The 144,179-nt window shown below is 41.5% G+C and overlaps 1 pseudogene; it reads left to right on the top strand.

The window, feature by feature from the left end:
• The first annotated feature begins 42,067 nt into the window (after positions 1-42,067).
• On the top strand, positions 42,068-93,250 carry LOC117346288 (annotated as a pseudogene).
• The last annotated feature ends 50,929 nt before the right edge of the window (positions 93,251-144,179 follow it).

The following is a 144,179-nucleotide window of genomic DNA, read 5'->3' as shown; positions in this document are numbered from 1 at the left end:
GCTAACTTTTATGAATGTATTTGCAAAAGTTTACTAAGCTCAAAAATGCTGATGGTTCTGTAGTTGTAAATTTTTGGATGCAAATCCTTCTGTGAGAAAACTGAATATGGAGTAATGTGAGTAGAGGAAGGGGTGATATTCAGGGGGACTAATGCAAGTGAGTTTAGGGCTGCCAGCCTATCCCTTTCTGCTTTCTTTCTCTCTTATTCCCTTTCCTCTTCTCCCACTTCTGATACTTCCTCACCTCTCTTCTCTAACCTCATCTTCTAACTATTCCTCTTTACCTTCTCTCTTCTCCTAGTCTTTAATTTTTTTCTTTTCTCCTACCACCCCCCCCCCCCCTCTTTGATTCCTTTGTTCTCACTTCTCTTTTTTACCCCTTTTTTTCTCTTCTCTGCCTTCTACTCCTATTCTTTCTGCTCCTTTTTTGCCTTTTCTGTCTTCTTATTGTCTGAGATGCATTTTCATCTATGATAAATGTGAACTTCCTCTAACATTTCCAGCTGTTCCACCTTGGTTCTCGTCTCATTTTATTAATAGTAGTGACAAACTTCCACCAGCACTTTCAGACTTTACTGACTACTGACTAGTGTTCAGCAGTTAGTTTCTGTGTTGGGTTAAATGTATATAGATTGGTAGAGAACAGAGGTGCTAGAGTCCAATGAGCAAGGCTATATCCATATGGGTAGGATTTGCATTTACTGCTATGGCCTGAGAATATGGCAGGTATGAGCTGAAGATTTGGAAAAAATCCGTGGTGGAATAGGAGGTTAAAGAAATCTGACACACACTTTTCTATCATATTATCAAACAAATATAAAGGTTGTGACTAGTACTATTTCTAACCTTTATCCTAATCCTAATCCTTTTACACTTTTCTCTATCTTATTCTATCTTTTCTGTATCTTTTTCATTGATTCTAATTTCATATTATCTGTCATTCATTGTCCTTATAGTCCTGTATCCTTGAACTATTACAACTTCCTGGCTTATGTGTCTGCGGTGGAAGAGATTAACGAAAACTCAGAGCTCTTACCCAACCTCACACTGGGATTCCACATTTATGAACCTTACAACAATTTATTATTAATGTATAGAGCTGCTATACATATATCTTCAGGAATGGAAAACGGGATCCCAAACTACAGCTGCAAGACATCTGGCCCATTGGCTGCTGTCATTGAAGGTCTTCCAGCTGAGCATTCAAGCGAGTTTTCCAGTCTTTCCAGGATATACCAAAACCCACAGGTGAGGGAAGATCTTAATTTTAATCCATGTCCTCTTATACATCCCCTTCTCAGAGAAATTAGTGATCAGCAACACCAAACCAAATTATTAATCACTACACTTAATAATGAGAAACTGCAAAATTGAAATTCTGATTTAGAAACAAAAGTTGTAAAAAAGACTACATGAAATAATGCAGCATAGAAAAGACTATTCCAAAGGTAACTCAGAACAAGTAAAGATAAAGTCATTCCCAAAATAAAGTATCAAGTCCAAATATAGAGAGACGTGAAAACAGTCATTATTAATTTAAGAAAAATATACAATAAATTTTAAGAGGTAAACCTACCCTTTAACTTCTGAGCCTTGATCTCATTCCATTAAGGAGAATAAGGCCATAGTGGAAAGACTGAATGAATTATTTGCTTCGGTCTTTACGGAAGAAGATGTAAGAGATCTACCTGAACTGGAAATGATTTTCAAGGTTGATGATGTGGAGAAACTGAAAGAAATCTCGTTGAATCTGGAAGATGTACTGAGCCAAATCAACAAGTTAAAAAAGTGATAAATCGCCAGGTCCTGATGGTTTACATCCCAGGTTACTAAAAGAACTCAAACATGAAATTGCAGACCTGCTGTTAGTGTTCTGTTACCTGTCGCTAAAATTGTCTGTTATACCTGAAGATTATAGGGTGGCTAATGTTACGCCAATTTTTAAAAAGGGCTCCAGGGGATATCCGTGAAATTACAGACCGGTAAGCCTCACTTCGGTGCCGGGTAAAATGTTAGAAATGATTATGACAAATAAAATTGTGGGACACATAGACAAACATGATTTAATGAGACGGAGACAGCATGGATTCAGCTGAGGGAGATCTTGCCTCACAAATTTGCTTGACTTCTTCGAAGGTGTGAATAAACATGTTGATAAAGGTGAGCCGGTTGATAGAGTGTATCTAGATTTTTAGAAAGCTTTTGATAAAGTTCCTCATGAGTGCTCCTGAGAAAATTAAAGAGTCAGTTGTGGATTAGGAATTGCTTATTGGATAGAAAACAGAGGGTTTAATGGAAATTTTTCTCAATGAAGGAGAGTAAACAGTGGAGTGCCGCAGAGGTCTGTACCAGGACCAGTGCTATTTAACTTATTTATAAATGATCAGGAAATTGGAATGACGAATGATGTGATTAAATTTGCAGATGACACTAAACTGTTCAAAGTTGTTAAAATGCATGTGATTGTGAAAAATTGCATGCGGACCTTAGGAAAATGGAAGACTGGGCGTCCAAGTGGCAGACGAAATTTAATGTGGACAAATGCAGATTGGAAAGAATAACCTGAATCATAGTTACCAGAAGCTTGGGTCCAATTTGGGGGTTAGAGCCCAAGAAAAGGTTCTGGGTATCATTATAGACAATATGATGAAACCTTCTGTCTAATGTGCGGTGGCGGCCAAAAAACAAATAGGATGCTAGGAATTATTAAAAAAGAATGGTTAAAAAGACTAAGAATGTCATAATGCCCCTGTATCACTCCATGGTGCAACCTCATTTGGAGTATTGTGTTCACTTCTGGTCTCCTTATCTCAAGAAAGATATAGTGGCACTAGAAAAGGTTCAAAGAAGAGCGACCAAGATGGTAAAGGGGATGGAACTCTTCTCGTAGGATGAAAGACTAAAACGATTAGGGCTCCTCAGCTTGGAAAAGAGATGGCTGAGGGGAGATATGATTAAAGTCTACAAAATCCTGAATGTAGTAGAACTGGTGCAAGTGGTACAAAAATTACAAAGACTAGAGGACACTCAATGAAGTTACAGGGAAATACTCTTAAAACCAATAGGAGAAAATTGCCAGAAGATGTGGTATGACTGGATAGCGTAGCTGATTTTAAGAAAGGTTTGGACAAGTTCCTGGAGGAGAAATCCATAGTCTGTTATTGAGAAAGACATGGAGAAGCCACTGCTTGCCCAATATTGGAATATTGCTACACCTTGGGTTTTGGCCAGGTACTAGTGACCTCTATTGGCCACCATGAGAATGGGCTACTGGGCTTGATGGACCATTGGTCTGACCCAGTAAGGCTATTTTATGTTCTTATGTTCTCACCAAACCTTCCAAATTGTTGTTTGTTTGCAATGCTTCTAAATCTCAAGGAGGGTGTTAGAGACAAAGACTGTGTCTGAATTCAAGAAAGCCTGGGATAGGCATTTGGGATCTCTTAGAGAGAGGAAGAGATAATGTTTGCTGTGAATGTGCAGACTGGATGGGCCATTTGGCCTTTATCTGCCATCATGTTTCTATGTTTCAATTTTTCACATGGGATGGGGAAGTTTCCTCTTACTCTGGTCTATCTCCTTGAAATCACAGTACAGTTCTGCTTTTTCTGTTTTGCTCTTTACAGTAGAATTATGCACGTGGAGGGGCATAATCACAAAAAAACGTCTACGTCCCATTTTGGCCTAAGGCCTTAAACGTTGAAAGTAGAAGCTGGGAAAATATCCATTATAAAAAAAAAACGTCCAAAAGGAGGTTTTTTTATAATGGCCTGCCTCTACGTTCAGCTGTTTAAATGCCAAGACCACCACTACATCTAAATTAACACCATATAATCAACCTAAAAAAGCTTAACTCCCAAACACCCAAAACAAGAGCTTTTAGGTGAAGTCCTTTGCCTAAAATATGGATTCTGTAACCTGTGTCTGTCAAAAACACCACCTGTTACAGAATCCACTTCCCTACAATGATCCGGGCAGGAGGGAGCCCAAGCCCTCTTGCTCCGTGGCATCCCTGAATCCCCCCAACACTATCAGCACAGGAGGGAGCCCAAGCCCAACTGCCCAGGCAAACACTGAACCCCCCAACACGATCGGGGATGATGGAGCCCAAGCCCAGCTGACTTCAACGCAAGGGCCCCCACCGAACCCCCGATCGCTTGGGCTCCTTCCTGTCCCGATAGTGTTGAGGGGTTCAGGGGTGCCGCGGGGCAGGAGGGCTTGGGCTCCCTCCTGCCCGATCGTTGTAGGGGGAGGGCTGATCTCTGCAGGACAGATGGCTCACCCCAAATTGCCGCGGTTTGGAAGGGGGTGGGCGATCACCATCACAGCAGGAGAGATGAGCCATCTCTCCTGCAGCGATAAGCAGATTTCTGGGGCCGCTGAGCTGCAGCGATCAGCTCAGCGGCTCCTTTTTCAGCACTTATACCTATTTTAACTTGGTTTAAGTCAAAACGTATAAGTGCTGACTAGGCAACCTGCCTAAAGTTTTGGTTATACCTGCTGTACACCTAGGGGTAGGTCGGCCCACCTCCTGTACACCGCCTGCCCTTTTCCCTCCTCTAAAAATGCCTCTTTTGGCTCTATGCATTTAGAGGCAGGGGAAAGGCCTACGCTGGTTTTAGATACGTCTAAAACCAACTTTGATTAAGGGTACTTGGACGATCAGGTTTTTTGATCATCCAAGTACCCATTTAGACCACTTTTTAGACTTTTTTTTATTATGAGCCCCTTAATATTTGATATGTGATAGAATTGTGATCTTTTCATAACTAAGGTGATGATGAATTCAACCTGTTATTTTCAACAGATCAGTTACACCTCAGGAAATCTTGACATGAGTGACAGAGTTAAATTTCCTTATTTCTACCGTACTGTCCCCAGTGAGCTGCATCTCTGTGCTGGGATAATCAAATTATTGAAGCATTTTGGCTGGACCTGGGCCGGTATCATTGCATGTATTGATGAAAATAGTCTGAGGGCTGTGCAGATCCTGAAAGAAGGGATTGAGAAGAATGGAGGTTGTATTGAATTCATACAAACATTCAAACATTCTTTTGTGCATCAAAATATGAGTGAAATTTACCATACTATCCTTACATCTTCAACTAAAGTGATTATTTTGTATTGTAATAGACACTACACAGAGTTTCTAAAACAAACAATTATTTGGGAAGTATCTGGAAAGGTCTGGATCTTCGCAGCTGAACCATTCTTTTACTTTCCCTCATACCATAATGATAGGAGAAATGCCTTTGCTTTCTCTGTGGCAAAAAAAAATATTCCAAGTTTTCACAAATTTGTCCGTGAGGTGAATCCTTCTGTGTTTCCAAATGATTCTTTCTTAGAGATGTGGTGGAAGGACCTGTGTAATGACCAGTGCCCCGAGAGCATTCAAAGAACCTGCAGTAATAATGAAACATCTGACTACCTCTTACACTGTGATGTCATAAACTCTGGGGACAGTTATAATGTATACAATGCTGTGTATGCCCTGGCACACGCACTTCATGACATGGTCACTTCTACATCAGATAACACCAAGTGGGGTGGAGAAAGTGAGAGATTTTTAGATTTTTTCCCATGGAAGGTAATATCTTATGTTAGAAGAATGTTATTTTCAGAAAGGAGAAATGGTATATTATTATGCATTGACATTTAAAGCAGATTTTTTTTAGTTCAAAAATGTTTTATTAGGTTTTATAAAACAACAACAATCAATACAAAACATATGGTGCAGACCAATGAATACTAATGCATAATAACCGGTACAGAAGAGAGCACCACAATACAATCAGTACAATAATAAAATAATAATAATAATAATAATGAAAGGAAGTGAAATAAAATGACAAAATCACTGTTTGGCATAGGCAATAAAAAGAAAAATATAGAGCATTGTCTGGATATCACTCATTGAAAAAGGACTCAGTGAAGTATTAAAGTTCAATACAGGGAAAGCATAGCAGTGTGAAAGTATAGTATTGACATTGAAAGTAATTTCCAATCAACCCATTTGATAGTCCAAGGAATCGACCTTAGGGATGGGGAAGAAAAATAGAAAATTCCAGAAGAGGAGCACAGAGTTTTTCAAACTTTTTCATTGACCGCAGTCGCTCTGCAACAATGTGTTCATATTTGGCCACCAAGCAAACCATGTTCCACTAAGCATTGTATTCAGTGGCCGCTAAATTCTTCCAGTTGGAAAGGATGATTTTGATTGCAATGAGGATCAATATATGTAATAGGTTATTATTCTCCTCAGTGAGTGGTAACTTGGCTTCAACCCCCCCAGCAATAAGAACTGCATAGGTATTAGAGCCCACTAGGGATTGGGCGATACTAGACCTAATATTCACCAACGGAGAAAGTGTCACAGAGGTCTCGATAGGTGATACATTGGCCTCCAGTGACCACAACATGATATGGTTCAACCTCAGGAAAGGTTTCACTAAGTCAAGCACATCAACCAAGGTCCTCAACTTTAAGGGCACAAACTTCGAAAGCATGGGAGATTTTGTCCATCAGCCACTGCAAAACCATGCCGAAACAGATAATGTAGAGGTAATGTGGTCAACTCTGAAATCAACCTTACACAAAGCAACCAACCGCTATGTCAAATCAGTAAGTTAACCGCGAAGAAACAATAGACCACAGTGGTTGTCTGCGGAGATCTCAGACCTCATAAAAAAGAAGAAAAGAGTGCTCATCATCTACAAACAATCAGGGAAGCAAGAATCCAAGGAAGACTATCTGGCCAAGTCAATAGAGGTCAAAATGGCAGTCAGGGAGGCCAAACTCCGAATAGAGGAGAACCTTGCGAAGAACATAAAGAAGGGCGATAAATCCTTCTTCAAGTATATTAATGACAGAAAAAGAAACACGGATGGGATAGTACGCCTTAGGAAACCCAACAGGAACTATGTAGAATCGGACTCCGACAAAGCCAAACTTTTAAATGAATATTTCTGCTCAGTCTTCACTTGCGAGGCGCTGGGATCCGGCCCTCAGCTGCTGACGAGGGAAAACTCGGAAGACCCGTTTCAAAATTTTGAGTTTATGCCCAGCACTGTCTACGAGGAGCTCAAGGTGAACAAAGCTATGGGACCAGACAAACTATACCCCAGGGTGCTCAGGAAGTTGAGTGACGTCCTGGCGGAACCGTTATCTGCACTCTTCAATCTTTCCCTAAGTACAGGAAGAGTCCCGTTGGATTGTAAAATGGCTAAGGTCATTCCACTCCACAAAAAGGGATGCAGGACGGAGGCTGAGAATTATAGACCGGTGAGTCTCACATCGATAGTGAGTAAACTTATGGAAACACTAATCAAACGCCTGAACGAGGAGAATCTACAAGATCCCCATCAAACATGGTTTTATGAAGGGAAGGTCCTGCCAATCAAATCTGATCAGCTTCTTTGACTGGGTAACAAGAAAGCTGGATTTAGGGGAGTCCCTGGACGTCGTGTACTTGGACTTCAGCAAAGTTTTTGATAGCATCCCACACCGCAGGTTATTGAGCAAGATGGGTTCGATGGGACTGGGTGAAACATTAACCGCATGGGTTAGGGACTGGCTTAGAGGTAGACTTCAGAGGGTAGTGGTAAACGGTACCCTCTCCGATACGATGGAGGTGATCAGCGGAGTGCCGCAGGGCTCGGTCTTGGGCCTGATCCTATTTAACATCTTCGTAAGAGACTTGGCTGAGGGGCTTCGAGGTAAAATTACGTTATTCACCGATGACGCCAAACTATGCAACATGGTAGGCAACCGCACAACAGATGAAAGCACAGTGCCCGACAAAAGCTCAATGCCCAACAGTATGACGCAGGACCTACTCCTGCTGGAGCATTAGTCAAAGACTTGGCAACTAAGTTTCAATGCCAAAAAATGCAAGGTCATGCACCTTGGCGGCAAAAATCCATGCAGGACTTACACCCTAAATGGTGAGATCCTAGCAAGGACTGTAGCAGAACGTGACTTGGGGGAGATCATTAGCGAAGACATGAAGACTGCCAATCAAGTGGAGAAAGCTTCATCCAGGGCTAGACAAATCATGGGCTGTATCCGTAGAAGTTTCATCAGCCGAGTTCATAATGCCGTTGTACAGATCCATGGTGAGACCCCATCTGGAATACTGTGTACAATTATGGAGGCTGCATTATCAAAAAGATGTGCGGAGAGTTGAGTCGGTTCAGCGAATGGCCACCAGGATGGTTTCAGGACTCAAGGATTTCCCGTATGAGGAACGACTGGGTAGGTTGCAGCTGTACTCACTTGAGGAACGCAGAGAGAGGGGAGACATGATCAAGACATTCAAATATGTCACAGGCTGTACCGAGGTGGAAGAGGATCTCTTTTTGCTTAAAGGACCCACGGCAACAAGAGGGCATCCGTTTAAAATCAGGGGTGGGAAATTTAATGGCGACACCAGAAAATATTTCTTCACCGAAAGGGTGGTTGATCCATAAGAACATAAGAACATAAGAACTGCCATCTCCGGATCAGACCTTCGGTCCATCAAGTCCGGTGATCCGCACACGCGGAGGCCCTGCCAGGTGTACACATGGCGTAATTTATAGTCCACCATATCTTTATATGCCTCTCTTAAGGAGATATGCATCTAGTTTGCTCTTGAAGCCTAGGACGGTCGATTCCGCAATAATCTCCTCTGGGAGGGCATTCCAGGTGTCAACCACTCTCTGAGTGAAGCAGAACTTCCTGACATTTGTCCTGAACCTGTCCCCCCTTAGCTTCATTACATGTCCTCTAGTCCGTGTCAAATTGGACAATGTAAATAATCTTCTCTGCTCTATTTTGTCGATTCCTTTCAGTATTTTGAAGGTCTCGATCATATCCCCACGCAGTCTCCTTTTCTCAAGGGAGAACAATCCTAGTGTTATAAGTCTATCCTCGTATTCCAGTTTCTCCATACCCTTCACCAGTTTTGTTGCTCGTCTCTGCACCCTCTCCAGCAGTTTTATATCCTTCTTTAGGTAGGGAGACCAATGTTGGACGCAGTATTCCAAGTGTGGTCTGACCATTGCCCTATAAAGCGGCATTATAACTTTCTCCGATCTACTCGAGATTCCTTTCTTTATCATGCCCAACATTCTATTTGCCTTCTTTGCCGCTGCCGCGCATTGTGCCGATGGCTTCAAGGTCCTATCTATCAGTACACCCAGGTCCTTTTCTTGTTCACTCTTCCCCAGAGTTGCACCTGACATTGTATACTCATATTCCTTATTCTTATTGCCTAAATGCATTACCTTGCATTTCTCCACATTGAACTTCATCTGCCATTTCTCCGCCCATATTTCTAACCGACAGAAGTCGCTCTGGAGTTCCTCTCTATCCTCCTGCGATCTGATTTCCCGGCATAGTTTTGTATCGTCTGCAAACTTGATGATCTCACTGGATGTTCCTTCCTCCAGGTCATTGATATAAATATTAAAAAGGATCGGCCCAAGTACCGAGCCCTGGGGTACACCACTAGTCACTTTCTCCCAGTCGGAGAACTTCCCATTTATGCCCACTTTCTGCTTTCGGTTTTCCAGCCATTTGCCTATCCATCTATGCCATGGCTTTGTAGTTTCCTGAGAAGTCTTTCGTGTGGAACTTTGTCGAACGCTTTCTGGAAGTCCCTGGAATAATCTTCCACAACAGGTAATTGAGGCAAGCAGCGTGCCAGATTTTAAGAAAATATGGGATTGGCATGTGGGATCTCTTCATGGAGGTAGTTAGGGGTGGGCCATTAGTGTTGGCAGACTAGATGGGCTGTGGCCCTTTTCTGCCATCATGTTCTATGTTTATGTTTATGTCTATTTATCCAAAAAAGGGCCCAAATGTCCATCCATACTCGTGTCCAGTATTACTGAAGAAGCGGACATTCAAAAATCATAAGACGCAATGTACCAGTTGAACATTTACAGGACCAGCAACTAGCAACCTCCTTCGTGTTTAGCATCGCCAAACAGCTAGGCGTCCAATAGGCCCTATGCAGTAAGAAAAATGAAGTCTGAAGAAATGAAGCCGATTTACATATTTTAGATGTACGAGACCACAGTTCTTTCCAGGCATCTTCAGAAATGTCAATCTGCAACTCTTCATTCCATCGGGACTCAACAGTGTGTGGTCTTTGGCCCCTTTGCATTCGAGAACAAAATCAAATCAAGTTGTAATTGAATTACCAGATCTCAAATTACCCAAGGCACTACTCAGTTGAACTTTCTTGCCCTTACTGGGGTGGTACATTCATCATCGGTCTTTGATAAAGTGACTTGTGCTGTGCAAAATTCTTTAAATATCAATTATCAATAAATATTAATATGAAAGTGCTTTAAGTGCATAAGGTGCTTGGAAAAGGAGAGCACTTAAATTTTGTGCCCGATGGCTGACCAACCATTTCACATTTGTTTCGTGAGGGGCTATGCTTCCTTGTATTATTGCATCTAAACTATTTTGGAGAATATTGTCAGCAACGTTGTAATCTGCACCCACACACAAATTTGTGTTTTCTTTATTTATAGTTGTTTTACCCTTTGCATTCGAACCGTCTTGTACCACTGAGAAGCCTCCTTTTTCTTGAAAGATATCATAGTACAGAGGGCGAAGAGGTCAGGAGTTTTGTCCAATATATTTTTGGTTCGTAAAAACGTTTGCACTTCGTGTCTAAGTTGCAACCATTGGTAATGGCAGTGTGATGGCAGACCAAAACGGTCATTGATTGAGTCAAATGAAGCCCTACTATCTTTGTCAAGCAAATGATTTATTCGCCAGATGCCAGCTTTTTGCCATAATTTCCAATCAATCACATTATTCTGAATCCTAATGGAATCATTTCTCCATATCGACGGTGGTGTGTGGATAGCCATGGAGTATCCAACAAATTCTCAATCTCTTTAATTACCTTTCTCATTGATGTTAGCAGTAGGTCATTACATTCAGTGTTTTTTAAGGGTGCTATAAAGGGCAAGCTCTGCATAGAGGTCAAGCAGTTACGTTCCATTTCAAATTTGAGCCAGATGCAATCGGAGCTCTGGGACCCATCACATAATAACCATCGAGCACCTTGGTGGATGATAAACGCACAGTGATAATCATAGAAGTCAGGAAAGTTAACACCCCCTTTCTCTTTGGTACATTTCAATTTCTTAAGTGCAATCCTATTCCATAAGAAATGCATTAAAGCAGTGTCAATTTTCTTGTATAATAAAGGGGGAAGCAACGATGGTAGCATACTCAAGGTGTAGATGATTCTAGGCGCAATGATTATTAAGCTCCTACTTAGACAGAAAGAGTGCTACTAGCTGGAAGTCGGTGGCTTATTTGGATTGTTTGAGTTCTTTCTAGAATGGGTCAGAGTCTTAGGATGCAGGTGTTGGGGGGTGTTGGGGGGATGTTTCTGTATTAGAAATTGGACTTTGCGGGGGGGCATCACGTGTCTGCACGTAAGATGGCTGCTTAGCCCTTCTTCTCCGCTACAGCCCCACTGAACAATTCCCTTTTTCGGCCCTCAGAACGCTCATCACAATCAGCAAACACCATCTACGGTTAGCGGAATGTCCTCCAAACCTGGTAAAGCTGATACTTCCTCTGCCGCGATTCCCACCATGCTACATTCTGCCTCCAAGCGCTCTAAACATGAGCCGCCATCGCCTGCCAAGGCCTCGACTGCCGGCGCCACCTAAAATAACATTTCTATCTCCCGCGACTTGCAAGTTCTTCGTGAACTTATGCAGGAAAATCTTGCCGCTACCGCTGAAATTAAAAGTGAAATGGGCACAATAATGACCCAATTAAAGCACCACAATGCTCGCATTGATCTCGCTGAGGAAAGACTTGCGGCACATGATTCTCAATATCAGACAATCCAACGAGATATGCATAAGATCACCACCTTACAATCCGACCTTGAAGATTTGTCCAATAGAATGCATCAGAGTAATGTACACCTAATTGGATTACCGGAATCAAAGGAAGGATCTGATATGATGACGTTCTTATAAACTTTCATCCCTAATATACTGAAGCTTCAGTTTTCTCCGCCACTAGAGATTGAGAGAGCGCACAGGGTTCCCTCGGGCCCTCCTTCGCCTGCTAAGCTTCCCAGACCCATAGTTCTAAAATTACTGCGCTACCCTCAGGCCATCCAAATTCTTCAAGCTGCAAGATCTGCTTCATGTTTAATGGTGGATGGCAAGCGCCTTTTGTTCGTTCCTGATGTCTCAAAAGCAACTGCTCAGAAAAGAAAAGCTTTCCTCTCTATGCGTCCCCAACTCAAATCCATAGGGGCACAATATGGTCTGTTCTACCCGGCCCGCATGAGAGTGACATACCATAATCAGACTAAGAACTTTGACAATCCAGTTGAACTACAGAATTTTCTGGATGAAACCGTTGGAGTCATGACCTGATCTGCCATACAGGTTTGCCTATCCCACCTTCCACTTTGTGGGGCTGTACCCAACATCGTTTTGTGTATTGGGACTGAATGTGGAGAGATTGCTGAGCCTTTCTTGCCAGCATGCGATTCCATTTTTGGATCTTCAATTGTTTTATTATTACCAGTAGTTATAAGCATGTATCCTGTGTCATTTTTGCCCTCCCTTTTTCACTTCCTCCCTTGTGGATGAGATGCCCACCACTATTCCCACCCATATTCCACTCAACTGCCTCCAATATCATCTGGATCACACCACTCCAAGGCCACTCTGATGGTTAAACTTAATATTGTCTCTCTCAACGTCAAAGGAATCAATCATCCAATTAAAAGGAAGAAGATTCTGCACTACTTCAAGCACCTTGAACTGACATTTGCTTACTCCAAGAAACCCACCTCAGTCATGATGAAGCTCAGAAACTATCTGGCGGCTGGGTTCAGCACTGCCTTGCTGCTCCAGCTCAAAACAAGAAGAATGGAGTCATCACCTTGATAAAGAAAACTCTAAACTTCCAGTTATCCTCACACAACTTTGATCCTAACGGAAGATGGTCCCTAATCATGGGATCCATTTCAGGCCAACCTTTGAACCTCTTCAATGTTTATGCTCCCAACACGGATGACCCTTCCTTCTTTCAAACTTTTCAGTCGCTCAGTACCTCATCTTTGACCTCCAACACCATCTTTGCAGGAGACCTCAACTTCCCGATTGATCCCTTCATCGACCGTTCCTCTACCTGCCGCCCAGCCAAACTGAGGGTTCGTGCAGCAATCACCAAGCTGATGGAACTCCATGGATGGTCAGATATTTGGAGAGTCTTTCACCCCACTACCAAGGACTATACCTACTACTCCGCACCCCACCAATCCCACTCCAGAATTGATTATATTTTGGGCTCCAAAGACATTGTGACCTCTTCGCGCATTCATGACATCACAATTTCCGATCATGCTGCTGTATCCTGCACTCTCAACTGGTCCACCACTCCTTCATTTCAACAATGGCGTTTAAATAACTTTCTACTGCATGACGACACCTTCCTTTCTCACATCAAGTCGGAATCTCAATCTTTCTTCACTAATAACCTCAACTCAGTATCAGACTTTTCTACTGTTTGGGAAACCTACAAAGCCTGGCTTCGGGGTGAAGTAATCAGCTTCTCAGCCTTCCAACTTAAAAAATGGAAATCTACCTTACATCAACTAGAAACTGATATTCACGCTAGTGAGTCACAATTATACAATCGGCATGATCCTCTCCTATATAGAAAATTTCAACAATTAAAATTTCAATATAACAAAATCTTTAGTTCCCTTGCGCTCTGCCACCTATTACTCTTCATCCAACAAGTCAGGCCATCTTCTTGCTACTTACCTGAAAGGCAGACGCTCGAAAAACCGGATCACTCACATCAAATCCTCTGATGGTAGTATACACACTTCCACCAAAGATATACTGGAAGATTTCCGTTCTTTTTATGAAGAGCTTTATTCGTCTGACAACTCTTCATCTAATAGTTCCATCATGGATTTTCTTCGCCCTCTGAACCTGCCTGCTCTTACAGAATTACAACAACAATCCCTTCAACAGCCAATTTTGTCAGATGAAGTTCTCCATGCCATAACCTCCCTACCTTCAGCCAAAGCGCCTGGTCCAGATGGCCTCACATCAGAATTCTTCAAATCATTCTCCACCCTCCTGATGCCTCACTTACTTTCCTATTTTCAAGATCTACAATCAACTCCACATGGACTTTATCGCTTCCTTGAAGCCAACATCATCATTCTCCCAAAGCCAAACATGGACCCACAATTAGTGAAGAATTATCGCCCCATTTCTTTATTGAACTTAGATTATAAAATATTTTCTAAAATTCTAGTGTTTCACTTAGAAAAAGTTATGTCTTCTTTAATCCACAGAGACCAAGTTGTTTTTATGAAGGGTCGATATGGAGCTCACAACACTAGACTCTTATGTCACGTACTACACTCTACCCGGTCGAGCACCACTCCCGCTGTTCTTGCTTCTCTTGATGCTGAGAAGGCGTTCGATAGGGTAGAGTGGAAGTATCTCTTCGCTGTCCTTTCTCAATTTGATTTCCCTCCATCTTTTATTCATTTGATTTCACTGCTTTACCAGACTCCCACAGCTAAATTAATAGTAAATGATGAAGCTACCTCTTTATTCCCACTTCATAGGGGCACTCATCAAGGCTGTCCAATGTCTCCTCTTTTGTTTAACCTAGCCCTTGAACCCCTCCTCACGGCCATCAGACAGTCCACAGACATCAAGGGCATAACCATTGCCAATATTGAATTCAAAATCTCGGCTTATGCAGACGATGTCTTATTATACCTGTCTGATCTGGAACCCTCACTGACCTCCCTAATGCAATTGATCACCTCCTTTTCTTCGCTTTCAGAATACAAAATCAATTGGGACAAAACAGAACTCATGCCCCTCAATGACTCTTGCCTCCCCTTTGCTATCTCCTCTCAACCTTTCACATGGGTCTCTCATGGAATCAAATATCTTGGGCTAACTTTTGACAGGGATCTTTCCTCGACTATCCAACTAATCTGCTCCACACTTCTCAGTCATATTTCCACCACCCTATCATCTTGGTCACCCCTATACCTCTCCTGGTGGGGCCGTCTCGATTCTCTAAAAATGGTCGTGGTTCCAAAACGAACTTATATCTTTAATATGTTCCCTTTACTACTCCCTCCTGCTTTATACAAAAAATTAGAATTGAAAATGCTACGTTTTCTCTGGAATGACAAACCCCATAGAATCTCCCTTAAAAAGCTGAAAACCCCTACACTCCAGGGTGGAGTTAATTTTCCTGATCTCTACAGTTACCACAAAGCCTTCGTCCTTAGGCAGGGAGCAGAATGGCTCGCATCTTCCTTCCCTATTGATCATCCTAATTGGCTGCGCTTAGAAATTTCCTTAATGTCTCCTTTCCCATTGAACAGATTACTGGGCACTAAGAACCTCCCAAACCTCTCCAGGAACCCCATCATTGCAACCACTCATAAAGTCCTTATGGATCTTGATGCTCATATGGATATTCCTTGGAACAAATCTACCTTTTGTCCTCTATGGTTTAATAAATGTCTTTTAATTGATAAAAAAAACCCCGTGTGCTGGCCTTCCTGGTTTCAAAAACAAATCTGATCTGGGACCTCGGGTCATTATGTCATTCAGATGGGACTTCTCTTACCTTCCAAGAACTTATGGACTCCTTCTCGCTTAATGAATCACACTTCTATAAATGGTTACAACTGAAATCTTCCCTCAAAAAATCAGGTCTCCTTCCATTACCATTTAATTCTGCTCCCTCTTTGCATTTCCTCTCACAGCAATTCTTAGCATTGGAACATACAGCATCACATTTTTATAAACTTCTTAAATCCCTTTTCCCTTCCTCGTTAATTCCACTACACTCCTCATGGGAATTGGATTTGGGGATACCAATATCTGATAAATCAACGTCCCGCTCAGCATCAATCCTTCAACATATGTTCTTCTTGCTTCACAGAGCCCCATGGACTCTAGTCAAATCTCATGAAATCAACCCTACTTACTCCAGTAACTGTTGGACTTGTCACGCTGAAGTTGGTACCCTGAAGCACCTCCTTTTCTCTTGCTCCGCACTTAGCTCCTTCTGGACCTCAGTTTGGGTTACAGTATGCTCAGTTTTCCTTTGACCTACCAAATGCTTTTATTGAAATCTTCTGCAATACCTGACAAAATCTCAGACTCAGATTACTTTCTTTTTGACATCTTGCTCGCTTTAGCATTGAAGACTATTCTCACTTATTGGAAGGATTTATTCAAAGCCACACACTCACAATGGTGGAATCTCGTCTGCCTCACTTATAGAACAGAAGCATATTTGGCTAAGTCTTCCAATAAGTTCCATCGATTTCAGCTTAGATGGAATCTACTAAAACTCTACTTGCACTCTTCTCTCCCTTGAGTGGACCCTCTTCTCCTCTCTCTCTTCCCTCCCCCTTCCCTCTTTTATTTACTCCATTTCCTCCCATATATTTTCACTGGATCATGCTTGTTCATGTAGTTAGGATACCGCTTGGTGTATTAGATATGCTTTAGATAACTTTTTGAATTTATGGTTATATGTTCATGCTTCACATTGCCTTACTTGTTTTTACTGATTCCAAATTATTTGCATATCTTTTGTTACTCATTGCATTTGAATTCCATGCTTTGTAAATTTTACAAATATTCAATAAATAAACATTGACTAAAAAAAAGAAATTGGACTTTGCATGGGAGATGCTTATGTTAGTTCATTTGACCATTATTGTTATTGTTGGTTTTGATCTTTGTTGCTTATTGCTTGGATGTTGTACATTTGTTCTGTGCACTGCTCCTTTAATAAACATACATTTAAAAAAAGCTCCTACCATAAAATAATGCAATATAAATAACAATTATTTTATAATTTCTATATTTTTAGCCTTGTGTTCTTTATATCAGTAGCCTGAGTTTCAAGTTTATTTGGTTTGCTTTAAATCAAGAGCCTCATTAATGATAAATGATATTGTTGAAGGACTATCGTGTAAGATTTGCCTCTTTGAGGATGATACTAAAATCCGCAATAGAGTAAACACACCAGATGGTGTGAATAACATGAAGAAAGACCTGGCGAAGCTTGAAGAATGGTCTGAAATTTGGTAGCTAAAATTTAATGCTAAGAAATGCAAGACCATTTTGGTGCCCCTTGCCCTTGTACTTAAAAATATTAAAACAATAATAAACCATACCTTAAAATTGTATTTATCGAAAATTCAAACTTAAATAAAACGTAGGGGACCTTTTATCAAGCCGCGCTAGCGGGGTTAGCGCGTCGGACATTTCAACACGCTCTAACCCCCGCAGCTGGCTAAAAAACTAACACCTGCTCAATGCAGGCATTAGCAGCTAGCGTGGCAGGCGGTTTAATGTGTGGTATTACGCATGTTAAACCCCTACCGCAGCTTGATAAAAGGACCCCTTAGAGTATGAAGGAAAATGATATTTATTTCTGTATGCTTCCATTTTTTTATGGTTTTTTAATCATTTTCTCCTACTTTTTTCCTTACAATGAAAACGAACACAGTCAAAACATATTCAGACATGATATAAGACTACACCGCATCCTATCTTGTTCAAAATCTGAAACACATACAATGAAAGCTTGCATAATGCTAATAAAAAGTTTGCACAATACAAACTATAAAATTACATTCTTCTTCAAAACTAATAAAAAGCTTTAATGAGCAAATGAGTCTTCAACTGTTTTATAAATGACATTTACTCTCTGCACAGTCTCAAAATCTCTGGCAATGCTTTCCATAAAGATAGACCTCCAATGGAAATTGCTATAATTTGCAATTTTTTTGATGCTTTCAGGACTTCAGTGTTGTTGAGCTGCTGGTACATATTCACCAATTTAACTGATGTTTACCTGAAATGTTTTTCATATATGGAAAGAAAATTATGGGGTAAAAAAGTCATCTTTACAAACTTCAAAAATAAGCTCCACCCTACTAATGTTGATTGAAAATGAAAGCATATTACCAAAACCAAAGCAGATCAAACGTGCTTGAAGGTAGAGATGTAACTCTTCACTAATAAAATTGTTTCTCTTATTAGCTTCATCGTTACCTGAAGAACCTCCACTTTAAGAATGTTCTAGATGAGGAAATCTTTTTGGATGAGAATGGTGATCTTGCCATTGGATATAATATTATAAACACAATCTACCTACCTGGTGGTACAAGGAGTAATGACATTATTGGAAATTATAACCCTTATGCTCCACCAGGGCAGGAATTTATGATCTATGAGGAGGTGATCATGTGGGAGAGCACACTCACCGAGGTCAGATTTAAATGATAGAAAAACAGGATGGAAAACCCTGAACCATGCACACATTGAAAGAGATTCAGTAAATGACACCCAACATTAGACACTAGAAAGATCCAGCCTAAACCAGAATATTTGCACCCTTTATAGAATAGTGCTTTGAGTAGATTCTCATGCCCAACTTTGGGTGCGAGGACTTCTGCCTGCCAAAACCTGTGTTATATCCTTGCACATAACTAATGGTGCAAAAGTTTAAGTATTATATAACATAGTGCCTACATTTTGGGAATGCCCTGATCCACTCATGCCCATGGATTTGTCTTCTTTTGAGTTTCACATTATGAAAGTTAAGGATCCATTTTATAGAATAGAGCATAAGGGCAGGTATAACTCATAACTATTGCCAATTAAGTATTAATTGATTAGGTTCCATTTGCATCTTTCAGATATCAAGAAAAATTTGCATTACATGATTGCACAAATGGCCAAAATATATTCATTTGGAAAGGCAAGCAGTTTTATCCAAAAAATACCAAGTATACATGAATGAAATTCTCAATGGGAAAAGATATTAGCTTAATGATGAAAGAAACAAAGGTCCTTATATAGTAAGGAACCAGTGGTGAGGGCAAAATAAATTTGACTCCATCAAAATGAGTCATCATGCCATATGTTCATTTTTGGAATTAGAAAACTAGGCCACAATGACATCACCTAAAAGTCCTATTTTGATACCTTTTCAGTGTTGTTCAAAATACTTTGTCCTAGTAGGAGAGTAAATTTTTTTTAAACAATTTATATTCTGCATATCCTATAGTTCTATGTGGATTACAAATTAATCAGGTACTCAAGCATTTTCCCTAACTGTCCCGGTGGGCTCCCACTCTATACCTGGGGCAAAGGGGATTAAGTGACCTGCCTAGGGTCACAAGAAGCAGTGCGGGATTTGAACCCACAACCTAAGAGTGCTGAGGCTGTAGCTCTAACCACTGCACCACACTAATATTAGAAAGTTGAAAACAGATGGGGCAGGACCTAAATCTCCAGATGCTGTGTGTCTTGGCACTATAGGCCAACAATGATTGCACTGAATAAAAGCCATTCTGCTTTGGTTGATATGGGAATTGGCTGTGTAGTATTCTTAATTTGGGGGTTGTAGAAAACTTTCGAGAGGGTGGGGTATGAAGAGGGTGGGTGGGACTAAAGTCCTTAATTCAGCAGAGAACCAAACTTCTCAAGAAAGTAAAGGAAGAGAGGGTTTGAAAAAAATTATTATTATTTTATTAGTAGCTGAATGTAGGGAAAGGAAAGGATTAGATTCTGTGCTTGAATCAAAATCAAGGCTCTACATTTCAGGATTACTTAGCTATTAGAGATTTGAAGTGTTCTAAGCATTTGTGCTGCCACCAAGGCTTTCTCCCAGGAAATGGAAGTACATATGATGCATTTCACTAGCTCTGTTCCGGTTATCACATTTAACAATTGCCTTTAATTTCTGATTCATACTCATACTTAAAAGTAAAAATAAATGTATTTCTTAATGCTTGAATAAAAGTACAGTAAAAACATACCCCTTCTTTAACTAAGGTGCGCTAACCGATTAGCGAGCGCTAAATGCTAACACGTGCATGTTAGTCTATGGACATGCTAGAGTTTAGCAAGCGCTAATTTGATTAGTGTGCTAAAACGGTTAGAGCACCTTAGTAAAAGAGGGGGTATCCCCCTCTGTTATAAAGGTGCGCAAAGCTTTTTAGCACACGCTAAATCCATGCTAAAACACTTAGTGCCCCATTGTAAAAGAGGTCCTAACATGCACCCATTAGCATTTAGCATGCACTAATTGGTTAGCGCACCTTAGTAAAAGAAGGGATAAATTTTTGTAAAGGACTTTTACTTGTACAAGTGTGCTTGTGAATCATTATTAAACCATGATGGCTAATTGATGTTCATTAACTGAAAAGGCAGGAAGTGGATTGCACAGTCTAAACCAGGGGTAGACAATTCCAGTCCTCGAGAGCCGGAACCAGTTCAGGTTTTCAGGATATCCACAATGAATATGTATGAGATGGATTTGCATGCACTGCCTCCTTGAGATGCAAATCTATCTCATGCATATTTATTGTGGATATCCTGAAAACCTGACCTGGCTCTGGCTCTCGAGGACTGGAATTGCCTACCACTGGTCTAAACTAAACTGAACCCTAAGTTTATATACGGTATCCTCTCCATAATTACAGAGCTTGGCACTGTATACAAGAGCTTAATGTAAGGAAAGAACAGCATAATGGGGTTGGAGGTTGAGTATAGGGGGTAAGAGAGCATTACATTTTTGTGAATAGCCAATTTTTTAGATGCTTTCAGAATAGTTGGAAGGAGCCTAGATTCAGTAGTGGGGCAGTAAGGTTATTCCAAAGCTCAGTGATTCTGAAGAAGAGAGATTTCCCTAATTTTCCTGCATAGAGGATACCTTTTAGCGAGGGGATGGATAGTTTAAGTTTATGGGTGGATCTGGTGGAATCAGGACTCAAGGAATTCCAAGATAGTGAAATTAGGGGAGGGAGCATGCCATGTAGGATCTTAAAAGCTAGGCAGGTGCTTTTAAAATGGACCCTGGAAATTACTGGAAGCTAGTGAATTTTGGACAGAAGTGGGGAAACATGATCAAATTTGCTTTTTACAAAGATCAGCTTCTGAATCCGCTGAAGTCTTTGAAGATTTTTTTTGGGTTTGACTTAAATAAATGGAGTTACAGTAGTCTAGTCTGGAGAGGATGATAGATTATACAAGGACAGCAAAATTTTGTTGTTGGAAGCAGTATCTTACTTTCCTCAGCTTGCGGAGGCTAAAAAAGCATGATTTTACCAAGGACTTAAGATGGTCATTGAAGGAAAGAGAAGAGTCAATAATGATACCCAGAACTTTTCTTGAGAATTCAAGCTGAAGTGTGGTGCCAGAAGACAGTGAGATGAGGGTAGGAAGCTGTTCTAATTTTGGGCCGAGCCAGAGTAGTTTCATTTTGGACTCATTCAGTTTCATTTGAACTGTGAGGGACCAGGATTGGAGTTTCATTATGCATGCTGTTATGTTCTCAGAGAGGTTGGTGAGGTTCGAGTCTGTCTCTAGAAGGACAAGGATGTCATCAGCATATGTGTAGAGTGTTTCAAGGGAGATAAATGGAAGAGTTTCAGGGAAAACATATAGATGTTGAAGAGAATAGGGGATAGAGGTGATCCCTGTGGGACTCTGCAAATCGGTTTCCAAGGAGAGGACATGGTGCCATTTGTGTTAACAGTGTAGGAGCGGGATCGTAAGAATTTCGAGAACCATTCTAAAACTGTGGAGTTAATGCCTATCTCGGAAAGTTGATAAATTAGAATATCATGGTAGACAACATCAAAAGCTGCAGAAAGATTGAATTATAATAGGACAACAAGGAGAGTTCCATTGACATAGTGAGCTCAGCTGGATGCTTTTTAGCTGAGCTCCTGCATTTTGGGACTCATCTGTCTTTAAATCTTTGTTTTTATTCACTTGAATTTGTAGAAAAGGCTATTAACACTTATCTGAATAGATAATCTTCAACTACAAATATTATGAGCTCTAAACGAATCCTGAAGGAAAAGGAAAAGGAATGGGACAAACTTCAACTGTTACAACTGCCTGCTGAGATGGCTGTCCCAGAGATAACAGCTGCAGTAGTCAAAACTTTGGAGCTTAGGTTTTCTCACCTTTCAAGTCAATTAGCTGGGGTTGACGCTTTGTTGTCTGACTTATCTAGGAGAGCAGGAGAGCTTGAGGTAAGAGTTACTGAAATTGAGGACACAGCTATCCAGCTCTCTGGTCACCCAATCAAAAAATTCAATCAGGTTCATTTGGCATGATTTAACTTTTGTAAAGCCATGTTGCCTCGGATCCTGTAACCCATTAGATTCAAGGAAGTGCACTATCCTTTCTTTCAGCAACACTTCCATTATTTTTCCAACAACCAAGTGAGGCTCTTCGGCCTGTAGTTTCCCGCTATATCCCTTTGACCACTTTTGTGAATAGGGACCACATCCGCTCTCCTCCAATCCCCGGGAACCACTCCCATTGCCAGAGATTTGTTGAACAACTCTTTAATAGGACCCACCAGAACTTCTCTGAGCTACCTCAGTATTCTGGGATGGATCCCGTCTGGTCCCATCGCTTTGTTCACCTTTATTTTTCAAGTTGCTCATAAACACTCTCAGAATCTACTCCATTTTCTTGTGTAACTTTGCCAGACAATCTTGGCCCTTTTCTAGGATTTTCTTCTGTGAACACAGAACAGAAGTATTTGTTTAGCACATTTGCTTTTTCCTCATCACTCTCCACATATTGGTTCCCAGCATCTTTTAGTTTAGCAATGCTCACCCCGAAGTGCCTTGGTTCAGAGGGGGGGGGGGGGGGTGCGATCACCATCACAGCAGGAGAGATGAGCAATCTCTCCTGCAGCACTAGTGTCAGTAGGCGGTAGGCAGGTTGCTGGGGCCACTGAGCTGCACCGATCAGCTCAGCGGTCCCTTTTTCAGCACTTATACCTGTTTTGACTTGGCCTAACTCAAAACGTATAAGTGCCGACTGGACAACCTGCCTAAACTTTCAGTTATACCTGCTGTACGCCTAGGTGTAGGCCGGCCCACTACCCGCCCTTTCCCCTCCTCTAAAAAATGCCTAAATTCGCTCTATGCATTTAGAGGCAGGGGAAAGGCCTAACCTGGTTTTAGATACATCCAAGTACACATTTAGGCCACTCTTTAGACTTTTTTTAAATTATGAGCCCCATATTGTCTAAATTTCTCCGCAAGGTTTCTTTTTCCTGCTGTAGTAATATGTAGCCCATCAGTGCAATATAGCTTCTTGTCCTTCCATGTATTTCCCCATCCTCCTATGTACCTAAATCCTTCTTGATGACACCAGGCTTTGAGCCACCTATTAAAATCCTCTGTGCTTTTTACTCTTTGCTCTCCCTTTCCATATGCAGGCAGTATTTCAGAAAAAGCTAAAGTGTTTACAAAAGGTTTCAGGCCCTCACCAAGCTCCCGAAAAGCTTTCTGTGCTGCAAGTGTGGAGTTGTTGGCCCAGGTCATTTGTTCCCAGATGGATAACAACATCAGTGTTAATTCCTTAGTTTCTTTCTTAATTATAGTCAGTATTTGCCTGGAACTCCTGGTAGCTGAGGATCCTGGAAGACATTTCACTATTTTGGTCTCCTCGCCCTGTGTTCCAAGGTTAATGCCTCTGATGATGGAATCCCCCAACAGTAATAGTTTTCTGTTTTTGGCTTTTTTATTTGTACTTAGGGTGCGCTTGTTATCTTGAGTTACCTTCATTGGTTCCAGTCCCACCTCCCTTCTATTTTCTTGAGTATCGCAGTGCACTAGTGGAGTGAAGGAATTATGTAGAAGTAATATTTGTGAAGGTGGATGTTTCTGTGTTATATGTCGCAGTCTTCCTGAGCCTACTGTGACCCATTTATTCCTGGGCTGTTTTATTCTTTGAGGTAGAGGTGGTAAGTTGGTATGATTTTGTGGAGCGATGGAAGCTGCTTTAATTGTATTCAATTCCTGTTTAAGTTTGCAGAGCAACTCCTTAATACTAGCAAGTTGAAGACAGATGGGGCAAGCCTTAAGCCTCCAAATAGTGTGTCTTGGAATTAAAGCACCACAGTGATTGCATAGAATAAAGGTCATCTTGACTGGTTGTGAAGTGACTTGATATGAGTAGTCCTGAATATTTGGGTCTCTATATATGAGCAATTATCCCTGGGGGGGGGGGGGAAACTATAAGTCTTACCCTTATTCCTATGAAGAGGTAGAGGAAATAAGATTTCACAGAGGAAAGAGAAGGTTTTATTTTTTTAAGTAAGAAACAGTGAGGAGGAGAAGAGAAATTAAGCAGATATAATGCTGAAAAACAGTGAAAAGAGCAGAATATGAAATTCTGAGTAACTTAGCTTTTAGAATTTCACAGGAAAGTCTTGTTCACAGCACTGTCCCAAAGATAATGCTACTGGGGTTGATGGAACATTGGTCTGACCTAGTAAGACTATTCTTATGTCTCATGTACTTCATATTTTTTTTCTCAATCATTAGATACCGCCACAGTCCAGATGTAGCCTGAGTTGCCTTCCTGGGTTCAGGAAATTAACCAGAGAGGGAGAGCCCATCTGCTGCTATGACTGTATCCCCTGTCCAGAGGGAGAGATCTCCATCCATACTGGTGAGAGATTTCATGTTATAATGTGTCATGATCTTGGGCACTTTTTATTTACTTTCAGGCTTATATTCAATCTTTATTGAAGATTCAACATAAGCCAGCAAATAGATATGCACTCCTGCTTTTTCAAAACTTTTGAACCAAGCATTAGATAAATTCTACTCTGTTCAAGTCCCAGGGAATTCAAAGAAAAAGCAGAGTGAGCCTGGTCTTCAAATGAATCACACTTTAATTCCCCATGTTGAGTCCACTGCATGTTTAGATGACATTCTGTATATTCTACATTGGTTGCTATTAAAGTGTGGTTTGATTGAATACCAGGCTCATTCTGCTTCTTCTTTGGTTTTCAAAAACTTCACCAGAATTGAGAAGGTCCTAATCTGGACATCTAACTTGAAATCTCAATGGTCTATGTAAAATGGGTTTTCGCATGCCCTAGTTGGAATACACTATGTCTAATTTAAAAATATGAACTGCATATCACTAGCAAAACTAATTATACTCCTATTGTGTAAGATATATGGAATATTTGGAAAGCATTCATACATAGTAAATGACAGCAGATAAAGACCTGAACAGTCCACCCAGTTTGCCCAATAGTTAAAAGCATTATAAATTCATGATTAAAATAAATTGTATTTTTTGTATATTTGACTGTAGAAATCCTCCCAGTACTATCTTTATTTTATTTATTCAATTTTCTATACAGTTCTCCCAGGAAAGCTCCAAATGGCTTATACGAATTTATTCAGGAACACAAGCATTTTTCCCTGTCTGTCCTGGTGGGCTCACAATCTATCTAATGTACCTGAGGCAATGGGGGATCAGGTGACACATCCATTGTCACAAGGAGCAGTGTAGATTTGAACCCACAAAGTCAGGGTGTCAAGGCTGCAGTTGCAACTACTGCACCACACTCTCATAACAGGGTAAACATTGTCTGACAAAATAGCAAAACCTAGTTAACAAAGCATGGTAGAAACATAATATGACAAAACATGGTATGGTGAGACAGCATGGTGAGCATATTTCAGCAAAACATAGCACGGTAAACACAGTATTACAAAGCTTGGCTAATATAGTATGATACAACTTGGAAAAAATTGTAGGGCAAGTGTGCATGATGAAAGGAAGCATGGAAGACATGGAACGGCAAACATTGAATGGCAAACATGGCATATAGTATAGTAGGACAAAGATGGCAAATAGTATAGCATAATGTGGTAGAATATTAAATGACAGAACATGGAGATTTGAGACAGAACATGGAGATTCGAGACAAAGGAAGGTCAGGGCCCTTTGTCAGAAGATCTGTGGAGTTGGATAAATGTACTCTCTTAAAGGACCAGGGGAAGAGCTGAGCTTTTATTTCCTTCCTGCAATTCCGTAGACCTTCTAGTGATCTAATGTATATAGGTAGTTTGTTCTAGAGGTGCAGCAAGAACTTTTCTCAAAGTGAAGGGTGCAATCAGTCCAGAGGAAGGCTACTAAAATGGTATGTGGTCTTCATCATAAGGCGTAGGGCGACAGACTTAAAGATCTCAATCTGTATACTTTGGAGGAAAGGTGGGAGAAGGGAGATATGATAGAGATGTTTAAATACCTATGTAATGTAAATGCACATGAGTCGAGTCTCTTTCATTTGGAAAGGAAATTGAAATCAGAAGGCTTAGGATGAATTTAAGATGTGGTAGGCCCCGGAGTAATCTGAGGAAATACTTTTTTATGGAAAGAGTGCTAGATGCATGGAATAGTCACCCAGAAAAGGTGGTGGAGACAGAGACTGTGGCGGAATAAAAAAGGGCCTGGAATAGGCACATGTGATTGGGTCTCATTTGCAGAGATTCTTTATGAGTTTTCTGCACTGTAAGTGGGGTATTGGTCACATTATTTGTTCCCAGGATGATAACGCCATCAGAATTATAGTATTTTCCTGGCACTACTGGTAATTGAGGATTCTGCAAGGCATTTCACTACAAATATTAAGATCCAACTGATTAAACACTTGGAATTTCTCAGAGTAATCCTTGACCCTGCTCTGAAGATGAAAAACCATTTCTCTCAAGTGCTGAAGAAAATCTTTTTGAACTGAAAATTATCAAAACCCTGAAGAGAGCATTATCTGATGAGAATTTTAGACTTGTCCAAAGCACCATCATTCTACTCTTTGGCTAATGCAATGATTTACTAATGGGAGTTCCTTCCACACACCTAAAAACTCTGCAATCTGTACAAATTACTGTAGCCAGGTTGATTCATAATAGCTCAAGACATGAGCATATCACACCAACATTGATGTATTTATATTGGTTGCCAATAGAGTTGCATCTGATAAACAGTAAAAAGTGATTCTGGTTGTCAAAGCATGATGGGTATGTTATCTCCTTTACTGGCATCCACACTATATAGCCATAAACCTACTCGACCACTATAGTCCTCAAAAACTAACCTCCTTGACATACCCTCCACTGAAAAATCTACACCTTGAAGGATACAGGAACTCTATTTGTTTACATTAAGGGTCCCCAGAGGTAAAACCTGCTCTCAGAACAAATTCAGTTGATATCTAACCTTAAGGCATTTAGAACCTCAGCAAAAACACATCTGTTTAAAGATGCCTATACCACCTATTAATTGGTGATGGAAAATCACTAAGCAGAAATGAAGGGTTAGGCTAAAGAGCTAGAACCTTAACCTGAGAGTTGAAATTACTTAGCTAATTTTACCTTGTCTTGTCTCTAACGTGATTATATCCCTTTATATCTCATCCCACCCTATACTTGTTATCCCTGAAAATTTTGTTATTTCCCATCTTAAATTATGTATGTAGTACTGTAATCTACCTAGAAACTTACTGATTGCGTGGAATATAAATCCTTCAAATAAATAAAATTTTGGACTCCTTCACCTTTGTTCCAAGGTTAATGCCTCTAATGATGGAATTCCCTAGCAGTAATAATTTCCTGATTTCATATTTTTATTTGCGCACTGGGGTGCTTTTTTGAGTACATTTCAAGTACCTCTTAGAGAGATACAATACATGATTGCATAAGAGGTAAGCTCATTGTCTATTACATGTTTAATATTTCTGCAGTCTGTCATTTTGAAACATGCCTTATAATAATGAAAAGTGTTCATATAACTGATGCTATCTATGAGATAATAGGGCAATATTTTTCATTATCAGATATGAACATCTGTACAAAATGCCCAGAGGACCAATGGCCCAATCAGAAGAGAGATGCCTGCATCCCAAAAGTGATCATTTTCCTATCTTATGAAGAAACTTTGGGGTTAACGTTGACTTTCATCTGTCTTTTCTTATTTCTCATTAATGTTGTTATTTTGGGGCTCTTCATTCATTACAAAGATACCCCAATAGTGAAAGCCAACAACCGGGAACTCAGTTACATTCTCCTCATCTCCCTCATGCTCTGTTTCCTGTGCTCCTTGGTATTCATTGGCAATCCTGACAAACTGACTTGTATTCTCCGACAGACTGCCTTTGGGATCATATTCTCCATCGCTCTCTCCTCCATATTGATAAAGACCATCACTGTAGTCCTGGCCTTTCATGCCACCAAACCTGGAAGCAAGCTTCAAAAATGGATGGGTACCAGGATTTCAGTTTCTATAGTCCTTTTCTGTTCCCTTATTCAAACTGCTGTGTGTCTTGTCTGGTTGAGCATTGCTCCTCCATTCCCATATCTTAATATGAAATCAGAAATTGGAACAATATTGAGTGAATGTAATGAAGGTTCAATAGTTGCATTTTATTGTGTTCTGGGTTACCTGGGCTTCTTGGCTGGCATCAGCTTCATCGTAGCTTTCCTAGCAAGGAATCTACCTGACAGGTTCAATGAGGCCAAGTACATCACTTTCAGCATGCTGGTGTTTTGCAATGTCTGGATCTCTTTCATCCCAACATATCTGAGCACCAAGGGCAAATATATGGTAGCGGTGGAAGTATTTGCCATCCTGGCCTCCAGTGCTGGACTTTTGGGCTGTATCTTTTTCCCTAAGTGCTATATTATTCTGATAAGACCTGAAAGGAATAGTAGAAAACGCATATGAAAAAAATTAAATTATTAATATTTGAGCAAAGGATGGCTTAATTTAATATTGTTATCAGACTCAGTGATTGGACATGCCAAAGGTAAATGTCCTTTTTATACCTAGAACCTTTATCATTGGTTGAGGTCATCCTAAATTTCATTATTTTATTATAACTAAGGGCCCCTTTTTCAAAGCATTGATAGTGATGCTGCCATGGAATTGAATGAACTTTGGTGTTTATTATATTATATACAATTCCAATGTAAAATTTAAGTAATTATTATACTTAATAAAGTTGCTGGTGATACTTTTTATTGGAATAAATTTACATATGTACACATGGATCACATTATTATTTAAATTTACATACACAAAAGGTGCATAAATTTATGAACATAAGAACAAAAGTGCTGCCATATTCGGACCGACTGAACTTCCATTAAACCCAGTATCATGTTTCCAAGAGTGGCCAATTTGGGTCGCAAATACCTGGGAAGATCCCAAAAGAGAAAACAGATTTTATGCTGCTTTTCCTGGAAAACACTGTCCCATACTGTCCCATACAGTTTCCTAAATCTTGCAAATTTCAACAAGGATTCAATGTGTTTTACAATAAGATTCTTAAACAATTAAGGCCCTCTTTTACAAAGGCACGCTAAGTGTTTTAGCATGGATTTAGTTTGCGCTAAATCAATGTATGCGCTAACCACTAACACATTCGTAGGCTAACATGCACCCATGCCAAAAATCTCAGCGCACCGATCTAAAAAAGGGGGTAAATACGGTCAACAGTTGATGGATTAAAGAGCGAAAAAGTATGTTCTGTTCATCTCAAAGCACTTGGACATTTCTGAAGCAAATACTTGCAACATAACATTAACCCCCCTTTTACAAAACTGCGAAAGCCATGAGAATCAGAGCAGCGCACAGCATTCGAATGCAGCTGGCAGTAAAAACCACTTTCACGGTTTTGTAAAAAAGGGGGCGGGGTATATTTTAAAGCCATACTTTGTGCTGGTCTACATATGTTGACAGTTTTACACAGAGTAAGAAAGGAAATGTTAAAATGTTTAATGACACTTTAATGTGCTGTGGCTTATTTTACTGCTATTTGTTCAACTGGTAAAGTTATACAGGGTGGGCCACGGAAAAGTAGTCCACCTCCAATACCGGCGCCAGAAAGATGGTGTTCTCCCTGGAACAGCAAATAGTGATAATGGAAGGCTATGTGCCAGGAACAAAACCACCAGCTAAGCGTTGTATTCAGAGTCTGGTTTGGAAATGGCTCGTTCATCTCGCTATACTATCCCCTGAGGCGGGCTACTTGTCCGTGGCCCACCCTGCATATATTAACTTTGTTTTGAACTGAGGTAGACATGGAATTGGAAACTCTATAAAGAGAAGTATAATGTGACAAAATTTTTCACATTCTCTTAGGCTTTAATAAAGCATGGACTTGGCAATTATCCCTATTATAGAGGTGCAGTCATTGGAAACATTAACCCAGTAGCATATAGTATGTGCCCTTTAAGAATAGAAAAAATAGTTTACATTACCATTTACTCTATCTACAGTATAGAGTATGGGACACTGATATACACAGAGGTCCTCCTGTTGGAAATTACTATTATATAAAACAAGCTTTTCCCTATTCAAGTGATAAAAACCTATTGCAATTTACAGCAGAAAACCAGGGTTAGAAATTTGTTGTCTTCTCTCACAAAGCTACATTTGATGCCTTCCCATATTAAATTTACCTTCCATTAAACCTTTTTTAAACCCTGCTAAACTAACTGCTTTAACCACCTCTGGCAAAGAATTTGATTGAAGAAATATTGTATCTGATTTGTATGAAATTTACTACTTAGCAGCTTCGTTGTATGCTCCCTCATCTTTGTATTTCTGGAAATAAAAAGTCCGAGAGCTTGTCTCGACGGACGGCTCTAACGCAGAGCTGGGAGGCCCGCGGGGCCGTCCATCGGGTAGGGATTAGGGAAGGGGGGGGTTAAGGAAGGAAGGAAAAGTTTGAATCCGGGGGGGGTAGAGGCCTTCCCGCCGGGGGATTGGCCTCTGATAGGGCAAAAGTCACAGCCATAGGGTGGGGTAGGAGGTGCATATAAGAAGGGCACTCGGAGGACCTTAACGGTTTCCGGTCTTCCGAGACAACTTTGGACGGTGTCGGTGGGGTTCTGCGGGTTTGCGGCCTGCCACATGTCCTGCTCTTTCATTCCCGGTGGTCCATGCTTACCGGAGCATTTCGGTGCAGAGCGTTGCGTCGGGATATGGCTCATGCCCCGTCCGGTATCCCCGCTGTGGATGCGGAGTTGTCCCTCCTTGCCGGCGATTCCTTCGACGAAGCCGATCCGGAGCCGGTGAGTTCAGCTGTGAGGGGGGTAGATCTTTGCCTCCTAGGCGCTCGCGTTCGGTTGCTCGAACTGCGATAGCGCTGGAGGTGGGAGAGGAGATGCTGGCTGCTGGTGTCAGCACGGGGTCGGCCCGCAGGGGCAGAATCAGGCTGCAGGGAGGACGGGGGAGAAGTTGTGGCTCACCTCGGGTGGACGGTGCATCCGAAGGGCCTTCAGCGGCTGCTCCTGGTAGGGCTGTTGGGACATCTGCTGCAGGGGTTGTGCCTGCAGCTGATGTGCTTGTATCTGACCCAGCTGGTGTAAGGGGGGTGAGTGCAGGGTTGGAATTTGGACAGGGAGGTGGGACGACGTCTCCTCCTCTAGTGAGCGGGGGGGTTGGGGGGAGATCCCAGTACATCCCTCAACGTCCGGGTCGGGTCACGGGTTGTCTGGAAGCGTGGCCAGCTGGTGGGCGCCTTGGGCGCCGGGTCCCAAGGGGGACTCTTTGGGGTCCTGATCCATGGACCGTGGTTCCGCCTCCATTCCCCGGTGCTGTCCCGCCGCCGCCTTGGGGCTCGGGCGTTTCCATTGAGGGTGGCCCTCGGGGGTTTGAGGGGATGGAGGACCAGTGGGTGGGGACTTGGCCCTCAGGGCTAACTTATCCTTCTACTGTGCAGGTTGCTGGCCCCTGTCTTGATTTTCCCCCAGACTTCCGCTGCTGGACGAGAGTGTGTCGCTGGGACTTCTGCGACTGGAGTGTGTGTCGAAGGACTGGATGCTGCCCCGCGGATGGGAGTTGAGGAGCACGCACGGGTGGCCCGTCGGAGTCCTGCTACGGTGGTTGCTGTGGAGGGTGCCACTCCTGGAGCGGCAGGTGGCAGAGACAGACCGGCTGGAGACCTGACCTCGGGTAACATGGCCTTAGAGGCTGGGGTTGTAGGTAAGAGTAGGAGGAGGAAGGGTAAGGGAAAAAGTAGGAAAGGCCACCGGAGTAGGGATTCTTCTTCGTCCTCTTCGTCTTCTTTAACCTCTTCTTCCTCTTCGACGTCGTCTTCCTCGTCAGGGTCACTTCGGCGGAGGACGGGTGAGAGATCAGTGCAGGAAGGGGCTGATCGGGGGGCCCTGGCTCTTGTGGCGCTATCGGAGCTGTGGGAGAAAGTTCTGCGGTCTCTTCGACGCAAGATTAGGAAGCGTTCGTGTGTTGACATTTTTCGGCTTTTGGAGGGCCGAGTGCGGGGTCGGAAGAAGAAGAGTAAGAAGGAGGGGGGGAAGCCTAAAGTGGGTCTGGTGTCCCGCAATGTTGTAAATTGGTCGCGGGCGATTTTGCATTTAGCCAGTGTTTGGGGACGGGAGCGCCCCCAAGACTACGGCCTGTTGTTGGCATACACGGATTCCATTCTCGATGGTTATCAGCGATTCGGAGGTTGGGCCTGTCTCAACTACGATGAAGCGTTCCATGAAAAGATGGAGGAGAACAGGCACATGTCTTGGGGTACTAAGGACATTAATCTGTGGCTCACCCATATGGCAAAACCTGGGGGGTCCGGCCCGAGTGTTGCGGGTAAGCCGGGGCTTCTGGTTGCTTGGGGGGTTCGTTCCTTTCGTCCCATAGGGGGTATGGGGGCCAGGGGGGGGGTCCCAGTCTCGGCTGGCAGTTCAATAAATCCTCCTGTTCCTTTATGGACTGTCGCTTCCGTCATGCCTGCTCCTTGTGTGGCCAGGGTCACTCAGCTCTCAGGTGCCCCAAGAAAGGAGCTGGAGCTCCCCTTGCACAGGCCAAGTAAGGTCGGGGTGATGGGGTTGCCCACTCCGGTCCGGGTGGGTGCCATGAGACCTTGGTTGGACCTTTACGGGGATAGGCGGTCGGCTGCGATTCTGGTGGGTGGATTTAGCGATGGTTTTGTTATTCCCTGTTCACTTCCCTTGGCTACTGTGCAGGCTTCCAATGCTTCCTCGGTTTATCAGTTGTGGGGGGAGGTGCGGCGTAAGTTGCGTGAGGAACTTGCTCTTGCTCAGGTTGCGGGCCCTTTTCTGGAATGCCTGTTCCCGGTAATGGTGTTGTCCCCTCTGGCGATTATTCCTAAAAAGGAACCTGGGAAATTTCGCCTGATTCATAACTTGTCCAGGCCCGTGGGTCGTTCAGTGAATGATGGTATTCCTCGTGATCTCTGTTCGGTTCGCTACACATCCTTCGACAGTGCTTTGCGTCTGGTGCGAATCGCGGCTGTGGGGCTTTGTTGGCCAAGGTGGACATTGAGTCGGCCTTTCGGTTATTGCCGGTTCATCCTTCTTCCTATCCATTGCTGGGCTTTCGGTTTGAGGGTGCTTTTTATTTTGACCGCTGTCTGCCAATGGGTTGTTCCATCTCCATAATGCACGTCCAAAACTGCTCTCTTGCGTTATGGAAAAGAAGTCTCCAAACTCCAGCACTAGTCTCTGGCTCTGACAGACCTCAAAGAGATTTTTAACGCTGACGGATTCGAACACTTTTCCCTCCCTATGCTGAGACGGATCCGTCAGCGCTAAAATCTCATCAAGGTCTGTCAGCGATAGAAACTAAAAGCGGCAGGGACACGGACCGACACGGACCTCAGATTTTTAAGGCCGTACGAGTTTAGATCCACGTTGCAAGTAATTTTCTGTTTGCCTGATTGCTACCTGAAGGTCCATACAAAAATTATTTGTAAAAGAAAATTACTTGCAAAAGAAAAATATTAATAATGAAGATGAAGTAGAAAATATATGAGATATTGAACAGCTAGCCTTTGGTATGATGGTGTAATATCGAGACAATTATTATCTAATTCATCCCTGATGAGCCACAATATGTTGAATGAATCGATCTATCATGGTCCAGGGATGAAAGACAGACAACAGAAGGTCTTGGGGCCATGATTGGACTAAAGCATCTTGATCTTCACTTCCAGGTTTGAATCTTCGACTGAAGAATTGGTCTGCTTTCTTGTTTCTTGTTGTCACCATGAGGTCGAAGCTGTCAAGAAATTTGAGCCTATAAACACTAATAAAACACACTTACTAAATACAAAAATGACACAATTAGAATTTTTCAGCTGGAGGGATTCAGGGAAACATGCAGAAACTCCCTCAGAACCTGTATTTCAGGCTTCCCCTGATTCACCTCACAGGCTGTAACAGCCTTACTTATTGTGACCTGTGCTGGACCTGTGCTGTAGCCTACTTCAGCCATTTACAGTAGCTGGAAAAGAAAAGAATCATTGCCTCATGCTTGAAATGCCTCTTCAACACTAAATCTTTGGACTGCCAGCCAGACACAGCTTCTGACCACATATCCACCCCTGGATACAGAAGTAGTAAGAGGTGCTAATGAGTGGAGGAAACATGAAATTGATTAAGGGTGATAAAGAGAGTGAAGGAGAAAGGAGGAGAATCAGAGAGGTCAAGTACCTGATGGAGGCAGAGTTCCATCATAGTAACATAGTAAATGACCATCCATTCTGCCCATAAGTTATACATTCTGTCTTCCAAAACTTACAGGAGGTCAGTATTCATTCAGCATAATAACTGGATTAAGTTAAAACTCTGCCCTGATGTCAAACTAATCTATAGAGTTAACACTATTATCCTTCTAGGCTAGGGCATAGAATCTCACTGACTTAACCTGTTTAGCTTAGATCTACTAAATAACTCTATATCAAGCTGATTTATTTTACTTTTTATTATAACGTGTTGTGGTTACATGTGAAATATACATATACAGCACTGCATATGCCTTTCATCGCTTTAGAAATGATACTACTAGAAGTAGCAGTGGTTGGAGATAATGAAGGTGGGCTGCAGGCTAGTGCAAAGGCTTTATTACATGTGTTTTGTTATATTGGGTGATAGATTATGTAGAAAGGGTCACAGTAGACTGTTCTGGAGAGATAATTTGTATGGATCACACTGATTGGAATCTGAGAAAGTATCCAAGGCAGAATGGCCACAATAACTGTGCAGACCAAATGGACTTTCCTGTTATTATCAACCATATTACACTGTCATGTTATTAAACTATATCCCACACAAGCATTGCAAGTAAATTACAATTTGATTCTATTTTAATGAATGCAGATGATCCATAAGGTTATATTTAAAAGAAACAACCAATATTTCAAAATAAATGCAGATGTCAGGAGCAGATATCCCTTAAGGCTAGGCGGCAGGAGCCAACTTAGTCCACATGGTATCCTCACAGGTGTTGTTAATCTAGAAATAGAGCGATCACCTCAATATCATGGTCTTTCCTCATTCACCTTCTGTGTAAAAGCACAGGTCTTCTTCAGTCCAGTTTAACACTTAATCATTTCTTCCCATCATTCAATTATTCAATTCGATAGCACCATCAATAACTCCACATCATCCTGCCTCAATGATCAAGTGTAACAACTGGAGTGGTAAGAGACAGCGTCATCACAGAAGAAACTTTCACAGCCTTAATTAATTAATGATGGAAGCTCGTCTGGTTCTGACTTTATTGATGCTCTATGACATCCTGTGCTATACAACTGAGTGTCAGTGTACACTTAGAAACTACCCACCAATACAACCTCTACCAGGATACCATAGAGATGGGGACATTGTGATTGGGGGACTTGTAACTGTGACAAATTTTTATCCACATGTCGGTGCCTCCTTCACCACTCCTCCCTCATTTGAAGGAATTGGCTTGTAAGTAGCATAATGGCTTTAACTCCTTATATGAAATATACTTTTGGCTTTTATCTTAAATGGTTACTTCCTGCCCTGAAGATATACCAAACACATGTTAGAGCAGTGGTCTCAAACTCACGACTCGGGGGCTACATGCAGCTCACCAGGTCCTTTTTTGAGGCCCTCGGTATGTTACCATTGTTCTGGAACATTGCTCGCTTCACTGCTGTAACATCACACAATCACTTTCTTGCATCTGTACGCGATTGTGAGGTGGAGTCGAGAGGACAATCAAGTACAAACGCAGGAAAGCGCTTGAATGAGGTTACAGCAGTGAAGCAGCAACTTTCCTGAACATAAGGTAACCATTGGAGTCAGTGCAGCTTGTGCATGTGTTCATAAACTTGTGAATTCTCACGAAATTCGGCACCTCTTCTAGTGGTGAGTGCTTGATTTAAGATGGCGGTTGTGTCCCGGGCTGGAGGAGGTGAGAGCTGAAGGCAGTTGCAGACACGACCACCGGACACTTAAGGCACAAGTTTTCCAGGCACAAGTTCGGTATTGATTCTCCCCTCTACAAAAAAGCCTAGAAATCTACACCAAAATCTTCTCTTGCAGTTGATACTTTAGAATCTAAATCACAATTTTGCATGAGGTAAAACTCTTTATAGTTTATAAATCTTTCCTTAATTGCTTCTGATAATTTCAGCTACACACATCTGAAAATAGTGCAACATGCAGAAGGTGAAAAACTAAACTTCACTTTCTGCATGATGCAGTGCTTTCAGCTGTGTATAGCTGAAATTATCAGAAGCAATTAAGGAAAGATTTATAAACTATAACGAGTTTTACTTCATGCAAAGTTATCATTTCTTTAATAAGACAACTATTTTTTCTGCAGCTCTCCAAGTACCTACAAATCTAAAATGTGGCCTTGCAGAGTTTGAGTTTGAGTTTGAGACTGCTGTGTTAGAGGGATCTTTGGATGTGGACATTCAGCTTGAAATATTACTTTACCTCCAATCTGACAGTTCTAGGTTGGCAGTGAAATGCTGAAAATAAATTACTCGTTATTACAAGGCAGCAATATTAGAATAGTTTGCCATGGATTGGAATATTTATGGTCAGAAAATGTTTTGTGTTGTTTACTGTGTCGTTTGGTGAAATTTAAAGTTTTTTAAAATTTATTGATTTATTTGTTACATTTACATAACAAAAACACAGGTATATCCAGTTCACACATAGCATATAAATGCTCATCAAATAAAGTCAAAGGCAATAGTTTATCAATGATCAATGGCCGAGAGTAAAAGAAAAATGTAGAGTAAAAAAGTTTAAAATCTTGGCAGGCTAAGGGATGTGGCACATTCTTTAAATCATCAATTACACTCTCCAGCAAACAAATAATAATTTAAGAAACTATCTGGAAACGTTTATGTCTAAGAAAATCTTCTAACTGGACTGGTTCCAGAAACACATATTTGTCACTTGCAAATGAAATAAGGCATTTATATGGAGATTTTAAGAAGAAAGTCGTGCCCACTGCTAAGGCCTTAGGCCTAAGCAATTGAAACTGCTTCCTCTTTATCTGAGTCTGCTTAGAAACATCAGGAAATATTTACACTTGTTGGCCATAATACAGAGCTTGTTTGTACAACTTCAAATAACCTGTTTCTCTAGTTCTGTTTTGAAAGTTACCATGAGTGTAGCATGTTTTGTAATTGTGTCCTTAGAGGACTCAAGAAAATGAGACATAAGAACATAAGAACTGCCGCTGTTGGGTCAGACCAGTGGTCTATCGTGCCCAGCAGTCCGCTCCCGCGGTGGCCCCCAGGTCAAAGACCAACGCCCTAACCAAGACCAGCCCTACCTGCGTATGTTCTAGTTCCACAGAAACTTATCTAACTTTGTCTTGAATCCCTGGATGGTGTTTTCCCCTATGACAGCTTCCGGAAGAACGTTCTAGTTTTCTACCACTCTCTGGGTGAAAAAGAACTTCCTTATGTTTGTACAGAATCTATCCCCTTTTAACTTTAGAGAGTGCCCTCTCGTTCTTCCTACCTTGCAGAGGGTGAACAACCTGTCTTTATCTACTAAGTCTATTCCCTTCATTATCTTGAAGGTTTCGACGGATCCCAACTGTCTGGTGATACTAATTTATCTATTTCCTCCTGATCTACCACCTCCCTAGAAGCCCTCGGAATGTAAAAGAGGTTATCAGGCTCAACCTTATCCATGTTAGAGTACTGCAAAATCTCCCTCATATACATTCGTAATAGCTCCAATGGAGATAGGTAATGAGTGATGGGAAAGTTTAAAAAACAAAGATTTTTAGCTCTCATATAATTCTCCATTTTTTCCATCTTGGCATGAACCGTTATACTATCTTTAATGTTAGCAGAGGCAGTACTCTGTAAATTATTCACTGATTTATCCAATTTATCTAATTTATTTCCTAGCTCTGTTATTCGAGTTTCATGGTCATTTATTTTAACTGCTATATCAGAGGAGAACTGGCACCATTTCAAAACTGTATTTTGCAATGAAGACTCAATTCTATTAACAGTGACTACTTTATCTTTAGGGAAAACATTCAGGCTTGACTCCACAACCATTTGTACAGGAGTCAAACCTTTTTTTCTCACCATACTAAATTGTCAGACAGTTGTAAGGAGGAGGTTACATCCTCAACCTTGGAGGGTGTCTCTACTCTTCCTACAAAGCTTAATGGAGGGGAGGTGCTGATAGCTCCCCAGAGCAGAGGGAAGCAGACTGTATACCTAAAATTACCTGCTCTTCCAACTGTGGCAATGAAGAAACCATATCTTTGGGACAGTGCTGTGAACAAGGCTGCCCTGTGAACTTGTAAAAGCTAAGTTACTCAGCATTTCATATTCTGCTCTTTTCACTGTTTTTCAGAATTATGTCTGCTTAATTTCTCTTCTCCTCCATGTTTCCTACTTTAAAAAACCCAAAAAAGCACACAAAAAAACCCTTCTCATCCCTCTGTTAAATCTTATTTCCTCTTCATAGGAATAAGGGTAAGACTTTATTAAATCTAATTAAACCCTGGTGCTTGTGGCACAGGTTGACTAAAGTAGGGAAAATCCTGTTATAAATCCTGTGTTTTAGGGTAGCCACTGATTTGTTATAGAGCCTGCATTTTTGTTTAAAATACTGTGTTTTAGAGTGGTACAGAGCCTGCATATCTAACTTACTAGTTTTTAGCCATTGTGTCTGCTGATTAGGTGGAGAAGGGAGGGGCTCTGATTTACTTCTAAGGTTAACTGCATTATCTTTGGGACAGTGCTATGAACAAGGCTGCCCTGTGAAATAACAGCGGAACCTGGAGCGGCCCGCTTTTTCTAAACTTACTTTTATACCTATCTTTCTTATCCCTGTACAACCCCAAGAAGACACATAAACCGGTGTAGAAAAAAAATGGCCGCATATTTAAATAACTTTTAACATATTATAAATAACATATACAAACAGCATTAATAACTGCTTATCCAATTAAACCAGCACAATGGTATCACCATTGTGACCCTGATCCCGAGCTACCGGCTTAGATGTAAATGGCCCCCGATCCTGCCATCTAAGCAAGGGTCCGAGGGGTGACATGTCCCCATATGCCCCATTGTCCAGGGTCGTCCGACTCACCAGGCACGGCTCCCAGCCAGCCCACCGCTCATCCCATGATGAGCCCAACCGCCAGTAGCTCGGGATACCGCCACAGGCCTGTAACTCGTTACAGGCCCCCCAATGAACAGAGCTGCGACTAAGGATCCAACACACGCTCGCAACAAGAAGCAAAATCATTGAGCAAGAGACCCCACCCAATATCCGAAAGGTGCATCAGATCCCGGGAAAACAACCCAGAACAAGAAATGTCAACCCAGGCATGCCTAATCTGAATCCCATCCCATGCTTCTACCCACCGGCCTACCTGACGATTTACCTTAATGAGCCCTCTGGCCCACCTGCGAGACACCAGCCGCTTCGGGCGCGGTATAATGTCAAATCAAACAAGCCGGGCACCAGGAAACCAACCCTGAACCACCCCGAGATCACTAATGACTGTATCAATTAAACATTTGCCGCTAAGCGAATCGACATCGTTGCCCCCGAAATGAAGAAGCAAAAGATCTGGCACCGGGCGTGACACCGAAGATCATCCAGAAGAGGCAGCAGCTGATGCCAACGCATGCCCCGCTGACCCCACCAAGAGACGTAGACTCCGCGATGACGAAGGCCAAAGTGCTGACCACACGGTCGGACAGCTGCACGCTCCCCAGCCCAATGGACGAAGGAGTGTCCAATGATCCAAACCGACAGGACACGCTGAACAGCATCTGTAAGGCAAAACCCAGCAGTCACGCCAATGTCCCCAAAACCAAGAGGTTACTAAAAGAAAGCCATGCAGTGAAGCAGCGCAGTCACCCCCAATGCACCCTCCCACATACACCACCCAACCCCTACCAGCTGAAGGGCACCCTCTCTAACCCAGCCCACTAGACCGAGAACCGTCCTGTCCAGAACCCGACGGACGAATGTAACCACGATAGGCCCTGGACGACCAGCGGCCCAGCCGTTGAATAGCCGCAGCAGGCACCCCAGCCTCAAAGGCACTAGTAGCAGCCCCTATGCGGAAGGAGTGCGTGCCAAAGCACACCGACTCCTTGCCGCACCGACTCAGGGCCCGCCGCAAGACCATAAAAAACTGATAACGGGTGAGCTGAACACCATCTGCGTGTAGCAACAACGCAATGTCAGAACTAGGACGAACCGCCATATAGGCAGCCAGGAAGTGGAAGGGGTATGAAGCACAGCCCGCCACTTGGTGCAAAACCAATGTGCACCCCCTGCTCAGCTGTTCCAACTTAGATCGGGCGATGAATAAACGCACCAAATCCTGCTCCACATGAACCTGGCTACACAGGAGACCCCGAAGACCCTGGACGTCAGACGGGTGCACAAGCAACTCGCCCACCCGCAAAGCCCCGAAGAAGGCCAAGGAAAAGGCCGCTCGGAACAGACAGGCTTCAAAGTCTGAACTCGCCACTACCGGCAACACCCCGATGAGACGGGACAACAAGGCATGTGTGATAGGCAGCCGGGAATCGGGCAGCCATGGAGCTACCCGGCCCCAGGCTGCCAACATCCTGCGGGGCAAAAATCCCGACACCGGGCAAGACCAACCGAAGGCCCTACAAAAGAAAGCAAAGCAAAGCCAAGTGGCCCGCCGCCACGCTACGGGAACAGCCCACAAGCTGAGAACCGGCCAAGAAGTCAGCCAACAAGACTTCCGATACTGGTCCGGGGACCCATCCCCGCGTACGCAGAAAGTCGCACATGGTCGAGAAACCCCGATTGTACCTAGTCCAAGTGGAGGGAGCTACAGACCGCTGTAACAAGCACCAGATCCGCTCACCACCAGGCTCCACAAATGCTCTGGCATCGGCGACCCATCCGTCTTCGCTGGCGCCAGCTCCCGAAACTGCAAGAATTGAGAATGAGAAAGAGCATCAGCAAGCCTGTTCTGAACTCCAGGGACCCGCCGCCAATTCTCCGGCCACTCAGCAGCGCACCAGTCCCCTTGACAATAAAGGCCGAAGCCCACACCACCAGCAGCATCCGATTGCAGATCCAGATCCAAACTAGAGACATCAGGATGCTGGATCGGGAGCAACCCATTAAAGTGAGATAAGAACAGCGACCACATCTGCAAATCCGCCCGAATCCCAGCCGTAATCCGGACAAAGTGACGGCGATCATGAACGCCCGACGTCGCCACCGCCAGATGACGGGAAAAAGCACGTTCCATAGGCAGTACCTGCCAAGCAAAGTTAAGGGAACCTAACAAAGACTGAACAACCCGCAGAGTAGGTTTCCGGGTACCCCGAACCAACGAGATCAAGGACAACAACTGACGCACTTTACCTTGTGGGAGCCGAGTCACCATAGCGACCGAGTCGATCTCAATACCCAAGAAGGTGAGACAAGAAGTAGGCCCCTCAGATTTATCAGCTGATAACGACACCCCAAATTCCGCCACCATGCTTTCGAACGTAGACTTCAACAAGCTATAATCACCAGAATCCGCCCCCCCCTACGAAAAGAAAATCATCGAGATAGTGAACTACCAACTCCCTCCTTGCGCGCCGAACAGTAACCCAATGGAGAAATGAGCTGAATAATTCGAAAAATGCGCAGGAGACCGAACAACCCATCGGCAGGCATCTATCAAAATAAATTGCCCCCTCAAACCGAAATCCAAGCAACGGATACGAGGAAGGATGGACCGGCAACAACCGAAAGGCCGACTTGATGTCCACTTTGGCCAACAAGGCCCCAACGCCCGCAATGTGCACCAGACGCAAGGCACTATCAAAGGAAGCATAGCGAACAGAACAGAGATCACTGGGAACGCCATCGTTCATGGAGCGCCCCACGGGCCTGGACAAATTATGGATTAAAGGATATTTACCAGGCTCCTTCTTAGGAATAATCGCCAAAGGAGACAACACCATCACCGGGAACGGACGCTCCCGAAAGGGACCCGCAACCCGCCCCCTGTCGAGCTCCTCACGCAACTTCCGCCTCACTTCCATTCGCAGATGGGATACGTAAGAAGCATTAGAAGCCTGCACATTAGTCTGAGGCAGCAAACATGGAATCACAAAACCCTCGTTAAATCCCCTATCCAGAACCGCAGCCGCCCGCGTATCCCTATATTGGTCCAACCAAGGCTGCATGGCACCCACCCGGACCGGACTGGGCAACCGCTGAATCTCCACCTCACTTGGCTGGGGCGGGAGGCACCCCAGCTCCCTTCTTGGGGCATTTGAGCACTGAGTGCCCTTGATTACACAAGGAGCAGGCGTGACGGAACCGACAGTCGGGAAAGGAACAGGAAGATTTATTAAACAACCAGCAGAGACCTGGGCCCCCCTGGCACCCAGGCCTCCCGAGGGACGAAAGGAACGCACCCCCCCGGGACCGGAAACCCCGACTTACCCGAAGCACCCATACCGGACCCCCCAGGTTTCGCCATATGGGTCAACCACAGATTGATGTCTTGCGTACCCCAGGACATGTGCCCGTTCTCCTCCATTTTGTCGTGGAACGCTTCATCATAGTTGAGCCACGCCCACCCACCCCCACCCACCGAACCACTGATACGCATCCAGGATGGAGTCCGCATAAGACAGCAAAAGACCGTAGTCCTTGGGACGCTCCCGACCCCAGACACTGGCCAACCTCAAAAACACGCGCGTCCAGTTCAAGACATTGCGGGACACCAACCCCACTTTCGACTTCCCCCCCTCCTTCTTGCTTTTCTTTTTACGCTCACGCACCTGGTCCTCCAGAAGCTGAAAAACGTCAATACATGCACGCTTCTTAATCTTGTGGCGAAGCGACAACGGAACCTTTTCCCACAACTCTGACAGCGCCACAAGGGCAGGAGCCCCCCGACCATCGCCCTCCTGCACCGTCCTCTCACCTGCTCCCCGCCGAGGTGACCCTGACGTGGAAGACGATGTCGAAGAGGAAGAAGAGGTTAAAGAAGACGTAGATGACGAAGAAGAAGCCCTACTCCGATGGCCTTTCTTACCCTTACCCTTACCCTTCCCCTTCCCCCTCCCCTTTCCCTTTCAACCCTTACCACCAGTCCCAGCCATTAGGCCATGTTACCCGTGGTCCGGTCGCTTTCGTCCTGTGTCCAGCATCTTCAGTACCAGGAGTGGCGCCCTCCGCAGCAACCACCATAGCCGGACTCCCGCGAGCCGTTTGCACCGGCTCCTCGATGCCAATCCGCTGGGCTTCAACCCGTCCTCCGCACGATCCTCCCGCAGCAGATGGCCCGGCACTGCGCTCACGTCCAGCGGCGATATCCTGGGGGAAAAAATCCAGACAGGGGCCAGCAACCTGCACAGCATGAGGGTAAGTTAGCCCAGGTGCCCAAGCCCCCACCCGCTGGTCCCCTACCCCGTCAATCCCCCGAGGTCCACCCGCAACCGCTGCGCCCTAGCCCCAAGTACAGCCCAGGGGCCAGATCCCCAAGGAGGCCCCCAAGGCCCCAACATCCAAGGAGACCACCAGCCAGGAGGGCCCGCTGGTGACCTGCGACCTATCCCAGATGTCGAGGGCTGGACTGAAATCTCCAACGACTCCCCCCCATCTGCACCACACTCCACTGAGGGAGTAGCCACCCCTCCCCGCCAGCCAGACTCCAACCCAGCACTAGCCTGCCCATCATCCAGTGCAGCCACAGGCACACCAGCCGCTGAAAGGACCCCAGCAGTCAACGGCCCATCTGTCCCACTATGAGCCCCCCTGAAGTCTCCACTGACCCATTTCCAGGCCAGGACACGCCATGATCCCTCCCACGGACTACCGACTGCCTGCTCCGGCTCCTGCGGGTCGACCCCACACCATCATGCACCGCTGGCATCTCCCCCACAACCTCCAGCAGTTTGGGCAGCTGAATGCGAGTGCCGAGGAGGCAACGATCTACCCCCCCCTGCAGCAGCACTCACCGGCTCCAGATCAGCCTCATCCAAGGAATCACCGGCCAGGAGAGACAGCTCAGCCGCATCAGTGGGGTTACAGGGTGCACGCACCATAACTCCCTGCTGCCGACACGCTAGGGAAGCAGGGACCGCTAGGAGACGAAACCACCGAACACGTGGCAGGGCGCAAGCTCCCACAAACCAGCCGACGCCAAATTTGCCTCGGAGGACCGGAAACCGTTAGGGTCCTCCGAGAGCCCTTTTATTTATAGCCTACCCGCCCTGCCCTGCAGCTGCGACCCGACCTATCGGAGGAAACCCCCCATCGGAAATGACCTCCTCCCTATCTCCTCTTTTGCCCTATACTTAACCCTCCTCCCCCTTGTTTTCCCGACAGGCGGCCCCGCGGGCCTTCCAGCTCTGCGTTAGAGCCGCCCGTCGAGACAAGCTCTCGGGCTATTTATTCTAAAAGCTAAGCATTTCATATTCTGCTCTTTTCACTGTTTTTCAGCATTAAATCTGCTTAATTTCTCTTCTCCTCCCTGTTTCTTACTTAAAAAAATAAAAAAAACACAAAAAAAATAAACCCTTTTCTTTTCTAAATTGTATTTCCTCTTTCCCTTTCCCTTCATAGGAATAAGGGTAAGACTTATAGTCCCACCAACCCCAGGGACCACTTTTCAGATATAGAGACCCAAATAATCAGGACTACTCAAATCAAGTCACTTCACAACCAACCAAGATGACCTTTATTCTATGAATCACTGTGGTGCTTTAATTCCAAGACACAGTATTTGGAGGCTTAAGGCTTACCCCATCTGTCTTCAACTTGCTAGTATTAAGGAGGAGCTCTGCAAACTTAAACAGGAATTGAATACAATTAAAGCAGCTTCCATCGCTCCACAAAATCATAACAACTTACCACCTCTACCTCAAAGAATAAAACAGCCAAGGAATAAATGGGTCATATTAGGCTCAGGAAGACTGCGACATGTAACACAGAAACATCCACTTTCACAAATATTACCTCTACATAATTCCTTCGCTCCACTAGTGCACTGCAATACTCAAGAAAACAAGGGAGGTGGGACTGGAACCAATGAAGGTAACTCAAGAGAACAAGCACACCCTAAGCACAAATAAAAAAGCCCAAAACAGAAAACTATTACTATTGGGGGATTCCATCATCAGAGGCATTAATCTTGGAACACAAGGCGAGGAGACCAAAATAGTGACATGTCTTCCAGGATCCTCAGCTACAAGGAGTTCCAGGCAAATACAGACTATAATTAAGGAAGAAACTAAGGATTTTAACACTGATGTTGTTATCCATCTGGGAACAAATGACCTGGCCAACAACTCCATACTTGCAGCACCGAAAGCTTTTCGGGAGCTTGGTGAGGGCGTGAAACCTTTTGTAAAGACTTTAGCTTTTTATGAAATACTGCCTGCATATGGAAAGGGAGAGCAAAGAGTGAAAAACACAGAGGACTTTAATAGATGGCTCAAAGCCTAGTGTCATCAAGAAGGCTTCAGGTACATAGGAGGATGGGGAAATACATGGAAGGACAAGAAGCTATATTGCACTGATGGGCTACATATTACTACAGCAGGAAAAAGAAACCTTGCAGATAAATTTAGACAATATTTTTCTAGGCATTTAAACTAGAAGGTGAGGGTGGTGTATGTATGAAGGACAATTATAGAGACAACTTCCGGCAAAAGAAAGATGTGATAGTAGTAAAGACTAAAAATAAGCAATATCAGCAACTCATTTCTTAGTATTGCAACGGAAAGTGAAACGAAACAAAAATCCATACAAAAAAAGGAGATTATCGCTGAAAAATAGCTGGAAAGCGATGACCACAAATGCTCGCAGTCAAACAACAAAGTTCATGATCTGCAAGCCCTGATATTAGAGGCAGATCTAGATATTGTTGCTATCACAGAGACATGGTTCAGTGAATCACATGGGTGGGATGCAAACATATCAGGATATAATCTTTTTAGGAAGGACAGATGGTCAAAAAGGTGGAGGAGTAGCTCTCTATGTAAAGATCAATATCCAAGTGACTGAAATGCAAGGGACCTGGGGAGAGGAAGAAGCGATATGGATCGCTCTGAAAAGAGAAGATGGAACTTCTATCTACATGGGTGTAGTCTACAGACCTCCGACTTAATCGCAGCAAATTAATAAGGATCTGATTGTGGATATCCAAAAGTTTGGAAGGAAAAAGGAGGCTCTGCTATTGGGAGATTTCAACCTGCCGGATGCGGACTGGAATGTTCCATCTGTGGAATCAGAAAAAAGCAGGGAGATTGTGGATGCCTTTCAAGAGGCTCTGCTCAGACAAATGGTGATGGAACCCACAAGGGAAAAAGCGATATTGGATCTGGTCCTCACAAATGGAGAGAGTATCTCTAATGTTCGAGTGGGTGCTCACCTGGGAAGTAGCGATCATCAAACGGTTTGGTTTGATATAACGGCTAAAGTGGAGAGCGGCCCCATGATACTTAAAGTCCTAGATTTCAAACGTATGGACTTTAATGCAAAGGGAGAGTACCTGAAGAAAGAGGATGGGAGGATATAAGAGAAGTGGAAAGACAATGGTCTAAGCTGAAAGGAGCGATAAAAATGGCTATGGACCTTTATGTGAAGAAAATCAATAAAAACAAGAGAAAAAGGAAGCCGATATGGTTCTCCAACCTAGTGGCTGAGAAAATAAAGGCGAAAGAGTTGGCGTTCGTGAAATATAAAAAAGCCCAAGAAGAGGAGAGCAAAAAGGACTAAAGTGTGAAACTGAAAGAAGTCAAGAGAGAAATACATCTGGCGAAAGCACAGGCTGAAGAATAAATGGCTAAAAATGTAAAAAAGGGAGAAAAAATTTTTCTAATATATTAGTGAAAAGAGGAAGATGAAAAATGGAATTGCTAGGCTAAAAGATACTGGGAACCAATATGTGGAGAGTGATGAGGAGAAAACAAATGCGCTAAACAAATATTTCTGTTCTGTGTTCACAGAAGAAAATCCTGGAGAAGGATCAAGATTGTCTGGCAAAGTTACATAAGAAAATGGAGTAGATTCTGTGTCGTTCACGGAGGAGGGTGTTTATGAGCAACTTGAAAAACTGAAGATGGACAAAGCGATGGGACCAGACGGGATCCATCCCAGGATACTAAGGGAGCTCAGAGAGGTTCTGGCGAGTCCTATTAAAGACTTGTTCAATAAATCTCTGGAGACGGGAGTGATTCCTGGAGATTGGAGGAGAGCGGATGTGGTCCCTATTCATAAAATTGTCACAGGGATGAAGCAGGAAACTACAGGCCGGTGAGCCTCACTTCAGTTGTTGGAAAAATAATGGAAGTGTTGCTGAAAGAAAGGATAGTGTACTTCCTTGAATCTAATGGGTTATAGGATCCTAGGCAACATGGCCAAACGAACCTGATTGAATTTTTTGATTGGGTGACCAGAGAGCTGGATCGAGGACATATGCTAGATGTAATTTACTTGGATTTCAGCAAAGCCTTTGATATGGTTCCTCATAGGAGGCTGTTGAACAAACTTGAAGGGCTGAAGTTAGGACCCAAAGTGGTAAACTGGGTCAGAAACTGGCTGTCAAACAGACGCCAGAGGGTGGTGGTTAATGGAAGTCGCTCGGAGGAAGGAAAGGTGAGTAGTGGAATCCATCAGGGTTTGGTGCTGGGGCCAATCCTGTTCAATATGTTTGTGAGTGACATTGCTGTAGGGTTAAAAGGAAAAGTGTGCCTTTTGCAGATGATACCAAGATTTGTAACAGAGTAGACACCGAAGAAGGAGTGGAAAATATGAAAAAGGATCTGCAAAAGTTAGAGGAATGGTCTAATGCCTGGCAACTAAAATTCAATGCAAAGAAATGCAGAGTAATGCATTTGGGGATTAATAATAGGAAGGAACCCTATATGCTGGGAGGAGAGAAGCTGATATGCACGGACGGGGAGAGGGACCTCGGGGTGATAGTGTCCGAAGATCTAAAGGCGAAAAAACAGTGTGACAAGGCAGTGGCTGCTGCCAGAAGGATGCTGGGCTGTATAAAGAGAGGCATAGTCAGTAGAAAGAAGAAGGTGTTGATACCCCTTGTGGCCGGGACCGTCCCCGAGTAGGTGGAAGGCCAGGCTCTGACCACAGGCAGATTTATTGTAGCGCCTTTTATGTGGCTGGATAAATGACAAACCTGGAAGTCGGATTGTCTAGGAACTGGATTCAGCTTTATTAAAGTTTTCAAAGACAAAAAAAACCAACTGAGAACAGGTAGTTACTTTTGCACACTCTCCAGAGCCAAGTATATGCGCAAGTCCTTGTGTCCTGCCTGGAGCTTCCAGGTTCAATAATCAGAGCAAGCTCACACAAAACCAAAAAGAGAAAAACAAAAAGGTTTGGGATTCCAAGTGCCCCGTCATATGCTTCAGTCACTGGAAGTCGTCCCCAGAGAAAAACAAAATCAATTACTTTCCTTTTACAAGTCCTCTGGAGGTGAGGCCACTTAAAGTTTTTTATAGTGACTTTAAGGCTACTTAAAGTTTCTTATAGTGACTTTAAGGCTATTTAAAGTTTCTTATAGTGACTTTCCAGAATTGGACAGGACTATCTCTGCCCTGTTTCCAGGCCTGCTTGTCTTCAAGGTTTTAATTAACCTGGACTGGATTTCTGGGAGAGTTAGCATTCCCTACTATATCCCACTCTCTCCTACATCCATATCTTCCCCAGGTTCACTCTCTCCAGTAAGACTGTTCATTTCTCAGTCATTAACCCCGTAGCACCGGCTGTCTCTCCACCCGGTAACCTCAGGCTGTTCCTCCCAGCTCCCTCCTTGCCTGTGGGTTGGCTCCTTGTTAACCTGACCTCTGCCTTGCACCTCTCTTGGATCACCCTCCCAGGGTTTGTCCGGCCAGGCAAGATACCTCCCAGGGTTTCCAATCTCCCTCCTGCTGGGCTGCCTCTGGGACAAAGTTCTAGGCTGGGGCTCAGGCACGCCGTAGTAGCTGCAATCCTTCCTGGTTGAAGGTTGATTGGGTTTAGCCAAAGCTGAGCCTCCTTGCTGCTTCTCTCTAGTTTGTATTTGAGGTTTTTTCACAGGCACACCCAGGGGCTTAACTCCACCCCCTCCTGGATTGGTTTTGGGTTTCAGAGAGGGAGGAAAGGAGTAATAGGGGGAATGATTAGGTTCTAGTGCCCTCCCCCTCTGACTCTTAGGCTGAGCTATCACCTGTCTTTGCTCTACCCTTCCGGGCTGTGCCGGCTGTCCCGGCTCCATGCCGGCTTTTCCTGGAACAGGGCAGGATGCATGCTGGGGTTCGTGGTTCTTTTGGCTGGGACAGGGGCTTCCCTGTCACACCCTGTACAGGTCATTGGTAAGGCTCCACTTAGAGTGTTGTGTTCAGTTTTGGAGAGCGTATCTGGCGAAGGACATAAGAAGACTTGAGGCGGTCCAGAGGAGGGCGACGAAAATGATAGCAGGCTTGCGCCAGAAGACATATGAGGAGAGACTGGAAACCCTGAATATGTATACCTTAGAGGAAAGGAGAGACAGGGGAATTATGATTCAGACGTTCAAATACTTGAATGGGTTTTAATGTAGAACAAAATCTTTTCCAGAGAAAGGAAAATGTTAAAACCAGAGGACATAATTTGAGGTTGAGGGGTGGTAGATTCAAGAGCAATGTTAGGAAATTCTACATTACGGAGAGGGTAGTGGATGCCTGGAATGCGCTCCCAAGAGAGGTGGTGGAGAGTAAAACTGTGACTGAGTTCAAAGAAGCATGGGATGAACACAGAGAATTTAGAATCAGAAATAATATTAAATATTGAACTAAGGCCAGTACTGGGCAGACTTGCACGGTCTGTGTCTGTATATGGCCATTTGGTGGAGGATGGGCTGGGGAGGGTTTCAATAGCTGGGAGGGTGTAAGTAAGTCTTAACAGAGATTTCGGCAGTTGGAACCCAAGCACAGTACCGGGTAAAGCTTTGGATTCTTGCCCAGAAATAGCTAAGAAGAAAAAATTTAAAAAATCTAAATTGAATCAGGTTGGGTAGACTGGATGGACCATTTGGGTCTTTATCTGCCATCATCTACTATGTTACTATGTTATAAGGTGCCGATCCTTTGGGCCCAAACCTGAGGCTAATAGATAGATTTTCGCCTTTCTTTTGCCCATGGTGAAAGGAATTGATAATAATCCATTCCTGGCTCCTCACGGGCTCTGAAGGGGCTCAAAAGGGGCGTGTCCTGCCCCTTTGGCCAGACCCCTTGGACATATGACCGCAGGCTGCTTACCGTGGCTTCCCTTGATTTTTAAAGAGCCACCAAGGACCCATCTCGTAGCGCTGGACGCCGGGTCTGCTGGGGGGGCTGCCTCCTCCGATGAAATGAAGAGTGCTGCTGGAGGCACTGCCTGTGGAATTAAGTATTATACTGTTTTATTTTTCTGGTTATGTTGTCAGTTTCTGATAACAGAGTGAACTCTGGAATATGTGGAAAAATGGCTCATTATTACATAAAGAGGGCAAACTCTTTTTCTAAGTTTACAAATGTATACTAGTTTGCATATATTTAGATTGGTTTATACATACATGGTGGTTCCACTATAAGGATATCATACACATCATTTCGACAGTGTGCACAATTAGAATATAAAAATAGCCTTACTGGGTCAGACCAATGGTCCATCATGCCCAGTAGCCCGTTCTCACGGTGGCCAATCCAGGTCACTAGTACCTGGCCAAAACCCAAGGAGTAACAACATTCCATGCTACCAATCCAGATCAAGCAGTGGCTTATCCCATGTCTTTCTCAATAACAGGCTATGGACTTTTCTTCCAGGAACTTGTCCAAACTTTTCTTAAAAGCAGCTATGCTATCCGCTCTTACCACAATCTCTGGCAATGCATTCCAGAGCTTAACTATTCTCTGAGTGAAAAAAAAGTTTCTCCTTTTGGTTTTAAAAGTATTTCTCTGTGACTTCATCGAGTATCCTAGTCTTTGTCATTTTTGATGGAGTGGAAAATCGATCCACTTGTACCCTTTCTACTCCACTCAGGATTTTGTAGACTTCAATCATATCTTTCTCAGTGAATGATAATATATACCGTATTTTCGCGGATATAACGCGCGCGTTATACGTGATTTTACGTACCGCGCATACCCCTCGCGCGTTATATGCCTGAGCGCGGTATACAAAAGTTTTTAAACATAGTTCCCACCCCGCCCGACGCCCGATTCACCCCCCCAGCAGGACCGCTCGCACCCCCACCCCGAACGACCGCTCGCACGCGCTCCCACCCGCACCCGCATCCACGATCGGAGCAAGAGGGAGCCCAAGCCCTCTTGCCCGGCCGACTCCCCGACGTCCGATACATCCCCCCCCCCCGGCAGGACCACTCGCACCCTCACCCCGAAGGACCGCCGACTCCCCAACAATATCGGGCCAGGAGGGAGCCCAAACCCTCCTGGCCACGGCGACCCCCTAACCCCACCCCGCACTACATTACGGGCAGGAGGGATCCCAGGCCCTCCTGCCCTCGACGCAAACCCCCTCCCCCCAACGACCGCCCCCCCCAAGAACCTCCGCCCGTCCCCCAGCCGACCCGCGACCCCCCTGGCCGACCCCCACGACACCCCCACCCGCCTTCCCCGTACTTTGTGTAGTTGGGCCAGAAGGGAGCCCAAACCCTCCTGGCCACGGCGACCCCCTAACCCCACCCCGCACTACATTACGGGCAGGAGGGATCCCAGGCCCTCCTGCCCTCGACGCAAACCCCCCTCCCTCCAACGACCGCCCCCCCCCAAGAACCTCCGACCGACCCGCGACCCCCCTGGCCGACCCCCCCACCCCCCTTCCCCGTACCTTTGGAAGTTGGCCGGACAGACGGGAGCCAAACCCGCCTGTCCGGCAGGCAGCCAACGAAGGAATGAGGCCGGATTGGCCCATCCCGTCCTAAAGCTCCGCCTACTGGTGGGGCCTAAGGCGCGTGGGCCAATCAGAATAGGCCCTGGAGCCTTAGGTCCCACCTGGGGGCGCGGCCTGAGGCACATGGGCCAAACCCGACCATGTGTCTCAGGCCGCGCCCCCAGGTGGGACCTAAGGCTCCAGGGCCTATTCTGATTGGCCCACGCGCCTTAGGCCCCACCAGTAGGCGGAGCTTTAGGACGGGATGGGCCAATCCGGCCTCATTCCTTCGTTGGCTGCCTGCCGGACAGGCGGGTTTGGCTCCCGTCTGTCCGGCCAACTTCCAAAGGTACGGGGAAGGGGGGTGGGGGGGTCGGCCAGGGGGGTCGCGGGTCGGTCGGAGGTTCTTGGGGGGGGGTGGTCGTTGGAGGGAGGGGGGTTTGCGTCGAGGGCAGGAGGGCCTGGGATCCCTCCTGCCCGTAATGTAGTGCGGGGTGGGGTTAGGGGGTCGCCGTGGCCAGGAGGGTTTGGGCTCCCTTCTGGCCCAACTACACAAAGTACGGGGAAGGCGGGTGGGGGTGTCGTGGGGGTCGGCCAGGGGGGTCGCGGGTCGGCTGGGGGACGGGCGGAGGTTCTTGGGGGGGGCGGTCGTTGGGGGGAGGGGGTTTGCGTCGAGGGCAGGAGGGCCTGGGATCCCTCCTGCCCGTAATGTAGTGCGGGGTGGGGTTAGGGGGTCGCCGTGGCCAGGAGGATTTGGGCTCCCTCCTGGCCCAATATTGTCGGGGAGTCGGCGGTCCTTCGGGGTGGGGGTGCGAGTGGTCCTGCCGAGGGGGGGAGAAGAATCGGACGTCGAGGGGGGGCATCAGGCTTTCAGGATGGGGACAGGACTTCAAGGGGGGACAGGCAGACCTTCAAGGGGGGACAGGACTTCAAGGGGGACAGGCACGGAGAGGCGGGGCAGTGCACCGAAAGTCAGGGCGGGTGAACGGTGAGTCGGGGCAACCAGAGGAGAGTCGGGGCAGTGCACCGAAAGTCAGGGTGAGTCGGGGCAACCAGATGAGAGTCGGGGAGAGCGAAAGGAGAGTCGGGGTGGCCAGAGGAGAGTCGGGCAGCATGCGCGTTATATGCCTGAGCGCGGTATAGAAAAGTTTTTGTACATATCATCGTGATTTCTGCGCGCTATACCCCTGTGCGCGTTTTACAATGGTGCGCGTTATATCCGCGAAAATACGGTATATATATATATATGTGTGTGTGTGTGTGTGTGTGTGTGTGTGTGTGTGCGTGTGTGTGTGTGTGTGTGTGCGTGTGTGCGTGTGTGTGTGTGTGTGTGTGTGTTTGGGTTCTGCTGACTTTCATTTGATAGTTACATGTAATGACATAGAATAGGTTGTTGACACTCCTTGTACTTCCCCTGACCTGCCCACTTTTGTGATGGCTGGTAAATGCTGATATTTAGTGGCATTGCCCAGATAAGTGCTGAAGAATATTGGTGGATGAATGGCCCTAAACAAGTTAGTATCCCCTTTTATTAAACTGCGATGGAAGTTTTTAGCACAGAAAGCAGCGCTGAATCTGCGCTGCTCCTGATACTCATAGAGTTCCTATGAATGTCGTGAGCAGTGCGAGGCATTCAGCTCAGCAGCCCGTGCTAAAAACTGCTAACGCAGTTTAATAAAAGGAGGCCTAAGTGGGCATGAGCTTCTTGAGTCCATTTAAATCACTCTGAGTGAAGTGCTTACATTTAGCTGTTAAAGTTATAGGACTAGGGGAATTTTGTGATTGTAGATTTCACTGGCTATCCATGCATACCCTTCACCGTTAAGTTGCAGATGTACTAAAATGTGTTACAGTGACGCTCTGAGCTCCAGCTTACATCATTCTAATGCATGAATAGAAAAGAACTTCCCATGCCATAAATTAATGGTATGAAAACTACAATTGTATTAAAAGTGTGCAATGAAAGAAAAACAGTGTACACTACCGATTATAGCATCAGGAGTGTGTCTCCCTTTCTCTCAGTTGTTATTTTTCTAGATGGGACAGACAAAGAAAATTCCATTTTCTAACTTTCTGCATCAGATAATTAATTCTGAATTTAAATCACCTTTCAGTTGAGGTAGAGAATGCAAAGCTTTCTGCAGAGGCTGGCTAACTTTCATAAATGTACTAGCTGATGCCCCGGCGTTGCACGGGTATTTAATTATAGCAATAACACTGTAAATGGATTCAAATAAAGATACTTTATAGTGGTGAATGAAATTATTTTTTTACAGCTTTATAAAAAGTACAATATTCAAATTATAATGTGAAATATTTGACAAAATGAATTCAATACAACAAACACAAAACTTGATTATAAACAACATTTTTAGTTTCACCTCCAGGAGCAAGAACATATAAATTCTTGGGTGAACCCACCCTTGATCAAGCAACATAGAGTTGTCCATGGGAAAAACAGGGGGATCTTAAATCCACTCCACAGTATGTAATAGTCTGTCCCTGTGATTTGTTGATTGTGATAGAGAATGCAAGTCTCACTGGAATTTGCAATCTCTTAAACTGAAAAGGAAGATCTGTTGGAATAAGTGGCATCCAAAAGTTTCAGTGTTGATTTAAACAACTCAATATGTGGAAACTCAGGTTGAAAAGAAACTCCATGCAGTTTTTCCCGGTTCAGAATGGAACCTGTGTTCCTAGTTCAGCATATGTGAGTACTCATGTAATGTAATAACATTATGAACTGGGGTGCATGAAGGAAACAGTTACAAACACAGTTAGAACATACAAACTCTATATGTATGGTGTCCGTGGTAGAATAGAAACGATGTTCCTAGTGGTTATAGTGTCATAGAAAGTGTTTTATAGTTGGAATTACTGTGAGAATGGCAGCTTTTTACATTTTTTCCATTGACATGAATGGGTGAAATCTGATTTTCTGTTTGTAGCTCCGCCCACATGTGCAGGTGGAGCTACAAACATATCACCCCAGGTAGTGAGGGATCTGCATACCAAGTTTCGTTCAAATCGGTCAAGCCGTTTTTGCGTGATCGCGGCACATACACACACACATACATACACACATACATACCTCCAATTTTATATATATAGATTTACAAAGCTCAAAAATGCAGATGGTTCTGTAGTTGTAAATTTTTGGATGCTAATCCTTCTGTGAGAAAACTGAATATGGAGTGATGTGAGTAGAGGAAGGAGTGATATTTAGGGGGACTACTGCAAATGAGTTTATGGCTGCCAGTCAATCCCTTTCTGCTTCCTTGCTCTTTTATTCCCGTCTCCTTTCTCCCAGTTCTGATACTTCCTCCCCTCTTTTCTCCAACCTCATCTTCTAACTTTTCCTCTTTACTTTCTCCCTTCTCCTACTCTTTAATTTCCCTTTTTTCTCATACCACACCCCATCATTGATTCCTTTGTTCTCACTTCTCTTTTTTACACCTTCTTTTTTCTCTTCTCTGCTTTCTTCTCCTCCTCTTTCTGCTCTTTTTTTGCCTTTTCTGTCTTCTTATTGTCTGAGATGCATCTTCATCTATGGTGACTATCAACTTCCTCTAGCGTTTCTAGTGTTTCCACCTTGGTTCTGGTCTCATTTTATTACTAATAGTGACAAACCTCCACCAGCACTTTCAGACTTTACTGACTACTGCCTAGTGTTCAGCAGTTAGTTTCTGTGTTGGGTTAGATGCATATAGATGGGTAGAAAACAGAGGTGCTAGAGTCCAGTGAGCAAAGCTAAATCCATATGGGTAGGATATGCTTTTACTGCTAAGGCCTGACAACATGGCAGGTATGAGCTGAAGATTTTGAAAAAAAAAACCAAAACCCCCATGGTGGAATAGGAGGTTAAAGATATCTGACACAAACTTTTCTTTCATATTATCAAACAAATATAAAACTTGTGACTAGTACTATTTCTAACCTTTATCCTAATCCTAATCCTATTTCACTTTTCTCTATCTTATTCATTGATTCTAATTTCATATTATCTGTCATTCATTGTCCTTTCAGTCCTGTATCCTTGAACTATTACAACTTCCTGGCTTTTGTGTCTGCAGTGGAAGAGATTAACGAAATCTCAGAGCTCTTACCCAACCTCACACTGGGATTCCACATTTATGAACCTTACAACAATTTATTATTAATGTATAGAGCTGCTGTAAATATATTTTCTGGAATGGAAAGCGGGATCCCAAACTACAGCTGCAAAACATCTGCCCCATTGGCTGCTGTCATTGAAGGTCTTCCAGCTGAGCATTCGAGTGAGTTTTCAAGACATTCCAGGATATACCAGTACCCACAGGTCAGGGAAGATCTTAATTTTACTTCATATCCTCTTCTACATCCCCTTCTCAGAGAAATTAGTGTTCAGCAACACAAGACCAAATTATTAACTACTCACACTTAATAATGAGAAACTGCAAAATTGAAATTCTGATTTTGAAACAAAAGTTGTAAAATAGACTACATGAAATAATGCAGCATAGAAAAGACATTCCAAAAGGTAATCTAACTTAGAACAAGTAGAGATAAAATGATTCCCAAAATAAAGTCTCAAGTCCAAGTATAGAGAGACGTGAAAAGTCATCAATTTAAGAAAAAATATACATTAAATTTTAAGAGGTAAACCTACCCTTTAACTTCTGAGCCTTATCATCTGAGCCTTGATCTCGTTCCATTAAGGAGCTAGATTTTCAAAAAAGAAAAAATCCAAAAAGTTGCAGATGGATGACCAAGGAGTAAAAGGGGTGCTCAGGGAGAATAAGGCCATAGTGGAAAGACTGAATGAATTATTTGCTTCTGTCTTTACGGAAGAAGCTGTAAGAGATCTACCTGAACCGGAAATGATTTTCAAGGTTGATGTGGAGAAACTGAAAGAAATCTCGTTGAATCTGGAAGTTGTACTAAGCCAAATTGACAAGTTAAAAAGTGATAAATCGCCAGGACCTGATAGTTTACATCCCAGGGTACTAAAAGGACTCAAACATGAAATTGCTGGCCTGCTGCTAAAATTGTCTGTTGTACCTAAAGATTGTAGGGTGGATACTGTTACGCCAATTTTTAAAAAGGGCTCCAGGGGATATCCGTGAAAATACAGACTGGTAATCCTCACTTTGGTGCCAGGTAAAATGTTAGAAATGACTATGAGAAATAAAATTGTGGGACGCATAGACAAACATGATTTAATGAGACGGAGACAGCATGGGTTCAGCCGAGGGAGATCTTGCCTAACAAATTTGCTTGACTTCTTTGAAGGTGTGAATAAACATGTTGATAAAAGTGAGCCGGTTGATATAGTGTATCTAGATTTTTAGAAAGCTTTTGATAAAGTTCCTCATAAGTGCTCCTGAGAAAATTAGAGTCAGTTGTGGATTAGGAATTGGTTATCGGATAGAAAACAGAGGGTAGGTTTAAATGGAAATTTTTCTCAATGGAGGAGAGTAAACAGTGGAGTGCCACAGGGGTCTGTACCAGGACCGGTGCTATTTAACTTATTTATAAATTATTGGGAAATTGGAACGACGAGTGAGGTGATTAAATTTGCAGATGACGCTAAACTGTTCAAAGTTATTAAAACGCATACAATTGTGAAAAATTGCATGCGGACCTTGGGAAATTGGAAGACCGGGTGTCCAAGTGGCAGATGAAATTTAATGTGGACAAATGCAGATTGGGAAGAATAACCTGAATCATAGTTACCAGATGCTTGGGTCCAATTTGGGGGTTAAAACCCAAGAAAAGGTTCTGGATATCATTGTAGACAATACGATGAAACCTTCTGCGTAATGTGCCGCGGCAGCCAAAAAACAAACAGGATGCTAGGAATTATTACAAAAGGGATGGTTAACAAGACTAAGAATGTCATAATGCCCCTATATCACTCCATGGTGCAACCTCATTTGGAATATTGTGTTCACTTCTGGTCTCCTTATCTCATGAAAGATATAGTGGTGCTAGAAAAGGTTCAAAGAAGAACGACCAAGATGGTAAAGGATATTTAACTCCTCTCGTATGAGAAAAGACTAAAAATGGTTAGGGCTTTTCATCTTGGAAAAGAGATGGCTGAGGGGAGATAAGATTAAAGTCTACAAAATCCTGAGTGTAGTAGAACTGGTACAAGTGGATCGATTTTTCAAAAATTACAAAGACTAGGGGACACTCGATGAAGTTACAGGGAAATACTCTTAAAACCAATAGGAGGAAATTATTTTTCACTTATAGAATAGTTAAGCTCTAGAACGCATTGCCAGAGGATGTGGTATAAGTGGATAGCGTAGCTGATTTTAAGAAAGGTTTAACAAGTTCCTGGAGGAAAAGTCCATAGATTGTTATAGAGAAAGACATGGGGAAGCCACTGCTTGCCCTATATTGGTAGCATGGAATATTGCTACACCTTGAGTTTTGGCCAGGTACTAGTGACCTGGATTGGCCACCATGAGCATGGTCTACTGGACCATTGGTCTGACCCAGTAAGGCTATTCTTGTGTTCTTATGTTCTCCCCAAACCTTCCAAATTGCTGTTAGTCTGCAATGCATCTAAATCTCAAGGGGGTGTGTTAGAAGTATGTCTTGGTGGGATTAGACAGACTATGAGTTGAATGTATTTCTGCAATAATTGAACATTATAGAGTAAGTCTAGGCACAATTTGGATATTTGAGGCTTGACTTGTTTTCCTAACAAAAAAGTTCCAAAAAGGTGCTCACACTCACCAGATGACCACTGAAGGGATGAAGGCATGACTCCATTTTTTTCCCCTAGTGGTCATTGATCCCTACCTCTCCTAAAAGTTCCTGGAGTATCCTGGCAGGTAGTGCAGTAAACTATAGAGATGCACTGAGGACAAGGACATCTGAGAAATGGCCATTGTTGAAACAAAAAGATGGATGCTTTGTTGTTTTAAAAATGGTCATGTTCACTTCTGGATTTTTGTGTATGTTCCATAAAATATCTAAATTCAGATTTAGATGTCATATCGAAAATGTCTTTCCACATTACACTGTAAATGAGAAAGATTAAAAAAATAAAATATTTTCTTCTGATGTTGCAAAACACATCTACAGAGAAAACAAAGAAAAAGAAAGTTGTTCCAAGGCTAAAACTTTGGGTTTCAAAGTAAGAAATATGTTTCTCCTTTGCTGAGTAACAAATACATTGCCTGAAAAAATTTATATTATATGCCCTAAAAACAGCTCCTGCTTAGCCTTAACATATGTAATTTCAGGAGCTTCTATTTATACAGATCAGAAAGGAAGCTTAGTAGCAATGTTGCATGTGAAGAAATTATAATTTAGGAGTCCTCCAGAAAAGCTGGTTGAGTGAAAGGTGACAGAGGATATTGATCATGGAGATCACTCTCAGGAAAGGGATGTTTCCAATGGTGTGCCTCAAGGTTCTGTTCTTTTTAACATTTTATGAATGATATTGCTGAAGGGCTGTAGGGTAAGATTTGGGGATGATACCAAAATCTGCAATACAGTAGACACCCAGGATGGTGTGAATAACATGATGAAAGACCTGGCAAAGCTTGAAAAATGGGTTGAAATTGTGCAGCTAAAATGTAATGCTAAGAAATGCAAGGTCATGCATTTGGGCTGCAAAATGGTACATTTAATGGTACAGTTTAGGAGGTGAAGGACTTATGTGCATGACAGAAGAGCAGGACTTGGGTGTGATTGTGTGATGATCTCAAAGTGACCAAACAGGTTGAAAATGTGATATGAAAGCTAGAAGGATGATAGGGTGTATAGGGAGAAGTATGTCCAGTAGGAAAAAGGAGGTATTGATATCCCTTTTTAAGACTCTGGTGAGACAATTCTGGAGGCTGCACCTTCAAAAATATATAAAAAAGATGGAGTCAGTCCAGAGGAAGGCTACTAAAATGGTATGTGGTCTTTGTCATAAGGTGTATGTGGACATAATTAAAGATCTCAATCTCTATACTTTGGAGGAAAGGTGGGAGAGGGGAGATATGATTGAGACATTTAAACACCTATATGATATAAATGTGTATGAATCAAGTCTTTTTCATTTGAAAGGAAGCTCTGGAATGAGAGGGCATAAGATGAAGTTAAGAGGTGATAGGCTCAGGAGTAATAATAATAATAATGATAACAGTTTATATACCGCAATACCGTTAAGTTCTATGTGGTTTACAGAAGATTAGTGGAGTACAAGTTGAGTTGACGTACAAGTTGAGTTAACTTAAGGGATGTGGGAACAATGGGGAGAAAGGGCAAGAGAGGGGAAGGAGGGAAGTGGGTCAGCTGTCTAGGTATTTCAGGAATAGGTGAGTTTTGAGGCGTTTCCTGAATACCTTATAAGTGGTGGGCAATAGGAGTTGTTCTAGGTTTTTACCCCATAGAGCAGCCTGATGTGAGAGAAGATGCTCATGGTGTTTTTTTAGTTTGCATCCTCTAACCGGGGGAGAAACGAAGTGCAAGTGGGAGCTTCTCTTGTGTTTGTTGGCTGAGAAGGAGAATAGCAAAAAAAACTCTGTGGAGTGACGATGTTCCTAAATGGACTTTATTTGAAAGTATCAAAGTTCCAAAGGTACACTAAAATCATCCACATAAAATAATTTCATCCACATAAAAGTAAATCATCCACATAAGAGCCTTAAAGGACCTAGTCCGCTAGGGATACAGGACCCAACACGGTCCGCGTTTCGACAAAAAGTCTTCTTCAGGGGTCCCTGGGGGTCCTATAAAGGTGTGTACGTGGGAAACAATTGTGTGGTGAACCAGAAGTGAGACACTGCTTGCATCGTTGAATGGCTGGCCCTAGGGCCTGATTGGCCCAGGTGGCTCAAATCCCACCCACAGGTGGGGCCTGAGACACCTGAGCCAACTGGAATAGGCCCAGTAGGCTTAGGCCCCTCCTGTGGGCAGGGCCTTAAGCACATGGGCCCAACCCTTAGCATTTTTTTACTAATTAAGCTTGTCTGCTGTGTTCTTTGTTCTCATGTTTAAAGACAATAGACTGTGTTCCCTCCAATTCTTTATATGTGAGTTTGCAAACCATTGGACCCCTGAAGAAGGCGTGTTCGCCGAAACACCGACTATGTAGGGTCTGGTTGGATTTTTATCAAAATATTTTTTAGCATTGTACTTTTTTAATTGAATTTTCATGGTTTTATATATCAGTGTTTAGTAAATTATCTCCAGAACTTCTGTATCCATAGTTTTTCTTTGTCTATGCATCTAGAGGAAGGAGAAAGGCCTAAGCTGGTTTTATATACCAGCTTTGATTATGGGTACTTGGACGATCTGGCTTTTTGATCGTCCAAATACCCATTTAGGCCACTTTTTAGACTTTTTTTTATTATGACCCCTTAATATTTGATTTGCGAAAGAAATGTGATCCTTTCCTAACTAAGGTGGTGATGAATTCAACCTGTTATTTTCAGCAGATCAGTTACATCTCAGGAAATCTTGACATGAGTGACAGAGTTAAATTTCCTTATTTCTATCATACTGTTCCAAGTGAGCTGCATCTCTGTGCTGGGATAATCAAATTATTGAAGCATTTTAGCTGGACCTGGGCCGGTATCATTACATGCATTGATGAAAATAGTCTGAGGGCTGTGCAGATCCTGAAAGAAGGGATTGAGAAGAATGGAGGTTGTATTGAATTCATACAAACATTCAAACATTCTATTGTGCATCAAAATATGAGTGAAATTTACCATACTATCCTTACATCTTCAACTAAAGTGATTATTTTGTATTGTAATAGACACTACACAGATTTTCTAAAACATACAATTATTTGGGATGTATCTGGAAAGATCTGGATCTTTGCAGCTGAACCATTGTTTTACATTCCCTCATACCAAAATGATAGGAAAAATGCCTTTGCTTTCTCTGTGGCAAAAAAGAATATTCCAAGTTTTCACAAATTTGTCCGTGAAGTGAATCCTGTTGTGTTTCCAAATGATTCATTCTTAGAGATGTGGTGGAAGGACCTGTGTAATGACCGGTGCCCCGAGAGCATCCAAAGAACCTGCAGTAATAATGAAACATCTTTCTACCTCATACATTGTGATATCATAAACTCTGGGGACAGTTATAATGTATACAATGCTGTGTATGCCCTGGCATACGCACTGCACAACATGGTCACTTCTACATCAGATAACACCAAGTGGGGTGGAGAAAGTGAGAGATTTTTAGAATTTTTCCCATGGAAGGTAATATCCTATGTTAGATGAATTTTATTTTAAGAAAGGAGTAATGGTATATTATTATGCATTGACATTTAAAGCAGATTAAGATCCAACAATGAGAAATGCCATATAAATAATAAATCTTTTATAATTTCTATATTTTAAGCCTTGCGTTATTTATAAGTTTCCAGTTTATTTGGTTTACTTTATTACAAGAGCCTCATTAATGATAAATGATATTGTTGAATGACTATCGGGTAAGAATTGCATCTTTATGGATGAAACTAAAATCTGCAATAGAGTAGACACGCCGGATGGTGTGAATAACAAGAAGAAAGACCTGGCGAAGCTTGAAGAATTTGGTAGCTAAAATTTAATTCTAAGAAATGCAAGGCCATGCACATGGCCGGATTAAGACCCTTAGATGACCTAAGCACCAACTAATTTTGGTTCTCCCTTACACTTGTAATTCAAAATATTAAAACAATAATAAACCATAAAATAAAATTGTATTTATCGAAAATTCAAAATTAAACAAAACTTACATTAAAACCAAAAATAATATTTATTTCTGTATGCTTTCATTTTTTTATGGTTTAATCATTTTCTCCTACTTTTTTCCTTACAATGAAAACGAACACAGTCAAAAAATATTCAGACGTGTTATAAGACTACACCGCATCCTATCTTGTTCAAAATCTGAAACACATACAATGAAAGCTTGCATAATGCTAATAAAAAGTTTGCACAATACAAACTATAAAATTACATTCTTCTTCAAAACTAATAAAAAGCTTTAATGAGCAAATGAGTCTTCAACTGTTTTATAAATGACATTTTCTCTCTGCGCAATCTCAAAACCTCTGGCAATGCGTTCTATAAAGATGGACCTACAATGGAAATCGCTGTCATTTGCGATTTTTTTGATGCTTTCAGGACTTCAGTGTTGTTGAGCTGCTGGTAGATATTCACCAATTTAACTGATGTTTACCTGAAATGTTTTTCATATATGGAATGAAAATTATGGGGTAAAAAGGTCATCTTTACAAACTTCACAAATAAGTTCCACCCTACTAATGTTGATTGAAAATGAAAGCATATTACTAAAACCAGAGCAGATCATATGCGTTTTTGAAGGTAGAGATGTAACTCTGAAGTTAGCTTCACTAATAAAATTGTTTCTCTTATTAGCTTCATGGTTACCTGAAGAACCTTCACTTTAAGAATGTTCTAGATGAGGAAATCTTTTTGGATGAGAATGGTGATCTTGCCATTGGGTATAATATTATAAACACAATCTACCTACCTGATGGTACAAGGAGTAATGAAATTATTGGAAATTATAACCCTTATGCTCCACCAGGGAAGGAATTTATGATCTATGAGGAGATGATCATGTGGGAGAGCACACTCACCGAGGTCAGATTTAAATGATAAAAAAACAAGATGGAAAACCCTGAACCATGCCCACATTGAAAGAGATTCAGTAAATGACACCCAACATTAGACACTAGAAAGATCCAGCCTAAACCAGCATATTTGCACCTTTTATAGAATAGTGCTTTGAATAGATTCTCATGCCCAACTTTGGGTGTGAGGACTTCTTTCTGCCAAAACCTGTGGTAAATACTTGCAACTAACGGTGCAGCTAATGGTGCAAAATTTAAGTATTATATAACGTAGTGCCTACATTTTGGGAATGCCCTGATCCACTCATGCCCATGGATTTGTCTTCTTTTGAGTTTCAAGTTATGAAATTTTAGGGCCCATTTTTTAGAATAGGGCATAAGGGCAGTAATAACTCATAATTATTGCCAATTAAGTGTTAATTGATTAGGTTCCATTTGCATCTTTCAGATATCAAGATAAATTTGCATTACATGATTACATAAACGGCCAAAATATATTCATTTGGCAAGGCAAGCAGTTTTATCCAAAAAATACCAAGTGTACATGAATGAAATTCTCAATGGGAAAAGATATTAGCTTAATGATGAAAGAAACAAAGGTCCTTATATAGTAAGCAACCAGTGGTGAGGGCAAAATAAATTTGACTCCATCAAAATGAGTCATCATGCCTTATCCATTATGCAAATGTTCAGTTTTGGAAGTAGAAAAGTAGGCTACAATTACATCACCAAAAAGTCCTATTTTGATACCTTGTCAGTGTTGTTCAAAATACTTTGTCCTAGTAGGAGAGTAAATTTTTTTAAAACAATTTATATTCTGCATATCCTACAGTTCTATGTAGATTACAAATTATTTAGGTACTCAAGCATTTTTCCTAACTGTCCCAGTGGGCTCCCACTCTGTACCTTGGGCAAAGGGGATTAAGTGACTTGCCTAGGATCACAAGAAGCAGTGCGGGATTTGAACCCACAACCTCAGAGTGCGGAGGCTGTAGCTCTAACCACTGCACCACACTAATATTAGAAAGTTGAAGACAGATAGGGCAGACCCTAAATCTCTAGATGGTGTGTGCCTTGCAACTGTAGGCCAACTATGATTGCATTGAATAAAAGTCATTCTGATTTGATTGATATGGGAATTGGCTGTGAAGTATTCTTAATTTGGGGGTTGTCTATATATCAGTAGAAAACTTTTGAGAGGGTATGAGGAGGGTGGATTGGACTAAAGTCCTTAATTCAGCAGAGAATCAAGCAGTTAAGAACCAAACTTCCAAAGAAAGTAAAGGAAGAGAGGGTTTGAAAAAAAAACATTATTATTTTATTACTAGCTGAAAGTAGGGAAAGGAAAGGATTAGATTCTATGCTTGAATCAAAATCAAGGCTCTACATTTCAGGATTACTTAGCTATTAGAGATTTGAAGTGCTCTAAGCACATGTGCTGCCACCAAGGCTTTCTCCCAGGAAATGAAAGTACATATGTTGCATTTCACTAGCTCTGTTCTGGTTATCACATTAACAATTGCCTTTAATTTCTGATTCACCCTCATACTTAAAAGTAAAAATAAATGTATTTTTTAATGATTAAATAAAAGTACACATTTATTTTTACTTTTAAGTATGAGGGTGAATCAGAAATTAAAGGCAATGATTAAATAAAAGTACAGGGGGCATGATCGAGACGTTCAAGTATCTTATGGGCCGCATCGAGGCGGAGGAAGATATCTTCTTTTTCAAGGGTCCCACGACAACAAGAGGGCATCCGTTGAAAATCAGGGGCGGGAAACTACAAGGTGACACCAGGAAATTCTTTTTCACTGAAAGAGTGGTTGATCGCTGGAATAGTCTTCCACTACAGGTGATTAAGGCCAGCAGCGTGCCTGATTTTAAGGCCAAATGGGATCGGCACATGGGATCTATTCACAGGGCAAAGGTAGGGGAGGGGCATTAAGGTGGGCAGACTAGATGGGCCGTGGGCCCTTATCTGCCGTCTATTTCTATGTTTCTATGTTTCTATGTTTCTATATTGAACTGGAGAACAAGGTGGCTGCATAATCTCTTCTCTCCTCCACTGATTTCTAAATCATCGCCACGGAGCAAGTTTTAAACTTGACTTTTTGTTGATATAAATATCTTTTTCTCTCATTGAGATGTCTGCGAATAAATCTACTAAATCGGATTCACAATCGGCGCAATCATCAGGATCGAAAAGATCCAAACATAATCCCCCAACTCCGGAGAAACTGTCGGCGAGTAAGAATACCCCGGATTCCTCCAATGTAGTGCTGGACGAGATTCGCGCTTTAAAAGACCTGATCACCAAGCAATATGACATTACCTGTGAGATGAGAGGTGAAATAAATTCACTTTCTGTCTCCTTTGCGGCCTGCAAAACACGGGTTGAAGCGTTGGAAACTCGAGCAGATATGGCGGCGCTTTCCTCTGCACAATTTGAAGAACGGGTTCAACAGCGCTTTAAAAAACTTGATCTGGAGCTGGAAGACCTTTGTAACCGCAATCATCGAAATAACATCAGAATTATTGGTCTAGCGGAATGTGCTGAAGGGTCTGATCTTATCAAATTTCTTACAGACCAATTGCCGAAACTACTTTACTTAACTACTGACTTGCCCCTACAGTTCGAGCGTGCTCACAGGACGCCATCATCCTTGAAGCAGGGGTTTACACGACCGAGGCCTATTGTAGCGAGATTATTGCGCTATCCTCAGGCCCTACAAATTCTGACTGCTGCAAAGTCAATATTGGATCTGAAATTTGAAGATAAGAAGTTTTTGATTGTCCCTGATTTGGCAAAAACAACCGCCCGAAAGAGGAAGTCCTTTCTGGACATGAGAGCAAGACTCAAATCGATGGGCGTGAGATATGGGTTACAATACCCTGCCCGGATGATTATGACTATTAACAACTCAACTCGGCATTTTGAATCCCCTGAACAACTTCAATCCTTTTTGGATGGTCTGCAGTCACAGGGCATGTCTTCATCTTGAAGATTTTCAGCTTTTCTTCAGCTACACGCCTGATCTTTCTTTTGAGGAATGGATGTCAACCTTTGAGCTCGAACAGGTTTTCTGCTTGTTCTGGCCTCTCCTTCTCTGATGCATTATTTATTTAGTTCATTTGACTTATTCTTGCTAGTCGATATCGCTGCTTTATTTTGTCTATAATTGGGACTTGTTTTGACTATGGTTTAATGTATCCCTTGCTTACTTTCAGACTTACTGTTTCTCTCCCCCACATTGCTTTCGATATCCCTGTTATAGTAATAAAAAAAAAAAAATGAGGGAATAATCCCAGGGGATTTATAAATTTAAAAAAAAACATAAAAAAGCACAAAAAAATAATAAAATAATATATAAAATAAATAATAAAAAATGAAAAAAGAATGCCAAAAAAAAAAATACAGAAAACAAAACACAAAAATTTAAAATATCATCTTTGGAGAGGTAGTATGAGTAGCTATGAATATATTCCTAGATAATGCTAGGATTTCTATAGAGATGCAAATAGCTATTTCATTTTGATCTTTTGTTTCTGTATAATTCATAACATTTTAATTTGAATGCCTTGGATTGTGCTAGTTTCTTTTGGATTTTTGGCCTATTCACCTTTTTAATTTTCAGCTCTTCATAGAGCTTGCTTTACTCAAATATGATGATTTATTTTGGTATGCTTTAAATACTGGTTACTATTGTTATATTTTCTTTTCCTATACTTCATCGTATGGAATTTTATTTCTTTCTTTTTGTATACATGATTGCTGATTGATATGTCTATGGTTCAATGTTATGCTCAGTTTATTGTTACTCTGTGCTCTCTTGCTCCTTTTCATACTGTTTTCTTCAATGGAAGAGGAGATTTGTGCACCCTTGTTACTCTCTGATTAATGGCACCAATCTTCTTTCTTCTTTCTGTTGGCTGGACCATTCTGGTCCTTCATGCCTTCTCTTTTGGATTGCATTTTGTAGTTGGGTTTTTGCTTTTCACCGTTCTTTTCCTTTTTGGCACCTGGCAGTACTCATATGTTAATGGGACAATAACCTATAGTTTTTTACCCCAGAACCCATTCTTAATTCTTATAATACGAATATATGCCTTCGGATAAAAAATTGCCTGTCACTATTGTCTCCTGGAATGTTAATGGGCTTAATAATCCTATTAAGAGAAAAAAGGTCCTTATCTACTTAAAACAGAAATCACCTGATATTATAATGTTACAAGAAACACATCTTTCCTCCATCTCTTCTCTACTAAAGTCCTGCAACTGGATTACCTCCGGGGTTGACTCACCTTCCATGGGTAGAAGAGGAGGGGTATCTATATTATTTTCCAAATCTACACAACCTAGAATCATTAGTCAAGCTATTGTTACTAATGGCAGATGGATAATATTGCAGATAACTATTCATAATGTTCCATTTCTTCTGATAAATGTTTATGCACCCAATAGTGATTCTCCAGAATTTTTTCTTGATTTATTAACTACAATCCAGACATTTGAATCCCTGCCAATTATCATGGCAGGTGATTTCAATCTTCCTTTTGATCTTTACATAGACAAACAATCGAATTCTAAACTGTTTCCACAAAAATCTCATGCTTCCTTTCATTCACTCATTACACATCTACAATTATTAGACATATGGAGGCTTCAGCATCCCTCAGACAGAGATTATACATATCACTCCATTCCACACAATAGTTTCTCACGTTTAGATTACATTTTTGTATCTCATCACTTCCTCAACTCAAACGTTAACACTTATATTTCCCCAATTCTCATTTCAGATCACTCGTTAGTGTCTGGTACTCTACTATGGACTACTACTCCTGCCCTTAGGTCCCCTTTATGGAGAATGCAACTTTCCCTTCTTGAAGATGATACAATAGTGGATCGTATTAAGAAATTTATTCAAGATTTTTTTGCCACTAATGCCATCTCTGATACCGATCCACTGACTACCTGGGAAGCCTTTAAGGCCTCGCTGAGAGGCGAATTCATTTCTATTGCTTCTCATGAATCCAAATCTGATAAAGCCTCTATAGCAAATTTGGAAACTCAAATTTTAGATCAGGAACATACATATGTCACTACAAAGAACCCCCAGCAATATAATACTTTATGTCAACTTAAATATCAATATAATCGCCTTATGTCTAAGCAGGCGGGGATGCAAATTTTCCTAAGTGAAGCCAAATATTATGCGGAAGGGAACAAAAGTGGCAAAATGCTAGCTTCCTATTTGAAGAGAAAGCAATGTAAAATTCAGATCCCTGTGATTCATAATAGTAATAATACTCCTGTCACTTCATATTCTGGAATCTTGAAGTCTTTCATGAGTACTATCAGCGCTTATATCGATCTGAATCTTCATCTGATTCGGCCGCTCTGAATTCCTTTTTATTGAATTTAGATCGACCAAATATGGTCTGCTTTGGATAATATTGCTTTGAATCAGACAATTACTGCAGAGGAAAGTCTTACTGCATTGAAGTAGCTACATTCAAATAAATCACCAGGTGCTGATGGTCTTCCTGTGGAATTCTATAAAATTTTCAAAAACAAACTGTTGCATCATCTTTTAGAAATGTTTCGGTATTTCTCCTCAGATCTAGTCAAACGGAGCCGTTTCACTGAGGCAATTATTACTGTTATCCCAAATCCTAACAGAGATCATTTGAAAGTACAGAATTATAGGCCTATATCGCTACTGAATGTAGACTATAAGATATATGCTAAAATCTTGGCAAACAGAATTAAAAAGGTTATTCATAAAGTTATTCACCCTAATCAAATTGGCTTTATGCCTAGTCGACTCATTGCAGATAATTCTAGACTCTTCTTCTATCTGTCACATGTAGCTAGAAACTTTCCAGACCCTGTTATAGCCCTATCTCTTGACGCCGAGAAGGCATTTGATAGAATTGAATGGAACTATCTTTTTCATATTTTAGAATGGTTTGGAGCTCAATCCCCCTTTCTTCAAATGATTAGAGTGCTCTATACTAATCCATCGGCTCGCATAACAGCGAATAATTCTCTCTCCTCCACTTTTCAGCTCCATAGGACAGGGTTGTCCTCTTTCCCCTATTTGTTCAACCTTGCCCTAGAACCTTTACTCATCCAAATTAGACGGAACCCAAATATATCTGGCGTACTATGCAATTCTCTTGAAGTTAAACTCTCTGCTTATGCAGATGATATTCTCCTCTACATGTCTAACCTGGAAACCTCGATTAAAGAATTTCTCAATACTATAACTATTTACTCCTCCTTCTCAGGATATAAACTTAATCAGGATAAAACGGATACTCTTCCTTTGAATCATTATGCTAATTCTGCTATGGTTCAACCTTATAACTTGATCTGGGCCTCATAAAAATTAAAATATCTAGGCATTGAACTCACTCAGTCCCTTTCGGAAACTATCGATATTAACACACAGAAAATATTTCAACTTGTGAAAGCCTTAATTCAATCTTGGCATCCTCTATTCCTTTCATGGTGGGGACGTCTTGAAACAATAAAAATGATGTTCATGCCCAAAATAAATTATATTTTACTCATGATCCCTTGTCTTTTTCCTCCTACTTTTTACAAAAAGATTGACTCCTCTTGTCCTCCTTCATCTAGAAGAATAAACAGCCCAGAATAGCACTCAAAAAACTCAAATTAAAAAAGGAAGATGGTGGAGTTCTTTTCCCTGACTTCTACACATATCATAAAGCTTTTATTATTCACCAGGGCTTATATTGGTTTTCCGATCAAGAACTTTACTCACCAGTTTGGTTTGAAGTTGAAAAACAACTGTTGTTACCTCTTCCTCCTTCTGCATATCTAACTGCAACACGTAGCCCATCTATATCTCCCCTACTACAATCGACAATCAAATGCCTCTCAGAATTTGACTCACATCTGGAATTTTCTTATGCTACCTCTTTATATACCTCTTTATGGTTTAATCCGAATATTCTCATCGACAAAAAACCTTTCCTATGGAAAGAATGGATAGATAAAGGAATCTTCTTACTGAAAGACGTTGTGGATACTAATATTAAACTACTTCCTTTTCACACCCTCCGAACCACATATGCTCTTCAATCCTCAGCATACTTTAAATGGATGCAGCTCCACCACTGTATTTCAAACACTTCTTCTCTTCATATTATTAATGCTCATCAGCCGACTATTCCTAACCTCGCTATGGCTCTCTTGGCAACAGGACACACGGCTTCCAAAATATATAAACTTGCTCTCATCTGGGATACTCCATCTGATAACACACTTAAGGGAATTTGGGAAAAAGATTGTGAACATCAACTAGGTAATAAAGCATGGGTGCTTCTATGGTCTAAATCTCTTCGGTCCCTTTCATCAGCTAGTACATTGCAGTCTATGTACTTTTTGTATCATAAGGCGCTATGGACCCCTCATAAATTATGTACTGCCGGTCTCCTATCCTCTAATGTTTGTTGGAATTGCAAGACTGGTCAAGGTTCATTGATTCACATGATTTTTGAATGTTCGTTTGTATTTTCTTTCTGGCAAGATGTCTGGTCTATAATGAAATCAATATTTCATTTAGATTGTCAATTATCTTTTTCTATTGTAATGTTTAAATCACATTCTATATATGTTGAATTGTTGGATTCTCAAAGAAAATTGTTTGACATATTACTCATACTTGTTCAGAAATTGATTCTCTCTCATTGGAAATCTATGAACTTACTTCATGTCCAACATTGGTGGAATTTAGTATTACAACATCATAAATTTGAAATAGCGTTCTCTGAATGTAGGGGTCAGCTTCGGTCTGCCAACTCTTGTTGGTCCCCTTTACTGACCTATTTGCAAACCTCTAATGTATGACTGTGTCTGATCTGTGCTTTCTCATAGCTTTGATTGTTTTTGTACTGCCTTGTGCCTCTGTTATGCTGGTTTTACTAAAATTAATAAAATTTTCATGGAAAAAAATAAATAAATAAAAGTACAGTAAAAACATACCCCTTCTTTTACTAAGGTGCGCTAACCAATTAGCACACGCTAAATGCTAACACGTGCATGTTAGTCTATGGACATGTTAGAGTTTAGCACGTGCTAATTCGATTAGTGCATGCTTATTGGTTAGCACACCTTAGTAAAATAAGGGATACATTTTTGTAAAGGACTTTTACTTGTACAAGTGTGCTTGTGAATCATTATTAAACCATGATGGCTAAAAGATGTTCATTAATTGAACAGGCAGGAAGTGGATTGCACAGTCTAAACCAGGAGTAGGCAATTCCAGTCCTCGAGAGCTGGAACCAGTTCAGGTTTTCAGGATATCCACAATGAATATGTATGAGATGGATTTGCATGCACTGCCTCCTTGAGTTGCAAATCTATCTCATGCATATTTATTGTGGATAACCTGAAAACCTGACCTGGCTCTGGCTCTCGAGGACTGGAATTGCCTACCACTGGTTTAAACTAAACTATACCTTAAGAATCCTCTCCATAATTACAGAGCTTGGCACTGTTTATAAGAGCTTAATGTAAGGAAGGAACAGCATAATGGGGTTGGAGGTTGAGTATAGGGAGTAAGAGAGCATTACATTTTTGTGAATAACCAATTTTTCAGATGCTTTCAGAATAGTTGGAAGGAGCCTAGATTTCGTAGTGGGGCAGTAAGGTGATTCCAAAGCTCAGTGATTCTGAAGAAGAGAGATTTCCCTAATTTCCCCACATAGAGGATACCTTTTAGCGAGGGGAAGGATAGTTTAAGTTTATGGTTGGATCTGGTGGAATCAGGACTCAATGAATTCCAAGATAGTGGAATTAGGGGAGGCAGGATGCCATGTAGGATCTTAAAAGCTAGGCAGGCGCTTTTAAAATGGAACCTAGAAATTACTGGAAGCTAGTGAATTGTGGACAGAAGTGGGGAAACGATCAAATTTGCTTTTTACGAAGATCAGCTTGGCTGCAGTGTTCTGAATCTGCTGAAGTCTTTGAAGACTTTTTTTGGTTAGACTTAAAAAATGGAGTTACAGTAGTCTAGTCTGGAAAGGATGATAGATTGTACAAGGACAGCAAAATGTTGTTGGTGGAAGCAGGATCTCATTTTCCTCAGCTTGTGGAGGCTAAAAAAGCATGACTTTACTAAGGACTTAAGATGGTCACTGAAGGAAAGAGAAGAGTTAATAATGATGCCTAGAACTTTGCCTGAGAATTCAAACTGCAGTATGGCGCCAGAAGGCAGTGAGATGAGGGTAGGTAGCTGTTCTTATTTTGGGCTGAGCCAGAGTAGTTTCATTTTGGACTTGCTCAGTTTCATTTGAACTGTGAGGGACCAGGATTGGAGTTTCGTTATGCATTCTGTTATGTTCTCAGAGAGGTTGGTGAGGTTCAAGTCTGTCTCGAGAAGGACAAGGATGTCATCAGCATATGTGTAGAGTGTTTCAAGGGAGGATAGATGGAAGAGTTTCAGGGAAGACATATAGATGTTGAAGACAATAGGGGATAGAGGTGGTCCTTGCAGGACTCTGCAAATCAGTTTCCAAGAAGAGGATGTGATGCCATTTGGGTTAACAGTGTAGGAGCGGGATCGTAAGAATTTCGAGAACCACTAAAACTGTGGAGTCAATGCCTATCTTGGAAAGTTTTTTCAATAAATTTTATTAAGATTTTTAGAATAAAAAGAATACAAAAGGGAAAAACATTATAACATGAAAAACTGTCACGTTATCATAGTCACAGACAAAAGGTGCCTAACAAGCCTTTTCCACATTTCAGTGCTACGGTAGCAGACAGCAATGTCCACATCTGGTACAGACTACATATAAAATTATAAAATTATAAAGTATAAGTCCTGATCAGGGACTACCAGTATACAACAGTACAGGAGACCATATATGATGGAATGCAGAATGGAATAGTCTGTCATTGTCTGCTATGGATTTTTCAAATTTGGCATACAAGTAAACGGTATTCCACCATTCATTAGAAGTAAGAGAGGAAAAATCCTTCCAATGTGCTAGTATAGTTTTTATAGCTATGAGTATCAAACAATGTAAAAGTTTAACACTTCCTTTATCTAAAGGGGAAGCTAACGCTATCCCACTCGTAATCACAATAGCATATGTCAAAACATCTTTAATAGGTAGAATTTCACAAATTGTGTTCCAGACTTGCGTCCAGTAGTGTTGTAGCATACCACAAGAATATAGCATATAATCCAATGTACCCACGTGAGTGGAGCATGACCAACATAAATTTTAAACTTCAGTAGATACTTTAGATAATCTATGTGGTGTCCAATATGCACGATGATATAAGTACAAAACCATTTGTTTAAGTGCAGCTGCTCTCATAACTTTAAAAGATGTAAGCCATAAGCATTGCCAACTAGGATGAGGAATTGGGAGAGAAATATCATGGGACCATATATCATAAAGTGCAGTAGGACATTTATACTTATTGTTTTTCAAGAGTTTGTACCAGTTGGATGCTTCACTTTTCTTTCCACTGAAAGCCATACACCACTCAATTATTGAAGGCTCATTGTGTGTTAGAGGTGTTTGGCATAATAAAGCTTGTATACTATGACTTAGTTGTATCCATTGATAGAATTGTGTGGGTATCAAGCCATAAGTAGAGGATAATACTTCAAAATTAGACAGTTTCTCCTCTACCATAACTTGTGAGATAGACCAAATACCTGCCTTGATCCAGGATTTCCATTTAACATTGCCTTGTATTTTCACTTGCGGGTTAAGCCAAATAGATGTGGAAATAGTAGAGTTCCATGGAGTAGTTGCTAAAGCCTCAAGTTCTTGAATAGCCACAACAGTAGATTTCAGAATCAAATGAGCACTCGTTGTAGAAGTAGAGTTTATAAAAGGCGAATATTTTAGAAAGGACTTATTGTACAAGTAATGTTCCAATTTCAACCAAGTCAGTATAGTATGAGGGGGTACATCAATGATCCATTTAGAACCTTGTCTACCTAGGAAGGCAATATGATAATCATGCATGCTAGGAAAGTTTACACCACTTTCAGATTTAGGGCATTTCAGTTTCTTTAGGGCTATACGGGGAGTTTTGTGGTTCCATAAGAAGTCAGTGAAGAGCAACTCTATCTTGTGGTATATTTTGGTATAGAGAAAGAACGGCAGCATGGATAATACATACGTAATTTTTGGGGCTAATACCATTTTTATAGTTTCCAATCTGCCCCACCAAGAAAGCTTCAGCGGTGACCATGAACCAACAGTAGTCTTGACAATCTCCAGTATGTATTCCTCATTGCGGAGTATAGTTTCCTCTAAAGATGGAGAGAAGATGACCCCTAGGTATTTTAAGCATGATGCAGAATATTTAAGACCAAGTTTGGAAATAAGATCGCTGCAAGGAAAGCCAGACAGTGGCATAACTTCGGTTTTAGTAGCGTTTAGTTTGTAGCCAGAGATGAGTGCATAATTACCAATAACATGCAGAACATGTGGTATAGATGACAAAGTAGTATAAATCATTACATCATCTGCATAAGCTGATAATTTGATTTCCAGCTCATCTAAGCGTAAACCCACAATAGCTGTTGAAGATCTTATGGCTATTAAAAGGGGTTCCAAAGCAATATTAAATAACAAAGGTGAGAGAGGGCAACCTTGCCTAGTGCCACTTGATGGATAGAAAGCCTCTGAGAAAGCATTGTTGATTCGAATTTTGGTAGAGGGGTTGGAGTAAAGGACTCGGATCATTCTGATAAACTGCTCTGGGAATCCAAACCAAGACAAGACCTGAAATAAATATGCCCATTCAACCCGATCAAACGCCTTCTCGTCATCGAGAGCCATGGCAACCATGGAGTCCTTACTCTGCTGGGCCTGAAATAGAACGTGAGAAAAGAGTCTGGTATTGTCACTGGAAAGTCTATTTTTCATGAAACCACATTGATCTTCATGGATGATATCAGGTAGTATTAAATTCAATCTATTAGCTAACAGTTTGGAATAGATCTTGGCATCCACGTTTATTAATGAGAGAGGTCTGTAGTTCTGTACTTGCAAGGGATCCTTGCCAGGTTTGGGCAGAACAATAGTAAGGGCTTCAGTAAAGGTGCCGTTTGCTTCTCCCATCTCTGCTAGTTGACCAAAATATTGAGTCAGAAAGGGAAGTATGTCATCACTAAAGGCTGTGCAAAATTCCACAGATAAGCCATCTGGGCCAGGTGTTTTATGTTTCGCCATAGATTGTAGAGCTTGTTCCACTTGAGTTATCGTGAACATTTCATTCAATATATCCAGCCTTCCAGTTGGAATAGAAGGGTGTGGTAATGAAGTCAGAAAGGAGTTAATCTGAGTCGGATCCGGCCTTTCAGTGGAGTATAATTTCATATAAAAGTCATGAAATTGTTTACATATATCTTTAGTATTCCTCAATATATCTCCATCTTCTGCCATGATAGCTGGAATATCCGTTTTCTCAGAACGTAATTTCAAATAAGTCGCAAGATGGTGACCAGATTTATTCATGCTCGTATAGTAAGTTGTAGATTTTTTAAAGATCTCCTTAGAGGCCTCAGAGCTCCATAACAGGTTCAATTCCATGCGCAGTTTCCGAAGAGTTGAAAGTTTTGAAGGGTTATTCAAGTCGTCAAGATGAGATTTTTCGGCATCTTGGATTTCAGTTTCCAAGCGTAGGATATTGGCGTGATCTGATTTGCGTTTTGCAGCAGTATAAGAGATGATGCAACCCCTAATGTAGGCCTTAAAGGCATCCCATGTAGTCTGCCAGGAAGTATCTGAAGTATTATTAATAGCAAAGTAGTTCGCAATCTGCCGTTTAATATTGATAATGAATTCCTCATCTGATAAAAGAGCAGAGTTAAATCTCCAGCATCCAGACGGTCGGTATTGAACAAAATCTGTCATAGTAATTGAAAAGGAAGCATGGTCAGATATTGAAATAGGATTAATTTGAGCAGCATCTATTTTCTGTGATAAGGAGTAGCTGACCAAAAAATAATCAATACGCGAATAAGACATATGAGGAGGTGAATAAAAAGTGTAAGAGGCGTCATCTGGATGTAGTATTTGCCATATGTCTATCAACTTCAGGTGATACATCATATCCTGAATACTGTGCCAGGATTTAGTTGGTCTGTAGGTTGACTTGGATTTTCTGTCAAGAACCTTATTCAAAATTTGATTGAAGTCACCTCCAATTATGCATGGTGTGTCACCAAGGGATGTAACCAAGTCCGATATCTCATGAAAGAAAGAAGGATCATCGACAGTAGAGGCATATATATTGATGACATTAAGAGACTGGGTACCAATGGACAGCGTAGCTCGGATCCATCTACCATTGACATCTGTGACATGTGATAATATCTTAATTTCAGCTCTGCGTCTAACTAGTATTATAACTCCATAGTGAGTATAGCGGTGGATAGGCCCATTTAGGAGAGATTTTTTTAGACTCCAATTCAGTGAGATGAGTTTCTTGGTAGAAAATAATATCCGGTTTATATTGCTCTGAGTACTGAAGAATTTTGCATCGTTTAATTGGGTTATTAAATCCTTTTACATTCAATGAAAAACAGGTTATAGGCATAACAACAGTGCACAATGATGTATATACGTAAACATAAAGTAATTTAAATCAATACTCCACTGTAGCAAGACACCAACCTCAGCAAAAGAGACCATGGAACAGAGCAAATTGTGATAAACCACTGAGCTGAGTGTAGCAATCAAGCAGGGTGCACCCATAGCATAGTGTAGTGTTATAATACTGGGAAATAGTGCATAAATTACAATATGACAGAATGGACTTCGCCTGAAGTGAAATAAAACATGTTGGCAATGTGAAGAACACTGGTACAAGCACTCATATCTGTATATTAATATCGCAGACCAGAAAAGGTTAAATGCCATAGCATAGATACTGTAGTATAAGCTCTGTAGTGGGTGAAGTACAAGTATAGGGTTAAAACAAGAGCTAAGGTAAACATATAATTTATCGATCAGGATATAGGCAATAGGACTATCAAATATAGCTATAAGAAAAGCAATAAGGGTAGCCATACACATAAGGAGGCTGAGAATGACAATAACATTCATTACAAAGATACCATAATCAAGTTTGATACAGATAGACAAGGAACAAGTCACTATGCACATATTCAGTTTGAAAAGACACTGTGAAGGTTTGGAGAACAGCATATTGTATATTCTCCTATAGTAAATCTGGAGAAAATAACTATGAATGCCACCAGCTAAAGGCAATGTATTGAAACAGATTGGAGTAACTTCAGCTAGCAACACCGCAAAGGTGGAACCACAGGTAAATGTATTCAAAAATAACTTATTACACAAACCAGCAGAAAGACAGGACACATATAAAAAAAGAAAAGACAGAGACAACCAGACCAGACACTTAGAAACACATGTTAACAGCGAAGTATAAAAAAGACCTGGAAGCTTCAAGGCACAATACTTTTGAACAGAGAGAAAAACATGACTAGCAAAAAGACTGAACAAACTCGCCATGGGAAGGCAAGCAGCAAGTGGGGAGCAAGGCAACATGAAAAGCCTGCTACATAAGTAAATTATGGTGAAGAACATCATGTTTAAAGTCTACTAAAAGAACATTACTTAAATAGTAACAGTGTCTGCAAAATGGCAGCCATTAGAGCAGAGCATGTGGTTGCTAGGCTGCACTAAGACACATGTAAAACAGAGACTGACTACTCGATGCCAGCCATACCAAGTTAAGTTTTATCAATCGCTGTCGGATGCAATTCTTCTATGTATTCAGCAAGGTCAGCCGGATTAGTGAAGTCCTTTGTTGAATTATTGAAGGTGACCCTCATACGAGCAGGATACAGGATACCGTGCTTGGCTCCCATGGCAGACAATTTGGGTCTAAAGGCAAGTAGTTGTTTCCGTTTCTTTGCTGTCTCCTTGGAAAGATCAGGAACCAAAATCAGCTTTGATCCCTCAAATAGCACAGGAGAGTCAGTGTTTGCCTTTTGTAGAATAAGTTGAACATGCGCCTGTGTCAGCATTGTAATCACGATCGGGCACGGGAACTTGCTAAGGCGTGCCACGTGTTGAGGGACCCGAAAAGCGGTATCAATTTCCAGTTTCGTCTCCGGCGGTATCTTCAGCAATTCAGGCAGTAATGCAGACAAAAACTCAGCAAGATCACAAGCCTCCCTACCTTCTGGTAAGCCCAGCAAACGGAAGCTGTTCTTTTTCGCTCTGTTCTTCTCTGCTTCCAAAGCAAGCTCGAGCTGAGCAATGCGGGAGGATTGTTTAGAGAGGAGTTTGATGGAGTCTTCGTTGGATTGCACTTTTGTTTCCAGAGTGTCGGTTCGAGTTTTAACAGAGGCAAATTCTTCATGGAGGGTGGTAAGATCCGATTTCATATCCGTGATATCTTGTTTAATATCAAGTATGAGGTTACGGATTGAACATAGTTCTTCCATAATAGAGGCCCCAGAGGCCTCGTCTGGTTGTTCGTTGCATGATTTTCGAGGAGAAGGTGGCTCTGCGTTTTTGCGCTTTCCCGGTTTTGTAGCAGACATGTTTAGACAGCGAGAAAGTAAGAATTCACACAAAAAATTGTGTGTTAATATGATGTTATTCTCGAGTTATTAATATCATAAGCTGGAGCTCTCTCACCCTGCGACCATCCCAGCCGGTGCTCACCAGCGCAACCCCCCCTATCTTGGAAAGTTGATAAATTAGAATATCATGGTGGAAAACATAAAAAGCTGCAAAAAGATTGAATTATAATAGGACAACAAGGAGAGTTCCATTGACATAGTGAGCTCAGCTGGATGCTTTTTAGCTGAGCTCCTGCACTTTGGGTCTCATCTGTCTTTAAATCTTTGTTTTTATTCACTTGAATTTGTAGAAAAGGCTATTAACACTTATCTGAATAGATAATCTTCAATTACAAATATTATGAGCTTTAAATGAGTCCTGAAGGAAAAGGAATGGGACAAACTTCAACCATTACAACTGCCTGCTGAGATGGCTGACTCAGAGCTTGTCCAGGAGATAACAGCTGCAGTAGTCAAAGATTTGGAGCTTAGGTTTTCTCACCTTCAAGTCAGTTAGCTGGGGTTGACGCTTTGATGTCTGACTTATCTAGGAGAGCAGGAGAGCTTGAGGTAGGAGTTACTGAAATTGAGGACACAGCTACGGAGGTGAATGGTACATTAGCTATTTTGAAAGAACAGATCAAATTACAGGAACTCAAGCTAGAACAAATTGAAAATTATTCATGAAGAGATAACATCTGGATTCCTGAGTCAGTGTCAGAAACTCACTTACTGTTTCAGTTGGAGGATTGGTTTAAAAAAACCTGCCGCTTCCATCAGATACTGGCCCTCTCCGTTTAGAACGGGTAAACCGGGTGGGTATTAAACAAGATAACCATCAAAGGCCACGAATAATCATAGCTAAAGTGCATAATTATGCACATAAAGTGACATTATTTCAGCAATATCGCCAATGTAAAGAGACACTAACTTTTGATGGAGCTCAAATTAGACTGTTTCAAGATTACTCTGCTTCATAATCAGAGAAACATCAGCAGTTTTCCCCTATTTGTGCTGATTTAGTGAAAAGAAAAATGCGATTCATTCTGGCATATCCTGCAACATTATTCATTTTTACAAACACTGGCTGGAAATCATTCACATCTGTTTTGGAGGCAAATAATTATATACGACTGTTGTCACAGGTACTTCAACAATTTGATGCCTATCGGATCTTGAAAATTCATATTGTCATTATATGATGTTGATAAGTTATTTTGTAATAGGTTCTGTTCATATAATGTCTTGTTTTGTTTTTTCATTAAGGTGGTTTGTGCATATTGGGTGATGGAGGCTGTGATGGAGCATTTCAAAGTTTAATATACTTTATAGTTTTTTCTTTTGTCTATGTAGGGGTGTTACTGTTGATATGGGGGGCGTGAATATCTTATGTTTCCTGATTTCTAACATTTAAATATTAAAAAGTAAACAATAATAAAAACTACATGAAGACAGAGGAAACTATTATTGATAAGACTTAGAAAGTAATTCAGGAAAGAAGAGGGAAAAAATTTTTAAGTCATGATAAAGAATGGCAAAGATGGTAAGCAGAGAGGAAAATTCAAAATTCAAAATGATATGAAGAATGGAAAAGAAATGAGATGCAATTTATGCTTTCTGCCTTCCTGATCTACACTGAGAAGATTCCATGTGAATGTTCTGTCTATCTGTAGCATGACGCAGGAGACTTGTTGACAATCGACCTAGTTCTTCCACAGGATAATTGCTATCAGTCTGGATAATATTAGAAGAGGAAATAAATGAGATGGAATTTGTGCTTTCTATCTTCTTAATCTGCACTGAGAAGATTATATGTGAATGCTCAGCCTCTCTGTATCATGACATAGGAGACTTTTTATCAGTCTTGATATTAGAAGAGGAAATAAATCTTTAAAGATATGAGAAAGAGTGGCAAAAATGGGAAAAAGTGGAAGGTGAAGAAATAATGAAGGCAAGAAGGGGTGAAAACTTAAAAGTTCAAAAACAAATATTGAAGAAATGAGATACATTTTGTGCTTTTTGCCTTCTTGATCTACTTTGAGATAGACAAGTAAATCTACATTTAGTCCATCTGACATTCTAAGTAACATCTCAGTTCAAGAAAGAATATAAAATAATTTTAAAAATATGAGAAATAGAAACGGGAAACATCTGATATTTATACATCTTGATGCTTGTACACCTTAAACATTTTTAAATTAAATTTTTATAAAAATACAGATGCTAATATTGAATATGTGGGAATGCTTCGTTGTAGTGTCTGTTGCTTTGTTTGTATCGCCCTGATTGGAAAAGAAAATAAAAATAAATAGTGAAAGAATCCTATTAAAGCAAAATTTAATATATAATAAAATAAAATAAAATGCATATAGCTTATATATTTCTATACATATATCAATTGATTTATTATTTAATCTTCTTATTAGTACAATATTGATTTTTATATGTGCTCATTATAACATAAATTATTATAATAAATGATTTATAAAGATTAAAGAAAAAAAATTGATTGCACATGCCTATATAAAGAAAATCAAATTAGTTTTATAAAAAGTTTATTGATTTTATATATATATATATAGAGAGAGAGAGAGAGAGAGAGAGTACTGCTCTGGTTGTTAGATCTGGTGATTTTATCTGCGTAGAAGTTCTGTCTTGCTTTTTTCAGAACTGTATTGTAGAACTTGATGTTGGCCCTCCAGGACTGTCTGTCGAAAGGGGATTTAGATTTTCTCCATTTGCACTCCAGAGCTCGACATTTCTGCTTTAGTTCTCTGTGATAGGGAAGAAACCAAGGGGCCTTACGGGAGTAGGAGATGGTTTTAGTGGAAAGAGGGGCGAGGGAGTGGTAAGTGGACTGGGAAAGTTTGACCTTTCGATCTTTGGACACTATCACCACAAGGTCCCTCTCCCCGTCAGTACATATCAGCTTCTCACCTCCCAGCATATACGGTTCCTTCCAATTATTAATCCCCAAATGCATTACTCTGCATTTCTTTGCATTGAATTTTAGTTGCCAGGCATTAGACCATTCCTCTAACTTTTGCAGATCGTTTTTCATATTTTCCACTCCTTCTTCGATGTCTACTCTGTTACAAATCTTGGTATCATCTGCAACAAGGCACACTTTTTCTTCTAACCCTTCAGCAATGTCACTCACAAAAATATTGAATATGATCGGCCACAGCACCAAACCCTGATGGACTCCACTACTCACCTTTCCTTCCTCCGAGCGACTTCCATTAACCACCACCCTCTGGTGTCTGTCTGACAGCCAGTTTCTGACCCAGTTCATCACTTTGGGTCCTAACTTCAGCCCTTCAAGTTTGTTCAACAGCCTCCTATGAGAAACCATATCAAAAACTTTGCTGAAATCTATGTAAATTAAATCTAGCATATGTCCTCGATTCAGCTCTCCGGTCAACCAATCAAAAAATTCAATCAGTTTCATTTGGCATGATTTACCTTTTTTAAAGCCATGTTGCCTCAGATCCTGTAACCCATTAGATTCAAGGAAGTGCACTATCCTTTCTTTCAACAACACTTCCATTATTTTTCCAACAATCAAAATGAGGCTCACCGGCCTGTAGTTTACCACTTCATCCCTCTGACCACTTTTGTGAATAGGGACCACATCCGTTCTCCTCCAATACCCGGGAACCACTCCCGTTTACAGAGATTTGTTGAACAAGTCTTTAATAGGACCCGCCAGACCCTCTCTGAGCTCCCTCAGTATTCTGGGATGGAACCCGTCTGGTCCCATCGCTTTGTCCACCTTCAGTTTTTCAAGTTTCTCATAAACACTCTCCTCCATGAACAACGCAGAATCTACTCCATTTTCTCATGTAACTTTGGCAGACAATCTCGGTCCTTCTCCAGGATTTTCTTCTGTGAACACAGAACAGAAGTATTTGTTTAGCACATTTACTTTTCCCTCATCACTCTCCACATATATGTTTCCAGCATCTTTTAGTTTAGCGATGCTCACTCCGAAGTCATCTCTCCTACAGTGATAGTGTCAGTAGGCTGTTATACCTGCTGTATGTCTAGTTGTAGGCCGGCCCACCTCCCACCGTTTCCCCTCCTCTAAAAACTTCTATTTTTGTTCTATGTGTTTAGAGGCAGGGGAAAGGCCTAAGCTGGTTTTAGATACGTCCAAGTACCCATTTAGGCCACTTTTTAGACTTTTTTTTTTAAATTATGAGCCCCATATTGTCTAAATTTCTCCACAAGGTTTCTTTTTCCTGCTGTAGTAATATGTAGCCCATCAGTGCAATATAGCTTCTTGTCCTTCCATGTATTTCCCCATCTCCTATGTACCTAAATCCTTCTTAATGACACCAGTCTTTGAGCCACCTAGTAAAGTCCTCTGTGTTTTTCACTCTTTGCTCTCCCTTTCCATATGCAGGCAGTATTTCAGAAAAAGCTAAAGTCTTTACAAAAGGTTTCACGCCCTCACCAAGCTCCCGAAAAGCTTTCGGTGCTGCAAGTATGGAGTTGTTGGCCAGGTCATTTGTTCCCAGATGGATAACAACATCAGTGTTAAAATTCTTAGTTTCTTCCTTAATTATAGTCAATATTTGCCTGGAACTCCTGGTAGCCGAGGATCATGGAAGACATTTCACTATTTTGGTCTCCTCGCCTTGTGTTCCAAGATTAATGCCTCTGATGATGGAATCCCCCAACAGTAATAGTTTTCTGTTTTGGGCTTTTTTATTTGTGCTTAGGGTGTGCTTGTTCTCTTGAGTTACCTTCATTGGTTCCAGTCCCACCTCCCTTGTTTTCTTGAGTATTGCAGTGCACTAGTGGAGCGAAGGAATTATGTAGAGGTAATATTTGTGAAGGTGGATGTTTCTGTGTTATATGTCGCAGTCTTCCTGAGCCTAATATGACCCATTTATTCCTTGGCTGTTTTATTCTTTGAGGTAGAGGTGGTAAGTTGGTATGATTTTGTGGAGCGATGGAAGCTGCTTTAATTGTATTCAATTCCTGTTTAAGTTTGCAGAGCTCCTCCTTAATACTAGCAAGTTGAAGACAGATGGGGCAAGCCTTAAGCCTCCAATTAGTGTGTCTTGGAATTAAAGCACCACAGTGATTGCATAGAATAAAGGTCATCTTGATTGGTTGTGAAATGACTTGATTTGAGTAGTCCTGAATATTTGGGTCTCTATATATGAGCAGTGATCCCTGGGGTGGATGGGACTATAAGTCTTACCCTGATTCCTATGAAGAGGTACAGGAAATTAGATTTAACACAGGAAAAAGAAGCGTTTATTTTTTTTTAGTAAGAAACACAGAAGAGAAGAAGAGAAATTAAGCAGATATAATGCTGAAAAACAGTGAAAAGAGCAGAATATGAAATTCTGAGTAACTTAGCTTTTAGAAGTTCACAGGGAAGTCTTGTTCACAGCACTGTCCCAAAGTTAATGCTACTGGGCTTGAAAGAACATTGGTCTGACCCAGTAAGGCTATTCTTATGTTCTTATGTCTCAAGTAATTCATATTTTTTTTCTCAATCATTAGATACCACCACAGTCCAGATGTAGCCTGAGTTGCCTTCCTGGGTTCAGGAAATTAACCAGAGAGGGAGAGCCCATTTGCTGCTATGAATGTATCCCCTGTCCAGAGGGAGAGATCTCCATCCATACTGGTGAGAGATTTCATGTTATAATGTGTCATGATCTTGGGCACTTTTTATTTACTTTCAGGCTTATATTCAGTCTTTATTGAAGATTCAACATAGGCCAGCGAAAAGATATGCACTCCTGCTTTTGCAAAAACTTTGAACAAAGCAACAGAGAAATTCTACTCTGCACAAGTCCCGGGGAATTCAAAGAAGAAGCAGAGTGAGCCTGGTCTTCAAATTAAATCACACTTTAATAGCCCATGCCGGGGAATTCAAAGAAGAAGCAGAGTGAGCCTGGTCTTCAAATTAAATCACACTTTAATAGCCCATGTCGAGTCCACTGCATGTTTAGATGACATTCTGTATATTCTACATTGGTTGCTGTTAAACTGTGGTTTGATTGAAGACCAGGATCATTCTGCTTCTTCTTTGGTTTTCAAAAACTTTCCTAGAATTGAGAAGGTCCTGATCTGGACATCTATCTTGAAATCTCAGTGGTCTATATAAAATGGGTTTTCGTATGCCCTAGTTGGAATACCCTATGTCTAATCTAAAAATATGAACTGGATATCACTAGCAAAACTAATCACATTCCTATTGTGTAAGATATATGGAATCTTTGGAAAGCACTCATACATTGTAAATGAAAGCAGATAAAGACCTGAAAAGTCCATCCAGTTTCCCCAATAGTTAAAAGCATTATAAATTCATGATTAAAATAAATTGCATTTTTCTTTGATATTTCTGGACCATTGACTGTAGAAGTCTACCCAGTACTATCTTTATTTTATTTATTCAATTTTCTATACTATTCTCCCAGGGGAGCTCCGAATGGCTTACATGAATTAATTGAGGAACTCAAGCATTTATCCCTGTCTATCCTGGTGGGCTCACAATCTATCTAATGTACCTGAGGCAAAGGGGGATCAGGTGACACATCCATTGTCACAAAGAGCAGTGTAGGTTTGAACCCACAAAGTCATGGTGCCAAGGCTGCAGTTGCAACTACTGCACCACACTCTCAGACATAGTATGGTAAACATTGTCTGACAAAATAGCAAAACCTAGTTAACAAAGCATGGTAGAAACATAATATGACAAAACATGGTATGGTGAGACAGCATGGTGAGCATATTTCAGCAAAACATAGCACGGTAAACACAGTATCACAAAGCATGGCTAATATAGTATGATACAATTTGGAAAAAATTGTAGAGCAAATGTGCCTGATGAAAGGTAGCATAGAAGACAAGGAATGGCAAACCTTAAATGGCAAACATGGCATATAGTATAGTAGGACAAAGATGGTGAATAGTATGTTATAGAGTGGTAGAATATTAAATGACAGAACAAGGTATGATAGGTTGAATTACATCAGCATTTGAGATTCGAGACAAAGGAAGGTCAGGGCCCTTTGTCAGAAGATCTGCGAAGTTGGATAGATGTACTCTCTTAAAGGGCCAGGGGAAGAGGTGAGCTTTTATTGCCTTCCTGCAATTCCGTAGACCTTCTAGTGATCTAATGTATATAGGTATTTTGTTCTAGGGGTGCAGCAAAAACTTTCCTGGGCATTCTCAAAGTGAAGGGTGCTGTCGGTCCAGAGGAAGGCTACTAAAATGGTATGTGGTCTTCATCATAAGATGTATGGCGACAGACTTAAAGATCTCAATCTGTATACTTTGGAGGAAAGGTGGGAGAGGGGAGATATGATAGAGATGTTTAAATACCTATGTAATGTAAATGCACATGAGTTGAGTCTCTTTCACTTGAAAGGAAACTGCAATCAGAAGGCTTAGGATGAACTTAAGAGGTGATAGGCCCACAGTAATCTGAGAAAATACTTTTTTACGGAAAGAGTGGTAGATGCATGGAACAGTCACCCAGAAGAGGTGGTGGAGACAGAGACTGTGGCTGAATTCAAAAGGGCTTGGAATAGGCACGTGCGATATCTCGGAGAGAGAAAGTGATAATGGGCAGACTAGATGGTCCATTTGGCTTCTATCTGCCATCATTTTTCTATGTTTCTATATAATTGCTTTTCCTCTTGCAAGCGAAGTAGTGAGTTTGGGGCAATGGGTAGAATTTTGGAGGCCCTATAGGCTGGTACCATGTTCTATAAGCGTTTGTAGACCATTACTAGAACTTTATATATATATCATTTGTCAATCAGCAGCCAGTGGGCAGAACGCAATGTCAGGGTGATTGGGTCTCATTTGCAGAGATTCTTTAGGAGTTGGATGGAAGCAATTTGCAATCATTGTAGTTGATGGAGGATTTTTTAGTGATCCCATTTAGGAGTGCATTCCAGTGGCCCATAACGGAGAGGATGAAGGCATAGAGTAGCTGAGAGAAGTCTGGTTCTGTGAAGTATCTTCTGATATTTTCCATAGCTGCCAGAAGTAGTAAAATGAAGCAGGTACTATATGGGAGATATGGTCAGAGAGTGAAAGATTGCCATCAAGGATCACCCCTAGGCTACATACTTTGCCCTTGGTCATCAAGGTGGCTAATTTCCAAGAGATTAATGAGCAGGCGAGTTTGGAGTTCCTCTCCATATCCAGAGAAACTTATTTTTTGCCACATTTTTTTGCATCTTATTTTGGATCATCCAGTCTTTTATTTCTGAGAGGCAGTTATGCAGTTTGGAGACTTGAGCATCTTGGTTTGAGCCTTGCAGTAGGGACAGTTGTCAACGGAAAATGAGTGGAACTTTATTTGGTATTTTAAGGTGATGTTTATCATTGATTTGATGTAGAGGTTGAATAGCAGAGGGGAAAGGAGGGTGCTCTGAGGTACTCCATATTTTATTGGTTTAGGTTGTGATAGAGTACCGCAAGGTAAAGGCGGAATAAAAATCACTAATGTAATGAAATGTAATAGAGTATATGTTAGTAGTACACTTTGGGTACTATGGCTCAGGAATGATGAGAACCATTGGAGTGCTCAATTTTTGATTACAATATTTGCAAGTCTGGTGAGGAGGCAGGGGTGATTGTTGGTATTGAGGTGGAGTGATCAATGGTACTGAAGGCAGCATTGAGGTCTAGAAGGATCAGTAGCCCATCATTTCCTTTGTCTAGTATGTTCCATCAGTCATCAATAATGTCCGCTAGGACTGTTTCTTTGCTATGAAATTTTCTGAACCTAGCTTGGTAAGGGGAGAGGGCATTCTGTCTGTCAACAAAGGCCTGGGGTTCTGATAGTATGGTCTTGTAATGAAGTTCGCTAGTGTTCTGGTTGTGATAGTTTATAAAGTTGTGGTAGTTTCTAAAGTTGAAGTCATCAAGGATGGTGATTCATTGGTGGGAGATAACTAACTTGATGATGACTGGAGGAAAAGTCCATAGTCTGTTATTGAGAAAGACATGGGGAAAGCTACTGCTTGCCTTGGATCAATAGCATGGAATGTTGCTACTCCTTGAGTTTTGGCCAAGTACTAGGGTCCTGGCTTGACCACCGTGAGAACGGGCTACTGGGCTTGATGGACCATTATACTAACCAGTAAGGCTATTCTTATGTTCTTATGACTGTTGTGAAATCATCTAGGGCATTCATGGGAAGCTTGGGGCTCTATAGATCAGGGAAAAGGTGTGGCTTCTGGTATGACCAGTGGAGAAGGTGAGGCATTCAATGCCATTTAGTGTGATAAGGTCTATCAGTCTTGGTATGATGTTTTTATTTTAAAATGACTGCTACTCCTCATCCTTTTTTTCTGTATGAGAGCATGCTAAGGCTTCATAGCCTGGGACGCATGTCATGCCTAATGTGACTGCATCATTATCTTTAAGCCAGCTTTCAGTTATCAGGATGTAGACCTTAAACGTCTGCTAGCACTATCCTAATTTTTCAAATTACTGGAGCTCCTCATGAAGCTCTCCCCAACCTATCTGTAACCAAATTGTCTATGGATCTTGTAACCCAATAGAGTCTAGGAAATTCACTATATTTTTCCTTCAGCAACACTTCCATTATTTTTCCAGTAAGGCTTATTTTCTTGTAGTTTCCTGCATCATCTTTGTGACCACTTTTGTGAAGAGAGATTTCATTCACTTTTCTCCAATCCAAACCCTACACAACCACCAACAACACCCCTCCCCCCTCAGCTATCCTCTTAGCAGAACACTTCAAGAACAAAATTACCAATGCCAGAGCCACCCTCAATCTTACCCCACCCCATCAAAACGCAATCACAATTCACCTCTCAGAAAAAGAGTCAACTGCAGCAGACAGAACATGGTCTCAGTTCCCCAACATACAATGGTCCGAACTCAATAAACTCTACAAAAAATACAGCCATGCCTCCTGTGACCTCAACCACTGCCCTTCATATCTCCTACCTCCAGTGTAAAATTCTGTACCATCCTTCTACAATGGATTCAATCCACGCTCACAGATGGCATTTTCCCTACTGACCTCAGCAAAATCGTCATCACCCCAATCCAAAAAGACCCAAAAGAACCACCAGACCACCCATCCAACTTCAGACCTATTGCCTCAATACCGCTATACCTCAAAATTACAGAAGGCCTAGTAGCCAAACTCCTCACCAACTACCTAGATGACCATAACCTACTCCACCCCATGCAATCAGGCTTCAGAACTAACTTCAGCACAGAGACACTTCTAGGCTCCCTAATGGACACAATCAGACAACACCTTAGCACAGGGAGAAAAATGCTTCTCATACAACTGGACCTAACTGCAGCATTCGACCTAGTTGATCACAACATCCTTCTACAGATCATGGATGCAATAGTTATCTAAGATAAAGTATACTCTTGGTTTGAAGGCTTCCTAAAATCCAGAACCTACAGTGTAAAATAAAAAAAATAAAAAAAATCAGAACCTTGGTCAAACCCCTGCGGCGTACCACAAGGATCCCCACTATCCCCTACCCTCTTCAACCTATACACTGCTTCTCTAGGAACACATCTGGACAATCTAGGCATAACCACCTATAGTTATGCAGATGACATTACCATCCTCATACCATATGATCAGCCTAAACCCACCATAACAAACACACTACACCAAACACTAGAAACAGTCACGACCTGGATGAAAGATCACAAACTTAAACTCAACCTAGACAAAACCAAATTCATCCTCCTCGAAAATGACAAAGTCCAAACCATAACCAATTTAGAACTCAACTCAATCAACTATCTAATACAAACCATCATAAAACTACTTGGCATGACCATAGACAGATGCAGCACCATGTAACCGCAAATAAATAAAACAATACAGAAATTCTTCGCAATCATGAGAAATCTGAGACTAGTCCGGAAATTCTTTGAAAGAACACAATTCCAACTTATAGTACAATCCGTAATTCTAGGTCTGCTGGACTACTACAACATCCTCTTCCTTCCATGCCTTGTTACTATGACTAGACAACTTCAAACAATCCAAAATACAGCTTTGAGACTCATCTACTCATTGAGAAAACATGACCATTTTCACAGAAGCTACATCAACTCACATTGGCTACCAATCCAAGAAAGAATACAATTTAAATTCTACTGCATGTTATTTAAAACCCTAAATGGAGACAGCCCATCTTACCTGAACAACCGCCTCATCCAAGCATCCACTGCCAGACACAGAAAAACACACTCCCCATTCATACCTCCCCCGATCAAGGAAGTAAAACGATCAAAAGTACACAACGGCCTCCTAGCCACTTAAGCCACAAGACTGGACAACCAGATCTCCAACCTTCTGACGACCACCCCAGACTACAAGACATTCAGAAAAGAAATAAAAACTATACTTTTCAAGAAATTCCTGAAGCAGCCATAACATCACGCACTCTTAATAACTCTAAAATTGACACTTGATCTACTCTTTACTTCACTAGTAACAATAGTGCTTCCATTGTTACCCCCTTTTAATTCTTTTGCAAGCCGCCTTACCCTTAACAACCCGAGAAATGTTAAAAGATCTATTACTTACCTCTCTAGTTAATCAATAGTTCTCCCATTGTAACCCCCGTTTTATTAATCTTTTGTAAGCCGCTTTGAACCTCAAGGTAATGACGGAATAGAAATCCCTAATGTAATGTAATGTAATAATTTGTTTCCAGGTGGATAATGCCATCAGAATTATAGTATTTGTCTGGCACTCCTGGTAGTTGAGGATTCTGGAAGGCATTTTATCAGAAATATTGAGATCCAACTGACTAATACCTTGGAATTTCTCAGAGTAATCCTTGACCCTGATCTAAAATGAAAAACCATCTCCCTCATGTACTTAAGAAAATCTTTTTGAACTGAAAATTATCAAACCCCTGAAGTGAGTATTATCTGATGAGAATTTCAGACTTGTTGTCCAAAGCACCATCATACCTCTCTTTGACTAATGCAATGCTTACTAATGGGAGTTCCCCCAAACACCCAAAAACTCTGCAATCTGTACAAATTACTGTAGCCGGGTTGATTCATAATATCCCATGACATGAGCATATCACACCAACATTGATGTATTTATACTGTTTGCCAATAGAGTATTGCATCTGATATACAGTGAAACAGTGATTCTGGTTGTCAAAGCATGATGGGTATGTTATCTCCTTTACTGGCATCCACACTATATAGCCATCAACCTACTCGACCACTATAGTCCTCAAAAACTAACTTCTTTGACATACCCTCCACTGAAAAAAATCCACCTTGAAGAATGCAGGAACTCTATTTTTTTACATTAAGGGTCCCCAGAGGTAGAACCTGCTCTCAGAACAAATTCAGTTGATATCTTAAGGCATTTAGAACCTCAGTGAAAATATATCTATTTAAAGATGCCTATACCACCTATTCATTGGTGATGGAAAATCACTAAGCAGAAATGAAGGGTTAGGCTATAGAGCTAGAACCTTAACCTGAGAGTTGAAATTACTTAGCTAATTGTACTTTGTCTTGTCTCTAATGTGATTATATTCCTTTATATCTCATCCCACCCTATACTTGTTACCCCTGAAAATTTTATTTCCCATCTTAAATTATATATGTAGTACTGTAATCTACCTAGAAACTTACTGATTGCATGGAATATAAATCCTTCAAATAAATACAATTTTGGGCTCCTTCACCTTTGTTCCAAATTTAATGCCTCCAATGATGGAATCCCCTAGCAGGAATAATTTCCCGATCTGAGATTTTTATTTGTGCACTGGGGTGCTTTTTTCAATACATTTCAAGTACCTCTTAGAGATACAGTACATGATTGCATAAGCAGTAAGCTCATTGTCTATTACACGTTTAATATTTCTGCAGTCTCTCATTCTGAAACATGCCTTATAATAATGAAAAGTGTTCATTTGCTGTTCATTTGCTGTCATATAACTGATGCTATTTATGACATAATAGGATAATATTTTTTCATTCTCAGATATGGACACCTGTACAAAATGCCCAGAGGACCAATGGCCCAATCAAAAGAGAGATGCCTGCATCCCAAAAGTGATAATTTTCCTATCTTATGAAGAACCTGTGGGGTTAACGTTGACTTTCATTTGTCTTTTCTTATTTCTCATTAATGTTGTTATTTTGGGGCTCTTCATTCATTACAAAGACACCCCGATAGTGAAAGCCAACAACCGGGAACTCAGTTACATTCTTCTCATCTCCCTCATGCTCTGCTTCCTCTGCTCCTTGGTATTCATTGGCCATCCTGACAAATTGACTTGTATCCTCCGACAGATTGCCTTTGGGATCATGTTCTCCATTGCTCTCTCCTCCATATTGGCAAAGACCATCACTGTAGTCCTGGCCTTTCATGCCACCAAACCTGGAAGCAAGCTTCGAAAATGGATGGGTACCAGGATTTCAGTTTCTATAGTCCTTTCCTGTTCCCTTATTCAAACTGCTGTGTGTCTTGTCTGGTTGAGCACTGTTCCTCCATTCCCATATCTTAATATGAGATCAGAAATTGGAACAATATTAATTGAATGTAATGAAGGTTCAATAGTTGCATTTTATTGTGTTCTGGGTTACCTGGGCTTTTTGGCTGGCATCAGCTTCATCGTAGCTTTCCTAGCAAGGAATCTACCTGACAGGTTCAATGAGGCCAAGTACATCACTTTCAGCATGCTGGTGTTTTGCAATGTCTGGATCTCTTTCATCCCAACATATCTGAGCACTAAGGGCAAATATATGGTAGCGGTGGAAGTATTTGCTATCCTGGCCTCCAGTGCTGGACTTTTGGGCTGTATCTTTTTCCCTAAGTGCTATATTATTCTGCTAAGACCTGAAAGGAACAGTAGAAAACGCATATGAAAAAAATTAAATTATTATTATTTGAGTAAAGGATGGCTTAATTTAATATCAGGTATCAGTGATTGGACATGTCAAAGGTAAATTTCCTTTTTATACCTAGAACCTTTATCGTTGGTTGAGGTCATCCTAAATTTCATTATTTTATTATAACTAAGGCCGTGATACTGCCATGGAATTGAATGAACTTTGGTGTTTATTATATTATATACAATTCCAATGTAAAATTTAAGTAATTATTATAGTTATTAATAAAGTTGCTGGTGATACTTTTTATTGGAATAAATTTACATATGTACACATAGATCGCATTATTATTTAAATTTACATACACAAAAGGTGCATAAATTTATGAACATAAGAACAAAAGTGCTGCCATATTCGGACAGAATGTACATCCGTTAAACCCAGTATCATATTTCCAAGAGTGGCCAATCTGAGTCACAAATACCTGGGAAGATCCCAAAAGAGAAAACAGATTTTATGCTACTTTTCCTGGAAAACACATTCCCATACTGTACCATACAGTTTCTTAAATCCTGCAAATTTCAACAAGGATTCAATGTGTTCAAAATAAAGATTCTTAAAGTATTAAGTCCCTCTTTTACAAAGGCATGCTAAGTGTTTTAGCATGGATTTAGTTCGCGCTAAATCAATATTTGCGCTAACCACTAACACATTCGTAGGCTAACATGCACCCATGCTAAAAATCTTAGTGCACCGATCTAAAAAAGGAGGTAAATATGGTCAACAGTTGATGGATTAAAGATCGAAAAAGTATGTTCTGTTCATCTCAAAGAACTTGGACATTTCTGAAGCAAATACTTGCAACATACCATTAACCCCCCTTTTACAAAGCTGCAAAAGCAGTTTTTAGCTCCGGCCAGTGCGCTGAATACTTTGCACCGATCCGATGCACATAGAGCTGCCATGAGCATCAGAGCAGCGCACATCATTCGGCATGCAGCTGGCACTAAAAACCACTTTCACGGTTTTGTTAAAAAGGGGGCGGGGAATATTTTAAAGCCATACTTTGTGCTGGTCTGCATTTGTTGACAGTTTTACACAGAGTAAGAAAGGAAATGTTAAAATGTTTAATGACACTTTAATGTGCTGTGGCTTATTTTACTGCTATTTGTTCAGCTGGTAAAGTTATACAGGGTGGGCCATGGAATAGTAGCCCGCCTCCAATACCGGCGCCAGAAAGATGGTGTTCTCCCTGGAACAGCAAATAGTGATTGTGGAAGGCTATGTGCCAGGAACAAAACCACCAGCTAAGCGTTGTATTCAGAGTCTGGTTTGGAAATGGCTCGTTTATCTCGCCATACTATCGCCAGAAGCGGGCTACTTTTCCGTGGCCCTCCCTGTATATATCAACTTTGGTTTGAACTGAGGTAGACATGGAATTGGAATCTAATCTAATCTAATCCTTAGGTTTGTATACCGCATCATCTCCACGTTCGTAGAGCTCGACGCGGTTTACAGTAGGAGAAATAGGAAGGAACTACAACAGAGGGTTAGAGGTAGAAGTGGGAAGAAAATTTACAGGACTTGGGATGCCAAGATATAAGAGATTCCTTGATTCCTAAGTTGGCGGGAGACTTACATTTTTTTGAGAAAAGCCAGGTTTTCAGATGTTTGCGGAAAACTTGGAATCTCTATAAAGAGGAGTATAATGTGACAAGTTTTTTGCTCATTTTCTTAGAGCTCCTTTTACATAGGTGCGCTAAACGTTTTAGCGCACTATAAATATTAGCACACGCTAACCACGAGCTAAACGCTAATGCATGCATGTTAGTCTATGGACGCGTTAGCCTTTAGCACACACGTAAAAATGCTTAGTGCACCTTTGTAAAAGCGTGGGTTAGGTTTTAATAAAGCATGGAATACTCAACTATCCCTATTAAAGAGATGCAGTCTTTGGAAACATTAACTAACCCAGTAGCATACAGTATGTGCACTTTCAAAATAGAGAAAATAGTTTACATTACCATTTACTCTATCTACAGTGTAGAGTTTGGGACACTGATATACACAGAGGTCCTCCTGATGGAAATTACTATTATATAAACAAGCTTTTCCCTATTCGAGAAATAAATAACTATTGCAATTTATAGCAGAAAACCAGGTTCAGAAATTCATTGTCTTCTCTCACAGAGTTACATTTGATGCCGTCCCATATTAAATGTATCTTCCATCAAACCTTTTTTAAACCCTGCTAAACTAACTGCTTTAACCATCTCTGGTAAAGAATTCCAGAGTGTAATTACACTTTGATTGAAGAAATATTGTATCTGATTTGTATGAAATTTACTACTTAGCAGTTTCGTTGTATGTTCCCTCATTTTTGTATTTCTTGAAAGAGTAAACAAGTGATTCGCTTCTACCTGTTCCACTCTACTCCTGTTTTAGCATGAAGGGATTATTGTACTTTTATTGCACCATGTTGTCACAGAGTCTGATATCCATTTTCAGTTGGACAATCAGGAAGGACAGAAATCACTAAGGAATTAGCAATGTGACCTTGAGTAGCAGGTATTCATTCCCTTTCTGAAGTATGGAATTCATGTATATTTCGTAAACTACAGTTTTAGATGTGTGCATCCTACTTTTGTGAATTTTGGATTTAGAAGATTCTGGAATAAACAAATTTAGCAAAGAGGGGGAAGTTGCTACCTTTCAGATGTGTTTATTTAGCTCAGGTCCCATTTTATGCAGTGAGACTTTGGGGCTCATTAAAAAAAGATAGATGTCCAAAAGATGCCATAAACCGGCACTTGCATGTCTTACTAGTCAAAATGTCCAAGTGGTCATTTTCAAAATTGAGTTATTAGATGTCTCAAAAGTGGCACTCGGCACTAGTTGCCTCCCCTATTGGTATATCCCCTTTCACCCCTTCCTTTCCTCTGTTCAGTTCACCACATGTACACCTCTGCATTATTGAAGAAGAGTTGTTTATTAACAATTGGAATAAATAAAGGCCGCAGCAATAGATCCATTAACATCAACATCAACATCAACATATCAATGCAACAACAAACAATTAACTGCAAAGCATACAACTGTCCACTAATCAGATCCTTGTACATCATACCTTTGCTTGACATCACATCTACTCGACGTCTTGTCCGAGGTTCAGCAGAAGACGCAGTTAGCAACCGCCTGTCAGGGGAGGGGGGTGTCGTTCAAGCCGCCCCTCCGTGCCGGCCATCCCCTTTCCCGTATAAGGAAGGGGCCTATTACATGCCAGTGTCAATAGGCCTCCCTGCTATCCAAGAAGGGAGACATGCATCTTGCTTGTTCCCCTCAGCTGCTTCGTTCAGTGCTATGCGCTACCCCTTTCTGCTCTCACCCCAGTGCTGGTGTGTGATGCGTTTAATTGCCCCGCCTCGCTTATCCCGGTTTTCCACATAGCCTATGGCTGTGCCACGCGCCTTGTAACAGGGCTTCTCAAGCGTCCTGTAAGGTGCTGAGATATATGTCCAGACCAATGTCAGAAAGATGTATGCCGTCGGGTCTATACACCCCTGTGCAAATGTCCTCCAGTAGCCCATCCCCCTATCTTTTGCATGAACCCGCCCATCCACTTGTTAATTTTCTTCTGTGTCCTTTCGATTGCTTGGTGTGACCTAGTCCCCCTCCATAACAGCCACAGAATGATGTGGGTCCAAATGAGCACCGTATTGGGCATAAGACCAGCTATGGCCATTACATCAGTTTGTATCTTCTTTGTCAACAGCACGCTGTTGGTAGAGGTCAAATCATTTCCCGCTACATGCAAGAGGAGGGCAAACGGAGGCGAGTGAGACCTCGGCACCCAGAGAATGGTCGGCATCAGTCCCCATGACCTTAACCAAACTATGGCAGCCTGTGTCTGTGGCAGACCCAAATTCTCACCCAAAGGCCTTGCCTTTGCTCTTCATTGTGCCCAATGGATGAACGAGTGCCCGCAAATCCAGATCTGCCTTTGGCCTCCCAACACACCTGTAAGGAGAGGGCAGACAGTATGGTAAACATCAGGCCAAATATTATGGGCATGGGGACAGGGTTTCAAGTCTAATATATCGCCTATATGCATTGGACTTCCATCGGCCGATGTCCCTAATCTGCTGATGAGAGAGGCCCCTGGCTGCTGCGGCTGTAGCCACCCTGATTATAAATTAGTGTGACCTGAACCTGAGATTTCCCACCCCCAATCTATCCATGCATAGCTGCAATACTCTTACAAACTCCGGGACAGGGGAGAGTTATTCTCATGAATTAGGAGGAACCCCGGGGCTGCGGGTCTACGGACCATGTATGCCTGCAGGTTGAACACAGAGCACGTGACTACCCCTTTGCGTGTGCCTAAAGTGATGAGCACACCTTTTGCTAACTGGTCCATCTTGGATTGGGGCACCAGTACTGTAACTGAGTTGGACATATACTGAATGTTAGCTAGAAGCAGGCCGCCCTTCACCCGGGGTTCTAGAATTGGGTACTAACTCACCCACCCTAAACGCCCCACGGAAGGCCAAGGCGAAGGCACATTTAAATAGCCGTGCTTTGAAATCTGACAGGCAAACGCTATGCAAAACCCCCAGCAGTTGCCCCAAATGTGCCTCCGTGATGGGCAACTGGCTGTCGGGTTGCGATCTCTGAAGCCACTCCCACCTCTTCATCATTCTGCACACCACAAAAGCCTTGGTGGGATTTTCCATCCCCAACGCCTGGGTGAAAAAACTGATGTGGCTAATGTGGCCACCACTCGGCTCCTCTTCATACCATCCTGCTTGCACTCCGATATGAAGCGAACCACTATCGATACATGGAACATACGAACATAAGCAATGCCTCTGCTGGGTCAGACCTGAGGTCCATCGTGCCCAGCAGTCTGCTCACGCGGCGGCCCAACAGGTCCAGGACCTGTTCAGTAATCCTCTATCTAAACCCCTCTATCCCCTTTTCCAGCAGGAAATTGTCCAATCCTTTCTTGAACCTGTGAGCCTGCCGGTGCCGGGTATTGCAACTGGCTCCCGACCAGGGCTCAGCAAACACCGTCCATAACGTGCCTTCAAAAGAGGTTGAAGGTCCTGCTGGTTCTTATGAGTAAAACAATAAAAAATGTCAGGCACAATAAAGCTTTTCAACAAAACTGAGTCCAACTTTATTTCCCAAATAGCAAACTGCAAGAATTTGGGCTACGGATTCAAAATCAAACATAAACAGAAAATTTGGGACTGGCAAAAAAGCCCACACCTTTCTTGCAGTTCTGTTGCAGCTCTTTCTTACAGACCCCACCATTCAAAAAGGGAAAAATAAGAGCTACAAAAACGGCCCAGCCTTTATACTAGTTCTTCACTATAGTTCTTAAGGTCTCTTAGCACTTGCTGATTAGGCCTGGCTTTTAACAGGCCTTCCCCAGCCAACTTAACCAGCTGGTGGGGGAGGGGAGTAGTCGAATCCACTATCACAAACTTGCCAAAAATGGCCCCACAATCCCAACCCGAGGATCTTCAGTGAATTCTCCCCACTACTATCCCTTTCATACTTCAGCAACAGAGTCTCATTCCAACAGTCCAAAAGAAAAGAGAATGCAAAAAACAAACTTCCTTCAGTGTCCCACAAATAAGGCACCAAGTTCAGCAGTGAGCCTAGCACTGCTCACACAGTCTGCACTGGACTTGTGCTTCCAGACAGCCCAAAAGAAAACAAGATTCAAAAACAAACAAAACAGCAAGGAAATCCAACTTAGCTCTGATCCATGTAGATTTCCTCTGGTTCCATGGAAGTGTCCATAGCCTCTATGGGATCAGTGCTGGCTGTCTGATCTGCCTCAGGGACGGTTGTTGCATCCACCATTTCAATTTCATTGCTCTGTTGCAATTCAGGAGCCCAGTCCCTCGAGACTCCTTCCAGGGCTGGCCCAGGGTAGACTGATTTGGTCTTCCTCAGCTCAGCTTCTAAAGCACTGAGCTGGCCATGCCCTAACTTGGGAGGGGGAAGGGCAACCTGCTGCTTCTGCTGAGTTTTCCTTTGAGTCTTAATTAGACTCAACAGCTGTGAGCTCCCTGAGCTAGGAGCCTGCCTCCTAGGCTGTTCCTTTCTACAGGGCACCTCCTGTTGCTCTTGGCTGTTCTCCCAATATTCCTCCTCCCCCCAGGGTTCTGGATCTTGGTTGTTCAATCTGAACTCAGAGCCTACTTGTCTGTCTGAGTGGGAGCTGCTATATTGGTCAGCCCTCTTAAGGTTAAGGCCTGGGTCTTGAGGAGATCTATCTGGCACAAGCTTAGCTCTAAGGCTGGGGTTGTGACAAACCCCAATACTGTACTCTGCCCTATTAGGCCCTCTGGAAGCGCATTCCAGGTGTCCACCACACGTTGGGTAAAGAAGAACTTCCTAGCATTCATTTTGAATCTGTCCCCTTTCAACTTTTCCGAATGCCCTCTTGTTCTTTTATTTTTTGAAAGTTTGAAGAATCTGTCCCTCTCTACTCTCTCTATGCCCTTCATGTTTGTAAATCTCTATCATATCCCCTCTAAGTCTCCTCTTCTCCAGGGACAAGAGTCCCAGTTTTTCCAATCTCTCAGCATATGAAAGGTTTGTGTCGCTCTCCTCTGAACCCTATCGAGTATCGCCATATCCTTCTTAAGGTACGGCGACCAATATTGGACGCAGTACTCCAGATGTGGACGCACCATCGCCCGATACAATGGCAGGATAACTTATTTTGTTCTGGTTGTAATACCCTTCTTGATTATGCCTAGCATTCTGTTTGCCTTCTTAGCGGCCGCTGCGCACTGTGCCGTCGGCTTCATTGTCATGTCCACCATTACCCCCAAGTCCCTTTCTTGGGTACTCTCATTCAATAACATCCCTCCCATCATATAGTTGTACCTCGGGTTTCTTTTCCCACATGTAATACTTTACATTTCTCAACGTTGAACTTCATCTGCCATCTCATCGCCCATTCCCCAAGTTTGTTCAAGTTCGTTTGCAATTCTTCGCAATCCTCTTTAGTCCGAGCTCCACTAAATAGTTTGGTGTCAGCCGCAAATTTTATTATCTCACACTTCGTCCCTGTTTCTAGATCATTTATGAATATATTAAATAGCAGCGGCCAGAGCACCGAGCCCTGCAGAACCTCACTCGTGACCCTCCTCCAGTCCGAATAGTGGCCCTTAACTCCTTAACTTGCTTCCTATTCGCCAATCAGTTTCTGATCCATCCTTCCACCCCATGGTTCTTCAGTTTCCGGAGTAGGCGTTTATGGGGCACCTTGTCAAAGGCTTTTTGGAAATCTAGATATATGATGTCTATGGGGTCTCCTTTGTCCATCCGTTTGTTAATTCCTTCAAAGAAGTGCAATAAGTTCGTTAGGCACGATCTCCCCTTGCAGAAACCATGTTGGCTGGTTATCAGAAGTTCGTTTCTTTCAAAATGTTCATCGATGTTTTCTTTTCCCCATTCCCTGTAACTGAGGTCAGACTCACTGGTCTGTAGTTTCCCGGGTCACCTCTTGATCCCTTTTTAAAGATGGGCATAACGTTGTTATCTTCCAGTCCTCCGGGGTCATGCCTGTTTTCAGGGATAGATTGCAAATTTGCTGCAGTAGTTCCGCTATCTCCTCCTTTAATTCCTTCAGAACCCTTGGATGGATTCCGTCCAGATCTGAGGATTTGTCAGTTTTTAGTTTTTCTATCTGCCTGCGTACATCTTCTAGGCTCACTTTCATGGATGTTAATTTTTCTGCTTGATTTCCATTGAAGAATTGCTCAAGTTCCGGTATGTTGGATGTGTCTTCGTTTGTAAATACAGACGAAAATAACATGTTAAGTCTTTCTGACACTTCTTTCTCCTCCTTCATCATTCCCTTCCTGTCTCTGTCATCCAGCAGTCCTACCTCCTCTCTAGCCGGTTGCTTCCCTTTAACATATCTAAAGAACGGTTTGAAATTTCGTGCTTCCCTGGCTAGCCTCTCTTCATACTCTCTTTTGGCTTTTCAAACTACTCGGTGACATTCTTTTTGATACTTCCTGTGCTCTTTCCAGTTCCCCTCAGTTTTGTCCTTTTTCCATTTCCTGAATGAATTTTTCTTGTTGCCTATCACTTCCTTAACTATTTTAGTTATCCACGCCGGGTCTTTTGTTCGACTCTTTTTGCACCCATTTCTGAATCTGGGGATATACAGATTTTGCCCTTTGCTCACCATGTTCTTGAGAAAAGACCAGGTTTGTTCTACCATTTGCCATGTTTTGGAAGTGTTCTTAAGTTTCTTCCTTACCATTTCCCTCATTGCTTCGTAGTTTCCTTTCCTGAAGTTGAAAGTTGTCGCTATGGTTCTCTTTCCTTTCGGTATTCCTACCTCAACCTTGAACTTGATCATGTTATGATCGCTGTTTCCCAATGGTCCCACTACCTCTACTTCCTTTGCAGGTCCCCTTAACCCATATAGGATTAGATCCAAAGTGGCATTTCCTCTCGTTGGTTCTCTAACAAGCTGCTCCATGAAACAATCTTGTATAGCTTCCAGGAATTCTGTCTCCCTAGCGCATTTTGAGCTTCCAAGACTCCAGTATATCCCATGGTAGTTGAAGTCTCCCATAATAATCGTGTTACCACTTTTGCATTCTCACTTCATCTCGGCTTCCATTTCTTCATCGATATCTCCAGTTTGCCCGGGTGGATGATAGTATAGGCCCATCTTTATTTCAGGCCCTTTCCTTCCCGGTATTTTAACCCATAGCGATTACAGCTTGTTGGTCATATCTGCTGTGTCCATTTTTGTCGATTGTATGCTTTCTTTTATGTATAAGGCTATTCCAACTCCTTTCTGTCCTGACCTGTCCTGGCGATAGAGCTTGTGCCCCGGCAGTGTTGTATCCCATTTGTTTTCTTCATTCCACCATGTTTCAGAGACTCCAATGATGTCTATGTCCTCTGCATTGGTCATGGCTTCTAATTCCCCCATTTTGTTTCTTAGGCTCCTTGCATTAGTATATATGCAATTTAGATCCTGGTATTTTCTTGTCTTCATTTCCTTTCCCTGTGCTTCGGTCTTTAGTTTCTTCTCTTTTGTTACAATCCTTCTAACCTCCTCTTCTGGGTTAGTCAACGCCTGTAATTTGTCCATTGTTTCTTCCCAGCCTTTTTTCCCCTCTGTATCTTCACGGGATACCTTCTTCCGAATCGTTGATGCTTGGTCGACTGTCGGCTTTCCCTTTCTTCTTAGTTTAAAGTCTGTTCTATTCCTCTCCTGACGTTGTTTGCTAGAAGTCTTGTTCCCGCCGTGCTCAGATGCAGTCCATCTCTCCTGTAGAGCTTGCTCTTGCCCCATAACGTTGTCCAGTTCCTCACGAAGTGGAACCCTTCTTCCTCACACCATCTCCTCATCCACGCATTTATTAATTGTAGTTCCTCCTGCCTTTTCACATCTGCCCTCGGTACTTGTAGGATCTCTGAGAATGCTATCTTTTGGGTCCTCATCTTCAGCTTCCTTCCCAGAATCTTGAACTATTCTATCAGCGTGCTTCTTCTGTAGTCTCTCCTGCTGACATCGTTCGTCCCGATGTGGATCATTACTGTGGTCTCTTCCGTCTCCGCTCCTTCCAGGATCTTTCCAATTTTGACCACAATGTCTTGGTTCTCGATCCTGGGAGGCAGGTCAACAGTCGATCCTCTCTCCCTCCTGCTATGTGGCTGTCCACATGCCTCAGGATCGAGTCTCCCACTAGGATCACTGACTTTCCCTTTTTTAGGTTTCGCTTCATTCTCAGGTCAATGTCCTCGGTGTGCTTCACTGCTTCCTCTCCTGCGCATTGACTAGCCATTTTCTACCCTTCATGCAATGTTCCTCTGTGGGTGTCTTCTATAAGGTCATCTGCTTCTTGTTCTCCCTTCCATGTTGGTGTTGGTGTAACTTCATCGTTCATCTGAAGTTCTTTTTCTTCCACTCTCCTCCTGTAGGCTTCCTCAATTAATTTCTCGAGTTCCCTGACCTCCTCCTCAATGTGTCTCTCATTCATGAAGTCTATAGCTGTCCTGATTGGGTCCTCTTTAGTGTGAAGTCCTTCTAGCTCCTGTATCTTGTCCTCTAGTCACTTCTTCAAGCTTTCCAGATCCTGGCACCGACCGCATACATATGACTGTCTGCCCGAGGGGATTTAGTCATACATATGACAGTCTGTGCAGAACACTGGAAAGCTCATCTTCTGGTTTCCCTCTGCTTCCATTGTCGTTCTCTCTCTCTCTTTCTCTCTCTCTCTCTGCCTGTTGCTTGTGTCCTCTCTCTCTCTCTCTCTCTCTCTCTGCCTAATACTGGTGTCCTCTCTCTCTCTCTCTGCCTGCTGCTGGTGTCCTCTCTCTTTCTCTCTGCCTGCTGCTGGTGTCCCCCCCCCCCTCTCTCTCTCTGTCTGCTGCTGGTGTCCTCTCTCTCTCTCTCCCTCTCTCTCTCTCTTTGCCTGCTGCTGGTGTCCTCTCTCTCTCTCTCTCTCCCTCTCTCTCTCTCTCTCTCTACTTGATGCTGGTGTCCTCTATCTCTTTGTCTGCTGCTGGTGTCCTCTCTCTCTCTCTCTCTTTCTCTCTACCTTCTTCTGGTGTCCTCTCTCTCTGTCTGCTGCTGGTGTCCTCTCTTTCTCTCTGCCTGCTGCTGGTGTCCCTCCCCTCTCTCTCTCTCTCTCTCTCTGTCTGCTGCTGGTGTCCTCTCTCTCTCTCTGTCCCTCTCTCTCTCTCTACTTGATGCTGGTGTCCTCTATCTCTCTGTCTGCTGCTGGTATCCTCTCTCTCTCTCTCTTTCTCTCTGCCTTCTGCTGGTGTCCTCTCTCTCTCTCTGCCTGCTGCTGGTGTCCTCTCTCTCTCTCTCTCTCTCTCTCTCTGCCTGCTGCTGGTGTCCTCTCTCTCTCTCTCTCTCTGCCTGCTGATGATGTCCCCCCTCTCTCTCTCTCTTAGCCTGCTGCTGGTGTCCTATCTCTTTCTCTCTGCCTGCTGCTGGTGTCCCCCCTCTCTCTCTCTCTCTGTCTGCTGCTGGTGTCCTCTCTCTCTCTCCCTCTCTCTCTCTCTCTGCCTGCTGCTGGTGTCCTCTCTCTCTCTCTCTCTCTGCCTGCTGCTGGTGTCCTCTCTCTCTTTCTCTGCCTGCTGCTGGTGTCCTCTCTCTCTCTCTCTGCCTGCTGCTGGTGTCCTCTCTCTCTCTCTGCCTGCTGATGATGTCCCCCCTCTCTCTCTCTCTTAGCCTGCTGCTAGTATCCCCTCTCTCTCTCTATGCCTGCTGCTGGTGTCCTCTCTCTCTCTCTCTCTCTGCCTGCTGCTGGTGTCTTCTCTCTCTCTCTCTCTCCTGCTGGTGGCCTCTTTCTCTCTCTCTCTCTCTCTCTGCCTGCTTCTGGTGTCCTCTCTCTCTCTGCCTGCTGCTGGTGTCCCCTCTCTCTCTCTCTTTCTCTCTCTCTGCCTGCTGCTGGTGTCCTCTCTCTCTGCCTGCTGCTGGTGTCCTCTCTCTCTCTCTCTCTCTCTCTGCCTGCTGCTGGTGTCCTCTTTCTCTCTCTCTTTCTGCCTGCTGCTGGTGTCCTCTCTCTCTCTGCCTGCTTGCTGTCCTTCCCTGGTGCCCTTGGGTGCAGTGACTTGGCCCTTCTTGAGGCCCTTCGCAAAGGCACTCTCTCTAAGGTGAGCACCTTTGCTGCTCGCCTTCGCCACGTGCCGTTGGCTCCTCCCCTTTTAAGGGGGATCTTCGGGTCTGCTTTGGGTGATTTCAGGGAGTGGGTGGAGCTATCTCTCGCGTCAGCCCTTCACCCTCTGCCTTCTCTCTGCTCCCTCATGCCTTCTTCGGTGGATTTTGTCCTCTCTCCCTCCTCTGCCCAACTTCACCTGCCTGCCCCGAACTCAAGCAAGCTGGCAAGCTGGATGTCCTGTGCAAACCTTAGCTGCACTGTCCCTTCATAGGCCCTAAACAGCTGGAGATACTTTTTCCTGGATGTGTCAGACAACGATTGCATCATCAGTGCCCAAACTTCAGAGGACCAAGATGCCATACTGCTTCTGGGATAGGTGTGGGGTCAGGATCTGCCTCCGGTGTCAGCGACCGAAACACTGACATCTTAAAATGAGAGAGGGAATCAGCTATGTTGTTTAAGACCCCCGGGATATGCCTTGCTCAGACAGAAATGTTATGTAGCAAACAAAGCAAGACAAGCTTTCTCAGGAGGTTAATAGTAGGGGGGGGAGTTAGCTGACAATCCGTTAATTGACTGACTGAAATAAGATAGACTTGTTCGCCATCTCCCTCCCCCAAATGTGCAGGGAAGCCACAATGGGGAACAATTCCAGGAAAGTAATATCCCAAAACACCCCTTCCCATGTGCTGGGCCATTGTACTGCACACCATGCCCCTTGGAAGTATATTCCCATGCCCTCACTCACTGTGGCATCTGTGTATAGCTGCAGGGAATCCGCTGGCTCACATGGACCCTGCCAAAAGGCCAGCCCATTGAATGATTGGAGAAAGGAATGCCAAACTCACAGGTCCTCCCAGATCACCCTGGACACCCGAATGCGATTATGCTGTTTCAACACACCCGCTGTGGCCCTAGCCATCCTACGTGTGAATACCCTCCCCATAGGGATCACCCTGGTGGCGAAAGCCAACAGGTCAACCAATTCCTGAAATTGCTTAAGGGTAGCTTTTTTGTTAGTTCACATCACCCCGACTGCCTATTTTAGCTTGTCAACCTTGTCCCGGGGGAGCCTGGACATCTGTTTTCTACATCAAGTTCTATGCACAAAAATGTTAACAAGCTCATGGGGCCAACTGTCTTGTTGTGGGCAAGGGGAATCCCGAAGTGGGTGGCTAGGCTTGTAAACTTGTCCAGGAGTGTCCCCACACTTGTGGTGATCCTTGCCTATGAACAAAAAATCATCCAAGTAATGTAAAGTCTCTCCCGCCGTGCTTATCTGGTTAACCACCCAGTTGACAAATGTACTGAACTGTTCGAAATAGGCGCAAGATATCGAGCAGCCCATGGGAATACATTTGTCAAAGTAAAAATGGCCCTCCCAACTAAAGCCCGAGAGTGGGAAGGAGTCAGGGCGTACCAGCAGCAGCCTAAATACTGACTCAATATCGGCCTTTGCCAGATAGGCCTGTACCCCAAATTGGCAAATGATATGTATCACCTTATCGATAGAAGTGCACTGAACTGAACATAAACCTGGGTCGATGAAATCATTCACTGCCCCCCATTGGGTGTGATAGGTTATGAATTAACCTAAACTTTTTTCAGGACCACCCCAATAGGTGAGATGATCAAGTTAGGGAAAGAGGGCTGATCGAAGGGGCCCACAATCCTGCCCTTGTCTAGTTCCTTCCGCAACTTCTCCCTTATTATCTCCACATGCTATCAGCAGGACAGTAAGTTCCTCCAGTATCTGCCTCCTCCTCCAGTGGCCCTGTGTATGGAATGCAAAACCCCTCTCCAAACCCCTGTTGTATCCCTGCAGCCTCATCCCTACTGGGGTATTGCCCCAGCCAAAACCACATAGCCTCAAGCTTGATGGGGGTTGGTGCTAGTTCCTTCCTTGGGGCGACCCATGTGCATCATAGGTTGCCGCCTATCCCTGCCCACCCCACATTGGGCTGCCGGGTGTGAGCCACCGCACATGTTACATGCATGTCGGAACCGGCAGTTGGTCCATGTGCATAACCCATTATTAAACTGGCGACAGGTCCATCTGAGGTTTGAATATCCTGCTTGCTGAAACCCACTACCTTGCCCGACTGGCGGAGTGAACTGGGGTCCCTGCCTGTCGCCCTGACCCTGAAACTGTGACAAGAATTGATCTGGATGAAACGGTCTGTGTGCCGACATCTCGTCGAGCCAGAGGTCAACCATCCTGTGTTTCCATGTAATGGATTTGTTTTCTGATATACTTTTTCTAAATTTAATATCGTAGTTCAGCCAGGCCCACCCCTCGTACCACTTGTGGGCCCTGATTATCATGTCAGAGTATCTGATTAAATGTGGACTCATGTCTGGGTCCTTCTCTATCACTACGCTCATGAAAATGTGGAAAGCCGAGATCCAGTTACTAATTGATTTGTAAATTTTGGGACACCTCTCCCTTTCTAGCTGAATGAAGATGCGATCATTCTCTATATACTGCTCTTCCTCGGGGTCCCTTTGTAGCAAAGAAAAGATATCAATATAATCTCTTTTCCATATTTTTTCTTTAAGGACTCTGGGGATACTCCCGGCTAAAGTGAACACTCCGCAGGTTGGAGCCGGCCCAGCTTCTTCCCAAGCTGTACTGGTGGTAGCCCCCCATTGAATGTCTAGGATCCTCTTAGGAACCATGCTATTCCTGCTGCCTCTTCATCACCGACATCAGGTCCTCCAAATCGTGCTTCGCCTGCCTTGCTGAGGTGTCTCCGCGCACAGGTGTCTTTGTGGGCTTCTTCGCCGACTTCTTCCGCATACCCTGTGGAGGCCTGGTTGCCCCTGGCTGCGTGCCCTGGGCTGCCTGTGTAGTTTTTCTCTTGCACTGTGCAGGCATATTCTATTGCAATTAAACATCGGCCATTAATAATGAGTAAGAGAAAACCAAAACTGGACCCTTGACTAAGAGAGGAAACAACTGAACCCCTGTGCAAACCCCTCCCCCTTACAACCCCCCCACCTAAGCCCAGGATCCCTGTGCAACACCCGTCTCCCCAGCCCCAACCCCTCCCCCCACCTAAGCCCTCCCCTCCTGGCCCTCAAGGGGGGGTATACTGTAATATTGCTAATAGGAGATGTTCTGTTCCACTGTATTAAATTGCTGGTTTTCTGTTCCACTGTATTAAATTAGTGTTTTTTGGGGTTTTTAACAGCCCTCCTGTAATAAAACAGCCCTCTTGTACAGGCTAACCAACCCCTGTGCCCTACAAGCTAGCCAGCTTCCACTGAGGCCCAACAGACTACGGGCCACGTAGCCATGCCTGTGATGCCCTGATTTATGTCACCCTGTTGGGTCCCCGGCAATGCTCCACGTGGCCCGCTTCTTCTAACCCCCCCATACTCCCTTCTCCCCTTGTCACGTGGTTCCGTCCCCTATCTGCTCCCGATGCCCTTCTCGGCCATTGGCTGGTGCCAATTTGAATATTCGAGCCTCCTTCCCCCCGATGCACTCTCCAATGCAGCCGTAGCCACACTTCCAGCTGACCGAATGCTGATCACCACACTGCGGAGTTTGCTAACGCCGATCATGCTGTAATCCATCACTCACCACATGCTGTACATTGCTCAGGCACACACTGGCTGCCACTCTCACTGGATGGATCTCGCTAGGCAAAGCCCAATGGCACAACTCCCCCGAGAGGCTGAGGAAGCTACCACTGTGCAAACCAAAGGCCTGCAGAGAAGAAAACGGAGGTAGAGGCAATCGCAATGCAACCACCCGCGCTCACTGCCTAGCCGAAAAGGGAGAGGCATGGGAAGGAGCCCCCCACTCGGTCATTCCTTGCACCTACCCCCTCCTGCTTCCCATTGGCCTACTCCTCCCAGGGTCACCATGGCCTCAGTCTGCCGCCCACCCAACGTGAGGGCTCTTCCTTTCTGGTTGTTTTGTCTCCAATGCATCTAAATCTTAAGGGAAAATGTTAGAGGCATATTTTGGTGGGATTAGGGTGGGCTTAGAATATTAGAGCTCTATCTAATTATGTGAAGTAAGGACCACAAATGGTACATTACATTAGTGATTTCTATTCCGCCATTACCTTGCGGTTCAAGGCAGATTACAAAAGGAGTTATCTGGCCATTTCCAGAGTAATTGAAGAGTAGAGCGAGTTGCTTCAGAGAATTGGGATGAGTCTTGTGGTGTTAGTTTGTCTTCAAGGATTTCTTGAATAGCATGGTTTTTATTTGTTTTCTGAACAATTTGTAGTCTGGGGTCATTATCAGTAAATTGGAGATTTGGTAGTTTAGTTTTGCTGCTTGTGTGGCTAGAAGGCCATTGTACAGTAGTTTTTGTTTGACGTCTCTGATTGGGGGATGCATAAATGGTTTGTGGGTTCTCCTATGTCTGGTTGAGGTAGTTTGGATTAGGCGGTTGTTTAGGTAGGCTGGGTTGTCTCCATTTATGTTTCTTTGCCTATTAGGTTGGTGTAGTGTGTCTTTCTTTTTTCTTTTAGTTTTAGCTTGTATTGTTGGTTTAGTTTTCTCCAATGCTGTTTTCATGGGTTCTTGGTTATTCTTTCTCCATTTTCTTTCCTGTCGTATGAATTGTCTTTTGAGTAGGAGTAGTTTGTTATTGAACCATTTGTCTGATCGTCTGCTAATTCTGGTTTTTGTTTGTATTGGGGCTATCTCATCTAGGATAGCTGTGCTTAACCTGCACCATTATGAGATGAAGTCCTTGGGGTTGCATTCTTGGATTGTTGCACCTGTTTTAGTCTAGAATTTGGAGGGGTCGATGTATTTACGTGAGTTGTAGGTTGATCTTTGGGGTTTTAGTTTGTCTTTGGCCCATTTAATGTTGAAGGAGTATGTATACTGGTCAGACCAGAAGGATCGAGGCCACTTTCCATTTGATGTTTGAAACTCTGGCAGTAAGGACTGTTGGGTCATGAAGACTGCGATGTCTAGTTGGTGACCTTTCTCATGTGTGGTTTGTGGGTCTAAAATTTTGTATGTTAGGGCTTCAAGAAATGACAGTAGGTTTTCTTCTTGTTTGAAGGATTGGTCTTTGAGATGGAGGTTTAGGTCTCCTAGGATTATGGCTGTGCAGAATGCTGATTTTGTCTGGAGAACAGTAAGCAGTTCAAACTATTAAGGATGAACTGCATAGGAACATTACTCAAGACATTATTCAGTCAGCCTGAATGACTGATTTCAAGTCAAACTTATTTCATATTATATTTATTTCATATCAAAACCTAGCTCATATTCACTGCCATATTCTACTGAGTAGTTTGTTAATGAGAAGAAAATTTATTGGTGTAAAACTGACTCAGTTTTAGACAGAAAAGTAACATTCTATTTGAAAAGTCATAACTCAGAGTTGTCTCAAGTAATTCAGTTTTTTTTCTTAATCAGATACCGCCACAGTCCAGATGCAGCCTGAGTTGCCTTCCTGGGTTCAGGAAATTAACCAGGGAAGGAGAGCCCATCTGCTGCTATGACTGTATCCCCTGTCCAGAGGGAGAGGTCTCCATCCACTCTGGTGAGAGATTTCATGCTATAATGTGTCGTGATCTTGAGCACTTTTTATTTACTTTCAGGCTTATATTCAGTCTTTATTGAAGATCCAATATAGGCCAGCAAATAGATATGCACTCCTGCTTTTTCAAAAACTTTGAACCAAGCAACAGAGAAATTCTACATCACAAGTCCCAGGGAATCCAAAGAAAAAGCAGAGTAAGCCTGGTCTTCAAATGAATCATACTTTAATAGCCCATGTCGAGTCCACTGCATGTTTAGATGACATTCTGGCAGATGATAAAAAAAATCCAATATTTTGGCTGACAGGTGGTTTGGCTGTGTAGAAGGCTGATTGGCTGACCGGAGAGAAGGAGGAATCGGCTGAGCAGAAGGCTGATTAACTGACGGGGGGGGGGGGGAGGAGGAGGAATTGGCTGTGCAGAATGCTGATTGGTTAACCAGGGGGGGAGAGGAGGAGGAATCAGCTATACAGAAGGCTGATTGGCAGACCTTGGGGTGGAGAGGAGGTGGAGTCAGCTGTGCAGAAGGCTGATTGGCTGACCGGGGAGGGGATAGGAGGTGGAATCGGCTATGCAGAAGGCTGATTGGCTGACCAGGTGGGGGGGGGGGGGGAGGAAGAGGAATAAGCTGTACAGAAGGCTGATTCACGGATGATTCTCTATATTTCCTGACCAGAGAAGGCAGTCAGAAAATACTGTGAATGAATGAGTCCGTGATTCACGAACCACATATTTGCGGGGGTGGGGGGGGGGGGGTCTACTGTATTCAATTTTCTATACTGTCCTGGTGAGCTCACAATTTATCTAATGTACCTGAGGCAAAGGGGGATCAGGTGACACATCCATTGTCACAAGGAGCAGTGTAGGTTTGAACCCACAAAGTCAGGGTGCCAAGGCTGCAGTTGCAACTACTGCACCACACTCTCATAACATGGTAAACATTGTCTGACAAAATAGCAAAACATAGTTAACAAAGCATGGTAGAAACATAATATGGCAAAACATGGTATGGTGAGCATAATTAGTCAAAACAGCACTGTACACACATTATTACAAAGCATGGCTAATATAGTATGATACAACTTGGAAAAAATGGTAGGGCAAGTGTGCAATGTGAAAGGAAGCATGGAAGACATGGAATGGCAAACATTGAATGGCAATACAATAACTAACACTTTCACTAAGGCAACGCAAGGCAATAAAGGTCAAAACTGCCGCACAGGCTAAAAATAAACCCTAGATGGGAGGAAAAAGCCTCAGACAGGGCACTCTCACCACCACAAAAGTGTAACCCACTGATGTCTAGGAAATTCAGTATACTTTTCCTTCAGCAACACTTCAATTATTTTTCCAGTAATTGAAGTAAGGCTTATTTACTTGTAATTTCCAGCATCATCTTTGTGACCACTTTTGTGAAGAGAGATTACATCCACTTTTCTCCAATCCCACCCCTACCTCCAAGTATTTGTTGAACAAAGCTTTGAGGACTCACTTGAACCTCTCTAAGCTCCTTTAATATCCTGGGAAGGATCCCATCCGGTTCTATGTCTTTGTCCATCTTCAATATTTCAAGTTGTTCATAAACACTGCCTTCCATGAATGGTGCAGTATCCACTTCATTCTCATGTGCAATTTTGCAGCCAATAGTTGTCCTTCTCCAGGATTTTCTTCTGTGAACACAGTATAGAAATATTTGTTTTTTTCAGATTTGCTTTTTCCTCATCACTCTCCACATAGAGGTTCGTAGCTTCTTTCAATCACAGAATTCCATTTTTTCTTTTTCAGTAATATAAATGGAAAAAAGTTTTGTCTCCCTTTTTCACATTTCTAGCCATTTGCTCTTCTGCTTGTGCTTTTGTCAGATGTATTTCTCTCTTGGCTTCTTTTAGTTCCATTCAATATTCCTCTCTGTACTCTTCTTCTTGAGTATTTTTGAATTTCATGAACACCATCTCTTTTCCTTTTCTTTTCTCTGCCACTTGTTTGGAGAACCATATTGGTTTCCATTTTTTCTTGTTTTTAATTATATTTCTCACATAAAGATCGGTAGCCACTGTTTGTTGACTTCTTTTATGTCCTTCTATCCTATCAGCTCTTTCTTCAGATACTCCCTCTTTTTACTAAAGACCGTATGTTTGAAATCCAGGAAATCTAGTCTTTTGTAGCTACCATCCACTTTAGGTGTTATATCAAACCAAATTCACTATCACCCATGTAGGAACCAACTTGAACATTAGACACATTCCTCATGTGTGAGCACCAGTTCTATTACTTCTTTTTCCCACATAAGCTCCATCATCATTTGTCTGAGCAGAACACTTTGAAAGGCATCTACAATTTCTCTACTTCTTTCTGATTCCAAAGATTAAACTTTCTAATACACACCCAGCAGGCTGAAATCATCCAGCAACTTTTGGATATCTGCAACCAGCTCTATATCAATTTGCTATAATTGTCTCAGAGGTATGAAGACAACACTCATGTAGATAGAAGTTCCTTCTTCTCGTTTAAAAAATAAATGATATTTCTTCTTCCTTTTCCCAAGTTGCCTGCATTTCATTCACTGCTATCTTTGCTACTGTCACATCTTGTCTTTTTGCTGCGATTGGCCACCAGAAGTCAATTGCATAAATTTATACCCTCACCTTCTAGTTTAAATGCCTAGAAACATATGGCCAGAATTTCTCAGCAAGGATTATTTTTTCTGCCATTGTAAGGATGAAACCCATCATCTCTTGTTTTTCCATGTATTACTCCCATCCTCCTATATACCTAAATATTTCTTAATGATACCAGGCTTTGAGCCATCTACTTTATAATGTTTCCTTTCCCTTTCCATAAATAGATAGTACTTCTGAAAAGCTATAGCTACTACAAAAGGTTTTTAATACCTCTCCCATCTCCCAAAAAGCTTTCTGCATTGTATGTGGGGTATTGGTCCCATCATTTTTTCCCATATGGTTAACACCTTCAGAATTCTTAGTTACTTTCCTAATTATAGTATTTGCCTGGCTCACCAGGTACTTGAGGATTCTTGAAGGCATTTCACTAAAAATATTGAGATCTAAACACTTATAATCTCTCAGAGTAATCCTTGACCCTGTACTAAAGATGAAAGACCACCTATCTTGAGGGGCGTGGCTTAACGCGAGCACGAATGGAAGTGTGATCGCGACGCTCCTCATCACTAGGCAACTATTAATGAAAATTAACCCCATATTACAGAATTTTATCAAAAAAAAAATAAATTCCTACGATCCTGAAGTTATGATGGACTAATGTTGACTTTCTTCGCTGAGACGGAAGAGACGCCTGGGAGGTGAAAAACCAAGAAGCAAAGGTGCCGTTTTTTGTGTCTTGAGCAGTGCTGTGCGGAAGGCTGGAGACCGACGGGGATTGAAACTGGCGGTGAACTGCCTAGCGACAAGGAGAGAATTTTCCTCTTTATAAATAATTTATATGGTGGGCTGGTTCCTGTCAGTCAGCGGTTTTGAATTGGCCCTCCTCTGCCGGTGATGAGGCGAGGTCTGGTATGTGTGTGAAATAAAATTGACAACGGTTTTTGAAACTTTTCCCTTGCTGCTAATCTTTAAAAAACAAGAATTGTGAATGATTAGTATTAATATTGATCTCCTCTGCTGAAATTGAGACGGATTCTGATATAGGAGAATCAAGGGTGGGATTGCCGGTTTTTTGTTCAGCGCTAGAGCAGTGCGGCTTCGGGGCAACTGACAAAAAAGACCTGAAGGGAAAAGAAAGAAAAACTGCTGGTTTTCATTGTTTTTAATATCGGCTTCATTTTTCTGTTGATGTGGCACGATAATAAGAAAAGATGTTGAAGTTTTAAACTGTCTAAAAGATTGATAAATAGAGGAAAACATCGATCTCATTATGAGGCAATTGTCAGTTTGACTTCTAAATGCTATGACAGTTTGAAATAGCTCTCTCCTGACGGTACTGAGTTGGAGTCCTGAGAGAGATCAATTAATCCTCAGATTGAAGCAGTTTCTTGAGACATAAAATCAAGACACTTTAAAGGGAAGAACATTGAATATTACATTTAATTAATAAACAGAAAAGTTTTCACTTCAGACTGATTGGGATAGAGGGCTGCCTGTCAAAGATAAAAATATGACAGTTTGATATAGCCCTCTCCTGCTTAATGTCAAAGCAAAGCCTGAGGAAAAAAAAAATTATTTCTTCTATGCTGAATAACATAGTGTTGAATTTCTGCTGTTTGAAGTCAGAATCAAATTCTGAGAGAGAAAGACTTAAGAAAAAGGGGAAAAGGATCTCTTTTGTTGATTATTATCAAAGAAATTTTTATTCTGACCAGCTATATTGAAACCAAAAAAAAAGGAAAAAGATTATTCTTTGATAAAAAAGGGGATTAATAAAAAAAAAAAAAAAAAAAAAAAATTGAGAGAGAGGAATACATGCATTTTCTCTCAATAATTAAGTGCCGAAGCGCTGAAGACAAATAAATATCAGCTTATTAAAATAAATACTGAATTGAATATTACTTTCCTCTGACAAAGCTGCGATTGGGCTTGTGAGAGAGGAGACAGAGAAAAGGTTCAACGGAACTTTAAAAAACTGAAACAGCAAGACATTGAGGAATTGAGAGACGCTGAGAAAAAACAGAAGAAAATTGCTTAAAATTGGTCAAAATAGGAAAAATAACTCTAAAAAAGTGTTGCTCTCCTCAATCAGGGCTGCGATTGGGCTTGTGAGAGGAGAAAAAAAAAAAAAAAAAAAAAAAAAAAGAAAAAGTTCCCCTACTTCATTGAAAAAGTGAAAGTGAGAAAAGAATTTTCAAACTGACATAGGTAAAGGAAAAAGAAAAGAGCTTAAAAAGAAAAATTTTTACTTCAAAAGATAGAACAAAATCTTGGAAGAAAAGAGATTAAAAACCTAAGAATACCAAATCTAAAAGACTAAATACAAGAAATAATAATAACCAAGAAAAATAAAACAATAACATGGCAAGTACCAGACAAAACAAAAATGAGGCTGGTACATCTGCAAAAAGACAGAAACAAGAACAAATAACACCAAGCAAGATACCACTTCCTATCGAAGAATCAGACACATTAAGCAAAACAGAAGTTATGGAAGAACTAAAACAAATCAAACAAATGCTCAAGGAAACTATAACTAATATGTCTGAAATGAAAGAAGAAATTTTAAATATACATAGACAAATGGAAGTTAACAACAAAAGAACAACTGAACTAGAATCAAAAATGGAAAATATAGAATGTGAATCAAAAAGATGTAAAAACGACAGCCTGGAATTAAATAAATTAAAAGATCAACTGGAGGATTACGAGAATAGAGGAAGAAGAAAGAACATCAAACTCTTTGGAATACAAGAAAATCTAGAGGGAAAAAATACTATCCTTTTCCTTGAAAATTTAATTCCAAAAATTCTACAATTAGACTTGAAACAACCAATTGAAATTGAAAGGGCGCATAGAATCCCAATAAAAAATCTAGAAAATAAAAACAGACCAAGACCAATCATTTTCAAAATGTTGAGATACCAACAAGCACTAGAGATACTAAATGCTGCAAAAAAAGATAAAAACTTAAATTATAAAGGATCAAGATTATGGTTTTTACCAGACTTCGCCAAAAACACAGCAACTAAAAGGAAAAAACTACTAGACATGAGACCTCTACTCAAAGAAAAAGGATTTAAATATGGTCTATACTACCCGGCGAAAATGAGAGTGTCATCTGGAGACAAGTCCTTATATTTTGAGGATCCCGAAAAACTAAAAGAGTTTCTCTCTAAACCAGAACCTATGATATATTAACATAATATATTAAGATGGTTTTGAAGACTCTATGAAAAATTAGAAAATATAACATATCGAAATATTTGAAGAAATGGAGGAAAACAATACAAAGAAAAGACAATAATAATTATATGAAAGAAAGAACAGAATATAGGAAAATTATTAAATAATACACTGCATATATGTTTAAAATAATTATATGTTGAAATCATAATACTAAGGAAATACAAATTAACATATTGTTAAATGGAAAATGATACATTAATAAAATGTTATGGAAAATGATTAAATATATATAAAAGATCAATATAGATAGATAGAAGGGAAATTTGTTTAAACAATTGAATATTGATTGCCTGGAATGGGGAGAATGTTAGGATTACAGTTCCAATGTGTATCCTTAAGCAGCCAATATATTGGGTGGGAAAGGGAGGGATAAGGAGAATATTTATTAGAATAATTAAGGGAGATACATTAGGGTTAAATATGTGTGCCATGAAGAAAATTTTTTGGATATTAAATATGAAAGAGGAGAGGAAGAATAAGATAATGAAAAGTATTAAAATATATAATGTCTTTTAAAATATATTCTATTAATGTCAATGGCCTGAATCACGTAATTAAAAGGAAAAAAATATTAACATTTTTAAAAAAACAAAATGCAGATATTTACTGTCTGCAAGAGACCCATCTTAATATGAAGGAATCACAGAAATTATCAGGTGGATGGATAAAAGAATGTTTTTTTGCTCCAGCAGTGGGCAAAAAAGCAGGGGTTGCAATCCTTATAAACAAAAAATGTATGGCCAATATAAAGGTAAAAAATTCAGATCCACATGGTAGATGGATACATATTGATATAGGTATGGGAAATGATACCCTGACGTTATTTAATATATATGCCCCTAATTCGAATCAATCAGAATTTTTCAAAAAGCTACAAAATATGTTATTACCACTGGCTGCCTCTAATTTAGTGGTGGCTGGAGATTTTAATGCTGTAATGGATCCATTATTGGATAAAAAACCAGGTAAAAATATTAAATCTTTAGGTCTAGATAATTTAGTTCGATCATGTGATTTGAAAGATATATGGCGTATTCTTCATTTTAATGATCAGGAGTATTCATTTTGTTCACAGGTTCATAAATCATTTTCAAGAATAGATTATATTTTTGTTTCAACAAATAAAGTGCAACAAGTGATTAAAGCCTCCATTGATCCTATTATCATTTCGGATCATGCGGGAATATGGATAGAATTACAATTAGATCAATTAGAAAATAATAGACCTCTTTGGAGATTTGATAATGCATTGCTTGTGGATGACAAATTTTTGGAAAATTTTAAAACACAAATTAATGAATTTTTTCAAATAAATTTAATGGAAGATACATCTATAGAGAATGTATGGGATGCATTTAAAGCAACTATGAGGGGTAATATCATATCATATTCAGCTTTTATTAGGAAACAAATTAAAAAACAATATATAGAATTAGAAAAAGAAATAAAAATATTAGAAGCTAAATTGATAAGTAAATGGGAATATGAAGTTTTGCAAGCTCTTTTGAAAGTAAAAGGTAAATATAATGAATTAACTTCAAAAATGATAAGAAAAGATTTGTTTTCCAAACAAACGATGTATTATGGAAATTCTAATAAGGCGGGAAAATTATTAGCAAATTATCTTAAGGCAAAAAAAAGGAGAACTAATATTAATGGAATAAAAGATGATAATGGTATAATAACAAATCAAACAAATATAATATTAAAACAATTTTTAAATTTTTATAAGGATCTATATTCTACCGAACCTTATTTGGAGAAACAAAAAGATGGGAAAAAATTTTTAGATTTAATAAATGGACCTAAGATTCCTGATCATATAAAACGAAGTTTAGAAGAACCTATATCATTAAAAGAATTAGAAACAGCATTGAGATCTCTTAGAGTTGGATCCGCTCCAGGTGGTGATGGTTACACAGTAGAATTTTATAAAACATTTCAAAATATCCTCTCCCCACATTTATTAAAATTATATCAGACACAACTTATAAAAGGTAATATAAAAGGTACTATGGCTGAATCAATAATAATTGTTTTGCCTAAGCCAAATAAAGATCCTACTTTGGTTTCAAACTACAGGCCTATATCTTTGATAAACGTTGATAATAAACTATTGGCGAAAATTTTGGCTTTGAGATTAGCCAAAGCTCTCCCACATATTATAGATATGCATCAAACGGGTTTCGTTGCTAAAAGACATTCCTCCAATAACTCTAGACTATTATTTCACATGCTAAACTTGTCAAAAAAAATGGATGAACCGGCATTTACAGTTTCATTAGATGCTGAGAAAGCATTTGATAGGGTAGAATGGAATTTTATGTATCAGGCTTTAGAATGGTTTGGTATAGGTTCTGGATTTATACAAATGGTAAAAACATTGTATAGCTTCCCGATTGCAAGATTAAATATTAATAATAAGATATCTGATGGTTTTCAATTGCAAAGGGGAGTTAGACAAGGTTGTCCTTTATCTCCTTTGTTATTTGATGTTGTATTAGAACCCTTATTGTTAGCAATACAGCAAACGAGGGAGATACAAGGAATTCCATATTCAGATATGGAATATAAAATTTCGGCTTATGCTGATGATATTTTGCTTTATTTGAGAAATCCAGAGTCTACCTTATCTTCTTTATTGGAATTAATTGATAAGTTTGGCAAATTTTCAGGTTATAAAATTAATTGGAATAAATCTGAAATTATACCCTTGAATGTTTACTGTGTAAAAGGATTATTTGATATTTTTCCATTCATATGGAAAGAAGAAGGATTTAAATATCTAGGCATTCAAGTTAAAAAAACAATTGAAGATACTGTAAAAGAAAATGAAAAATATGTATTAAAAAAAGTAACGGAGTTATGTGAACAATGGAACCCATTACATATATCTTGGTGGGGCAGAGTTCAAACTATTAAAATGATGATGTTGCCTGTGGTTTGCTACCAAATGAGTATGATACCTATTTATTTTCAGGGGTCCTTTTATAAGAAGCTTAATAGAATTTTAACAAAATTTCTTTGGCTTGGTAAAACACCTAGAATAGCTTTAGTAACCTTACAAAAATCAATTAAGGAGGGAGGGGTAAATTTTCCAAATTTCTATAGGTACCATCAAGCCTATATTCTACGTCAGGGTATGTATTGGATCCTCCCAGAACTTATAGATAATGCACCAGATTGGTTATATTTGGAATGGCGCCTTATGTTTCCCCTAAATTTAGTTCATTTACCAAGTATTAATATACCTAAAAGATACAGAGAAAATAAAATAATAATGGATACTTGGAAAACATTGAGATTTATTGATAAATTAACACCCATCCCAATATATAAATCAACTAATCAATCCATATGGATAAACTCCAAGATCAAAGTAGGCGGAGCTCAAATCCTTTGGAAGAACTGGATTATTGCAGGAATCAGATCTCTAGATGATATTATTTCAGAAGGTAAACTGCTGGATTTTTCACAATTGCAACATAGATTTGGTCTTAATAAAACACAAAGTTTTAAATGGTTGCAATTGAAGCAGGCCATTCAGGTTGGGTTCCCTGAATGGAAATCATTAAACAATCAATATAGTTTAAAGTTCTTATGCTTTAAAGCAGACTTCCTAGGACATCAAGCCGCATTGTGGTATAAATTAATATCTGGATATTTAAATAAAAAACCAAAAAATGGTCTAAGAGACATTTGGAGCATTGAGATTGGACATCAAATTAATGCATCTCAATGGCCACTAATTTGGTCTTGGAGAATGGGATGTACAGTGTCAGCGTCTATGAGACAAACATGGTTTTTTTTATTACATAGAGCTTTTTGGACCCCTACTCGTTTACAAAAACTAGACAGTTCTAAGTCTAATAGATGCTGGCACTGTAATCTAGAACCAGGGACATTAGATCATTTATTATATCATTGTCCTTATATTAAAATATTTTGGAATTCAATTTGGCCACAAATTAATAAATTAATGGAAAATCATATTGCAATATCATATGATACAATTTTATTTGGAACAATGATGAGAAAAAAAAGTCAAATTTCACCAGAAAATAATAAACTTTTATTAATTATGACAGGGGTTGCCATTCAACATATAACTAATAATTGGAAAAATTACAACAACCTAAACTACACATTTTGGTGGAATACAATATGCCATGTTTTTAAAATGGAAAGAACAATAGCAGTACAAAAGGGGACATATAATAAATTTATAAAAATATGGGGGCCATTGACAAAATACTGCAATGATTAAATAATAGAATACTTTTTCTTCTTTTCTTCTTTTAGAGATTTTCTTTTTTTTTATGACACACATATAGGGGGGATAAGGAAAACAATTTATATATAATATATTATAATATATGATACAAAATGTAACAAATGATTAAAAAATAATAGAAGGGTGGGGGGAGGGAAATTTATCCAGAATATATTGTAGTAGATATAAATATGTTATTGAATAATTATCAATTGTATTCCAATATGTTGTATACTTTTATAAAATTTGAAAATATTATATTAAGGCAATAAAAGGGTGGGGGGAGGGTGAAGGGGAAAATCAAATTCAGACATACATTGTGTTATATATAAAAGTGATACCATGCATATATCAAATGTATTTTATTATTATGTACACTTTTTGTAAAATTTGAAAATAAAAATATAATGGAAAAAAAAAAAAGACCACCTATCTTATGTACTAAAGAAAATATTCTTTGAACTGAAAACTATCAAACCCCTGAAGAAAGTATTATCTGATGAGAATTTCAGACTTGTTGTCCAAAGCACCATCATACTTCTTTTTGACTAATGCAATGCTTTACTAATGGGAGTTCCCCCCAAACACCTAAAAACTCTGCAATCTGTCAAAATTATTGTAGCCGGATTGATTCATAATAGCTCAAGACATGAACATATCACGTCAACATTGATGTATTTATACTGGCTGCCAATAGAGTATTGCATCTGATATAAAACCATGATTCTATTTTTCAAGGCACTGCTGGGTATGTTATCTCCATTACTGGCATCCACACTACATATCCAATCAACTTACTTGACTACTATGGTCCTCAAAAACTAACCTCCTTGATATATCCTCCACTGAGAAAAATTCACCTTGAAGAATGCAGGAACTCTATTTTTTACATTTAGGGTCCCCAGAGGTAGAATCTGCTCTCAGAATAAATTCAGTTGATATCTACCTTAAGGCATTTAGAGCCTCAGTAAAAACACTTCTAATAAAGGGTTAGGTTAAAGAGCTAGAACCTTAACCTGAGAGTTGAAGTTACTTAGCTAAATGCACCTTGTTTTGTTTCTAATATGATTGCATCCCTATACATCTCATCCAACCCTATACTTGTTACGCCTGAAAATTATGTAATACTGTAATCCACCTAGAAATGTGGAGAGGCATAACCGAACGGAACGTCTAAGTCCATTTTCGTCCAAGTCGCAAGTCATCCAAAGTAAAAAATAGCTTAGGACACATATTCGAAAAATATGTCCAAATTTTTTTTCATTTCAAAAATCATCTAACTATACGTCCTGCTGGTTTGATCATCCAAGCCACTAAATTGTCTATCTTAATACCACATTTTCATCTAACTTTTCATCCAAGTCAAAAATGCCTAGAATAAGCCCTGTTGGACGTGGGAGGGATCTGCAAAGTGATGGACTGAGCACCCAGATATGGCACCTAAATAGTTGAGTAAATTACAGGGCACTGCTATGAACTTCACAAAAAGGGTGTCACGTCATCATCTCACTACAGCTCCCTTATAGGTCATGGTGAGCCCCCCAAACCACCTCCAGAATCCCCTAGACCCACTTATCTACCACTCCAATAGCCCTTATGGCTGCAGGAGCCACTTATATGCCAGTACAAAAGGGTTTGGGGGTGTATAGGGGAGTGCACATGTTTCAATATCAATGCAGTGATTACAGGGGATAATGGGCATGGGGCCTCCTCTCCATGGGTCCCTAACCTACTCCCAAGATGGCTTAGGATACCTCTGTGCAGGTCAACTAGGCTTTTCTATGCTGGGCTGCCAGGTGATGATGGTCTGGAGGCTGAATTTTAAAGGTATGATTACACTTTGTATGGAATTGGGGGTCGTTGATCACTGGGGTAGTGTGTGAGGGTCTGTATTATGTGTTTGCTGTGCTTATCTGATGACTTTAGGTAGATTTCCATCCAAGTTCCGTCGATCCTGTGCTGTATAACTTTCGGTTATACATGCAGTACGACTAAGTCTAAGCCAGCCCATGTCCCGCCTAACTCCCACCCTTGACATTCCTTCTGAAATGCCCCATTTAACTATGGTCGTTCAGCGGCACTATGAAGGCCTAGGTCATTTAGAAATACGTCCAAAACCCGTTTTTATTATTGGCACTTAGATGTATTTTGACAATGCTCGTCCAAATGCCGAGTTAGGCTGGTTTTTGGATGTTTTTCTCTTTTGATTATGAGCCCCATACTATTTGTATGAATCCTTCAAATAAATACATTTTGGGATTCTTTACCTTTGTTCCAAGGTTAATGCTCTAATGATGGAATCTCCTAGCAGGAATAATTTTCTGGTTTGAGCTTTTTTTATTTGTGCATTGAGGGGCTTTTCTTCAATACATTTCAAATGTAAGTAGTTCTCAGAGAGATATAGTACATGATTATATTTGCAGTTAGCTCATCGTCTGTTACTTGTTTAATGTTTCTATGGTTTGTCTGAAACATGCCTTATTATAATGAAAAGTGTCTGAAACATGCCTTATTATAATGAAAAGTGTTCATTTCCTGACATATAACTGATGCTATTTTATGAGATAATAGGAGAATATTTTTCATTCTCAGATATGGACACCTGTACAAAATGCCCAGAGGACCAATGTCCCAATCAGAAGAGAGAGGCCTGCATCCCAAAAGAGATAACATTCCTATCTTATGAAGAACCTTTGAGGTTAATGCTGACTTTCATTTGTCTTTTCTTATTTCTAATTAATATTGTTATTTTGGCGATCTTCATTCATTACAAAGACACCCCGATAGTGAAAGCAAACAACCGGGAACTCAGTTACATTCTCCTCATCTCCCTTATGCTCTGCTTCCTCTGCTCCTTGGTATTCATTGGCCATCCTGACAAATTGACTTGTATTCTCCGACAGACTGGCTTTGGGATCATGTTCTCTATTGCTCTCTCCTCCATATTGGCAAAGACCATCACTGTAGTCCTGGCCTTTCATGTCACTAAGCCTGGAAGCAAGCTCCAGAGATGGATGGGTTCTAGGATTTCAGTTTCTATTGTCCTATCTTGTTCCTTTATTCAAACTGCTGTGTGTTTTGCCTGGTTGTTCATTGCGCCCCCATTCCCATATCTTAATATGAGATCAGAAATTGGAACAATATTGAGTGAATGTAATGAAGGTTCAATAGTTGCATTTTATTGTGTTCTGGGTTACCTGGGCTTCTTGGCTGGCATCAGCTTCATCGTAGCTTTCCTAGCAAGGAATCTACCTGACAGGTTCAATGAGGCCAAGTACATCACTTTCAGCATGCTGGTGTTTTGCAATGTCTGGATCTCTTTCATCCCAACATATCTGAGCACCAAGGTCAAATATATGGTAGCTGTTGAAGTATTTGCTATCCTAGCCTCAAGTGCTGGACTTTTGGGCTGTATCTTTTTCCCTAAGTGCTATATTATTCTGCTGAGACGTGAAAGGAACAACAGAAAATGACTATGAAAAAATTAAATTAATATTTGTGCAAAGGATGGCTTCATTTAATTTTGTTATAGGCATCAGTGATTGGACATGTCAAAGGTAAATTTCCTTTTTATACCTAGAAACTTTAGCATTGCTTGAGGTCATCCTAAATTTCATTATTTTATTATAACTAAGGGCCCCTTTTACAAAGCAGTGGTAGTGATGGTCCTGTGGAATTGAATGGACTTCGGTTCATATTTTCACAATTTCAATATAAAATTTAAGTAAATATTATTGTCATTAATAAAGTTTTTGATGATATTTTTTATTGGAATACATTTATATATGTACATATGGATCGCATTATTATTTAAATTTATATACACAAAAGGTGCATAAATTTATGAACATAAGAAGAAAAGCGTTGCATATTCAGACCGACTGAACATCCATTAAATCCAGTATCATGTTTCCAACAGTGGCCAATCTGGGTCACAAATACCTGAGTAGATCCTAAAATAGAAATCAGATTTTATATGGTGCTTTTCCTAGAAAAAATCTCGCCATCTTAATAATTTTAGGAAATTATCAAAACCTTTTTAAAACCCTGCTAAGCTAACTGCTGTAGAAGACTCTGGTTTGACCTCATTCAGAATATTGTATACAATTCTGGGGTTTCCTCATCTGCTGGCAGTCTGGCAGATTCAGGGTTGTGGACTGCAGGGGGTTCCCTTGTCACGCAGCTGGGGCTTCTAGCAGTTTCTCTGTAGCAGCAGGGTCTTGTTTGGCTTCGGTGCTGCATATTACTTCAGCTGACTGTTTAGCGATGGCGCTTCCCTTAGTTTTGGTGGGAAGCAGATCCATTTTGCCCACTGCCTTAGGCAATCTATCTCCTGTCTTAGAGAGACAGGAACAGGTCTCAAATATGTCTTCTCCTGCTGGATAAATGCTGGATTGCCACTGGTGTTGTTGTGCCCTGATTTTATGTTACAATTCCTTGCAATGATCTGGATTTTTTTTTTAAAATATCTTTATTAGCAATTGCAATGGGAACATACAACCAAGAATGGAAGCAGATAAAAGCAAGGCACAACAGCCAGGTAGGTCAACAAGAGTATGAACAGGACAATAAGGAAACAAAGTGGAAACCCCCCTCGATTGAATGCCCATTTCTATATATCCTAAGGACTCAGCCTTACCACTCTACCGCTGGTATAAATTTATAGTGTGAAGAATTATGTGGACCTTTATCATCGTGCCAATCCCTCCCAGGTCATATCAGCTGTTAAGATAAGTGGCTGAAAATAAGGCTTAAAGTTTTAATCTTTAATACAGTCTTTAATACAATAAGAATTTAACTTATGAAAGGGTATTTAAATAATGAAAAAATGAAAAATAAATTAACATACGGCTGATGATGAAAGTCTGCATAATTCTTCACGCTATAAATTTATACCAGCGGTGGAGAAGTGGTACTGAGGCCTAAGGATATATAGAAAAAGAATCCGGATCACTGCAAGGAATGATGATATTTTACTGGATATTGTACCGGAATACCATTAAGTAGAAAAATTTTACATCATATTTGATTGCTGATTTTATGTTAGGTGGCTGAGGGTCCTGCTTCAGTTCCAGGTCATCTGGGTTTGTTTTTTTTCCTTTTTTGAAAAATACCCTTCTTAAAAAAATTTCAAAAATCTTAATCAGAAATTTTTTTGAGAAGGGTATTTTTCAAAGAAGTATATGTTCTTTCTCCTTTTTTTTATTTTTATAAATCTTTATTCATTTTAACACTTTCATCCTGTATACAATTTTGGTGTTTTTTTTTTCCATGGCCACACTTTTCAGTCTCCTCCTATGGCTGCCTCTATCCATCCCCCTCAGCCACTGTCCAAGAGGTCACAGGTGTCTTGGGATGAGGATTCTTTTCTGGCTGATCCGTTTCCTCCGGATGAAGACTTGGATCTTAGGGAGGACTTTCCAGATCCATTACGCAGGGGTAGGCAATTCCGGTCCTCAAGAACCAGAGTCAGGTCAGGTTTCAGGATATCCACAATGAATATGCATGAGATGGATTTGCATGCACTGCCTCCATGAGATGCAAATCTATCTCATGCATATTTATTGTGGATATCCTGAAAACCAGACCTGGCTCCGGCTCTCGAGAACTGGAATTGTCTACCCCTGTATTAGGGGATCTGATGTTTTAGATGGAGGTTTTTCAGAGGTGCTGGTTGGTGAGAACACATCTGTTGTGCATATATTTCATCAGGAAAAGTTGCAGGAGCTCATTCCTCAGGTGTCTTCAGTTTTACAATTTGAAGAGGAATCTAACGAGCCCTCTTGTGTTGTCTATCCTCTGCTTAGAGGGATCTGGTCAACATCCCACTCTTTCCATATGATATTTGGGATGTAGTGCATGCTCAGTGGAATGTATCAGATGCACCTTTTCAATTGACGCTGTCCATGGCCAGACTCTACCCCATTCCTGATGGTGATAGAGAAATCTTTGTCTCCTGTGGCAGATGCAGTGGTCTCGGCTATTATGCACAGACATACCGTGCCAGTAGAAGGTGGCTCAGCTCTGAGAGACCCTCAGGGCCGTAAGATGGAAGCTCTACTTAAACTCAGTTTTGATTTGGCTGCTTTGGCTGCCAAGGCAGTGATTTGAGGTGGTCTAGTACCCTGGGCTTGTTTCCAATGGTCTGAGAGAGTTCTTGACTGTGAAATGGCTGACTAGTCTTTAGTGAATCAGGAAGTTGCTAAGATTGAGCTGGGAGCTTCTTATCTCTTTGATGCCATGTATGATCTGTTGCATCCGTGGATCTGGGTGCTCAGGGAGTTGTGTGATGTCTTGGCGGAACCGCTATCTGCGCTCTTCAATCTCTCCCTTAGTACGGATAACGTCCCGTTAGACTGGAAGACGGCTAACGTCATTCCACTCCACAAGAAAGGCTCCAAGATTGAGACAGCAAACTACAGACTGGTGAGTCTCACATCAATAGTGTGCAAACTAATGGAAACTCTAATCAAATGCCAATTGGATACGATCCTGAACGAGGAGAATCTACAGGATCCCCGTCAACATGGATTTACTAAGGGGAGATCCTGCCAATCCAACCTGATCAGCTTCTTTGACTGGGTGACGAGGAAGCTGGATGTTTGGGAGTCCCTGGACATCGTATACCTGGACTTCAGTAAACCATTCGATAGCGTACCACATCGCAGGTTGCTGAGCAAGATGAGTTCTATAGGATTGGGCGACACATTGATGAAATGGGTTGGGAACTGGCTTGGAGGTAGGCTTCAGAGGGTAGTGGTGAATGGCACCCCCTCTGAAATGACAGAGGTAATCAGTGGAGTGCCGCAGGGCTCGGTCCTAGGCCCGATCCTATTAAACATCTTTATAAGAGACTTGGCAGAAGGGCTGTGAGGTAAAATAACATTATTCGCCGATGACGCCAAACTAAGCAATGTAGTGAGCAAAAGCACAACAGACATAAATTCAATGTCTGACAACATGATGTACGACCTACTCCTACTGGAGCGTTGGTCTAGGTCCTGGCAACTCAGCTTCAATGCAAAAAATGCAAAGTCATGCACCTGGGCAGCCAAAATCCATGCAAGACTTACACCCTTAATGGAGAGATCCTAACAAGAACTGAAGCAGAACGAGACTTAGGGGTGATCGTCAGTGAGAACATGAAGACTGCCAATCAAGTGAAGCAAGCTTCATCCAAGGCAAGGCAAATCATAGGTTGCATACGCAGGAATTTCTTCAGCCGTAAGCCTGAAGTCATTATGCCATTGTATAGATCCATGGTGAGGCCCCACCTGGAATACTGTTTGCAATTCTGGAGGCCGCATTACCGTAAGGATGTGCTGAGACTGGAGTCGGTCCAGAGAATGGCCACCCAGATGGTCTCGGGACTCAAGGATCTCCCGTACAAGGAACGGCTGAATAAGTTGCAGCTGTACTCATTCGAGGAACGCAGAGAGAGGGGTGACATGATCGAGACATTCAAGTATCTCACGGGCCGCATCGAGGTTGAAGAAGATATCTTATTTTTCAAGGGTCCCGCAGCAACAAGGGAACATCCATAGAAAATCAGCGGCAGGAAACTGCACGGGGACACAAGGAAATTCTTTTTCACTGAAAGGGTGGTTGATCGCTGGAATAGTCTTCCACTTCAGGTTATTGAGACCAGCAGCGTGCCTGATTTTAAGGCCAAATGGGATAGACACGTGGGATCTATTCACAGAGAAAGGTAGGGGAGGGTCATTGGGGTAGGCAGACTAGATAGGCCGTGGCCCTTATCTGCCGTCTATTTCTATGTTTCTATGTTTCTAGTGAACCGCTATACCTTGTGGCTTCAGGGTTGATTGGTGGATGCAATGTCAGATTTGGTCAGTGGATGCAGTGTCTAAGGCTAAGCTCAGTAAGTTTCCCTTTCAGAGCTCCTTTCTCTATGGGGAGGAGTTGGATAAGCTGGTTCAGGCCTTGAGTGACTCTAAGGTGCCTCAGTTACTGGAGGACCAATCTCACCAAGCTTCTCAAGGTGGTTCTGCCTGGGAACATTTGAGAGAATTTCATAGGTTCTGCCCTGGCTGGTATGCTACCTCATTTCCTTCTAGAGGATTTACTTCCAATGCATGCAGTCCTTTCAGGGGGCCCACAAGGAGTGGAGGCGGGGACAGGTGTGCTACTCTTCCGGAAGCTCCTCCACTGCTTGTCTTGTCCAATTACTCATTGCAGGTCCTTTCCCCAGTTATAGTTGGAGCCCGGTTGTGAGAGTTTTGTCAGTTGTGGATCGAGATCACAACGGATCAGTGGGTCCAAGCAGTGATTCGGAACAGTTATGCTCTGGAGTTTTTCCGACCTTTGCTAGATTATTTCCTCTCCTCTCCTTGTCAGGCAACTTGGAAGAGGAGGGCTTTTTTGTCAGGCAATGCTCAGTTTGCTGGACCTCAAAGCAGTAGTCCCAGTGCCTCCTCAGGAGATTTTCACTGGCAGGTACTCCATTTACTTTGTAGTGTCCAAGAAAGAGGGGTCTTTTCAGCCCATGCTGGATCTCAAAGGTAACAACAGAGCACTCCTAGTTCTGTCCTTTCATACTGAAACCATGAAGTCCATAATTCTGGGTTGTCCAACCTGGGCAATTTCTGACTTCTCTCGATCTGATGGAGGCATATCTGCATGTTCCTATTTGGGCCTCCCTTCAACGATTCCTTTGCTTTGTGATTTAGGGAAAGCATTATCAGTTTTGTGAGCTTCCCTTTGGATAGCTACAGTGCCACAGTGGCTTACCAAGGGGGGGCGGGGGACGGTCCGCCCCGGGTGCAGCCTTAGGGGGGGTGCAGAGCCGGACAGGTCCGAAAATTCCTGGGCTGCAACGGCACTCAGCGGCATCGGCGCCCCCCCTCCGCGACGGCACTCAGCGGCATCGGTGCCCCACCTGCCCCGCGAAAGCACTCAAGTTCGGCCTCCTTCTCCCGGCATCAGCAAAACTTCAGATCGGCAACAGGTGCTCAGTCAAAAGCTTCCCCTGACTCAGCTTCCAGTTTCCGCCCAGGGAGTTCAGTCAGGGGAAGCTTTTGACTGAGCACCTGTTGCCGATCTGAAGTTCTGCTGTAAAAGGGGGTGGGGTTAATTTATGATGACATATTCCATACTAGGCGAAGATATTTTCTGTGTTCTGTGTGTTCGAAAGACATGGTTTTCTGTTAGGATTGACGGTGTAGGATTGATCTGTACTAGTCTGGCTTGTTTAGTTTTACAATGAGTATATTGATGTTGTACTGCTCACTGCATATGTAAGATGCTGCCTATTCCTAGGTACTCATGTGTGACGTTTGGCTTGTTACTAAAAATCATATTTTTCGTACAGATGGGGGGGTGCCAAAATATGATGGGCCCCAGGTATCACATATGCTAGGTACGCCACTGCAGTGCTGCACACCTTCACCAAGATTATTGTAGTGGTGGCAGTGGCCTTGCATAACGAGGGCATTCTGGTGTACCGTTATCTGGATGATTGGTTAATTCAAGCAAAGTCACAATTCTTCTGACTGGTATTATTACACTTCTCACAAATAATTCCTTTTAAATGATTATTTGTCTTGTATTTAATGAAAGAAAGCTTTTGAATACTCATATGTAAAAAAAACACAACAGCCTATGTTTAATATTAAATGCACAGATTAGGGAAGATATCCCTCGAGGCTGAACCTTAGAGGAGAGGAGTCCTATAAAGATCACATGGTGTCCACACAGCTACAGGATACTCACCTGGATCGGAGTTCACATCAATATCAACACAAGATTTCCATGCTCCCTCTATATTGTAATCTGTGACCATCGATGAATATTCCTGCGTCAATTTTGAAATTGCTTGGTTAATGTGATGTTTTGTTTTCTGCTCATAATACAAAGCTTCAAAAGGATGGGGGTAACCAAGACTTGTTCAGTATCCTCTGTTATGTTATGTTTATTAATGCTTTATGCTGATCTGTGGAGGACAACTGACTGCCAGGATCCACTGGTAAAAGGAAACTTCCCAGAGCAATATTTCAAGGAAGGCGACGTCATGATTGGGGGATTCATACAAATGTTCAATTATCTGGAAGTGACACGCCCCACCTTCACATATGCACCCTACATGGGTGACCAATTCTAGTAAGTGGCAATGTGGCCTATTTCCTATCTAAATTGTACTTGTAAATTTCATTTTGCTGGCTGCCGACATGAACTGCAAATGTAATTTCTACCCCAAGAGGGAATCTTTTCACGCCCACTGCAGTTTCTTCATTTCCCTGTCTCTGTGACACAAGTTTATAGTTGAATGCTCACACTTGGCAATCAGAGTTTGTGAACACTTTATTTCTTACTAAGCTGTGGTAGAGGCTTCTACTGTGGCCCAGAGCACGGAATGCTCTGATGCTGCTCACAGAAACCTCTACAATATCTTAGTAAAAGGGGGGGGGGGGTTAGTTAGCAATTAACAGGTGAGAAACATTAGCAGATCGATTCTCATTGTCAATATAATAAGTTTCTTTAGGATGCTAGGGCCCTCTTTTACTAAGGGGTGCTAACCAATTAGCGCGCGCTAATCAATTTAGCGCAAGGTAAACGCTAACACGTGCATGTTAGTTTATGAATGCGTTAGCGCTTAGCGTGCGTTAATCAGTTAGTGCACCTTAGTAAAAGAGGGGGTATGTTTCATCATTTTTTGCTCTTTTTTACTAATTTTTTTTTTTGGGGGGAGGGGGTTTTGACTTTACATTTTAAAAGAATACCGCACTGATTTTCCTGCCTAAATATTCTCTCCTCTCACTAATTAAAAATGCATGAAGGCTTCCGATTTTAGGCAGCCAGAGGTGTGTTTTGATCTTGAAGGAAAACAGAGAATAAATTTTTCACAAGAACACGGGGGGGGGGGAGGGGGTTCTCCCCTTTACCACCCAAAAAAAGAGAAAGTGCAAACCACGCAGTGCAGATCTTCTATGAGGAAACCTCATAGGAAACAGAGGAGAACAAAGAATTCAGGAGAGTTTATCCCAGACGGTAATATTTCCAAATATATTAGTTATGTTCATGGGAAGAGGAAATATACGAGAAGGTGCTGAAAAGTTCTCAGCCCAACCAAGAAGAGAATGATGAGGATATGGTTCAATCAATGATCTGAAAAAATGTCAAAACAGAGAATTTTGTTTCTGTAACTTGGCACTTAATGAAATAACACTTTTCAACCACAGTGGCAAAATAACTTTCAGAATTTAGGAAGTTGGTAACTTACAATATAATCACAAATCTCAAAAGACTACTCCCTTCTATATCTTCTGTGGTCATCTTTGTATAGCTTCAGTATAAATATGTTAATAGTGATTCACACTGCATGTTGCTTTTTATGACTTTATAGGCATGAAAAGATGAAAATGCAGTGTTTTCACATTTTAAATAAGTAAAGTGCAAAATTGGACTATCTTGGTCACAAAAGCAAAGAGGTTGGTTTTTTTTTTTTTTTTTTTGCAAATATCAGACATTTTCTATACTTTTTAGGCAGGAGCAATGTATTTATTTAAAATAGTTATAATCGGCTTAACACCTAAGCGGTTCACAATAAAACACACATAAAAGAATAGACATACAATAATTTCAAAAAGGGCATAAAACACCCATCAACATCTACCCATATAAAAACTCTTCTCTGAAAATGGTTCAACAATCTTCCATTTAAATGGGAAATTCAAATATCAAACAAACGCTTGAACAAAAAAGTATGTTTTGATCAACTTAAAAAAATTGTATCACCTTAGAGGACACAGCTATAAACTTCACATAAAGGGTGCCAGGTGTATATCTCACTATAATTTATGTTGAGCTCCCCCTAAACCTACTAGACCCACTTGTCTACCACCCCAATAGCCCGTATGGCTGCAGGTGACACCTATATGGCAGTAGAGTAGGGATTTGGTGGCTTCACACTTTCTATCATAAATGTAGTAGTTAGAATGGATTATAGGCTTATGTCCTCCTCTTTAAGGTTCACTAGTCCACCCACCAGGTTATTTAATACACCTCTGTGCTGCTCTACTAGCTTTGCCATACCAAGTGCTGCTGTTCTAGAGACAGGTACGCTCACTTTAATTCAGAAATTTGGGAGTGGGAGGGGGGGTCAGTTACCACTGGAGGAGTGTGTGTGTGGGGAAGGGGTCATACCTTCATGTTTCCAGTGGTCATCTGTTCAGTTTGTGTCCCTTTGTGGCACTTAGATGCTTCTAAAACAGGTCTAGACCAAAACATGTGGAGGGGCATAATCAAAAGGGACGTCTAAGTCCGTTTACATCCATCTCACAAGTCATCCAAAGTAAAAAAAAAAAAACAGCTTAAGACACATTTTCGAAAGATACGTCCAACTTTTTTTTTATTTCGAAAATTGTCTAATTACACGTCCTGCTGATCTGATCGTCCAAGCCACTAAATCGTCTATCATTATACCACATTTTCATCCAACTTTCTGTCCAAGTCCAAAACACCTAGAACAAGCCCTGTTGGACGTGGGAGGGTTCTGCAAAGTGATAGACTGCACACCCAGACATGCCACCTAAATAGTGGGGTACCTTACAGAGCACTTCTGTGAACTTCACAAAAAGGGTGCCATGTCTTCTCCTCCCTACAGCTCCCTTATAGGTTATGGTGAGCCCCCCAAACCACCTCCAGAATCCCCTAGACCCACTTATCTACCAACCTAATAGCCCTTATGGCTGCAGGAGTCACTTATATGAAAGTACAAAAGGGTTTGGGGGGTGTATAGAGGAGTGCACATGTTTAAGTATCAATGCAGTGATTACAGGGGCTTATGGGCATGGGTCCTCCTCTCTATGAGTCCCTAACCCACCCCCAAGGTGACTTAAGCTGCCTCTGGGCTGGTCGACTAGGCTTTCCTATGCCAGGCAGCCTGGTGATGATGGTGTGGAGGCTGAATTTTAAAGTTATGATTAACATTTTTATGGGGTGGGGGGGGATGATCACTGGGGTAGTGTGTGGGGGTCTGTTTTATGTGTTTGTAGTGCTTATCTGGTGACTTTAGGTGGGATCAAAGCGGTTTACAATATAATTCACAACAATTTTGAAAAGAACTCCATTCTTATAGAAAAAGAAAGAAAAGAAAGCTATTTTTATCTATACCCTTATGCTTCATTGCCAATTCTAGACTTTATTCCTTTCATCTAGTTGCCCTGTATGCCTGGAGTAAACTACTTGAGTTTGTCCGCCAAGCCCCTTCCCTCACCTTGTTTTAAAGTAGACTGAAAACCCACCTTTTTGATAGGGCCTTCAATCCATAACTTAACTCCTGTCTGCCCACTGCTTACCACCCTGGCCATCAGATTAAGCAACTCCGGAGGAGGGAGGTCTTCTTAAAGGAGTGCATCATCTTAGTGAAATAGGAAGCAATCCTGTAGCCAGGACCTGCCCACCAGGAAATGCAATGTCTTCTCACACTGAGGATGTGTCTCCAGGGGCTTCTGTCCAGGAGAGAAGGGTTAGGATGGCCATTATAGAAGGCTTTCAATCATTAGGCATGTAGATAGTTGGGTCCCTGGTGGAGATGAGGATCGGTTGGTCACTTGCCTGCCTGGTGTGAAGATTTTAGACAGTGCTGAGAAGGATCCTCCTGTCTTGGTACATGTTGGTACCAATGACAAAGGGAAATGTGGTAGGGACATTCTGGAAGCCAAATTTAGGCTCTTAGGCAGGAAGTTAAAATCCAGGGCCTCCAAGATGACATTTTCAGAAGTGCTCCCTGTTTCACACGCAGGATCCAAGAGACAGACAGAGTTCCGGAGACTATTGGCTCCTTTTACTAAGCTGTGCTAGTGGTTTTAGCAGGTGCTGCATTACCGCATGCGCTAACCCCGCGCTACGCGCCAAGAACTAACACCAGCTCAATGCTGGTGTTAGCGTCTAACGTGCGCGCTAACACTGCTAGGCTCCCCGAAAGGCTGTATCTGCAAGAGATTCCTTGACAGAACACTGTCATTTCAAGCAGGCAAATGGAATAAATATCTAACCACCTTCATTTCCAATTCACCCTCCTACCAATCCTTCAGGAAATCAACTAAAACCTATTTTTTTGACAAATTCCTCTGACTCCTTCCTGCCTTATAACTTCTCTGAAACTCCTCCGGATAGACCTAGCTTACCAATATAATTAGAAATTTACTCTATAACATCGCTGTCTGTGTACAGTCTCTTCCTCTGTAAACCGCTCTGAACCGCTTGTGGTATTGCGGTATACAAAAATAAAGTTATTATTATTAGAAGTAGTAGTAAAAGGAGCCCTTAATGTGTGGATGAGGTGACTGTGCAGGGAGGAAGGTTTTAGGTTTGTTAGGAACTGGGAAACATACCGGGGAAGGCGAAGCTTATTGTGCAAAGATGGGCTCCACCTTAATCAGGGTGGAACCAGGCTGCTGGCATCAACAATTAAAAAGGTGATAAAAGCTGCTTTATTGGGATCTAGCTAGGCATTTGGGACCTGGGTTGGCCACTGTTGGAAACATGATAATGGGCTTGATGGACCTTTTGTCTGTCCCACTATGGCAGTTCTTATGCTCTTATCCCCCACTCTGGCATCCTGTTTGTCTGACTTGTCTGTTTAGATTGTAAGCTCTTTGAAGCAGGGACTGTCTCCTTTGTGACTCCGTATATCTGGTAGCACTCTAGAAACAATAGTAGTTTCCGTAGTAATAAGTTTTCAGCATGCCATTATATAAAATGCAAAAATATAGTACACATACTCATTTTTGCTTTCTTCTGACATAAAATCTGCACATGATATAAATCTGTGTATTCAAGATCCAACATTGTCTGCATGGTATAGATATGAAATACAGTCAAACCTCGGTTTGCAAGTAACGCGGTTTGTGAGTGTTTTGCAACTTTGACTCACAAACCAAGCATTGAATCGATATGTGAGCTCCCTACCCCCACCCATGGCCTAAACCTTTATCTCAAGCAAACAGGACACTATCACGCAGCACCAACCCATAGGACGTGCTGATGCTGAAAGAGCCTGCTGCTGATCTCTGCTGAGCTGCTGCGGGGCCTTGAAAATCTGCGCATGCTCAAGGCCTTCTGGCTTTCACCCTTTCCGAGAATCTCATGAGAATCTCATGGAAAGTGGGAGCCAAAAGGCCTTGAGCATGCGCAGATTTTCAAGGCCCCACAGCAACCTAGCAGAGATCAGCGGCAGGCATGGCAGGATCTTTCGGCACCATCATGTCCTGTGTGTTGGTACTGCTTGCCGGTGTCCTGTCCGCTTGAGGTAAGGGTTTGGGCTGCGGGGGATGAGGTTTTTTGGGGGATGTGGTGGGTGGGGTGGAAGTACGCCAATGGCCTTGAGAGGGAAGGGTCTTTTTGGGATGTTGAATGAATCATCCCAGTTTCCCTTACTTTGCATGGGGAAACTCGCTTTGATATATGAGTATTTTGGTTTACAAGCATGCTTCTGGAACGAATTATGATCGCAAACCAAGGTTCCAGTATAATTGCATATTTGGATGTTTCTCTAAGAACCCTGATAAAAAAATGTTATCTCCTTAATATCATTACAGCTACCTTCCATTTAACATGTATAATTTATTGGCCTTTGTGTTTGCGGTGGAGGAAATTAACAACAGCACAGAGCTCTTACCCAATCTCACACTGGGTGTCAACATTTATGAGTCTTTCGACAATTCCCGTATTCTAATTCTCAATGCTGCGAAGATCTTTTCTGAAAGGTTCAGTTTTCTAAATTACAACTGCAAATTATCTAGGCCCCTGGCTGCTATCATCGAAGGCCTTTCAGCTGAGAAATCAACTAACCTCTACAACACGTTCAACATATATCACTACCCACAGGTCAGGGAAGTCATAATTTTACGTTACACGCTACCCTATATAAACAGGCTCTACAGACCATCATATTTCCTCAAGATGATTTCATTATCCAGATATTGAACACTGATAAACTAGAGATTAACAGATAATCACTAGAAAATGCATGCATGCTATTAATGATGAGGGAGTTGGTAAAAACTTGCTATGCTAACTGAAGTGAAATCTTATCCAAAAAATGATAAAAGAATCTAAGGAAGTTTGCAAATGGAGAGTGAAGAGAGAAGAAAATAAAACAGCTGGAAGAAGGATATTATTACCTCTAGGAAGTACAAGGGTGACATTTAAATGCCTTGTTTGATCCCACAGTGTGATGAGGTATCTAAACATCATTCAACTCTCTCATCCTCAGGTTAGTTAATGTACCCATTCAGAGTGATAGGAACCTGGAGTGATAGAACTTCTTTGACGACAGTCAGACATTCCTAATAGATGGATGGAATAAAGGAAGGAGGGAGGAGGCATGAACTTGGAACAACGAATGGAGAGAGGGTGAGGGAGCATGAACTTGGCACATAGGATGGAAGAATGGAGGGAGTGAGAGAAAGAGATGCTGAGGTAGGGGAGGAAATAGAAAGGGAGAATTGTTGAGCATGAGTGTCAGAGTAAGAGGGAGAGAGAGAGAGGGTGCACATGGGGAAATGAAGAAAGTGGAGAATTTGGGGGCATAGGAAGGGCTGAATATTGGGGGGACTGTTTCAAAAGTTTCATTTATTCAAAAATTCATAACACACAGCATCCAACAATTCTGTGCGGAATACAATAAAACAACAAAAAATGGAGGAACTGGAAAAGAAATCCACAAAAAACCCCACAATATTTCCAGTTTAAATGTACACTGGTGGAAAATGTGCAATACCTTAACCCCACATGAGCACTTAACTGCAAACTAACTTCAAGCTATTATAACTAAATAGGGGAAATGCCTCAGATGCAGCAAAGCAAACGTTGCTTTGAGACTAGGAAAAGGAGCTTAAGTAATTCGTTAGCTCCTTTTCAACTTTCTATCACTGGCAAAAAAAACCCCTAGGTTATGCTTGAAAGAACAATACAAAAACAACGATCAGCACTTATCTTTCACTGCCGTGACTGCTACGTTCTCTTTTGAGACAATAAAAGCCGACGGTGGCCAGCATTTAATGACCTGCTGATCATTTCTTCAGGGCTCTGAAGTATTAGCAACACATAGGGCTAGATTCACGAACCTGCCTGATCAGGCCCAATCAGGGCAGGTATGATGAATTCACGAAGCCCCAATATGCAGATGGGGGCGATCGGAGGAACACCTCCATCTGCCTTTCCAGATCACTCGATAGCGATCCCAACACATCTGTAGATGGTCTGCACATGCGCTGGACCTCAGGGCTGGCATAGATTTTTTTTTTTTTTTTAAATAGGTGATCGTTTTAATGGAGCCCGTGGTTTTAACCTGCTTAAGCCTGTGGGTTAAAACCACGGGCTTGCAGTGCGGGGAATGGAGGCAGTCAGGCAGGTGCGTTCGGGGCTGCAGGATAGAGGGTTACAGGGCAGAGAGTAGGGCAGCAGAAGGCAGGGCAGCCGGAAAGGGCTTCAGTGACTGGTCCTCAGCAGTCGCTTGTTTTTGATCGGCCAGCCCAGTCAGTGTTGCAGGGTTTTGTTTAGTGAATCACATCCCTGCCTACTTTACATGCCATTGCCCTCATTTGCATGCGTGGATCGGAGGATGGTCGGAAGAGAGGTAAGTGAATTGGACCGGGGTAGCTAAGGGATCACAAACTGATCGGTACATGATCATTTGCTTTGTGAATCTAGCCCATAGAGTCTTACCTTACACCGCAGACTCTATGTGTTGCTAACACTTCAGAGCCCTGAAGAAATGATCAGCAGATCATGAAACGTTGGCCACCGTCGGCTTTTATTGACTCAAAAGAGAAACATAGTAACATAGTAGATGACGGCAGATAAAGACTGATGACCTTGTCCTATGCCTTAAGTAGTCCTGAGGAGGGCCAGCTTGGTTTACCTGGACGGTACGGGTGAGGTGACAAAAGTGAGCAAACATGAAATAATAAAAAAAATTCAGCTATTACACTTTCTCACATTGCACCAGGATTTACTAGTTAGAAAAACCTGTTGATAAATAGGGCCTAATCCAAGAGCAAGTGAGAATGTGGATTAGTAGCTATAAATGAATAAATGAAAATTGGATAAGCTGAAATATAATAATCAGAAATACAAAAGTTCAAGCTAGAGATTCTAAGTTAACATATTGATTTGATACATGTCTCATGTGCTTGAGGATACAGGAAGGCAGGCTAAGACATTCGGTGATTGATAACTACCATACCAAATTTACCCCAGATGGAAAAACTTAAGTTTATAGGACTTCTTTGTTTTGAAGAGTGACCAGCCTGAACTAGGCCAATCCTCAGGGAAATATAGGCAGACAGGAGTTGGCTTTTGACCTGGTATCCATATACCAGGGGGCCCTAAGGTTGCCATGACTTGAGTTTTGCTATGGGAAATACAGATCGAAACCATATGTGTATCATGGTATGTATTGATTCAAAATTAAGTGTTAGTAAGTCAGTAAGTCAGTAAAATTACACAATAGAAATTTACTTATGTGGCTATAGGGGTAAGTTAACAAGTATAAGTTAACAAGTATAGATTAGGAATATATTTTATTTTGATTTTCATATATCTGAAATCCTAAAGAGATCCTGATAAGGTTACAGCTGGTGTTTGACCTCTGACCTTAAGCAACTTTTTTCTACTCGTAGAATCTTGATGGGAGGGGTAACTGCTCTTTCCATTTTTTCTTTGTTCAGTCTTAGTGAGACAGAGATCTCAGTATAGAAAAGACACACTGATTTTTACAGGAAAGGATTTAAAAGCTGAATAGTTTTGTGAGTATATTACAATATCTGTCTATGTATTTTTTCTTTTTATAAAATATGTAAGCTCAATGTGAGTATGTAACTTTTTAGGTATAAGGATGTAATTTATGAATGCTCTTGTGACACGCCTATATGAAGCTAGCCTTATATGGAAACAAATAATTTGGACCTATTAGATTGCAGTTAGATTATAACGAAGGAATTTCGTCATTTAGGATATATATGGACGTATAAATGGTAAAACGTTGGAATTTATTATGAGCAAGGCCAGCTTTTGGCTTCTGTAATAATTCTCATAATGCAACTGAATCAATTGATAATTAATTGATAATTCTTATGATCTAATATTGATAACTAATAAAAAATAATATATTGGATTTTATATTTTGCATTATTTTTGTCATTTCATTTTACAACCCTAAAATAGCTATAAGTATGCTTGTGTGCAATTATCCTGATCAATTGGCATCCCTGGGTGGGCCACAGCGTACTTTGCATTTCTAGGTTTCATATTTTGAACCGTTGGTGGACAGGGGTTGAGCAAGTGTCATTGACGCCTTTGTGAAAGCTTCAGGTTTGAAAATAATTATACATGCAAAATGACACCAGCGCAAGATTTTTAAAATTATAACCAAAATTTATTGAATTATTGTTTCTATTTTTCCATTATTAGATCAAAAGCATCAGCATAATTAATGCTTACGGTTGCGCTAATTGGAGATCGTTAGAGGTGCCAAATACTGGCCTTCTCACAACGGTCTCGTTTTACTAGCTCCAAATTTCCTATTATATACTGTTGGCTTTTCGGTGACATCATTATCATAACAACCAATAACATTTCTATGGGTGGTCTTAAAAGTTGGACAAAGAAACATTCCTCCATGTTTAAAAGTTATACAGTTTTAGAAAATTACTTTTGATTTCTGAATTAACATTATAACATTATTCAAGAGAATCTACAATTATTAACAGGGTGCTGAGAAATTCTCAGCTCTTCCATGCTGACAAGTTCTGAGCCTTAAAGGAAAAAACTCTTGGGCTGCCTGAGCTGACAGTCTCACACAAAGAAAGCAGGAGTCTCTGAACTAATTACTTCCAGATGTTGCCTCAGGATTTCTCTTAGATTGCAAAAATATATAAATATGTTTTTCAAAACTTATTCCTTTTGTTCAAACTACCCAGTCATTCATAAATCACTCCAGTCATATTCATTTATACTTTGCTTGGCCAAGCCTCCCATATATCCATTCATTCAAAACTATATTTAATTCAGTTTATCTTTCTTTACCAGTTTAACGCAAGCACATCTGGTGTTAATTAAAACCACGAGGCTGGGAGCGGGAAAACTCAGAGAGGACAAAGAAGACAGAAAACTAATCACTGGCCCAAAATGGATTCCATGTTCCACCATGATTTGGCTCAACAGCAAAGTACATACACAGATATTATTATGCTTTCCCTTCTATTAATCCTTAGTGTGTTTTTTTCTCTGGCCTTAGCTACATTATTATTCAGAATTTTATTCACCTGTTTTTCTGTACGCTTCTATTTGGGCATGGTCCTTAACTGACACAGATGTTTATCTAACTAGAATTACCCAGAATCATACGAAAAACTGGCGCTTTTGTAGAAAAAACTCCACAAAAATACTGCACTATCATGCTCCTGACATCCATTCCATTATCGTCCCATAAACAGCACCCCCTGCTGGCCACGAGCCACTACTCCTCAGGGTACGCTTGGACGTGAAGCATAAGGTGATGTCTGTTCTTTGATTAACAGACTGGGGGGCCCCATTGGAGCAACGAAATACCGTGAGTTATATGTATATTTTATTTGTATAATAATACTAATCGAAAAAAGAAAAAAAATTAAAATTCAGATGTAGGTGGAATTAATGCTTTATAGGTAGGCATAGTGTTTGGGGATATTGTATTATATGTTTAGTTTGTTAAGATTTGGGGGTATAGAGGTAAAATTGTATCTTCGATTTTGCTTTATGACTTTATTTCTGCTGTCTATCAATTGGCCAGGTCTCTCTCTCTCTGTTTTTTTTTCCCTCTCTGGTTTCACAGCTGTCCTGTTAAGTTTGGCTGTGAGTGCCCAGGGAAGTGTGCTTTGTAAATACCTCCTGGGGTTTTGTTTCTTACAGTGTTTATTTTGAAGTTGTTTGTTTGCTAAGAGGAGACAGTATTTAGGTGATTTAGGACTTGTTTGAGAGTAATTGTGAATAGACCCGAATGGTCCATCCAGTCTGCCCAACCTGATTCAATTTAAATTTTTTAAATTTTTTTCTTTTAACTATTACTGGGCAAGTAAGAAAGGAGCAATCATGGCAGTGAAAGATAAGTGTTGCTCGTTGTTTTTTATTGCTCTTTCAAGCATAACCTAGGGGGTTTTTCGCCAGTGATAGAAAGCTGAAAGGGAGCTAACGAATTACTTAAGCTCCTTTTCCTAGTCTCAAAACAACGTTTGCTTTGCTGCATCTGAGGCATTTCCCCTATTTAGTTATAATAGCTTGAAGTTAGTTTGCAGTTAAGTGCTCATGTGGGGTTAAGGTATTGAGCATTTTCCACCAGTGTACATTTAAACTGGAAATATCGGGGGGAGAGGGGGTTGGGTACAATAAAACATACATAATAAAATATACAAAACAGAAAACAACAAGGTTATATTAAAAAGCAATAGGAACATAAGTGGACAAAGATAAGTGGAGGGTTCTTTACTCAACCTAATACAGTACATTATATTCAGCATCATTATCTGTTTTATGTCTGGCTTGTTTAGAACCCACGTTTTGCCACTGAACCGATACAATTTTTGACCCTCTCCATCTCTATCAGTGCTTAGCTATATAAAGCCAACTTTTGGCCATATAGCAATTTATATGACCAAAATCTGACCAGCTAAGCCACAGAATATTTCTTCAAAATTTCTTATGTGTAGCTCTGTATATTCCACAAAACAATGTTTAATCATCGAACTCAGAGGGTTCTAGAAGATTAATTTTCCCTCTAAAGAGCCTGCAATGTTAATAGGGGTATCTGAATATTAGGGTAGAGATACCTAAGGTAAGATGGCAGAGCCCTCTAATGGCTGCATGAAAGTAGTGTATGGTGACCTTTTGGTTCCACTTTCATTTGGTGCCAGAGCATGAGAGGATTCCCTAAAGCAGGGAGGTAGTGGTGGGAGAAGACCTCGCTCAGAGAAAAATTTGAACTAGTGTAAAAATAATACATCCCAAAGGCAGTTAGCTGGTTTTGGTTACATCAAAAAGAAGAGTAAAAGTCCCTTGTTGACCCATCCTTTGAACTAGTGTAGCAGGTAGTGAAAAAGACAGCTTTTGCCTTGCACTCCAGAACTAAATTGGAGAAGTCTTCACTTTTTTTCTGGTCTATATGGTGGTAGCTAATTCTTTTTTTGTTGTTGTTATGCATATATATATATATATATATATATATATATATATATATATATATATATATATATATATATATATATATATATACTGACTCCTCCCACAAACATATATTATACCTGATGGCTCCTATCTGTGCTTTCTTCCAGTTGGTGGTCAATGTGTCTGTTGAACTCAGTGTACCCTCCACTCACAGTCCTGCAAGTGTTTGTGTGTGGGTGAGGCAATACTTCAATATCATGGTCTCAATCATTCGGGACAGGCAGATCTTTTAGAGTTCTGAAAACTTGCCTGTTCCTTCCTATTGAAAATGTGATATTGAATCAGCACCACCACCGGCAAGAATATAGGTAGCTTAGGAGGAACATTGGTTTAACCTTGCCTCCATATTTGCCCATCACACGTGACTGCTGGCCAATGTTCCCGGTACGCTTTGTTGCAACGTACCTGGAAATCAGTATTTCAATTGTGAAGGGCAGGCAAGTACACCTCTGCCAGCAAGGAGCTGTGCAGCTGAATTTTGGACTATGCAGCCAAAGTCAGTTAAGGTCTAATTTGTCCCTCATTACCACCATCACATACCACATAGTGTTTCCCATCCCCGTAAGCAAAAAAAATGACTGAAAATACTATCACACTGCATCCAAAAAGACTCATACAACTATTTGAAATATATTATATATGTTTTAAAGTATACTCTCGCTGTGACAAACTGCTGATGAGTTTTGGGTCTTTTTGTTTGTTTGATCAACAGATCAGTTACAAATCACAGGATTATTTTATGAGTGACACTGTTAAGTTCCCTTATTTCTACCGGACTGTCCCCACTGATTTTCATCTCTGGGTTGGGATAGTCAAACTACTGAAGCATTTTGGCTGGAACTGGGTAGGTTTAATTACACTCAGTGATGACAGCAATGTAAAGGCTAGCAAGATATTGAGAGGAGAGATTGAGCGGAATGGCGGTTGTGTTGAATTCCAAGTAGCAATTCGGCACAAAGGAGGCTTCTCAGAGAAGCAAAGAGAACGACTTATGGAGCTTCTTCATCATTCATCAGCTATTGTGATCATTTTCTATTGTAATATAGACAATGCATGGAGACTGTATTTTAAATTGTTTGTTCACCTTCTAAAGACATCTGATAAGGTTTTCATCACCATAAATGAGTTGAACTTCCCAGCGAGTGTCCCCTCTTACCTTGATTTGAAAAACAATACATTGACAGTCATAAATTTTGGAAAGAACATTCCAAATTTTTCAAGCTTTGTTCGTGAGATGAAGCCTATTGAGCTATCAGGGGATTTTTTTGCTGAGGGCTGGTGGCAGAGTCTGTGTGATAGCCAATGCCCGAGAAGTATCAAAAGATCCTGCAGTACTAATGGAACACTTCCAGCCTATATGCATTGCAACATAAAACACTTTGCAAACAGCTATAGTGTGTACAATGCAGCGTATGCCCTGGCGCATGCACTGCATGCCATGTTCATGTCTGGATCAGGAAACTACACTGCACAAAGCAGGGACAGATGGAA

The sequence above is a fragment of the Geotrypetes seraphini genome, chromosome 12 (genome assembly GCF_902459505.1).
Source record: "Geotrypetes seraphini chromosome 12, aGeoSer1.1, whole genome shotgun sequence".
NCBI lineage: Eukaryota > Metazoa > Chordata > Amphibia > Gymnophiona > Dermophiidae > Geotrypetes > Geotrypetes seraphini.
The sequence above is the reverse complement of the archived record's forward strand: the minus strand, read 5'-3'. Positions and strand labels throughout refer to the sequence as shown.